The following is a 139,787-nucleotide window of genomic DNA, read 5'->3' on the forward strand; positions in this document are numbered from 1 at the left end:
CCATAGGTTTTGGATCATCATGTTTTCATTATCATTTGTCTCTAGGTATTTTTTGATTTCCTCTTTGATTTCTTCAGTGATCTCTTGGTTATTTAGTAACACATTGTTTAGCCTCCATGTGTTTGTGTTTTTTACATTTTTCCCCTGTAATTCATTTCTAATCTCATAGTGTTGTGGTCAGAAAAGATGCTTGATATGATTTAAATTTACTGAGCCTTGATTTGTGATCCAAGATGTGATCTATCCTGGAGAATGTTCCGTGCGCACTTGAGAAGAAAGTGTAACGTGCTGTTTTTGGATGGAATGTCCTATAAATATTAATTAAATCTATCTGGTCTATTGTGTCATTTAAAGCTTCTGTTTCCTTATTTATTTTCATTTTGGATTATCTGTCCATTGGTGTAAGTGAGGTGTTAAAGTCCCCCACTATTATTGTGTTACTGTCCATTTCCTCTTCTAGAGCTGTTAGCAGTTGCGCTATGTATTGAGGTGCTCCTATGTTGGGTGCGTATATATTTATAATTGTTATATCTTCTTCTTAGGTTGATCCCTTGATCATTATGTAGTGTCCTTCCTTGTCTCTTGTAACATTCTTTATTTTAAAGTCTATTTTATCTGATATGAGTATTGCTACTCCAGCTTTCTTTTGATTTCCATTTGCATGGAATATCTTTTTCCATCCCCTCACTTTCAGTCTGTATGTGTCCCTAGGTCTGAAGTGGGTCTCTTGTAGACAGCATATATATGGGTCTTGTTTTTGTAGCCATTCAGCAAGACTGTGTCTTTTGGTTGGAGCATTTAATCCATTCACGTTTAAGGTAATTATCGATATGTATGTTCCTATGACCATTTTCTTAATTGTTTTGGGTTTGTTTTTGTAGGTCCTTTTCTTCTCTTGTGTTTCCCACTTAAAGAAGTTCCTTTAGCATTTGTTGTAGAGCTGGTTTGGTGGTGCTGAATTCTCTTAGCATTTGCTTGTCTGTAAAGCTTTTGATTTCTCCATCGAATCTGAATGAGATCCTTGCCAGGTAGAGTAATCTTGGTCGTAGGTTCTTCCCTTTCATCACTTTAAGTATATCATGCCACTCCCTTCTGGCTTGTAGAGTTTCTGCTAAGAAATCAGTTGTTAACCTTATGGGAGTTCCCTTGTATGTTATTTGTAATTTTTCCCTTGCTGCTTTCAATAATTTTTCTTTGTCTTTAATTTTTGCCAGTTTGATTACTATGTGTCTTGGCATGTTTCTCCTTGGGTTTATCCTGTATGGGACTCGCTGTGCTTCCTGGACTTGGGTGGCTATTTCCTTTCCCATGTTAGGGAAGTTTTCAACTATAATCTCTCCAAATATTTTCTCTGGTCCTTTCTCTCTCTCTTCTCCTTCTGGGACCCCTATAATGCGAATGTTGTTGCGTTTAATGTTGTCCCAGAGGTCTCTTACGCTGTCTTCATTTCTTTTCATTCTTTTTTCTTTATTCTATTCCACAGAAGTGAATTCCACCATTCTGTCTTCCAGGTCACTTATCCATTCTTCTGCCTCAGTTATTCTGCTATTGATTCCTTCTAGTGTAGTTTTCAATTCAGTTACTGTATTGTTCATCTCTGTTTGTTCTTTAATTCTTCTAGGTCTTTGTTAAACATTTCTTGCATCTTCTCGATCTTTGCCTCCATTTTTTTTCCAAGGTCCTGGATCATCTTCACTATCATTATTCTGAATTCTTTTTCTGGAAGGTTGCCTATCTCCACTTCATTTAGTTGTTTTTCTGGGGTTTTACTTGTTCCTTCATCTGGTACAAAGCCCTCTGCCTTTTCATCTTGTCTATCTTTCTGTGAATGTGGTTTTCCTTCCACAGGTTGCAGGATTGTAGTTCTTGCTTCTGCTGTCTGCCCTCTCAATGCTTATCTTTATGGCTGATTTCTTTCACTCAGTACAATGTTTTTGAGATTCATCCATGTTGTGTGTATCAGGAGTTGCTTCATTTTTCAATTCTGAGTAGTACTTCACTGTATGGACATACCACAGTATAGTTACCCATTCTCCTGTTAGTGGATGTTTGAGTTGTTTTCAGTTTGGGGCTTTCAATGGGCTGAATGTTTGTGTCCCCCCAAAATTCTTATGTTGAAATCCTAACCTCCAATATGATGGTATTAGGAAGTGAGAAGGTCATGAAGATGGCACCCTCATGAATGGGATTAGTGCCATTATAATAGAGAATCCAGAGAGCCCTCTGGGCCCTTTCACCACGTGAGGACACAGGGGGAAGATGGCAGTCCATGAACCAAGAGGAGGTTCTCACCAGACACTGAATCTGCCGACTCCTTGATCTTAGACTCCCCAGACTCAGGAATTGTGAAAAATAAATTTCTATTGTTTATAAGCCCCCAGTCCATGGTATTGTGTTACAGCAAACCAAACAGACTAAGCTCTGAATTCAGCTCTGAATATCCAAGCTCAATATTTAACATCTTTCTTTCCCCAAAGACGACGCTGGTGCCCTTGAACTTGTGGTCACAACAGACACATGTCATGGAGGACCTGAGGAATTGCAAAGACAGTTTGTGGGAGGTGCACATATGACTGTGCCCCTAATCAGCCTGTCACTCACTTCTGGCAGGCAGAGCCCTCAGTCCTGTGTCCCCTCTCCCCTCTCTCTGTGCTTCCCAGGGCTGTCATGACAATGAAATTAATTAATACATGCAAAGTGCTAGAACAGTGTCTGGCACACAGTAGGTGCTCAAAACTTGTCAGCTGTCATGATTAACATGAGTGTTTATTCCGCAGAATGTTTCACCTGCTGCATTTCACAGACTCTAAGACATACCATTTTTATAGGTGCCCCAAAGAAAGAAAAGACGCAGCCTACAAAATACAAACACAATGCTTCTTACCATTCAGAATATTACTTTATTTTATTTTATTTTATTTTTATTCTATTTATTTATTTATTTTGGCTGCATTGGGTCTTTGTTGCTGCACGCAAGCGGGGGCTACTCTTCATTGCGGTGCACAGGTTTCTCACTGGGGTGGCTTCTTTTTGTTGTGGAGCATGGGCTCTAGGTGCCCGAGCTTCAGTAGTTGTGGTGCTCAGGCTCAGTAGTTGTGGCTCATGGGCTCTAGAGCACAGGCTCAGTAGTTGTGGTGCACAGGCTTAGTTGCACTGCAGCATGTGGGATCTTCCCAGACCAGGGATCCACCCTGTGTTCCCTGAGTTGGCAGGCAGATTCTTAACCACTGCACCACCAGGGAAGTCCTGGAATGTTACTTTATATTTGTTGAAAGATCTCTTCTAGATGAATTTTGTTCGTGCATGTAAAGGAAAATGTAAGAGAAATGAAGTGTCTGTAAAATTTCTTCCTGATTGACTGCTTTTTTTATTGTTTAAAAAGTTTCAGACACATATAAAAGTAGTCAAAATAGTGTAATGACCCTCGCATGTGCCTGTCACTCAACCTCAGCCATCTTGTTCCATCTGTATTCCTGTCCATTCTCCTTAAACCAGATTATTTGGAAGCAAATTCCAGATACATCATTTTATTGCAAAAATTTCAACTTATGTCTCTCAAAGAAAGAGCTCCTTTAAAAATGTATAATAACATTGTCACACCTAAAAAATAAGAATAACTCCTTAACACATACAAAATAAGTTGTCAGTGTTCACATTTCCAACTGTCTCCTAAATATTATGACATTTTTTGAGAGGACTCAACTCTTCTGGATCACTCAGAATCATTAATGTCCATATATTATATAAAACACCATCCAGGCTTCCTTGGTGGCGCAGTGGTTGAGAGTCCGCCTGCCGATGCAGGGGACACGGGTTCGTGCCCCGGTCCGGGAAGATCCCACATGCCGTGGAGCAGCTGGGCCCGTGAGCCATGGCCGCTGAGCCTGCGCGTCCGGAGCCTGTGCTCCACAACGGGAGAGACCACAACAGTGAGAGGCCCGCGTACCGCAAAAAAAATAAATAAAACACCATCCTCTGTGCCACCTAGATCAGTGGTGGGCAAACTTTTTCCTGTAAAGTGGCAGAAAGTAAATATTTTTGGCTTTGTGGGCCACTTGAATTTTGTCAAAAGTACTCAACCCTGCATTGTGGGAAGCATTTCCACAGATAACAGGTGAATGGCTGGGCGTGGCTGTGTGCCAGTAAAACTTTATTAGTGGACACTGAATTTTCAGTTTCATATGATTTTCATGTGTCATGAACATTATTCCTTTGATTTTGTGCGATCATATGAAAATGTAAAAACCATGCTTAGCACATGAGCTGTACAAAAACAGGCAGTGGGCCACGGTTTGCCAACCTCAACCCCGGTCTAGATTTGGTGAGGCAGTGTTTCTTTAAAGGTGAAAGGCAAAAACTAAAAACCACTGCTACTGGGTTCTTGAGGCAGCTTTGCAATTACACACAGTGGCCTGCTACTGATTTCTATTTCCAGGGCATTTCCAAGCACGACTTATTCACCCCTGATCCCCCCCACCCCATGCACACCCAGTTGGTTCCCAGGGGCTCAGAGTGCCCTGCAGTGATCTGCAGGATTTTCTTCTAGGCTTCAGACACTCCTTCTGCAGGAGTCCGTGCCTTGCCAGAAGCAATCAAGCAGTGCCAGTCATTGGAAGATGCCTCCCTGTTTCAGACGGATCAAGATGTGAGACAGTGTGATTCTTAGAATAGATCAAATGCGATATACCTTTTTGACGTTCTCCTTTATCAAAGCCAGTGCCTTTTTCCAAAGAGAACACCAACACCGCGGGCAGCTGGTAAGATGATAATTGTTCTCACCAGGCTACTCGCTGCCTGAATTTGGGGACTGCTTCTTGTAACGGTGAAATCCTAAATAATATATTCAAGTAGGTGGCTTTGTTTTGCATAACTGATTTCTAGAAGCAAGTATTTCTCCCGCTGCTGTAGATTCTTCAACCTTTTAAAAATCATAGTATCCCATGCAGTGATTGTGACATTCTCACCCAATTCCATCTCAGCACAAATTTAAGTTATTCTCCCCATCCCCACCCTGACACCATGACCACCACCGTGTGTTCTTTGTTTTTGTTTTTGTTTTCCTTGGCCGTGCTGCAGGGCTTATAGGATCTTAGTTCCCCGACCAGGGGGCGAACCCAGGTCCTCAGCAGTGAAAGCACGGAGTCCTAACCACTGGGCAGCCAGGGAATTCCTGAACAAACATTTTTTTCCCACCACGTGTTTTGCTGTTATAAATAGTGCTGCAAATAACATCTTTGGGGATAAATCTTTTTTCCATGTTTAGGATTATTTCTTTGGATTCCCAGAAGTGGCCCCCAAAGAAGAAAAGATCTTGGCTTTTTTTTTTCCAGAAGGATGTGAGGATGTACAACAGGGCAGGCCTCACCCACCACCTCTGGGTCTTCTAGTTTAAACATTTCTCCTGGTTATTGACTTACTGGAATTTTTTGATTTCTTGTGTGATGCGCTATCTTCATGAATTGGTTGGTTACTCACTATAGTCCCTGTTTTGGGAACTGTCTTTTCATGTGTTTTGCCCACTTGCCTTCAGGAATCCAACTGTTGTGTTCCCTCTTCTGTCACTTTATATGATGAGATTATTAACATTATTTCTGTCACATAAGGTACAATTTTTTTCAAGTCTATTTCTTCTCTTTTAATTTTAGTGTGAGTTGTTTTTTATACACAGAGGTTTTAAATTTAAGGTTGTCAAATCTGTATCTTTCATACGAGACAAAAAGGAAAAAAAAATCTACTTTAAGTATTTTTAAAATGAAGGCATTGTTTGCATACAGTACTATCCACACTTTTAGATGCAGTTCTAGGGTTTTCACAAATGCATACATTGTGCACCCACCACCCCAACCAAGACACAGAATGGTTCCATCGCCCCCAAAATCCCTTGCACCCTTTTTATACTTTAAGTATTTTAAAATCCAAGAAAGCTGAAAGGATTGACATGATGAAGAGGCAGTTCTTTTCTCCTAACCATTCTATGATTTTAAATATTGAACCCAAATATTGAAGGTCTCTAGCAGATGGTGTAATAATTATTGCTCTTATTGACACCATCACACAGGCCAACATAAGCATAATGGGAATACCAGAGGAGAAGAGAGAGAAAGGAACAGAAAAATGTTTTTCGAAAAAATAATGGCTGAAAACCTCCCGAATTTATTACACCAACCTACACATCTAGGAGACTCAGTGAACTCAAATAGGATCAATGTAAAGAGACCCACAGTCAGATACATACTAGTAAAAATGCTGAAACTCAAAGAAAAGGAGAAAATCTTAAAAGCAGAGAGAGAAAAATGACTTTACACATACAAAGAAACCCAATAAAATTAATAGCTGATTTTTCATCAGAAATGTTGGAGGCCAGAGGCAGTGGTGTAACATATTCAAAGTGCTCAAAGAATAAAACTATCGACCAGGAATCCTATACCCAGCAAAGCTATCTTTCAAAAGTGAAGGCAAGGGCTTCCCTGGTGGCGCAGTTGTCGGGAGTCCGCCTGCCGATGCAGGGGACACGGGTTCGTGCCCCGGTCCGGGAGGATCCCACATGCCGCGGAGCGGATGGGCCCGTGAGCCATGGCCGCTGAGCCTGCGCGTCCGGAGCCTGTGCTCCGCAACGGGAGACGCCACAGCAGTGAGAGGCCCGCGTACCGAAAAAAAAAAAAAAAAAAAAGTGAAGGCAAAATAAAGACATTCCCAGATAAAACTGAGAGAATTTCTTGCTAGTAAACCAGCCTTATAAGAAATATTAAAGGAAGTTCTTCAGGCTGAAAGCAAAGTGATTCCAGGTGGTAATGTGAATCCACAAGAAAGAACTAGTAAAGGTAATTATGTAATTATAAAGATAGTATAAATGCATAGTTTTTTCTCCTGTATTCTCTCAACTGACTTAAAAACAATTGTGTAAAATAATATGCATATAAAGTATTGTTGGGCCTATAACATATAGAAATGTAATATATTTGCCTATAACAACCAAAGGAGGTAAGTGGGAGGAAAGCTATATTGGGCTAAGGAAATGACTACAGATGGTAAAATATTAATTATAACAATGTATAGTTGGGTTTGTAACATTAATATGTATAAAAATAATTCCACAGAAAGAGAAAAAAAGGGAATAGAGCTATATAGGAATAACAATTTTTGTCTCACTGAAATTAAGCTAGTATAAATCTGACCCTGATTCTGATCGATTAAAATGTATATGGTAAACCCCAAAGCAAGAACTAAAAAAAAAAAAAAGAAGAATACATAAAGAATTCTTACAACTCAATAACAAATAGAGGAAGAAAACGCAAGAGGGAGGAGATATGGGGATATATGTGTATGTATAGCTGATTCACTTTGTTATAAAGCAGAAATTAATATACCATTGTAAAGCAATTACACTCCAATAAAGATGTTTAATAAAATAACAAATAGACAAATAGTCCAATTTATTTTAAAGATTTATTTATGTATTTAGTTTTGGCTGCACCGGGTCTTAGTTACAGCATGTGGACTCTTAGTTGCAGTAGTTGCAGCATGCATGTGGGATCTAGTTCCTTGACCAGGGATCAAACCTGGGCCTTCCACACTGGGAGCGCGAAGTCTTACCTACTGGACCACCAGGGAAGTCCCTAGCCCAATTTTTTAAAAAAAATTTTATTGAAGTATAGTTGATTTATAATGTTGTGCTAATTTCTGCTGTACAGCAAAGTGACTCCATTATACACATATATACATTCTTTTTTTAAACATCTTTATTGGAGTATAATTGCTTTACAATGGTATATTAATTTCTGCTTTATAACAAAGTGAATCAGCTATACATATACATATATCCCCATATCTCCTCCCTCTTGCATCTCCCCCCCCCCACCCTCCCTATCCCACCCCTCTAGGTGGTCACAAAGCACCGAGCTGATCTCCCTGTGCTACGCGGCTGCTTCCCACTCGCTATCTATTTTTACATTTGGTAGTATATATAAGTCCATGCTTTATTTTCCATTATGGTTTATCCCAGGAGATTAGATATAGTTCCTTGTGCTATACAGTAGGACCTTGTTGTTTATCCATAATAGCCCAATTTTTTTTAATATGGCAAATGATCTGAATAGACATTTCCCAAAAGTACAAAACATGGCCAAAAGTACACGAAAATATTACCATCATTAGTCATCAGACAAATACAAATCAAAACTGCAATGGGGAAACCGTACCATTAGGATGGCTAGAAGAAAAGGTCAAACAGTAACAAGTGCTGGCAAGGTTATGGAGACACTGAAACACTCATACACTGCTGGTGGGAATGTAAACTGGCGCAACCACTTTGGAAAACAGTTTGACGGTTCCTCAGACAGTTCAACATAGAGGGACCTTGTGATTCAGCAATTCCCCTCCTAGGTATAGGTCCAAGAGACATGAATACAAACGGTCACAGAAAAACTTGTAGACTTGTTCATAGCAGTATTATTCATAATAGCCCAAAGTGGGAAGCAACCCAAATGTCCATCAAATGATGAATGGATAAACAACATGTGCTATGTCCATACAATCAAATGTTATTCATCATGAAGAGGAATGAGGTACCTTACATACCACAACCTGGGTAAATCTTGAAAACATGCTAAGTGAAAGAAGCCAGTCCCAAAAGACCACATATTTATATGATTCCTTTCATATAAATGGAAATGTCCATAATAGGCAAATCTATAGAGGTAGGAAATAGATTAGTGGTTTCTTAAGTCTGGGAGCGGATGGGGAGACAGGGAGGTGATTGCTGAATGGTATAGGGATTGAGATGGTGAAAATCCAATTCACTGTGGTGATGGTTGTACACATCTCAATATACTAAGAACCATTGAATTGTACACTTTAATTGTGTGAATTGTATGGGATGTGAATCTCAATAAAGCTGTTTAAATAATCCAGGTAGAAATTGGTTTGCAATTGTATTAAATCTATAAATTATTTGTGAGGCATTGACATCAGTATAATATATGCTCACCCCAGCCAAGAGTGTAGCATGTCTTTGCTTTCACTCAGTTCATTTTGGGGTCCTTTATTAGATTTTAAGTTTTTTCCACAGAATCTTATGTTTTCTTATTTGCCAGTTCCTAGATGGTTTCTAGATTTTGCTGGGATGGTGAATAGTATCTTTAATTACACTGTATGTTTGTTTATTTTTGGTGAAAAGCAAAGGAATTGATTTTTGTAGATTAATCTCGTAACTGGGGACCTTGTGATATTTCTTATTACTTGTTCTCATAGTTTGTTCATTCCACTGGTTTTACTGGGTATATAATTATATCATGTTCAAATAATGACAGCTTTCTCTATTCCCTTTTAGCCTTTACATCTTTCTTTTTCTATTTGACTATAACTTCGTATACTTCAGTAATTATTGGTTTACTCAAGTTCTCTATTTTTGTGTAATTTTTAGCATTTTATATTTTTCTAGTAATTTAACCGTTTCATCTAGATTTTAAATGTTAGCGCATTGTTAGTCATAATCACGATTTTGTTCTTTTTTATGTCTCTGCCTCGGTCAATATTATTTACTCTTTTACAGTTTGTATTTTATCTGCAGTCAATCTCTTCTTTTCCTATTTGATTTTGCTAAAAGTCAGTTTATCTTAGTAACTTTTTCAAAAATTAAACTAGTTTTTGGTTTTGTTAATCTTCTTTTCTTCCCCCATTCATTTCATTGATTTCTGCCCATATCTTTAAAATCATTTCTTTTGCATTTGTTTCTGTGGTTTTGCTTTATTGCTTATTTTCCCACTGTTTGAGTTAGATGCTTAACCCATCGCAGAAAAATATATCTGTTGAATAAAGTTTTTATCAAATGCTTTTTCCTCCATCTATGAAGATTGTCATCTGTCCATGAATCTGTCAAAGTGGTGAATGAATTAATTAATAGATTTTTCTAACGCTAAACAACCTTGCACGTCTGGTATAACCTCATCAAATATCATATTTTTAATATATTGATGAAATCAAATGGTAATATTTTTATTTAGGATTTTTTTGATTCATGTGAGAAGAAATAGCTTTTCCTTATTCATGCTGTTCTTGACTTTTTTGTATTAACACTGTATCACCTTGGGGCAGGGAAGGATTTTTTAAATGATCCCCCAAAAGTACCAAGTGAAAGCACTTGGAAATTTGACCACATTAAAACTAAGAACTTGTAATCAATAGACGACACTATCAAGAAAGTAAAAGAACAAGTCACAGCTTTGCAATGCATAACTGACAAAGGATTAGTATGCAGAATATATAAAGACCACCAAAGAGTAAGAGGGAGACACCAGTATAAAAATTTTTCCAAATGTATTTAAATTTTTTCTTCCAGTTTTATTGAGATATAATTGACATACAGCAGTGCATAAGTTTAAGGTGTACAGCATAATGACTTGGCTTATATTATGAAATGACTACCTCAATAAACGTAGTGAACATATCTCATATAGATACAAAATTAAAGAAATAGAAAAAAATTCCCCTGTGATAACTCTTAGGATTTACCCTTTTAACAGCTTCCATATATAACATATGGCAATGTTAATTGTATTTGTCATGTGTACTTTTAAATAGAGTGGTGGGTTAGTGGGTGGTCTTTTTAATGCCTCAATATTTACATATCTGTTATTTTACACGTATCAGATATTACAAAATTGCCAAAGAGATTGTTTTTAAGGCAGAGCTGGTGTTCCTCTTCCTGTCATCTTTGTCCCCCGACTCCACCCCAGCTGTGGCTTCCTGCCCACAAGGCTGCCGGGAGCTGTCACTGCTCAGGATCAGAAACCAAAGTCCAGTTGTGTTTGGAATCGGTGGAGAGAGTCAGAGGGGAACTTTACTTGCCTCCCCAAAGGAATTTCCAGAACCCAAGCTCACACTGCTATCTGGCCTGGCTCACACAAACCACCTGTACTTTGAAAAGAAGCACTTTGCTCCTGGAAATGATGAGGCTGGCGTTCTAGGAGGAGGTGGTGGCTTGGGGTTGGAGCAGAGGAGAGGTTGTTCAAATGAATGAATGAAGGGCTTCCCTGGTGGCGCAGTGGTTGAGAGTCCGCCTACCGATGCAGGGGACGCGGGTTCGCGCCCCGGTCCAGGAAGATCCCACATGCCGCAGAGCAGCTGGGCCCGTGAGCCATGGCCGCTGAGCCTGCGCGTCCGGAGCCTGTGCTCCGCAACGGGAGAGGCCACAGCAGTGAGAGGCCCGCGTACTGCAAAAAAAAAAAAAAAATGAATGAATGAAGAACAGAGGGCTAGCACAGGAAAAACCTGAGGAAGCCAGGAAGGAGTCACGTTCATGGAGAACCACTGACAACAGAAAAGTAACTTAAAACAAAATAAGCCATCCCATGCTTTGCACACTTCTCTCAACTGACCCTAAAATGGAAGGATACACTGACCTCATATATTCTGGTAGAGAACGAGTAACCTGAATCTAATCATCAAAAGGAAACGTCAGGCAAACTCAAGTGAAGAGCTTCTATTTTTTTTAAAAGGGAGAGAGTTGTTCTTCCAAATTGTCAGCCTCATAAATATAGAAATGTTCCAGATTCAAGGAGACACGACAACTAAAGGCTGGATCCTGGGGATGGGGAAAGTGTTAGGAAGGACAGCATTTGGGTCAATGGACAAAACTGGCAAATCACCAGTAGATTAGACAAGTATTATGTAAATGTTATATTTACTGAGATTGATTATAGGTGGTTAGGTAAGAGAACATCTCTATTCTTAAGAAATACACGCTGAAGTATTTCAAGGTGAAGGGCCATGATGTGTGTAACTAACCCTTACATGCTTTAGAAAATATATGTATATTGAGAAATGAAAGCCAGCTGGAATTAAAACTCTGCCCCACCATCCATCTATGGACACAGATAAAGCCAGCCGTAAAGTTAACAGGAAACATCTCCTCCCCACCCCCAGCCCCGGGGAAATGCTGCAGCTGTAGTGCTCTAATAACTCCCTTTATGGGCGACTAGGGCTATTTTACTCACTGAGGAGCTTAGTTGTCAAAAATCATGGGCTTTTGGAAACTTTGTTATTTGAAATTATATCCATAAGAATTCAACAGGGAATTCCCAGGCGGTCCAGTGGCTAGGACTTGGTGCTTTCACCGCCATGGCCTGGGTTCAATCCCTGGTTGGGGAACTAAGATCCTGCAAGCCAGTGCCACGCGGCAAAAAAATAAATAAATAAAATAAACTTCCTACTCTTGCCTGTAAGATGTAAGTCACTTTGACACGGACAAGAAGCCTCCATTTCCAGCCCTGATACAGAGCTTTAGATAGAGTTTCTAGACACAACATGCCACATTTGTCTTAACTTTGTAGTTTCCAAGGAAACAGGACCCTGAGACCACTTTGCAGTCCAGACCTGATGTTGACTCATTTATACAAATCCCTGCTTTGCTCTCAAGCTATTAAAACACAGCTTCACTTAAATTTCATTCAAATTCCTCTCCTCCCCCAAATTCTATAGCTCGATCCAGCTCCTTTTGGGGGACGTGGTCTCTTTCATTGCAGTGAGTCAATAAACCTGACTTTGGTTTGTCCCTGGTGATTGGGTTAGGATGGAGTGGTGGGTGATGAGTGGATGGATGGATGGTTGAATGGGTAGATAGATAGATAGAGTGAAAATAGAGGAAAACTTCATTTAAAATGAATTCAGAAAGCCCAGAAGAGAGAGCTCTCATGCATATACCACACACTGCAGTCTGCATAACCAGAAGGAAGAAGGGAGATAAAAATTATTTTAACAAGGTCTGCTCATATAGAATTCTTTGTACAAAATTCTCTTGGTCTCAACTTCTTATGCATGATGATAAGAATGTTACTTTTTTCCTTCTGGGACAGGAGAGTACATTTTTTCACATGGGAATTTCACCTCCTGGTTTTAAGAAAAGGGAGGAGGATTCCTCCTTGCCCCAGCAAGAACCACTAACCACTGCTTGCAGTCAACAAGAAACCACCACGGGGACTTCCCTGGCAGTCCAGTGGTTAAGACTCTGTGCTTTCAGTGCAGGGGGCGTGGGTTCGATCCTGGCTGGGGGACCAAGATCCCACATGCCCTGTGGCAGAGCCAGGAAAAGAAAAGAAAGAAACCACCACAACCTCAAAGTCTTGTTCTTCTCCAATAAACTTTTATTCAAAACAACCCTCCCCAATTTCCTCCTGAAACCTAATAAAAGCTGACCTGCTGTCCACCTCTTCGGACTTGCCTGTGGTTCACCACAGCTTTCTCTGCTCGAACTGTAATTCTTCTGCTATTCCTGAATAAACTCATTTTGTTGGTAAAATAACTTGCTACTCTATTTTTTCAGGTTGACAATAGATTGAGGATGATAAAGCTAAAGCAATGGGGTGAACTGTTAACAATAAATAAATCTGGGTAAAGGGCATATACAAAATATCATTTTTATTTGTGCAAGTTATTTGTAAGTTTGAAATTATTTCCAAATAAAAAGTTTTGGTTCTTTTAAAAGGGGCTGAATTGGTTTGGACTAGTTTTTAGCAAATCTTTTGCAGGCCAAGGAAGAATTTTTTTTTAAGTAATTTATTTATTTTATTTTTGGCTGCGTTGGGTCTTTGTTGCTGCACGCAGGCTTTCTCTAGTTGCGGCGAGCGGGGTCTGCTCTTCGTTGCGGTGCATGGGCTTCTCATTGCAATGGCTTCTTTTGTTGCAGAGCACGGGCTCTAGGCGCACAGGCGTCCTGGCGTGCGGGCTTCAGTAGTTGTGGCTTGTGGGCTCTAGAGCGCAGGCTCAGTAGTTGTGGCACACGGGCTTAATTGTCTGCGGCGTGTGGGATCTTCCTGGACCAGGGCTCAAACCTGTGTCCCCTGAGTTGGCAGGCGGACTCTTAACCACTGCGCCACCAGGGAATCCCCCAAAGGAAGAATTTTTATGTTGTGTTTTATATTGTAATTCAGTACATACTCAAGAACTCAAATTATGAGAACTATTTCTTTCCACTTCCTCTTCATTCTGATATTTTCTATGATTTCACTTTTTAAAAAATGGTTATGATACACCCGTGGAAATTCACCCATATTTTGAAACACTCTCGTAGTAAGATCTGAGCACCCATTACACTCTAAGCCTAATGGAATGTTAGACTCCGCCGATTCATGTTTTCTCTCCGTTGACTCGGGACCGGACTACATTTCCCAAAGTACCTCGGGGTGAGACCTGGCGGGTGGGGAGCCAGGGTCTGAGCTCTGATTGGAGACTGGGTGCGGTCCTCCAACTTGCCGGGAAATGTGGGCGATCCTCAAGTGGAGGAGGGGGCGGGGCTTGAGAGAGGATCTGCATGAAGCCCACGATGGCTGCTGGGAAATGTTGTTCTGGGCAGGAGGTGGAGGGCCTGCCGCTCAGCCTCCTGGGATTCGTAGTCCTGGCAGGCCGGTGGAGCCCTGGTTCTTTATCTTCCCGCTGGGTCATTTCAGGCTTTGCGCCCTTCCTCCATCACTTCCCTGGGATCCCTTAACTCACCGAACCCGACCAACTGCCGAGGCCTTCTCCGGTCCGCGGCTCGGAGCTCTCAAACGGCAGATGCTCCACAGAGAGCCAAAAGAGGTGGCATTGGCAAACGCCCTTGAGAGGCCTGGGAGGGCTTCTTGGAGAAGGCAGCAGGGTTCCCATATGCAGACCGGAATCAGCCCAGAAAGCAGCGTACAGGCGAGCTGATCTGATGCGTTAACACTCCTTGCAAATGCCCTCTACTCCCCACCCCGGACATCTCTGTGCCCACAACTCTTTTTCCCTGGGCTAGTATGACAGATACTGACCAAACAGTGGCACCTAGAGTGATGGAAGGCTTGATGAGGAAAGCCCCCGACCCAGTGGGAGCCCAGGTGAGTCACCCGACTGAGGCCTGGGGGACGCCAGGGAGGAAGAGAAGCAGTTAGAAATCCAGTTCATCTCAGGGTTCCCAACATGGCCCCACACAGGCATCTTCCTTCATTCAAAGAACTCCCACATGCCAGGGATGCTGGGGACACAGAGCTGGTCATACCCAGCCCTGCCCCACAAGGGTGCCCAGTCTGGCTGATCAGGGTTAGCTAGGTCATGAGAGGAGTCAGGGGTTCTGGAGCACCAAAGGCAGCACCTAACCCTGCTGTGGGAGCTAGGGGGTAGGCAGGTTGTTCAGGGTGACGCATTAGCCAATTCTTGGACTTTTGCATATGCAAAGACAGTGTCTGGAGAGAGCAAGCAGCGGTGAAGGTGAGGTTAAAACAGCCGAGTAAGGATCAGAGCTGATGTTACAAAGGCCCCTCTGTGTCTGGCACTATTCTAGGAGGCAGATGTTATCACCCCCATTATACAGATGGGGACACTGAGGAACAGCAAAGTTATGTCTCCCTCAAGTTGCACAGGTTAAGTGGCTGAGGTAGGATTAGAACCTGGGCCATCTGGCTCCAGAATCTAGGCAGGTAACCATTGAACTGCCCCCAACCACTGACTTCCCAGAATTTCAGGTCTGTGAGGGTGGACCTCTCCCAAGCAATAGCAGACATCTGCCCTTTGATCTTCTGTAAGACATCCTGCTGCCCCACTGCAACCCTGGAAACAAGCTTAGAGGGGGGATGAATTTTGAGCAAAGTCTTCAGTCCCCTGATGGAAGCCTTCCTGACCAGAGGCCACCCCCCTTCTTCTGTACCTCCTATGGGGCCTGTGGGGCTGAGAAATGACTCCTAAAGGGAATGGGTGGCTTGTGCTCCCCCCTTCTGGAGATGACAGAGTGGCTCATTCCTCCCACTGGAAGATCCAATGGTGACACTTTAGGTGGGTGGTGCCATGGCTGATGAAGGGGAAGGGACAGAGATGTAAGGACAGACAGGGTCACACTCCGATTCCTGGGCTCTGTGAGGATATCAGGGTCCCGACCCTGATGCCAGTATGTGGGGAGACACTCGGTGTTTCCAAAAGAGCTCTTCCTCCAAAGAGTGCTGTCCACAGTGCTGAGCCCAAGATGGGTCTGGGTGTCCTCACTGCCCCAGGGGATTAATGGTGAGGAAGAAAATGTAGTGTGTGGCTTATGCTCCACCATTTCCCAAATGCTCACTTTCCTGGGCTCATGTGAACATCCCAAGAGCCATACAAGGTAGGGATAATGTGCCCATGTTCAGAAGAGGAAACTGAGCCTCAGAGGGAGGGAGGGACTGGCTCATGGCCTCACAGGCAGGGAGTGGAGGACGGATCAATTGGGAGGGTGCCTAAGCTTCCAGGCTAGGTAGGTCCTCATGTTTGTGTCTAAACACATGCTCTGGAGTTGGGGGAAGGGGAAGGGAGTAGTCATGACCATAATGTCATGACTTTACATGACATGATGGTACCATCTGGTGAAACAAGTTTGAGACACACTAAAAAAAATTGAATGGGGGTCTTTCCTGCAGGACTTGTCAGAGCCTTCAGCTCCTTTGTGCCTCCCAGATCTCTTTGATCAGGACCAAGGCCAAGGCCTGGGACAATGACTGACAGGCCCTGGGTCCCAAAGGCCTTGAGTGGGGCACGATGGGGGTGGAGGCGTCAGCAGCGTGTGCACTCGTGTAGTCCAAACATGTGTGTGCAGTAGCGGATGACCGTGTGTACATATGTACGTGTTGTCCATTCACTCTGATCTGGGGCTCAAACAATACCTGTAAAAGGGGGATGGGACCTTGCCCTTCCTGCCTTGCCCCGCTGAGAGATAAAGGCCAAAAGTGCCTCCACTGCCTGCTCAAGTCAGATTCCACAAGGCTTTATTGGCGCCGGACCTAGCCTGGTGCCCACCGCTCCCAGGAAAGACAGGCAAGGAAGGGGTCCCGGCCCCGAAGGAGCCCCCCAGGGATCGCCACAAAGGGCGGATGGTGGGATGGAGTGGAGAGGCGGGGGGCCGGGCCCGCTTAAAAGGGGAACTCGCAAACATAGTAGAGGCGCCGCTCGCAGTCGTGGTCCCACCAGGAGCCGTCGTCCGAGGCCTGCGCCACGCAGTTCTCGAGCGCGCCGCCGTTAGGCTGGTTGGGGCTGAGCGGGTGCGGCGCGGCGCTGGGCCGGGCGCCGGGCTCGGGGCTGGGGGCGCGGTGCCAGGCGAAGAAGGACACGCGCTGGCCGTTCTCGAAGAGGTAGAGGCCCTCGGCGCGCCGGTCGTGCACACCCAGCCACACGGGCCAGTTGTAGGGGGCAAGCGCCGTGCGCAGATGGCGAGTAAGCACTTCCATCTGCTGACGATCCGCCGGCTGCGCCAGGCTTCCGCCCCGCGCCATGCACCGCGCCTGCGCCGCTGCCTGAGCCTCGAAGTCGCGCGAGAGCAGGAAGCACTTGTGGCCAAGGCGCACCCCCTTCAGGCAGCCTGCGGGCGGGGCGGAGCGGAGGTGGGATTAGTGTCTCAAGGGCGGAGCGGAGGCGGGCTCAGAACCGCCAGGGGCTGGGAGAGGGCGTCAGGGCCGCCAGGGGCGGGGCCAGACTGTTGGGGCGGGACTGTAGGGGGCGTGGTGCGGCCAGAGTAGTTTCGGCTCAACAGCGCTGTGGGGAGCGTTCCACCCCACAAGCCCGTCTGCTCCCCGCATTCACCCTCCCCATCAGCCAACACACCCCAAATCTGCAAGAACCCCCTCGCCCCTGACACCCAGGGTCCTCACGTCTCCTCAGACTTTTCCGGACCCCTTTTGCCACCAGTCCCCCATCTGACCCGGATCGTCCCTCTTTCCCCGCCCCACACGGTGCGACTCACCCTCTAAGCGGCCACGCTCGCGTTCGGAACGGCTCTGCGCCTCCTTCAGGGCTTGCAAGGCGTCGCGGGTGTCACCCACCACCTCCCGCAGCTGCCGCAGCCCCCGGCTCAGCTCGGCCACGCGGGTGTCCAACGCGTGCAGACGGACGTGCACCTGGTGCAGGCCTGCGTCCAGGCCGGCCAGGCGACCCACTGCGTATGGACAGGGCGCACGCTGGACCGTGACCCTGGGGGCGGAGCCAGGGGACCAGAGGACCTGGGGGGACCGGGACCTAGGGCTTCTGGGGCGGAGTTGGGGTGGGGGTGGGGTACTCAGGACTCCTGGAAGGTAGGGGCCGGTGGCTCCGGGCTCTTGGGAGGCAAGGCCGGGGATCCGGAGCTCCTGGGGGTATAGGGGCTCCGAGCTGAGCAGTGGGCAACTGAAAGACCCCGGGGCAGTAATAGGACGGTTCGTTTTTGTGAAAATGACCACGGAGGCCTGGGAGCAGGGCGGAGCTAACGATTACTCACGGATATAAGTGAAGGTGTCTTCAGAGGTGGGAGAGGGGCTGGGGCTGAAGTAGGGAGTTGTGGTTGGTTCCTCCTCGCCTTCCTCCCCCTGACCGTCCTTCTCAGTCGCCCAGGCCCCTTTGCCTCCAGGGTTTCCCTCAGGATTTTCGTCCCCCCTCCTAGCAGGCAGTCCCAGGGCTTCCTGTAAATGCTGAGGCAGGGGAGGGATGGTCAGGGCCAGCCTGGCAGCTGCATTCTGACCCCCCAGACACTCCAGCCACCCCTTTCCAGCTGTAAGCTGGCTCTCTGCCCCGAGCCCCTACTCTGAACCCGTCACCCTCACCCTCTGAGCCTAACCCATCCCTCCCGTTGCCCATTTCCCTGACCCTCAAATACGCCCCTCCCAAGCCCACAGTCACCCAGCCGGGTCCCCCCACTAGAGTCCCAGCACTCCCCTAACTCACCTTCAGCATCAGGGCCTCCCTCTCCCGCTCCTCCTCCTGGGGGCTAGCGCATCCCCCCTCCCGCTCCCTCTGGGCTCCCCAAACTCCATGACTGAAGCCCAGGAGCTGGGGTACCACCAGAGCCCCGAGGAGCCAGGCTGCCTGCATCAGGCTGGGCTCGGAGCACCAAAGGCTGCAGAAGGATGTCTCTGAGGAGAGGGATGTTTCTGGGGACTGGAGTGTGTGCAGATCACCAGCCCCCTGGTCCGTGCCTCTCCCAGCTTCTCTCTGGTCCCTCTCCTCCCAACTCCCAACTCCTGTCTCGTCCGTGGTCCGTTGGTCTCCGCTCCTCTGTGTGTGTCTCTCCCCGCCTCTCCTGGCTCCCCCGAGGCCCTGCCTCTGTGGCCGGAAACCTCCAACGTTCCAAAGCTTGGATCCCGCCTGCCTTGGGTCTCCGCACACACCCTCCTCTTCCCACTTTCCAGAGCTTGCTTCCGTCCTGTCCTGCTCTTTCCTTCTGCCACAGCCAAAGTTCCAGAAGGTCAGGAAGAGGATGGAGCCGGCTCCCCAAGGGATCCTGGGGCAGAGCCTCTGCCCAGGAACCACCTCAGGGAGTTGTCGGGGCTGGGCCCTGCTCCCCTCTCTTCCCCCTGGCCAGCGCTCAGGACAGGGGAGACCTCAAGGTCTTGCTAAGGTTGTTATTATCCTGTGGCCACCGTGGCCCACACACCCTGTGGGAGGAGGCTTTCCCACCATTCGCAAGCTCTAGACCACCTCCTGTCCCCAGATCTCCCACCCCACCCTGCCCTCCAAGCCCTTGCCCCAGATGCAAATGAGTGTCTGTGCCTGTCTGTGGGGACACATGCAAAGAGCACGCGTGTGGCTGTGTGTGCAGCCCTAGAAGGTGGGGCTTTTGGATCCATCTGCTTTGCTTTCCTGGAAACCTCCTGCAGGCCGGGTCCTGGGTGGGGCGACGCTGGGGATTCCAGCTGTTCACAGCCCAGCAGACAGACCCACAGGGTGATGGGCTGGGGCAGAGGGGAGGGGAGAGGCTGGGTGGGTGGGGTCAGGAAAGCGTTTTCCGGGAGGTGGAGTAGACAGATGCCCGCTGGGTGCACAGAGAGCTCTGAGCATTCAGCAAGGTACCTCATCTCCCGCCTGGACCACTGCAGTCGCCTCTTCCTGCCTCTCCCCCTCCTTCCTCCCAAGCCCCTCCAATCCACACAGCTTGCCGCAGCCAGAGCAATGCTTCCAAACCACCATAAATCAGATCACATCACTCCCCACTCCCCTGCTCCCCCCAGCTTCCCATCATATGTGGGAGGGAAGCCAAGCCCTGTCCTCTGCACAGGCCTGGCCTGCCCAGCAGTGGGGGCTGGGAAGGATGGGTCCTTTGCACCTCCGCAAGCTCATCACCCCCATTCCCCTCGCACCCTAACTCTCCCCATCCCACCCCCACCCTCCACAAGCTCCAGCCACACTGGCCTCTTTGCTACTTCCTGAACGCTAAGCTCCTTCCCACTTCAGAGCTTTTGCGCTAGCCTTTTCCTCCTTCTAGAAGACTCTTCCCCCAGCTCCTTCTCATCATTGAGGTCTCAGCTCAGAGAGGCCTTCCCCAAGTTAGTTTATTCAAACACCTCATTTTATCTTTTTGGTTGAATCAAGACTGGCATTGCCTTGTTTGTTTGTTTACTTGTTCAGTGTCTGTCTCCCGCCAGTGAAGGCAGGCGTCTGTGTTCATTGCTGTATCCCCAGAGGTAGAACAGGGCCAACTCCACACGTAGTAGGTACTCAATCATTTGAGAGAGGAAGGAAGTAGTCTTTCCTGCGGGGTAACAGCTCAGCCAGAAGACTGAACACTGGATGGTTGTGTTTAGGTGGCAACTCGAGTTCCCCGTGGCACTGGGGGTAGGGGTGGCAGCCAGGGTAGAGGTGGGGAAGGCAGTGGAAGAGAGGCTGCAGAGGCAAGGGAAGCAGGAGGGCAGGCCATGCCCACTCTATGCCAGGCCCGTGCATCATGTAGGGCTTTCCCAGCCTCAGCCCGGCTGGTTGTGCAAGAGAACACGGAGCTCACGGGCCAGGATCGCAGGGCCCACTCTTCAAGGGAGAAAACCGAGGCTCGGAGAGGGGCCGGCTCAGCCTGCTGGAGGTGACCAGCGTGGCGGCAGCTAGCCAAAGCTTCTGGCTCTAAGCAAAAGCAGGGCATCTGCCCTCAGCTGCCGGGAGCCCCAGGAGGGGCCTTGGAAATCAATGCATCCAGCCTTCCATTTTCCGAGAAAGCAGAGGGCAGTGTGACCTTGGGCAGGCTGCCCACCACCTCAGAGCTTGAACCTGTCTCAGGCGCCCATGAAGGGGCCTGGGGACCCCTCACTGAGAGAGAATACACAGGCCGGAAAGGTCTTGTAGGCCGTGGAAGGGTACACAGCCCTTCTCACAGGTGGTGCCAACACGGGCAGCTGTTCTCTCCCCAGGCTCAGCTGCTCACCACCTGGGCTGGTGGATGTGCATCCGGAACCGGGCCTCCTGGGGCTGGGCCAGCACCTGCTCCAGCTCATACCGTGGTACCCGCGAGCCTGCAGCTGGAGGTGCACCCACAGGCTGCTTAGAACTGCCCTCTGCAGGTGCCTGTACTCTGGCTGGTGGCCCTGTTGGAGCTGGGAGAAGGGTAGGAGCCCGGGCTGTGGCGATGCTCTCACCGCTGCCCTACGGGATCTGCCCTATCTCTGCGGGTGTATCCCATGCACCAAGGAGCTGAGCTGCTGAGATGGCTGGGGGTATCCGTGTGAGGAAGAAGGACAGGCAGCTATGGAGTGCCCAGTACTGGACCACAGCAGTCTGAAGACTGAGTCAGGCTACCTGTCTCTGATCCACCACCTCTATCTGACTGGGTGACCTTGGGCAAGTTACTTAACCTCTCTGGGTCTTGGTTTCCCCCTCTGGTAAATGGGGATGGCACAAGTCTGCAGCCCAGAGGACTGGTGTGAGAAGCTGAAGAGTAAATCCAGAACAGAGCCTGGCACACAGGGAGTGTTCAGGAAATGTCAGCAATAATCCTCACGGAGGGGAGCGAAGGCGCAGGGTCGTGCCTCTACATTGGCGTGTGCACACCTGCGTGACGGAGGGCCAGGTGGGTGAGTATGATGGAGATGCAAGCACACATCTCCCTCCACTTCTGTGTCTGTTTCAGGGTTCCGTGTGAGCTGGAGTTCTGAGCAAGCACAGCCGGCTGCGTGCCCGCGTGTGGGGGGTGGGTAGATGCGTGTGCTCTGCCGTGTGCATGCTCCGGCACTCGGGTGTGATATGTACATGATGTAGCTGGGTGTGTTCATGGTAATGTACACTCAGAGCCCTGCATGCCCTGGAGAGAATGTACATGTGGAGATATCTGCAGGGGCAGGGCCAGCTAGTGACTCTCTGCACCTGTGCCTCGGAGGAAGGTGTGTGTGTGAGTGTGTGTGTGTGTGTGTGTGTGTGTGTGTTTGGGGGATATGACAGGAATCTGTAGCTCTCACCATCCAATTTGGGCGGGGTAGAGTCTAGCATCAAATATTTAATTGCACCCTACTGTGTGTAGAGGTGATGGGGGCGATCTGGGAAGGGTCGGTCCTGGGGGTGCGAGGAGAGGTACCCTTGGGGGGCGGGTCCCCATCGTCGGGGTACAGGGGCAAGCAGGGGTGGAGTCAGGGTTCGGGGATCCAGGCGGCTGAGAGGAGCGGTGGGGGAGGGGGCGGAGCCGGCGGTGGCGGGGGGATGGGCGAGGTTTGGGGGCGCGGGGAGGGGCGATGTCTCCTCCGCCGGCTCCCGGAGGGAGGGGAGAGGGCGGAGGGAGGGGAGGGAGGGAGAGAGGGAGAGACAGGGTGAGGGAGAGACAGCGAGAGCGAGAGAGCGAGAAGCGAGGCAGAGGAGGCGCGGAGCTGGCGGCGGCGGCGGCGGCGGCGGCGGCGGCGGCCGGAGGAAGAGGAGGAGGAAGAGCAGGCGGAGACGCGGCGCCCGGAGCCGGCCGGACCGAGCCGGGGGCGGGCTAGCTAAGAGGGGCGCGGCGGCCGCGGCGGAAGGGGGGGCGCTCTGCGGATGGCCAGGCCCGGCCCGCGGGGGGGGTGAGGTCCTCGGACCCCCGCCCGCCCCCCCGGCCCCCGCCCGCCGCCTCCCCGGGCCCGCTCGCCCTCCGGGGCGGTGGGGCATGGCCTGAGGGTCCCCCGTCTCCGGGGGGGTGGGGGGTGGGGGGAGGGGGGAGGGGCCGCGGGCGCCGCCGACCGGGACTCAGCAGACCCGCCAGGCAGGTAAGGGGGCCGAAAACCGGGGGTCTGGGGGAACGGCGGGCCCGGGGCCGCGGGAGGGGGCGGGGGCGCCCCGGACGTCCTTGGCTGAGCGCCGGGCTCCCGGCCCGGGTGTGCGGTGGGGGGGCGGGGGGTGAGGAGGGGAGCGTGGCCCCGGGCGACGTCAAATTAGGTTACGCCCCGGTCCCCCGTGCCCCGTCCCAGATCGCAGACTTGGTGGGAGGATGCAGCCCCCATCCGCCGCCGGCAGAGCCCCCTGCCCGAACCCGCCTCCCCGCGCTCCTGGGCCAAGGGCTCGGTCGCTGTACCCGCCTCTTGGCCCTGCCCGGCCACTCCCCCACCTCGCCCATCCCGGCCCACCTCGGCCCCTCGACCGCTCCTGCGGCCCCACCCCTCGAGGCCCCTTCCCCGGGTCATCCCGGGGCCCGTCTCCGCCGGCGGGGCTCCGGGCCTTGGCCTCCTCCGCCCCCTGCGACCCCTTGTAGCTCTTGCTTCGCCTTCCAGACTCCTCCAGTCCCCTCCCACCCCTTCACAAGCTCCCCCCCATCCCACCCTGTCCCCTCTTCCTTCTCCACCGGCCGGCGCGCCCCCTCGGCTCCTGCCCCCGAGTCCCGCTCCCGGGTGCCCCCGCCCCCTCGCCCCGGACCGGGGCTCTCCCCCACCAGCTTCTTGGCCCGCCCCAGCCCCGGCTCCCTCTCCCCGCCTCTCCCCGCCTCTCTCCGCCTCCATTCATTCTCCCGGGCCGGCTCTCGGCCAAGCCAGCCGCCCCCCGTCCCCCCGCCGCCTCCCAGGGCACCCCCCTCTCCTTCTTCCCCCCCCCCCACCGCCGATTCCTCAGCCCCGTCTCAGTACCAGCTGCGTGCCAGCTATTCTTAGCCGCGGAGCGTTTGATTCATGCCGCCCCGGCGGAGTGTGCCCGCTCCCTCCCTCTGGGCCTGAGGGGGAGGGGCCGGGGAGTCGGGGGCCGCCGCACGCACGGGGGGACCCGGCTAGTTTTGCTTTCAGGCCACTGGCCACCCCATTAGTGCCCGGTTGAGGCTGAGGGTCAGCCAGGGTCAGCGGAGGGGGAGTGGCTGCCAGCCCCAGGTCCGGAGGTGGGATGTGGAGTGGAAGGGTAGGAGGAGGCCGGGGTTTCCGAAAGGGTAAAGCAGGGGCAGCTCTGCGGGGTACCTAGAGGGGGAGGGGGCTTCGAAGCCGTGGCCACCCTTGGGGGAGGGGTTGGCCTGCCCACGGTTAGATGCTAGCTCGCCCACAGCTCTTGGAACTCTCCTCCCCGCCACACATTTTGTCTTCCCTCCCCCAACCCCCCAGCCCATCCCCACTCCCCCAAAGTCAGCAGTACCCACCACTGCTTCCCGTCTCCATGGCAACGTGCAGGAGCCGGGCCTGGTGTGGGGGGGGGGAGGGACAAGACCAGACATTCTGGTTTCCGGTGCTAGGGTGGGGGGGGTGGAGAAAATGAGAGAAAAGGACCCCATCTGGGACTCACCCTTATAAGACTCCCTCAGGGGCAAAGAATAGTGGGGATCTGGAGAGGATCTCTCACCCCAGTCCCCCAGAGTCTCACCCCCCTTCTTAGTCTCCCTCCCAGCCCCCCAGTCTCCCTCAGAGTGGGGCCACCAGTAGTACCAGGCAATGCCAATCCACCCACCCAGCAGCGCCAGGCCTCAAACACACTCACAGGTCATCTGCAGCCACCGTGCACCGACAGGGTGGCTGTCACCTGGTCAGCCCTCCCAGGGCCAGCCTCCCCACCCCCACACACACCCTCTCAAGATGCCCCCAGGAACTTGCACAGGCAACTTCTTGTGGTTCCCTCGGCACACCCCTTGCATGGTACTCTGCCCCGTGGCACCCCCATCTCAGTGCCCCTGCCCCCTGGGATGGTTCCCCAGCAGCCCTCTGCACACATTGTCAGCCACACTTCAGTGAAGTCACCAGCTCCACCCTAGGCTCAAGGCACCTCCCTCTCCCCCTTACTACATCTCAGCCTCACCCCAGTTATCCTCTCCCCCTTACTACATCTCAGCCTCACCCCAGTTATCCTCTCCCCATTACTACATCTCAGCCTCACCCCAGTTATCCAGGAGGAAGATGGGAGGATCTCAGGTGAGGGCCCTGGCTGGGGTCAGGAGGGCAGGATGCCGGTGGGTCGCCCACCTGTCTGTCCTCAGCTAATTTTAGCTGCCTTATCCGTGGCCTGGCAAAGTGGGCCAGTAGCTCCCGCGGTGATTCTGCGGTTTCTGGGACACCACCACGCTGGGTCAGCGGCAAAGTGGGGCGCAGGAGGGGCGGGGGGCTGCGAGCAAGGCCAAGGGCAGGGAAGGAGACGTGCAGGAAGCATGGCAGGGTTGGTGTGTGTGTGTGTGTGTGTGTGCACGAGAGAGGGAGAGGGAGAGAGAGAGAGAGAGAGAGCGCTAGAGCTAGAGCTTGGAGGCTGTAGGAGTGTCTGGGGGGTGTGTCCAGCCTCCTTCCTGCCTCCCTCGGGTGGGGCGGCTGCCCTTGACCATTTGTCCACTGAGTGTGCCTGTGGCCTCCAGGGGGTCTGGGTTCCTAGTCTGACAGCCGCCCTTGGCCCCCCGCAGCCGCCTGTGATGCTGCCGTCCCCCGTCGCCCCGTGGCCCCATGATGACCCACAGCCCCGTGTCAAGCGAGGACGAGGAACGCCACAGTGCCAGCGAGTGTCCCGAGGGGGGCTCAGAGTCCGACAGCTCCCCAGACGGGCCCGGGAGAGGCCCCCGGGGGACCCGGGGCCGGAGCAGCGGGGGACCTGGTAGCCTGGCCTCGGTTCGAGGCCTCCAGGGCCGCTCCATGTCTGTCCCAGACGACGCCCACTTCAGCATGATGGTCTTTAGGATTGGCATCCCTGACCTGCACCAGACAGTGAGCCTGCTGGCCGGAGGAGGGGCGGGGCAGGAGAGGGACCCGAGCCTGCACGGGGAGGCCTCTGGTGCTGGGTGTCCTTACACATGGCCCCCAATTTCCAGACCCCCACGTATTGCCCCCAACACCCACTCTGTCCCTGGAATCACCCACAGCCCCTTCCCACACCACCTCAGGCCCCTTCCTGTTGCCTCCCCCACCAGAAATGCCTGCGCTTCAACCCAGATGCCACCATCTGGACGGCCAAGCAGCAGGTGCTCTGTGCCCTGAGCGAGAGCCTGCAGGATGTCCTCAACTATGGCCTGTTCCAGCCGGCCACGTCGGGCCGCGACGCCAACTTCCTGGAGGAGGAACGGCTGCTGCGGGAGTACCCCCAGTCGTTTGAGAAGGGGGTGCCCTACCTGGAGGTGAGGCCCACAGCCTTCCTGGCCCCTTCACAGATGACAGAAGACACGTCCTGAGACACATCTGCCCCTCCCCATTTTTTCTCCCAGCCAAGACCTTGGCAAGGGAAAACCCAGTGGGCTCTTCTGGATTCGGGGGGCACCTAAGAATCAGAGCCAGAGAGGCCTGAGTTCAGATTACCGTGCCTTCTGCCTCTGACCGGTGGAGTGACCTTGGGCAAGTCATTTTCCAGCCCCAAGCTTCCCATTATCAATCAAAGTGGGAAAGGATGCCCAATTACAGTAGGTATTCTAGAACCTTCCCCATGGGGTCCAGACTCCCTAGGGGTTGCAGTCCACATGCCCCTAGTGGCCTAGCACCGCCGCTCTGCCCACCCAGCCAAGGCTCTGGGGCTGTTTCCACCCTGACCCAGAGTTGACTCCTGGCTCAGAAGGGGGTCCAGACCCCTGATTTTGAGTCTCTGTCTCTCCCTTTACCCCACCCCTGGCCTCAGTTCCGATACAAGACCCGAGTTTACAAACAGACCAACCTGGATGAGAAGCAGCTGGCCAAGTTGCACACGAAGGTGAGAGAACCCTGCTGACACTTGCTCTCCCACCTGGAGCTCCCTGCCCAACCATTTTCTCTCCTATCTCTTCCCAACAGCCCTCCAAGCCTTCTCTGCCTCTGCCAGGGTGCCCCACTTAACTTGGGATGCTGTGTCACATTTGGGACAACCCCAAGGGCCCCTGCTAACCCTATCACAGCCTTTTTTATCTTCTCTCTTTCCTCCTTGTGCCTCTGCTCAGGCTCACACCATTTCCACCACGGTCCCACCTTCTTCATCTTTGGATTCTCCCCTCTCATCTCCTAGGTTCCCTATATCCACTCAGGGCCCCCCTTCCTTGGCCTGTGACTCTGACATCTAGCATCCCTCTGCCTAGGGACTGTTTCATAGACACCCTGCAGTTCCCACAATCCCAGAGCCTAAATCTCTACCAGATCCAACGATGCTTTCCTCCCCAGCCACGTTTATCCTCCTGCTTCCTTGCCCTCCAGTCCTCAGACTGTATGTCCCCTGCATCTCCTCTGGTCCCCCAAAAGCTGGGAAGAAGCCAGGGGGCTGCTTTGGTCAGAAGTGAAGTGAAGGATCCTTGACACTTGGGAAGAAAGCTCCCAGGCATCTTCTCATCCCCATCCCCACTCCACCATGCATTTGTCTCTGTCCTCCCCAAAATATTCCATCCGTCCAGACCTGTACCATCCACTGCAGGTGCTTCCAGACACATACGGCCCCCTGGGTACCTGCAGTGTGGCAGGTCCGAACTGAGCCTCGCTGTGAGTGTGAAATACACACTGGATTTGGAAGACTCAGTACTCCCAAAAGTAAAATATCTCATTAATAAATTTCATGTGGATTACCTGTTGACACGGTAATATTGTAGATATAGTAGATTAAAAAGAGATAGGTCAGGGGCTTCCCTGGTGGCGCAGTGGTTGAGAGTCCGCCTGCCGATGCAGGGGACACGGGTTCGTGCTCTGGTCCGGGAGGATCCCACATGCCGCGGAGCAGCTGCGCGCATGGGCCATGGCCGCTGGGCCTGTGTGTCCGAAGCCTGTGCTCCACAGCGGGAGAGGCTCCACCATACCGCAAAAAAAAAAAAAAAAAGAGAGAGATAGGTCATTAAAGTGAATTTGAATGTAATTGAAAGTTCCCCTTCCTTTTTTAAAAAAAGAAAATGGCGACTACTAGGGACTTTTCAATGACATGTGTGGCTTCCTGTGTATTTCCACTGGACAGCACTGCTCCAGAACCCAGCTTTGCTCCCTTCCTTCCTGACCGGCCTGTCTTCTCTTGTCTATGCCTCAGACGGGGTTGAAGAAGTTCCTGGAGTACGTACAGCTCGGGACATCCGATAAGGTGGCACGGCTGCTGGACAAGGGGCTGGACCCCAATTATCATGACTCGGATTCAGGAGGTAGGGTGGGGGCCGGGCACTTTGGGAGGGCTGGAGAGTTAAGAACAAGGCCTAGGGGTTGCATGTGACCGGCCTTTCCCGTCCGCCCCCACCAGAGACCCCCCTGACGCTGGCTGCCCAGACAGAAGGCTCTGTAGAGGTGATTCGAACCCTGTGCCTGGGCGGGGCCCACATCGACTTCCGGGCCCGGGATGGCATGACAGCGCTACACAAGGCCGCGTGTGCCCGTCACTGCCTCGCTCTCACGGTGAGGTGCCAGATCCTCCCGGGACCCTCCCCAGAGCTCAGAGGCACCCCCAAATTACCATGTTTCTCGCCCAGACTGCATTGGGCCAATTGACCCAGACCCTTCCTCCACCTCTCCTCCATTGCTACTCCTCTGACTGAATCTGATACCCTCCTGGGACCTCCAGGAGTGCCCACCCGCCCCAGCTCAGGGCTCATGATCAGCTGTAGTTGATGGTCACGTGGACCCTTGCCCTACACGCAGGTAGATCATGTTAATTTCCTGACACCCAGAACTTCTCCATTCCCTCTGACCCAGCTCTACACCAACACCTACCTCTGTCTCCCTGACCTGTAGACTCTCCTGGTAGCCTTTAAAATGCAGAGTGAGCTCCCTGCTGTGCCCCCAGATACAGACCCTCCTCCATACACACCCTGCAGACACAGCCCCTTCATCTGTCTCCTCCAGACACTGGCCCTCAGCCCCTCCATCTACCCTTCCCAACCTAGGAGCTCACCCCCCAAACACACCCCCTTCTCTCACAGCCCCCTCCTCCAGTGCAGCATCTAGAATGTGCCTTCCCAAATTGACGAACCTCGTAGACCCTCAAAATACATACACGGAGTCAGCTCGCCCAGTCTAATTTTAAAACGGGCTTATTTTCCCCCCACCCAAGGGCACTCGATCCCTCTTCATACACAGGTCAGGCTAGACCGCCCCCAGAGCTCTCGATAAACACCAGGATTCATAGATGCTCCAGCTTAACGGAGCCTCTTCTGCTTTCTCCACCCCTTTCTTGAAGATCCCTAAACACCAGCCACAGAGGTCTGCCTTACAGCCCTGGAATCGACAGACCCTCTTTATGTACACCCCTCCCCCAGACGCCGCACCTGCCCGCACCCCACCCCTACCCCGCAGGCCTGCGCTGTCCAGTCCAGCAGCCACCAACCACGTGGGGCTGTGTAGATGTCAATGGATTCAAATGCACTAAAATTACAACTTGCGTTTCTCAGGCTTACTAGCCACATGCAAGCACTCAGTAACCCACACGCGGCTGCCATACTGGATCGTGCGGTTGTAGGCTGTTGCCGTCACCACAGACGTTGCGCATGTTCTGTTGGACAGTGCCACCGCAGACTCTCCTCACACAGGGCTTTCCTAACGTGCTTGATGCTGCCAGCCTTCCAGGCCCAGAGCTGTTACTTGAGTGGGCCCGCTCCCTGCCCCCGAGCCCCCAGCCCCTGCGAGGCTGGCCCAAGTGGCTTTAACCCAAGCTTGCCCCCTCCCAGACTTCCTTCTGTGCCTCGTCCTCAGGATCCCGGTCCTAATTACACCTCCCACCCAGCCAGGGACCATCCTGCACCCAGACTCCGTTCTCTCATTTGTCCCCCAAACCAGCCTATCGAGTAGGTGGGCACTGAGGCATTAGGCTCCTTCAGTGGCTCACCGAACGTCGTTGCCCATGGGGGAAGGTTGGGCAGGATTTCAGAGTGGGAGGGTCCTCTGGAGGCATCTTCCCAATCCCTTCATAGTTCACAGGGACGAGAGGCTCTGAGAGGGGAAGGGCCAGTATCAAGGTCGCTCAAGGGCATCATGGCACAACCAGCTCTGGTATTGGCCAGTGTGGGTTACCCAGGACTCCCCTCCCCACTGGCCCTTCTGCATGAGCCAGTACGTGCCTGACTGTCCTCTTTTTTCCCTTCCTAGGCGCTCCTGGATCTTGGGGGCTCCCCCAACTACAAGGACCGCCGGGGGCTGACTCCTCTGTTCCATACGGCTATGGTGGGGGGCGACCCCCGCTGCTGTGAGCTGCTCCTGTACAACAGGGCCCAGCTGGGCATAGCTGATGAGAATGGCTGGCAGGAGATCCACCAGGTGCTCCCGACTCGGCCAGGAGGGGCTGGGGGCTGCATGGGTGGTTTGCTGGACCCTGAGGGGGTCAGGGATCAGGGACCCCGGTCCAAGGAGCTAGGGCTCCAGATGCTGGGGTCCTCACAGAGGGGAGGGGTGGGAGTAGCGTGGTCCCCAAAGAGGAAAAGATGAGGGCGTCAAAACCGGGACCCTAAAGGGGATGGCGTGGGACCTGGAAACCTCGATCCCTGAGATGAGTGGGGATGGCCTCTCGACCCTCCCGAGGAGCCAGCCCAGAGCCCTGGGCCTTGGAAGGACTTGCAAAGCTGGCGGAGTGAGTTCCTAAGCAGGAATGGGGGTTGAAAGGAGAAGGGGAGGTGGATGTACAGCTTCCTGACCTCGAGGTGAAGGAGACAGACAGATGCCATGGCCAGGTGGGTCTGTTCCAGCCTCCTCCACTCCCAATCCTCTCCAGGCCTGCCAGAGGGGCCATTCTCAGCACCTGGAACACCTGCTCTTCTATGGGGCTGAGCCTGGAGCCCAGAACGCCTCGGGGAACACGGCCCTGCACATCTGCGCCCTCTACAATAAGGTCTGCCCTGCAGCGCCCGCCCCGGGCCCTCCTCCCGACTCCAGCCTCCCAGCCTCCCTGCGCCCTCTGTTCTTTCACTATTTCATTCGTTCATTCAGCAGATGTTTCCTGAACACCTTCCCTGTGTCAGGCTCAGACCTGGGTGCTGAGGACACAGTAGTGATTAAGACAGGCAGCCCCTCCATCAAGGGACACACCCTGCCGTTATGATCCCGAGTGTTCAGAGGGCGGTCACCGGGAATCCAGGTCCCTGTGGGAGCCCACAGCTGGGCTTGGCCTTGGGGCTGGGGTGAAGGTGGCTCTCTGGAGGACGTGCCATCAGTGCTAAGATGATGAGTTGGCCAAGTAGAAGAGGGCAGAAAGGGTGTTCCAGCCAGAGGGCGTAGCCTGTGCCAGAAAAACAGAGGGGAGAGAGTCGGGATTGCTCCTGGAAGTGCAAGAAACTCCAAGGGTCCTATTGCTTTAATTTTTAATTTCTATTTTATATCGGAGTAGAGCAGACATTCAATGTTGTGTTAGTTTCAGGTGTACAGCAAAGTGATTCAGTTATCCGTAGACATGCATCCCTTCTTTTTCAAGTTCTTCTCCCATATAGGTTATTACAGAATATCGAGTAGAGCTCCTGTACCATACCGTAGGTCCTTGTTGATGACCTGTTTTACATATAGTAGCGTGTATATGTTAATCCCTGAGGGTCCTATTTCTAATGGGTCTCCAGCTGCCAGGGGAGCATCACCCACTGCAGGGGACAGGGGAAAGGCCGAACCACAACCCCTGAAGGGGACAAGAGTGTGTCGCAAGTTGTAGCAATTCAGGGCTGGGTGGACAGTCCGCAGTTCAGGAGTTGTGAGTGGAGGTGAACAGTAAAGAACTGGCGGGGGGTGGGGGGGTCTCGCGTACCCACTCCAGCTGTGAGGTAGTGGCCAGTTGGGTTGGCAAGAGCCGAGGCTCTTAGCCTGCTGACCCCGGTCACTTTGCCACCTGTGCACCAGGTGATCCTGGGCAGGTCAGCCTCCCCTCCGGTGTCTCAGTCTCCCCACCTGCTTCCCAAGGCTCCCTGCCCTTAGACGGTTGCTGCAAGGACTTCGGAGGCCAGGGCCTGGCATGCTGTGGCTGATCCATCAGCCTCTTCCCCCTCCTCCAGGAAGTCTTCCAGAACAGCCCCAGTCCCTTCTGCCTCGTCAGAACTTGCAGTGCCAGGACGTGGCAGGTAGCCACGTGCCGCCTTGTGGCAGCAAGCAGTCTGCGCCCGCAGAGGGAGAACTCAGAGTTTGTCAGATTGCCGTCACTTCCCCGCCCCCACCCCCCGCCAGTGCATCTGTCTCCCCTACTCCCTGACACGGGCCTCGTGTCCGGATTTTCTGACTCAGTAGCCTGTGCGCAGGCCAGGATGCCCCAAACAAGTCCCGTCCCCTCTCTGAGGTTCCGTCCCGCTCTCGGAAACGGGAATAACGTCAGCTGATTGAAGGGGATGAAAGGTCATGTGTATTAAGTGCTCACCCCCTAGAAGGCAGCTATAAAAATAATAATTATTATTATCATTATCATTGCCGTTATCAGTCAGGATCAGGTCAGGAGACAGAAACCATACCAGTAATCGGAATAGGGGAAATGTAGCATGTACGTAGTTATACAGAGGGAACAGTTACTCTAAGTGGGTCGGATGAGCCAGCCAGTTCCCCGCCTTGTGCTTCTCCTTTGTCATCTGTGAAATGGGTCAGTAACACCTACCTTGCAAAGGATCAAGGGTGTGAATGTTTTGCTTGCTCTCGGCCTGGTGCTTAGCAAATAGATGCCTGACAAACGCAAGTTCTTTTCCTACTTTCTCTCCCCTTGTCTTCCCTCCCAGACTTTAAGCTTCCCAAGGCCCAGAGCTGGGTCTGAAAGATTTTCTCACTCTCTGCCCCTCTGGCCTCCTGGCATGCCCGTCTAGCCTCTGGTGGTGAAGATCAGGCCCATACCCAGGCTGCGAGCTCCTCAGGGGGTAGGGCCTAAGTCTGATCAATCGCTCTGTCCCAAGGCCCCAGCATAGAGTAGGCTTAGATGTCTCTTTGTTGAATGAATGAGTGAGTGAATGAATGATTGAATGAATGATGGATCAGATGCCTTGATTTCCCCCAAGACCACGCACAGCACCCAACTCAGAACATTCAGCAGGTATTTGCTTCGAGATAGATTGAACGACTCCACGAATGAATGAATGACTTGAACGAACTGAATTTTGAGTGACTCAACGCCACATCCTCCATCCTCATCCTTTCCATGCACATTTCCTGAGCGCCTACTGTGTGCCCGCTTGTGAGATGCATCAGACACCGCACGGCGCCTGTCCTCGGGAGGGTGGGGGGAGTTCGCAGTCTGGTGAAGAGGCAGATGTGGAAACAAATAGTTGCAATACAGTGAGATAAGTGCTAGCGCACCAGTAAATGTGAGGTTCTCTAGGAGTGTAGTGAATTGCCGGTTAAGCTGAAAGAGGTGCTCTGGGCCTGTGCTAGGCAAGGTGGCAGTGGGGGCTGGCAGATATGCAGAAACACACATGGCACTAATTTACAGTCCAGCTGGGGAGACAGCATGTGCACACATGGACACACACACTCACAAACACATCCAGAAAACGAACCAGGCTAACTTTGCTGTCCCATCGGAGGGCCACTGGACTTGGGCAATCGGAGTTGTGCTTTCACAGGAGATAGATGAGCACTAAGATTAGAAGGCTTGGTTTGAGTCCTAGCTGCCCCACTGACTGGCTGTGTGACCTTGGCCATGGATTTGCCCTCTCTGAGCCTGTCCTGTAGGAGCATCCTTGATGGGTTTGTCACGTGAAGAGGGTGAGACCAAGCAGGTGTTTTGTGAATTCTGGTTAAATTAGCATCTTGGGGATCTGGAGTGGAGCTGAGCTGGGGGCCAGGTTGCGTTTGGCCAGGCCAAGATGAAGGGAGAGGACGTCCCCTCATCCAGCAAGTGTTTATCGAACAGCTCTTACGGGCCAAGCACTATGCCAGGTGGTGGGTGCCACAGGCAAAACCATGCCTCTCTGAAACGGACATTGTAGTGGAGGAGAGATGCTAGAGACGAATAAAATAGAAATATAATTTCAGGGAGGCAGTGTTATGAGGAAGATGAGTTAATTCTGGCTTAGAAGAATGCCCGGCACATAGCAGGTATCATGTAAATTAAAATAAAGCCGGAAACTGGACAAGGGGTTATTTTCAACAGGATAGTCAGAGGGACCTTTTCTGAAGAAGTGGCATCTGAGCAAAAACATGAATCAAGTGGGAAAGTGAGAAAGTGAGCTGTACAGAGATCTAGGGGCAGAGAATTCCAAGCAGAGGAAGCAGCAGGTGCAAAGGCCCTGGGGCAGGAGTGTGCTTGTCAGAGGAAGGAGGCCAGTGTGGCTGGAGCATGGGGAGCAGGGAAAAGTGGTAGAAGATGAAGTTGGTGAGGCTGGGGGGGTAGAGGGGCAGGGCAGGCAGATCAGCAGGGGCCTCCTAGGCCAGGGCAAAGACATTGTGTCTGACCCAAAGCGTGAGAGAGAATGACATGTTGTGATTGACATCCCTTCCCCCACTGCCCGACCCTGGCCCCACTGCCCCCTTCCTTCTGCGTCTAGCAGAGTGTGTGATTAGAGCAAAGGCTTGGGAGTCAGAAAAAGCTGGGTTCAAATCCGAGTGCTGATCGTCACCAGCCACCTGACCTTGAGCTCCTTTTGAAACCTTAGTTTCCTCATCTGTAAAATGGGGACAATAATTTCCATCTCTTGGAATTGTTGGGCCCTTCGGTGGCTACCTCCTCGAAAGTGCTGAGCACCAGACATGCAACATAGTAAGCCCTCCAAGAGGTTTGAATTGGTGGCTCTCAAACTGGATGCTTCTGCCTCCCAGGGGACATTTGGCAATGTCTGCAGACATCCTTGGTTGTCACGACTGGGGAGGGGAGTGCTCCTGGCATCTAGTGGTGGAGCCCAGGGATGCTGCTCAAAGCCCTACAATGTGCAGGATGACACACACCACCAACACCCCCGCTACAAAGACTTGTCTGGGCCCTGAATACCACTGAAGATGAAAACCCCTGATTGGGAGGTTGGGGTTAGCAGATGCAAACTGCTATATATAAAAGGGATACACGACAAGGTCTTACTGTATAGCACAGAGAACTATAGTCAATCTCCTATGATAAACTAGAATGGAAAAGAATAATTTTAAAAAAAAGGATATGTGTGTGTGTGTGTGTGTGTGTGTGTGTAACTGAACTGAATCACTTTTCTGTACAGCAGTAATTAACACAACACAGTAAATCAACTATACTTCCATAAAATAATAATAAAGAAAACCCCTGGTTTAGGTTAGCGCTGTCCGATAGGCTATAACCTGAGTCACACGCGTAATTTTAAACGTCTCAGGAGCCACTTTTAAAAAAAGGAAAAAACCCACAGGTGACATTAATGTTAGTAGCATATTTTATTTAACCCCGTGTATCCAAACTATTATCCTTTCAATGTGTAGTCAGCATAAAAATTTTTGGAGGGACGTCCCTGGCGGTCCAGTGGTTGAGACTTCACCTTCCAATGCAGGGGGTGCGGGTTCGATCCCCGGTCTGGGAGCTAAGACCCCACACGCCTTGTGACCAAGGAACCAAAACATAAAACAGAAGCAATAGTGTAACAAATTCAATAAGGACTTTTTTAAAAAATGGAAAAAACATATTAGAGATGTTTAAATGACGTTCTTCATGCCAAGTCCTTGAAGTCCGGCGTGTATTTCGTATGCACGGCACCTCTCAGTTTGGACTGGCCACATTTAAAGGGCAAGTGGCTGCTGCCCGGGGCGGGACGGGTTTCCATCAGATGGTTCTGGAAGTTCTCAGCACAGTGTCTGTGTCCACTCATGGTGACCTTAACGGTGTGTTTTTTTTTTTTTCCCTTTCACCCTGTGCCACTGACCATCAGGAGACGTGTGCTAGGATACTCCTCTACCGAGGAGCTGACAAGGATGTGAAGAATAACAGCGGCCAGACCCCCTTCCAGGTCTGGGGCTGTCGGGGCTGGTTGGGAGGGGGCATGAAGAACACAGAGGGGGTAAGGAAGGTGGGAGACTTTGGGGTGCTGGGAGGGAGGCACTTGGTCTGCGAGAGGAGGAAGGACGAAATTACTGGGGTGAAGGTTTGGGGGGACAGCTGGCCGCGGACCTCACAGTGTTTCCTGTTTCCTCTCTCTCTCTGTCTCTTTCTCTCTCCTCCCTGGGATCCCTGTACCCCCTCCCGCCAGGTGGCAGTGATTGCTGGGAATTTTGAACTTGGGGAGCTGATCCGAAACCATCGAGAACAGGACGTGGGTGAGTGAGCTAAGGGGAGAAGCTGTAGGCCTGGGGGGGTGCGTGGTGGGATTGGGGAGTCAGCGAACCTGATGTGGGGGCCAGGATGGGATCAAATACACCTGAGCAGTGGCAGGGGTGGGGTTCCAGGCACCCCACTCTTTCTTATCTCTGTCTTTCTCCCCTCACGCTTCCCCCCCACCGTCTCTCGCCCGTATGCCCTCCCCACCTGCCTCTGCCTCCCTCTGCCCTCCTGCCGCCATGCCCCCTCAGTGCCCTTCCAGGAGTCCCCCAAGTACGCAGCCCGGCGACGGGGACCCCCCGGCGTGGGGCTGACGGTGCCCCCCGCGCTGCTGCGGGCCAACAGCGACACCAGCATGGCCCTGCCTGACTGGATGGTGTTTGCCGCCCCGGGGACCTCGTCCGCCGGGGCCCCCGGCCCTGCCTCAGGGCCCCAGGGCCAGCCGCAGCCCTCGGCCCCCAGCACCAAGCTCAGCAGTGGGACCCTCCGAAGTGCCAGCAGCCCCCGGGGCGCCCGGGCCCGCTCCCCATCCCGAGGGAGGCACCCCGAGGAGGCCAAGAGGCAGCCCCGTGGACGGCCCAGGTAGGGGAGGGCTCAGCCCTGCTCCCACAGACCCCATCCCAGCCAGATCCCCTCGTCAGAGCCACAGCTCCGCACCCCACCCCGGGCCATCCCAGCTGCTTCCCTCCTGTCCCACACATGGCTGGTCCCCCATCCACCCACCTCACTGGTCCCAGCCCCAGACTACCAGACCCCTCTCCTAACCCTTGAGGCAGTGAGGGCACCGTGAGCCACAGTCTTGCACCCAAGTCCAAGCGCACCAGCGTTTAGCTGAGCACCTGCTCCATGGGCCTGGGCGGGAGGTGCCCAAAAGACATGTTGGACAGACAGAAAGACGGGGCAAGGTGAGAGGAAGCCAAACAGAGAGGGGGTGGGCGAGGGGGTCAGGGAGGGGTTTCCAAGCTTGGAGATGAGACCAGAGGTGGGGAGGGTGGGCAGGGGGCATCCTGGGGTAAAGAGGCCAGGCTGGCTAGAGGAGGACGGGAAGAGGGTGCTGTGGCTTGCCAGCCTGTCCTGAGGACGTGGACGGGAGGGAGATCATGGCGGGTCAGGGATGGCAGGCAGAGGAGTTGGACTCAACCCAGGAGGAAGCCGGGAGTCGCTGAAGGCTCGTGAGCCAGGGATGACACAGTCAGAGCTCAGCTTCAGGAAGCTGCATCAGGCAGGGCATGCAGGACCGTGGGGGGGCGGACAGAGCCAGAAGCCAGGAGGCAGGAAGGAGGGCTGGAGCCAGGCTGGACCCCTCAGGTGCCCTCTTTCCCTGGGGACGCCAGAGCTGGAAGAGGCACTCAGACCCCCTCCCGCTCTGATGCTCCATCTGCCCCCGACCCAAGGACCCCTGTTCTCCCAGAGGTGCCCCCTCCCTCCACTCTCCCCTGCCTCTCACACCCTCTGTGTATGCAGCTCCAGCGGGACACCCCGGGAAGGGCCAGCTGGGGGCACCGGGGGCTCCGGGGGCCCCGGGGGCTCCCTGGGCAGCCGCGGGAGACGCCGGAAGCTCTACTCAGCGGTCCCCGGACGTTCCTTCATGGCTGTGAAGTCCTACCAGGCCCAAGCCGAGGGGGAGATCTCCCTAAGCAAGGGCGAGAAGATCAAAGGTAAAGGGCCAGCGCCCGGCGGGGCTGTGGACACGGGGCAGGCAGGCGAACTAAGCCTTCAGGAAGGGTCACTGACAAGCAGGTCTCCAGCACCTAGAATGTCCAGTGAACGCCGGAGACCTCAGAGACACCTAGATGCCCCTTCCGCCTCGGAGGAACGTAGAGCGTAGCTGGGATGAGGCCATCAGGAGGCGGTGTCCAGGCAAGAGAGGGGCGATGAGCGTTTGTGGGAAGCTGACGCCGGCGGGCACGGCCGGAGCGCTTCCCCTGCGAGGTCCCCTCTCGCTCACGATCGCCCTTCCAGGCAGCTGTCAGGAGCCCATCGTACAGTTGAAGGAGCAGAGCCTCACGTGGGTGAAATGACTTGCCTGAGGTCCCCAAGCTGAGCCCAGGGTCTTTCCCGCTATCGTGTTTGGAGAGTAAGGCCACACCGCCTTGACTCTACCTCCTGCCTCTGCCAGGAGTTCTCACCTGAGACACGGGGTGGTGCCTACCTCCCCGTGCTCTGATGAGACAGCCAGTGTGTGAAGCCCGGTCCCTGCTGAGGGCTCCCTAAATAGAGACTGCTGTCATGGGGGTTTGCCTCTCTTCGGTTTTCCTGTCTTCATCTGTAAAACCATGCCAGTATCCCCCAAGTGCAGACTTCACCCCTCGCAGGGCCGTGGACGCATGTTCTTGGACAGAATGGTGCTGTGGAGACAGGAAGTGCCCTGCAGCAGTTAATGGGGAAGTAGTTCGAGATGGGGAAGCAATTCTTTGCCCGATTCTAGGCTTGCAGAGGAGACAGGTAGCGTAGTGGTTGAGAGCCAGGCTGATCGGGTTCAAGTCCCAGCTCCACCACTTCTTAGCGGGGCGACCTCAGGTGAGTGACTTCTCTGGGCCTCAGTTTCCTTGTCTGTACAGTGGGAGGATTAGAGTCAGTTCTTGTAAAGCCCTTAGAACAATGATTCTCACATAATGAGCGCCAGCTGTCATTACCACAAGCGACCCCCACTACGGGCACTTAGAAGAGAGAGACCCTGGGCACCGAGGAAGCTGGGGGAGGGGGGTGTCCTCCCAAAGGAGACAGAGTTTTAAGTGGGCCTTGAAGCATATGCAGGGATCAGAGTATCAGGCAGGTTGTGTCATTGCATCTCTTTTGTAGTCTGTCTCCCTATCGCCTGAGTTCCTGAAGACAAGGTCACATGTCACCAGGGGCTGGGTCACCAGGGCCCAGTTTAGTGACCCAGCGCACAGGAAGCCTCAATGCACACCTGCTGAGTGAAGGGATGAATGGATGAATGACCAAATGCCCGAGTTAACTGTGGGGGGGCAGGGGCAGTGCCTCTGGAGGCACCGAGCCTGGGGTGCGAGTGTATGGGTGTGTATGTTTGTGTGTGGGGGGGTGGGTCTGGGCGTGGGGTCAGGTCTGTGCTTTGAAGGATGCAAAAGAAGAAAGGGAAGCTGAGGCCAAGTGTGAGGGACCTTCGCACAGGCAGAGGGCCATGGGCTGTATCTTCCATGTGTCTTTCTGAATGTCAAGCCCAGCAATTCTGTGCACTTCCCTGTTTTCATATCCTTTCCATTCATTAAAAGATGCTTAATTGCCTCAAAGCACCGCCACATCCACAACATCACTGAGCTTTGCCACAGCCCGACGAGGTAGCAGCTTCCCTCTGCTCTCAGGACCAAAGCCTAGCGCCTTAGCCTGGCCTGCGAACCCCTCCTCTGCCCGCCCACCAACCTCACGTCTTCCTACTCTTTCTTTCACCCACAGGGTTCCAGGGACCACATCCTCCTCTCCATTCCTCAGATGCCCCAAGTCCTTTTTTTTTTTTTTTTCAGTTTATTTATTTTATTTATTATTTATTTTTGGCTGTGTTGGGTCTTTGTTGCTGCACACAGGCTTTCTCTAGTTGCAGCGAGCGGGGGACACTCTTCGCTGAGGTGCGCGGGCTTCTCACTGCGGTGGCCTCTCTTGTTGCGGAGTATGAGCTCTAGGTGCGCGGGCTTCAGTAGTTGTGGCGTGCAGCCTCAGTAGTTGTGGCTCGCGGGCTCTAGAGCACAGGCTCAGTAGTTGTGGTGCACGGGCTTAGCTGCTCCGAGGCATGTGGGATCATCCCAGACCAGGGCTCGAAACCGTGTCCTCTGCATTGGCAGGCGGACTGTCAACCACTGCGCCACCAGGGAAGTCCCCCAAGTCCTTTTCCACAACGAACCCTTTGCACATGCTGTTGCTTCTGCCTGGAAAACCTTTCCTTCCTCTCATTGCCTCCTCCACTCCTAGCATCCTTCAGGTCTCAGCCTATATGTCACATCCTCTGAGACACCTTCGTGGTCCCCCTTTGCCGTCGGATTTATATACTCCCATCTGGCCTTTCTCCAAATACCCTTTCCTTTGTCCCTCAAGCGTTGACCTCAATTTCCAATCATGGGGTCACTTGGAGAGTTATACCTCTAATGACTGCCAGTCTGGAAGCTCCGTGAGGGCAGGAACCACATTTAGTGTGTCCAACAGCCCCACCCAGTTCCTAGCTGACTGGCACTAACTAAATACGTATTTGTTCAGTGAACAAATGATTGATTCCAAGACCACCCAGCCAGACGTGGCAGAGCTAGCCAAGAACCCAGACGCCTTGACACACATCTCCTGGTCTCTTCCATGACCTTGAGCATCTCCTCCATTTGGTTTCCCCAGACCCTCTCAGAGGAGGTGTTTTGTGCAGGTAAAAGCGTCAGATGGCCCCAGCCCCAATCCTAGCGTGGCTTGAGCCATCCCTGGGCAAGAGATTGTTCTGCTCTAGCTTCAGGTTCATCTTTGAAATGGGAAATCAGTTGTTACCTACCAGGTAGGTGTAAGGATGAAGTGAGCAAAGGATGTGAAGGGCCGAGTGGGAACAGAGCTGTGAAAGATGCTGGAGAGATGGATGACTTTGGGCTTGTTACTGTCGCCCTCATCATCATAGAAAGAGCAGCAGCAAAGTGCTGGAACAGAGAGGTAGCAAAACATGAATGACTGAAAATGTCTGCTCTGGAAACAGCGCCGTGTTCAAATCCAGGCTCTGTCGACTGCAAGCTGCAGAACCTTGAGCAGTTGACCTCAGCTCTCTGAGCCTCAGTTTCTCCACCAGTAAAATGGGGTGAATGAAAGTGTTCCCCCCCACACTTAGGGTCCTGGCCCCGAGCGAGAGCTGGATAAACATTAGCTGCCCCTGCTGCCCATCTTTGCTGTCGGTCAATGTGTGCTTGATGGTTAAGGGGTGAGGGTGGCAGGAAGTGGCCTCCAGTAACGAGCGGTGGAGAGAAGGAAAGAGGTGATTCTACTGTCCCTTCTAGAGCCAGGGGAAGCAAAGAGAAATGCAAGGAAGGGTCTGGGAACAGATGACAAAAGATTAAGTGGCAAGGAGACTGCAGGAGGCGGCAGGGGCAGTGATGGGGGTGTAGAACTTGACCTAGGAGCCGAGGAGGGTTTAGGGAAATTTTGGAATGACTGAGTTGTGACTGGTCACCAGGGGAGATGAGAACCAGTTGTGGGCGTGTCCCTAACCTCCAAGGATCACGTCATGGGACACAGCCCTTTGCCCCAGTGCCATTTTGATGTCCCCACTGGGTCCGGGAAGCTAGTATGCAGAAGCGACATGATTTGTATCTCCCCCTTCCCCCTTGCCCCTTCCTTGGACATTTATTAAGGATGCCCTTGGGCCAGGTTCTGTGCTAGGTCCTGAGAGTTCTGGAAAGGCTGTGAATCAAGTGTTGGGAGCGGGTGGGGGTGTGGGCAGCACAGAAATGAGAAATGTTTCTATGTCCCTGCTCCCCATCTAGTGCTTAGCATCGGGGAAGGAGGCTTCTGGGAAGGCCAGGTCAAAGGTCGCATCGGCTGGTTCCCCTCTGACTGCCTGGAAGAGGTGGCCAACCGCTCCCAGGAGGCAAAGCAAGGTAACGAGGAACCCCCAATTGTCCCCGATTTACTCTAGGTTCTCATGTCCCTTCCCTTCCCCCTCCTGATGGGGGTGGGGTGCTGGGAGGTAGATAGGAAGGCTTGGGCCAGGACCCCAGGGGGTGGGCCCATGGTTTCCAGAGTGAAGGTCCAAGGTCATCCTTTGTCCCCCTGCAGAAAGCCGAAGTGACAAGGCAAAGAGACTATTCCGGCATTATACTGTGGGCTCCTACGACAGCTTTGATGCCCCAAGGTAAATGTCCTTACACCCTCGGGCTCCCCCCCAACCCCAACTCCCTTACACTCCACGTTTTAAATAGTTCCACCGCCTCTAAGCCCCCTTTCTCATCTGTTCCCTCTAAAGTTCGATCCAGGGGTGGGGGAAGGCAGACTTAGCTTCAGACTACATAGCCCAATCCCAAACCGTCCTTGGCAGCCACTGAGACTGCCCAGCTCTGGTGTAGCCAGAGACCAATGAAATGGATCGGGGCAAGGTGGGGATGCCTGGGGGGCTAGGGAGCTCATGTGTGTGGCTGGCTGGAGGCTCCGGTCTCCTTCATGTGCCACGTCTCTGTGCAGCAGAAGTGTATGCGTCCTGTGCTGGCGTAGGGAGGGGGGTGGGCAGAGCTGGGCCAGGCGGGGTGGGGGCGGGGAGAAGGCACACTGACACCTTTCCCCTCCCTGGCTGCTGGCTGACTTGCTTCTGAAGCTTGATGGATGGGATTGGCCCAGGGAGGTGAGAGGGGAGGGGAAGGGAGGGGATGGGGTTAGGAATGGGAAGGAAGGGGTGCCTGGGGGTTGTATGGATGTGTGTGTGCACCGCCAGAGCTGAAGTTTCCCTGTGAGTGAACGTCTTACACAGACGGGCATCCTTGTACGGATTCCCCAAGTGTGTTCTTGCCCGTGTGTCTCTGTAGGTGTGCATGACACGTGTCTGTGTGCATGTGTGGCTGGAGGCCCCTAGATGTCTAGCCTTGCACATATGCCCGTGACAGCGAGAGGGTCTGTCCTGCTCTGTATAGATGGGCGCGTTTGTGGCTGTCATTTATGGGGGCACGATTGTGGCTAATCGTGCAGCTGGCTCTGCACATTTCCCTGAATCTGTGTGTCTGAGAATGAGGGCCAGTGTTTCCAGCGATGTCCTGCTTACCACATGTGGACAGGTGGCTCTCTGCACATGCCTGTCCCTCTTCATGCATGTCACTGTGTGTGCGCATTAACAGATAAAGTCGTGTGCATGCATTTGCACCTGTCTGATCTGGAATTCAGGACCTGGGGTGTTGGGGGAGGGGAGGGCAGAAGAGGGGAGGACTCCAGGGCTTGAGCTTCCAGAAGGGCAAGGCTGTGGGGGAGGGATGGTCGTAACTGGGCATCTGAAAGATGAATCCTCCCCTCCCCCACCGCTCCCCCTAATCCAGGGAAGGGTCTCCTTGTTCATAGCATCCTTCCATTAAATGTGTCCAAACCTATGTGTCTGTGTTCTGGCCAGTGGGGATGGATGTTGCGGGGGAGGGAGAAATGACAATATGAGAAGAGAGGGCGGGACTGGGGTCCCACCCTGCGCCCCAAGTGTCCGAGGCGCTTGACCATTGTGCGTGTTCGCCTGGCACGTCTCCGGCTCTGGGCACTGGGTGAGTATCGAGGTCCCCACCCCACCCGGAGTCTCCCATCAGCCTCTGCTTCTTGTCTCTGTCAGTGTCTCTCTGGATCTCCTCTTGGCTTCGGTTTGGGGGTCGCTTGCTCTACAGCTGGATGGGGGTGGTCCCTCTTGCCCTCAGCTACTTCCTTCTCCTCTCTCTAGCTCTGTCTCGTCAAGTGCATTTTCTTCCCTCTCCTCCACTCCTTGTGCTCGCTGGCTTGTGCTGCTGTGTTTGCGGCGCGTCTGAGCTTCTCCTTCTCCTGCCTCCCCCCCTGCTCTCCGCCCCCCTGTCTGGGGTGCCCTGGCCTGTGTTGTGACCCCGCGTCCCAGCTGGAGCTGTACAGTCCTCCTAGCCTGTGCTGTCCTCTCTCCTCTCCCTGGGGGTCTGCGGCTCTCGTGTGAGCCGTGGACTGTGGATGTCCCTCCGCCTGGACTTCTTTGGGGGGAGGGGTGTCTCTCACTGCTCTGGCGCCCAGTCTGAACGTCCTGGCCTTCCCTTTCCGGCCCTTCCAGACTGTGTTGGGGTGCACTGTGTGTCTGTCTGCGGTGGGGGGCTGTGTGTCCCCTCCTGGAGTCTCCCTCACCGTGTTGTCCCTGCTTGGGAAGTGGGGCTTGGTCCGCGCGTCCCTGCACGCGGTTGCGAGGCATCTTGTGTGATGTTGTGCGTCCCTCTCCCCCCTCTCCCTCGCTCTGCACCTGCGCGGGAGGGCTCTGGAGGGGGGAGGGTTAAGGGGGAGGGCCAGACCGGAAGTGCCTCCCCCTTCTCCTCCCCCCCGCGCCTCGCCCCTCCCCCTTCTCCCGCCAAGGGGGCCCCCACGTTCCCCTCCCCCCTGCCCGGCCCCCTCCACCGCCCGGCGCAGGACGGCAAGGGGTTAAGCCTCGCGCCCGCCGCCCGCCTCCGGAGCTGTCCGCGGTGCTGAAGCCGGCGCCGTCCGCGGTCCTCTCGCTCCCGCCGCGGCCCGACCCCGCGCCCCGCGCCCCCGCGCCCCCCGGCATGTGAGCCCCCGGCCCTGCCCTCCCTCCCGCGGGAGGGTGCGCGCCCCCTCCCCCTCCCCCCTCTCGGCGCGGGTCAGCATGAGGCGGGGCCTGGGGGCCCGGACACGGGGGTTCGGCCGAGCGGGGACGGGGACGCGGCGGCGGCGGCGGCGGCGGGGGCGGCCGGCACCGGGACCGGGCCCGGGGCCGGGGCCGCGGCGGCGATGGCTTTGTCTGCGGGCGGCGGCGCCGGGGGTCTCGGGGGCCGCCCCGGTGGGGGCTCCCTGCCGCAGCCGCCCCCCGCGCTCTCCTCCAGCTGGCCGGCCCTGGGGCCCCGGCGGCGCAGCGTCTGGTATATCTACAGGTAACGGAGCGCGCCGCCCCTTTTCTCCGCGGCCCGACCAGGAGGCCCCAGCCCGCTGTGACGACCCTCCCCCAGCCGCTAATCCCCCATCCCTGGGACTCCTCCCCCGCCCCTAAGCCTCCCCCTCCGCCCTTCTCCTCTAACCTTCTCTCAGCACTAAAGCCTTTCCGGCCCCCTTGTCTCTACCCTTCTTTTTCTCATCCCCCTCCCTGGGCCTCTCTCCCCGAGCACCCCGCAACACACACACACACACACACAAACACACACACACACTCTCCAGGCCCCTCGCAGGCCCTTCCAGGCCCCCTTCAGCTCTTCCTCCAAGACCTCCCTCCAAGGGAGGCCCTCCAAACGGACTCCACTCCGGGTTTCGGGCCCCACTTGTCCTTTCTGCCACCCTTAGCGCCCCCATTCTGGAGCCCTCCGCTCAGGCACCTACACCCCAGGCCCGCGTTTCTCTGATTCCTGTATCCCCACACCCCTTCAAGGAGTTGGCAAGTCCCCCCATTCATACCCCTCTCTCCCATTCACAGTCATTCCCCCCCCATCACACACGCATCCCGCCCCCGGCCTCCCCTCCCCTCCCCTCCTCTTTTTCCGCTGCGTGTCACTGTGAGACTGTGCGTGTGTCCCTGTGGCTGTGTTGGTGTGCGTGCGTGTGTGCCTGCCTGCAGCCCTGTGTGTGTGTGTGTGTGTGTGTGTGTGTGTGTGTATGAGAGAGAGAGAGAGAGAGAGAGGGATGGAGAGATGGTGGGCTCCCAGCCCACCCCCCAACTGTGTCTATCTAGGTGTCCCTGTTTGACGGCGTCTGTCACTGTGTGTGACTTGGAGCGATAGCGAGGCTGTCTAGGGACTCGTGTGTGTTTGTGTGTGTTTGGGGGGGGGGTCTGTCCCAGGGACTGCGGCTATGTTTCCCAACACCCACCCTCCTTTGCCAGGCCTGTCCTCTCCCCGACAGCTCCCCCCCTTCACCAGTGACTCCGTGTGTCTCCATCCCCATGCGCTCCTCTCCCTGCCCCCTGAGGGTCTATGCCTGTGTGGGGCACGTGTGCTGAGACACGGCTGAGCTTCTGCACCGGGAGCTGCATCTGCCTGTGTGTGCCGCTTCTCAGCATGGGAGGGGGCTGGCTTCCCCGCGTGGGGGCCTGTGTGCAGGCCCTGGAGAGGCCGGTGGAGATGGGTACGCGGGGAGGGGCTGAGTACCAGAGGGGGGCGCTATGTACAGCAGCAGGCTCTGGGCTGTGGGATGCTGGGTGTGTGAGAGGGACCTTCAGGGTGGGGGTGGAGGGAGTCGATGCTGCTGCAGTCTCTGTGTGTGGGATCTGGTGAACAAGAGCTGGCCGCTGAGCTCCAGAGGCCGCTCAGGGTCGCCGAGGGATGGCTTGGGGGAGAGCATTGTGCGCGCTCCTGCAGGGCAGGTAGTCAGCAGTACGGAGCATGAATGGGGTGCTGCGTGGGTAGCGAACACTAGGGCAGGGGTGGGGTTAGAGGGTCTGGGTAGGAGGGTGACAGGATGAGAATGGAACGGCGGCGGGGGGACACTGAAGTGGGGGGAAATGGGGAACACCAGAGCATAGAGCGGGTGTAGAGTGTGCGGAGAAATGGGGTAAGGAGGCAATGCAGGAAATGTGAAGAGAATTTGGGGGTGGGGATTTAGGCAGTTTAGGGAGAGCACAGACAGAGGATGCAGGGAATGTAAATGAAATGCAGCTGCAAGTAAAAGGAGGCGGAAGGAAGGGTGTGTGATGAAGTGAATTGAGGATGTAAAAGTAGGAGGAGGCTTCCATGGATGAGAATGGAAGCGGGGGGACTGGGGAGTATGGAGGAAACCTAGGATGCTGTAGGGGACACAGTGGAGGTTCTGCACAGAGGCTCGAGAGGATGTGGGAGGGAGGAGGGCAAAGGAGGGGGAGAGGTGGCCTGAGAGGAGGTGGCCTGGCCCAGGAGGTCACAGAAATCAATGGAAGACACTTTGGGAAAGAGGATGTGGGGTGTGTGAGGGCAATATGGGAGGTGGAGGGAGGGCCCCGTGGGGTGCGATGAGGGCTTGCGGAAGTGAGGGCTGATGGGGGGTGGGTTAGGGTCCTGTGGAGCTTTCAGCGGATTTGGAGGAGGGGGGATCGGGGTGCAGAGCGAGGTGGGGGCATACACAGGAGTGGGGGAGAAGGAGTACAGAGTTGCACGATGCTGTGAGGACAAGAGGGCCATTAGGCAGCTCAAGAAGAATGTGGTGGATGAGAGAGACACCACACAGAGCTGGGATTTGTGTGAGAAATTCGTGGGAAGGAGAGAGGCATATGCCCAGGATGGGGAGACTTGAGAGGGAGGGACAGAGGGGGTGCTTCGATGATCAGGGGGTGTTTGGATATTATCGGGGTATATGGGTTGCCTGCGGGGAATTAAAATCTTGGCTTTGACATTTTTCTGGCGGTGTGAACTTGAGCAAGTTATTTCTCGGTGCCTCAGTTTCCTCATCTATAAAACGCGAATGATAACAGTCAACCCCTCCCAGGGGTGTTGTAAGGACTGAGTGAATAAATAAATGTAAAGTGCTTGGAACGCCATCTGGCATTCAGCAGTGGTTCAATAGATGTTACTCCTTGTTGTGTCACTGGCATAGCCTGGGATAAATTTCAGGCACTGGAGGGGCACGTGCATGGTGAATTTGGGACAGATGTCTTTGTGCTGGGGTATTTGGGTGCAGTGGAGTGGAGCGTATTACTACTGAGTGACCCAGGTATTTTCTGGGGAATTGTTGAAGACTTTTGTTCGCTGTGTGAGCTCAGGCAAGTTGCTTAACCTTTCTGTGCTTCCGTTTCCTCACTTGTAAAGTGGAAATGGTACACACAGCTACCTAGAGGCTGACTGTGGGAGACAATTAAGTCATTTACCCATGAGGGGTTTCAAATACTGCCTCGCACATAGCAAGTGCTTCTTCTTGGCATCTAAAGGATATGGGAGTTTTGTTGAATTGTATCGGGGGATGGGATGTTTGGGGAAGGCTTGTGTATGAAGTGTGAGGAGAATGTGTGGGTGAGAGATTCCAGGGGCAGGGGAAAATTGGGGGAAAAGCACGGGTTTGCGGCATGCATGAAGGCGAGTGAAACTGCTGTAAATGAGGACTAAAGGGGATCTGAAGAGCATTACTGGCCACTGGGGGGGCCCTGGAGATCTGGAAGGGCTATGGGGGTAGCAAGGATACGAGGGCTCAAAGGAGCATGTCAGGTTACGCCGTGGGCACCGAGGTGGGGACAAGGATGCCACAGAGTTCATGGTCAGGAGTAGGTAGCTCTGACTTCTCAACCAATTCCTGTCAGCCCTGTCCACTTGCTCTTGGAGGCTTCTTTGCCTCTTTCCTCCCCTCCCCTCCCCCGTCCCTTTCAACCCCTTCCCTCCTTCTCTTCCAACATCCCCTCTACCCAGCTACAAAGGTGGCCGGTCCCTGGGTTGAATATAAGGTCAGAAAGACATAGCGGGTATGGTGTAGACGCGTTTACTGGACCATCGTGAACCTTGAGCAAGGGCAGTTGTGGGCTGTGTCTACATGTGCATGCCTGCTGTTGGACCCACCAGGTTATAATAAGGAGGGTGGGAGCAGGGATGTGCAGAACACCGTCCCTACGGTACCGACGTATGGATTTGACAGTGGATGTCATGGGGGGTCGTGGGAGTATCTGGCGTGCTTGTGTGTGTGGAGGGAGGGTGGCACCGAAATACAGTAGGAGCACCTTAAGTTTTATTGGCGTGTGCTGGTTTATGTTCAGGGGGCGTGTTATGGGAATACACCGAGATCAAAGTGAAGGGGAGTTATTATTGGAGCATACTGGGATGTGTCGGGGTGTTACTGAAATATACTGGAGTATTCGTGGAGGGCTGTTTTGCCAGATCTCTGGGGGTAGGTAATTGGAGTGCGCAGGGAGCGTGCTTGGCTGTTATTGGAGTGTGTTAGGGCCCGTGGATATTACTGGGGTACGATGAGGGGGTCTGTGTGTGTGCTGGGCCGGGTTTCTGACCTGACTGCAAGATGCAGCAAGGCACGTGTTCTGGTGGCTCTGGGGTGGGGGTGATTGTGGGTATTCTGAGGCGCCTGGAGCCAGGGCGTCTGGGTATTCCTGCTGTATACTGGGGTGCCTGGAATGGAATGGATGTGTAATCCTGATGTACGCAGTGGTGACGTCTAGGGTTTGGGGCTGTTATCTGAGTGAGCCCCGGGCGGCTGTTGAGATACACGGAATAGGTTTGAGTTTAACTGAACTTTGCTGGGTATGTGAGCCTTGCCTAAATGTGCTGGTGGGCTTTGGTGGCCTTACTGGGGACCATCCACATATTCACACGCAGTTTACATTTTGCTAGAATCTACCGACTGCATGAAAGAGGTACATTTGAGATATACCGGGAAATAGATGTCAGCGCTGTCCGCTAGAATTTTCTGCGGCGATGGAGATGTTCTGTATCCGTGCTGTCCAGCGTGGTAGCCACTCGCCGCATGTGGCTGCCAGGCACTTGGAAACGTGGCTAGTGAGACTGAGGAACTGAATTCTTCAATTTAATTTTAATGAATTTGCATATAAATAGACACAGGCAGCTAGCGGGCACCATATTGGACGATGCTGAATAAGCAATGTTACAATATGTGTGGGGACCTGGGGAGTTGTTACTGTAGCATATATATGGTCAAGGAGCTGGGAGAGGTGTTATCCAAGTACACGTGTCCTCTAGACCAAAAGACTTGACCGAAGACAGCGAATGAATTCTATTGCGCATGTGCTACGGTACCCAGCCCTGTGCCGAATACTATGTATACTATATATAGGGAACTTCCACAGCGACCCCATCAGGTGAAGCCTGTTATTGCCCCGCATTATAGATGAGGAAACTGAGGCCCCAAAGGTTAAAGGCGTGGGCTGAAGGTCACAGACAGAAAGTGGACAGCAGGGACTCCAGCCAGGCTGTCTGTTGATCCGGCAGTTTAGCTCCCCATTCCTCACACTGTGCTTTGCTGAATGGATGGGTGGATGGATGCACCGATGGATGAATGAGGAAAGACTGAGTGGGAGAGCGAGCGCTCTGGGCTCTGAGGGGGAGGCTTGTCAGGGCTGCTGCGAGCATACACACGTGGAGTGGGTGAGGAAGCTCCTCGGAGCGGGGATGACTGGTTCTGGAGCTTGGGCTCAGGTCACCAGGTGGCTGGTGGGGCACGGGCTCTGGGTCTCATGATCCCTTTTCCACCCGCCCCACCCCTGCCCCTCCCCCACCCTCCCCGCCAGTGATTACATCATCAAGGAGAAGACAGTTCTGCTGCAGAAGAAGGACAGTGAGGGGTTTGGGTTCGTGCTCCGGGGGGCCAAGGGTGAGTGGCGGCCGGGGAGGGGACGGGGGAAGGGCTCTCTGACCCAGGGGGGAAGACAGGGAAAGGGACCCCAGCCTGCCCACCACCCCACCCCAGGGTGCTGGTCCCACAGCTACGGTGAGGCCTCCGTGACTTGGGTCTGAGCCCCATCCCCTGCTCGGCCTCTCCACCCCCTCCCCTCCGACCCCGCCGGCTCCTCCCCATCTGCAGCGCAGACCCCCATCGAGGAGTTCACCCCCACCCCGGCCTTCCCGGCGCTGCAGTATTTGGAGTCGGTGGACGAGGGCGGCGTGGCGTGGCGAGCGGGACTGCGAATGGGAGACTTCCTCATTGAGGTGAGTCCCGGCCCCCAACCCCAAAGGCCTCTCCAAAGACCCTACCCTGGCCCGCCTTCCACAGACACCGCGCTCTCCTCTGGGCCCCTAGCAACAAATCCTCAGACCCCTCGTGATGTATGCCAGGATGCGGCTGCCCAAATCCAGATTCTCCTTTGACACCAAAGCTTCCCAAACCCCGCCCCCCGCCCCCCCCGGCCCCGCAGCCAGCCTCTGCTTCTTCAGTGACTCCATCTGAAAGCCTTTTTGAAGTATCTCAGATGACAGAGCTGTTCCCCGCCCCCCCCAGGGCACGCGCTTGCACACATACACACACACACACACACACACACACACAATGCTGGAGGGCAAGGAGGGAGAGAGAGGCAAATAGGGTGGGCCCAGCCCCTTCCCCAACCCTGAGGCCAGGAGAGTTACAGGAACAGAGTGTTGGGGGCTTGCAAGGTAGAGGAGGGTCAAGGGGAGAGAAGGGTGACCGACAGTGCCACATACAGGGCAAGGCAGGAGGAGGCCACTTCGATGGGGACCCTGAAGTGGAAAGCATCCCTCCCCTCACCTATTGGGTGTGCTCTGGGGGGTGTCTGTGCCACAGGTGAACGGGCAGAATGTGGTGAAGGTCGGCCACCGACAGGTGGTGAACATGATCCGCCAAGGGGGCAACACGCTGATGGTCAAGGTGGTGATGGTCACCCGGCACCCGGACATGGATGAGGCTGTTCATAAGAAAGGTGCTTCTCCCCCCACTTGTGTGGCCAGGCCCGGGTCCCCCACTGCTACTAGACTACAATCCTCAGGGACCCCTAATGGCCCAATGGTCCCCACCCTCCCCCAGGGCTGCTGGTTCAGGACCCTCTGGAGAGGAACTGAGTGAGGGCTCAACATGCCGATGCGGATGGCATCTCTTCTCCGAGCTCTGGGAGCGCCGCGGGGGTGAACGGGGTGGGGGGTGGGGGGATGGTCACGGGCTTTCCTTCCAGGGTACTGATGCCTGACCCCGCTCGTTTTTCCAGCACCGCCGCAGGCTAAGCGGCTCCCGCCTCCAACCATCTCCCTGCGTTCCAAGTCTATGACCTCAGAGCTGGAGGAGATGGGTGAGCTTGCGGGGCTGCTGGGGCCCAGGTGCTGCGGACGGAAAGGGGCAGAGGGAGGCTGGACCGTCCCTTGAGTTTGTTAGTGTTGTTAGTGACCAGGGGTCCTCGTCCTGGTCCTGTCCCCCCGTCCATGGGTCAGACTCTCTCTGGCCTGCGTGTGCGTCGCTGGGAAAGGGCGTCTGAGAGCCGACTGTCCTTCGTCCTCTTACATCTGTTTCTGTGTCGGGGTCTCTCTCTGCGTCCGTACGTTCCTCTCTGCGGGTCCCTGTTTCCTTTCTAGCCCCTCTCGCTCTGTTCCACCTGAACCCCACCGCCATTCTCCATCTCTCCCTCCACCAGCTCCCCTCACTCCCACTAACAGAAAGGAAGGCGAGCCCCTCCCTCCAGGCGGGGCTGTTTCCCCTGCCGGGGGCGGATCAGGCAGCTAGCTGACCGCCCTCACCCCAGGGCCCTGAGGGAGGCGGGCGTTCCAGAAAGGGGGCCCCTCGCCTCCCCCTGAAGTCCTAACTCTTCGCTCCTCTACTGCCTCTCCCCCGGGCTAGTCTCGCCCTGGAAGAAGAAGAGTGGTGAGTGGGCACAGGACTGGCGGGAGGGCCCCCGACCCTATCCCGCCGGCGGACTCGCCCCTCCCCCATCCCGGCCCCTCACTGCCCCACTCGCGCTTGCGCACGCCTGCTGGCCACGCCCGCTGGCCACGCCCGCTGGCCGAGCCCGCTCCGCCCCGCCCTCCCGGGGCGCCCCTGGGCTTCATCCGCATCCTTTGCCCACAGAGTACGAGCAGCAAGCTGCGCCGGTGCCCAGCATGGAGAAAAAGCGGACCGTGTATCAGATGGCTCTCAGTAAGATGGCCCTGCTCCCTGGGCTGCCCCCCACACCGCCTGGGGTGCCGCATCCGCTCCATCCCTCTCCAGGCCCGCGCCCCCTTCAGCCACCCCCGCACTGATCACCTTCACGCCTCAACTTGGCCCCAGCCATCATGAGTCTGAGTTCCCACCCCTGTTTTGAGCCTCTCCGCACTACCTTCTGCCTCCCTTCCACCCTCCCTCTCACGATGGCTGTCCTACTCACCGCCCTCACCCCTTCCCATCGCTGGGTCCTGCCTGCCGGGCTGGAGACTGTGTCTCCAAGCAGGGCCGTCGGGCCACCGGGAGGGAGACAAGGGTGCCCTTTGCTGGTTCACACAAGACACTGAATGGGCTCCCGGCAGCTCTGTCTCTGCGCCAGGCCAAAGCAAGCTTCATTTCTCTGGCTCTCCGCCCCTCTTCCGCCTCCCCCTAGACAAACTGGATGAAATTCTGGCGGCAGCTCAGCAGACCATCAGTGCAAGTGAGAGTCCTGGGCCTGGTGGCCTCGCGTCCCTGGGCAAACACCGACCCAAAGGCTTCTTTGCCACTGAGGTAGGCAGCCTGGTCTGGGGAACTGGGCCCTTGGGGGGAAGGAAGCTTGAGGGATGCACAGGGCAACTTGGAGCCTTTACCTCTCTCCTTGCAAATCCTTCCTGACTCCCCCGTGTTAAATGCCCGTCCTACGGGGCACCGCGCTTCCTGGGGTTCCCTCCTTTCTCCCCACTCTGGGCGTCCCCTTTCCTCTCAGCCCATCCTCTTCCTCCTTGTTGTCCCCCCAGATCCCATCTCTCTCACCTCCCTCCACTCTCCATCCTCTCTTGCCCAGCTCTTTCTGTTCATCTCCATCCCACCTCAGGGGTCTCAGGGAAGGTAAAACGGTGTCATGGGTGGCGCTCCCTGGCCCAGGCACAGCACATAATAATAGGTGCTCAACAAGTGGTAGTTATTAAAATATTAATTATCATCTCTGTCTGCGCTCTGCCTGCTAACCTATAGTGGGTGTTGATCACATTTCTGACACTACGATTTTACGTGGCTTATCTCATTCATTCCTTGGAATCATCCTGGGAGGTACACTCGGTTGTGATACAGAAGGGAAACTGAGGCTCAGAGAGGGAGCCGGGATTTCAACCCCAGGCAGTCAGGCAGCTGGATCCGTGATCCAGCCACGGCCCTGGCTCTTCGGGTGGGGACCTGCTGGTCTCTTCCTGGCTGCGCTCCTCACTGGACTGGGCCCCTTCATGGGGACACATCCCCCGCCAGCACTGCCAGTGCTTTCCCCCCTCCCCCCTCCAGAGGCCACACGGGGCCCTACCTCTGTCTCAGCACTTCCTTCTTCTCTGCCCAGGCCCTGCCCTCTGACCCCACCTTCTGACTCCCTCTTTTTACAGGCCACACCCACCACTGGTGACCAAGGGACCACTGACTCTAAAACTGGGTGCTTTGACTTTTGCGGGACCATGGACCCCTTTGGCAGGCTGGCATAGTCCTCATAATAACGCTTATAAATGCATAAAATAAAACATAATTCGTAAGGGTCAAGAACAGTACATAACCACGGGGAGTGACAGTGGAAGGGTGTAGCCTCACGAGCGCCGTGCAAGCCCGAGCCCAGAGTTCAGCTCTCGTGAGTGGATGAAGTTAGCTTACAAGTCCCTTGAACCAAAAATAAAATTTTAAAAAATACATAAGATAACAGAAGAAGCCAGTTACGCCGAAATACAGTTATCGAAATATTTTTTGAAAGCAAAATTTGCGATATAGTAATGTCGGTGCCTTTTCTTCACCGTGGTAGCCAGAAGGATCTGGTGCTGGATGTTGACTACTCTAATTTCGAAGTCCTAAGAAGCACAAACACTCTTTAGAGAAATCTGCAGCCTCTGCAATGAAGGACACAGAAATACCTGTGGTTTCTGTCGGGGATACAGTCACAGGTTTTGCTTAGACTGACGTGGGCTGTTGCCCACAGCCTTAATTGAGAAAATGTTGTGTTTTAGTTGGAGAATAATGAAAATAAAGATGTAGGGTTTTTCTCCCCATCCAAGTAAGCGTGCAGGGCCCCCCTGAAATCTATCCATAGCCCTCTTAAGGGCTCAACCACCTATTCTAGAAGGCCTAGTACTTTTTAAAAATTTTTGTTTATTTATTTATTTATTGGCTGCGTTGGGTCTTTGTTGCTGCACGCAGGCTTTCTTTGGTTCCGTCGAGCGGGGGCTACTCTTCGTTGCGGTGCGCGGGCTTCTCGTTGCGGTGGCTTCTCTTGTTGTGGAGCACGGGCTCTAGGCATGCAGGCTTCAGTAGTTGTGGCTCGCGGGCTCAGTAGCTGTGGCTTGCGGGCTCTAGAGCGCAGACTCAGGAGTTGTGGCGCACAGGCTTAGTTGCTCCGCGGCATGTGGGATCTTCTCGGACCAGGGCTCGAACCCGCGTCCCCTGCACTGGCAGGCGGATTCTTAACCACTGCGCCACCAGGGAAGCCCCCTAGTACTTTTACAAGAGCCAGAAATGCAGGTGGCAAATTTTGTATCGAGACTCCTAGAATTTCTCCCAGATTTAGAGGCAGAGGGTGCTTGGCCACTTCTCAGGGCTCGGCAGAGGGCCCTGCATGCAGGAGCCATCACTTCACACCCATCCTTGGCTTTGTGAGGAATTTGAAATCTCTGGGCCTATTAGGGTCATCTTCCATGCCCACCTCCCCCCAGGGTCGGTGTAAGGATTAAAAGTCCATAGGTAAGGGGGAGGGATAAATTCAGAGTTTGGGATTAACAGATACACACTACTGTATATAAAATAGATAAACAACAAGGACCTACTGTATAGCACAGGGAACTATATTCAATATCTTGTAATGACCTGTGATATAAAAGAACCAGAAAAACTGAATAACTGAATCACTTTGCTGTACACCTTAAACTAACGCAACATTGTAAATCAACTATACTCCGATATATATATATATATATATATATATATATATATATAAAAAGTCCTGTCCCCAAAAAAAAAAGTACATGGGCAGTAGAGCTAGGCAAACCTGCCTCCAAAGCCTGACCACCTCTAACTTACTATGTCGCTCGGCCCACGCTTTTAATTTTTCTGTGCCTCAGTTTCCTGTTCCGTAACATAGGGGTAAAGCCAATCTTGCTGGTTCTTAGGAGGACTGAATGAGATCAGCTTCTAGCACAGAGGCTCTCAAGGAATGGTGAGCCTCCCCATGCCATAAAATAACAAACTGGAGACCCTACTGTGACCCCCGCATGCGCCCCAGAGACCCCACAACAACATTCCAGGCTCGGTACGGAGTCTCTAGTAACAGATTAAGGCCAGTCCTGTTTTCATTTATTCAACAAATGCATGGAGTACCCACCAAGTGCCAGGGTGCCAGCCCCTCCCTGCATGAACCTCCATTACAGGACAGACAAGATCCTGGCTCCAAAGACACCCCCAGGTGGGCCCAGACACTGGCCAATAGTATAACCAGCTGCCAGCCTGCCCCCATCTCCTAGAAATGAAACACCTGAGGTCTTCATGGGGCCTCCCTTTCCTCTGGATCCTGGAGGCCAGTGGTCATCTCCCCTTTTCTTGTCCCTCCTGGGGTCTGTCCCTGGGCCTCCCCCAAGCCCTCCCTCTCATGTTGAGGGCTCTCTCTGCCCCCATCTCTGCCCTCACCTCCCACCAGCCACCCTGATCTCTCTCAACCCCTGAGTCAACACAGGGACCCCTCTGTGACCTTCCTGCATCTCCGTGCCTCTCTCAGTGGGTGGTCTTCTCATCTGGGTCTCCATCTCCCATCTGTTTCGGCTTCTCTCGCCTCTTCACTCTCCCACTTGGACTCTGCTGCACCTAAACCAGGGGGGCAAGCGGGCAGTGTGGAAGCCCAGTGTGGCCCCCCAGCCTCCTTTTAACGGACCTGCACCACAGTGGACAGGGCAAAAGATTGTGCAAGATGCCACTGTTTAAAAACTTAAGGATGGAGAGATTTCAACCCTCCCTGAAAAACACACCTCTGCGTAAAACCTAAGGGGGGTTGGGAGGACCCACTGCACCAACAGTGAGGGTGCAGACCCCAGGCAGATCCGCTGTAGGTCAAGGCCCCTCTTGGGCTCTGTCTCCTCCTAGGGCTCTGCAGTTCACCTGTCTGTCTTCCCCTCTGCGTGGCTTTGCTTTTCTTGGCTACTGTCTGTTACCTGGTGACTGACCGCCCTGGGGGGGGGGGTCCCCTGATCCCCACCTCCCACATCTTGGTCTGGGTGGTCTGGGCTCTGGTTTCAGCCATTCTCTGGACTCAGTTTCTCCCTGTGGTTATTTTTACCATATCATCTTGGTTGCATCCTCTGCCTCTTCCCCTCCCGGGACATGTCTCTTTCCCTCCTAGGGTAGCTCTGGCCCTCTCCATGGCAGAATCTCTCAGGACTGCCTTTTTCTCCCTGCCTTGCTGGGTCCCTCTTTCTCCCCATGGCTGTCTCATGTCCCCTCCTGTCTCTCCCCTACACCTCTGGAGCCCCATCTCTGCCTCTGTCTCCCCACCTCTGTCTTTGTCTTGCTCTGTCTCTCCATGTGTCTCCCCCTCCAATCTCTTCCCCCTCACCCCTTTCAGGGGCTGGCTCCCTAACGCGAATTTCCCAGCCCATCTTCAGCCTCTAGCCTGTGCACAGCACCAGGGCACACTCTGCCATGGAGGCACCAGACCCACAGCGACCCACGAGGTGGCACAGGAAGAGGGCGGGACCTCTGGTCAACTCGCTGGGGAGGAGTCTGCCCGGCAGTCGGTGACGTCACACGCACCTGGCAGACTCTGATTGGCTGCCCCCTCTGCGCGGGAGAGACCGCTCCCCGTTTGTTGAGGGAGGTCAGCCTGTCTCACCTTGAGTCCGTCCACCCCTTAGGCAGTCACTCCTAGCCTCCTCAGACGCCATTATGGCTCCTCTGTCAGTCAGACATCTCCTCTGTCACTATGATCCCTCTTGTGCCAAGCTAACCCATTATTTGATCCCTCTTTTCCACTTAGAAGGTCTTCTGCCAGTGTGCCAATATGACGCCTCTCCCTTGAGTCTGGACCCTCTTCAGCTAGGGGAACCCTTCCTCTATCACTCTAACCCTTCCCCTGTTATTCTGTCCCCTCCCCATCACTCTGACCCTTCCCCTGTCACTGTGATCCTTCCCCATCACTCTCTCAAAGGAACAGGACTAGGGTTACGTCATCAGGGTGCTCCCCCCATTTTGTCAAGGTGTCCTTCATTCTACAAATATTTATTGAGCAACTACTATGTGCTGGACCTGCTGCTCGGCCCTGGGAGTATAGGAGGGAACCAGCCAAACAAAGTTACCTCCCTTAGAGAATTGACACTGGCGGGGGAGTGGGGGTATTTTGCGGAATTGGGTTCTGCTGTATATAAGAGAAACCCCCAGATAACAGTGGCTTGAACAAACAAATGCTTATATCTCTGTCGTCTTGAACAAGTCTGGAGTAGGGAGTCTGAGGCAGGTGTGCCAGCCTCCATGGTCTTGAAGACCTAGAATTCTTCTCACCCTAGCCACAAAGTCACCTCATAGTCCAAGAGGCTGCTGGAGCTCCAACTATTGCACCAGCATTCCAGGTAGCAGGAACAAGGAAGAGTGAAAAGGCAGAAGTGCAAAGGAGGGCACATTGTTGCTTCTTGGGTTACCTCTGATGAGACTTCCCAGAAGTAACACACAACACTTCTACTTATGCATCTGGGCCGGCTTTAGTCCTATGACCACACCTAGCCACAAGGGAGGCTGGGAAATAGGTGCCAAATAAGATTGGGGTTTTCTTACCAAAGAAGAAGAGTAGAATGGGTATTGGGTAGGCTACATGCCCAGGGAGACAGACAATAAACAAGTAAGCAAATAATTGTAATAACTCTAACCTAGGATAGGTGGAGGAAATTATGATGCAGAGGAATAGAAGGAAGGCTTTCCAGGGAGGAGACATCTGAAACTACCAGATCCCACCCAGTGTCACCCTGCTGTCTGATGTCATCTCCCACCCCTCAGCCCTTGGCTCACCCACTCCAGACACACTGGCTTCCTAACTATTCCTTGAACACAGCAGGCTCACTCCCACCTCAGGACCTTTGCACTTGCTGCTCCTTCTGCCTGCAATACTCTTCCCCTGGATACATCCCTGGCTGCTTCCTTCAGGAGTTTGCTCAGGTTGTACCCTCTCAGCGGGGTCTTCTTGACTGCCTGATTTTAAATTATAGTCTCCCTTTCTTCTGTCGCTTACCTCCATCTGACCCACGTCGTATTTTACAAATTTATTTTGTTTATGGTCTGCCCGCCCTTCACGTGGGCAGGGACTTTTGTCTGTTCTGTTTACGGCTGCATCTGCGGCATCTAGAACAGCCCCTGGCATGAATCAGGTGCTCCATAAATATCTGTGGAAGGAAGGAATGAATGAATGATGCAAACACAGAAATAGTCCCAGTCCAAGGTGAGGGCAGTGAGAGGGGTAGCACAGGTGCATTCTATGAAGGTCTAGAGCATCACTGTCCGCTAGAGCTCTCTGTGAGGATGGAGATGTTCTCCATCTGCACTGTCCAGTATGGCAGCCACCAGCCATGAGTGACAATTGAACACTTGAAATGTGGCCAGTGTAATGGAGGAAGGGAGTTTTCAACTTCAGTTTATTTAAATTTATTCAAATTAATTGAAATGTACATCTGAATGGCTAGTGGCCACTGGATTAGGAAATGCAGGGCTAGAGGAAGGGGGTGGCCAGGCCAGGGTGGGGGCCAGGATGACAAGCAGTTTTCGCTTGGCAGAGAGCGGGGAAGGGATTTTCCAGGCAGAGGGAACAGTGGATGCTGAGGCTCTGAGCTGAGAAACAGCACAGGGAATTCAGAGAACTGGGAGTGGTTAGAGCAGGGGGACAGGAGGGGGCGTGGTGGGGAGGTAAGGGCAGTTAGGGTCACACCCCAAAAGTGGGGACCCCATCCAAAGAGGCCTTCCTTTCTATGAACTTCTGGTCTCAAAAACGGAGAAGGAAGACACATGGGGCCCACCTGGCAGAAGCAGGGGAGTCAGGGCCCGAGAGTGCCTGACATTGGCTTGTTCATTTGACACAAGCTTATAGAACATCAGGCCTGTTTGGGGACTGGGGACCTAGCAGTGAACCAGACTGATAAAATCACTGCCCTCAGGAAGGTTGCATTATGACTTCTGTGGGCGTTTGGCGGTTTTGCCCCTCCTTCCTAAAAAAAAAAAAAGTTAAAGGTCAAAGTTTTATGACTGTGTTGATGCAAAGCTGAATATTATCCAGGCTGAATTATAATTATTTTTCCCTCCTATTGGAAAAGAAATTAAAACATTTCCCCTAAAAGTATCGTGGGCCCTTGACCCTGTACCCATGGTGCCTGGGATAATGTCTGGTGTCTTCAGGGAGCTGACGTTCTCGCCAGGAAGACAGACAGACAGTAAGCAAGAAGTGAGAGAAGTGTCATGAAGAAAACAGGACAGGGAAATGCAGTAGGCAGTGACTGGGAGGGATATTTGAGCAGAGGACATAAAGATGGAAAGGAATCGGTGATGATTGGGAGGAAACCATTGCAGAGAGAAGATCCAGGACTTGTAAGTGTCCTAAAGCAGGGATGAACCTTGCGGCACTGCAGGAGCAAGAAAAGGTGGGCGTGGTGGGACCAGAGTGGGAGATACAGGCAAGGGCTATATACACGGTGTCTTAAATCACCGTGATTCTTAATCTAAAATCAGAGCCTGAGATAAGGATGCTTGAGACAACGATTTCCTAAGGGTGAACCTGTAAGGGCATGGGAGAGACAGGATGGGCTGCAGAGAAAGTCAGCAACCCTGGTCCCCACTGGAGTTTGCCTTCAGCCTGGTCCCTTGGGGAGCTCGGGAGTGTGAATTGCAGGATGGAGATAATCCTTCCTTAGACCTTCCTGTCAGTTGGCTGCAGGCTGCTCCCAGAAGTGGGGGCATGTAACAGCTTGGGCACGTCAACTCCTTTGGAGGGGGAATGATTCTTCAGAGCAAGGGGCAGCCAAGTGTTGCAGGCAGGTGACACAGTGGCTGGGGATGGGCACAGCATCCTGGCTGAGGAGATCTGGTTGGGCACAGGCAGTGTCTACCACAGGGGCTTTGAAGACCAGACTTGGGAACTCGGATCGCTTCCTAACTGATGTGAGATGCTACTGTAGGATTTTAAGCAGGGCAATAACATGATCAGAATTTCTTTTAGAAAGATCCCTCTGACTCTTGCGTGGAAAGCAGACCAGGAATGGGTGGCAGGACAAGGGGGGCAGCCAGGAGACAAGGAAAAGGCTACTGCCATCATCTAGGCAGGCAGTGGTGGTAACTTGGACCTGGGCAGTGACAGCAGGGGTGGAGAAAAGTGCCCAGATTAATGATCGGCTTGGGAAGCAGAGCAGACAGGCTCAGTTGATAATCTGACGTTTTCCCCCTCTCTTTCTCCCCGCTGCTGCTGTCAGGACTCAGAAACCTTTCCCTACCCCAGAATTCCCTTCCATCTCCTTCACACCCCTCTCCCTTCCTGCAGAGGCTGGGGAAGGAATGGAGGATGGCTGTGTGGGGAATCCATGGATTTTCATGCCCTGATTGATTTTTCTCTGCTCTCTTTTCTCTCTCCTCCTCTGACTGCCAACCCAAAGTCGAGCTTTGATCCCCACCACCGCTCCCAGCCAAGTTATGAACGTCCTTCCTACCTGCCTCCAGGACCTGGGCTTATGCTCCGGCAAAAGTCTATTGGTATGTCACCTGCAAGGGTGGGTGTAAGGGATGCCAGTGGGGAAAGGGGAGGCTGGGAGGGTGACAGTTTGCGGGGAAAACAAGGGAGCCTGGGAATGTTCTTTTCTCCTTCCATATGTGACCATCAAGTTGGGCGAAGAGCTCAGGCTTTGTTGCTGGGCAAACCTGGGTTTGAACCCTGGCTCTTGTCCATCCTGGCTGTGTGACCCAGGGCAGGCAGCTTCACTTCTCTGGGCCTGGGGCTCTGCATCTAGAAAATGGGGACATCATTGCCCCTGCCTGGATGCAGTTAAGTCGAAACCACCACAGAACCTGGTTCATTCTCTCTTATGCCAGACTCCATTCATTCATTCATTCATTCTACAAATGTTTATTGAGCACTACCATATGCCAGGCCAAACTGCTGGGGATTTGTCAGGGAACAAAACACTAAAGGGTCCTGCCCCCATGGAGCTTACCTTCTAGCTGGGGAAGACAGACAACAGCTTATAAGGATAAGAAATAAGAAAATTATATAGTATGTTAGCTGTGTTAAGTGCTATGGAAAAAAATAGAAAAAGGGTGGAATGAGTCGAGATGTCAGGAGTGCTGGGGGGCAGGTTTGAGCTGAAACTTGGAGATGAAGTGGGGAGCCATGGGACTATCTGGAAGGCATTCCACACAGCAGGAACAGCCAGTGCAAAGGTCCTGAGGTAGGTAGGACCGAGCTGCCATTTGCTAAGAGAGCAGCTTGGGAAGATCGTGGGGAGGAGATTGGGAGCTCAATTTGGGGCCTGCTTAGTTTGAGATGCCAGTGAGTCATCCAAGTGGATGCAGCATTTGGATATAGAAGCCCGGAGCTCAGGGACAAGGATTGGGTCCGAGACAAGCATGGGAGTCTTCAGCAGGGAAGCAGTAAACGAAGCCATGACACTGGTTGAGATGGTCAACGGAGAGCGAGTAGTCAGAGGGGAAAAGGGAATCAAGGACTGAGCCCTGGCCGTTGATAAGGAGGCAAAAGATTCCACTCCTCCAGTTCCCTCCGAGTTGTTTTGCTGTTTGGATCTAGCTTTTCCCCAGCTTCAGTGTCCACAGTCCACCAGTGTGTGTCATTTGCCTAGTATCAGTTACCTGTGCATCTGCCTGACGTTGCTTACCTATGAATGGGCTCCCTCTTAGCCTCGTCCTAAGCACTGCTGTCTGTGAAATCACAGGTTTGATGTGCTAATTACATTTCTCTTCTGCATGTACATGAAAAGAAATCTGTAAGTATGCCCAGAAGCACGGTATCTCTTCCTGGCTCAAGCCATTTTTGCTCATCCCAAGCGACCGCCCGCATATACCTTGCCTTTGGGCGAATTAGAAAAGGCGCCCCCTCCTGGCCCTGGAAGGAAGTTAAGCTGAATTCCGCCCGCACCGCCCCCCCCCCCACCGCACACACCACACCTCTCTTGCTCCCTCTGCCGTTTGCTGTTGTGCAGTGCACAACCTGTATTACTGTATCAAACGGATTTGGATTTATCACATCTGGGTAAGCTCTAGACCAACCCATGTTCTTCTTAACATCTACTGGGTGTCATTATTATTATCATTGTAATATTGAAGTTCTGTGGGACAGGGGAACAGAGAGGCCACCCCTTTCCGTGTCTTCCCAGGGGTTGCAGAAGATGAGAGACCCTACCTAGCACCCCCAGCCATGAAGTTCAGCCGCAGCCTGTCTGTGCCTGGTTCGGAGGACATCCCGCCGCCGCCCACCACGTCCCCACCAGAGCCCCCCTACAGCACACCTCCAGCCCCCTCTTCCTCCGGCCGCCTCACTCCCTCTCCCCGGGGAGTGCCCTTCAACCCCGGCTCAGGTGTCCCCCACCCCGCCTCGTCACCGTCGTCCTTCGATGGGCCCTGCCCTCCTGACAGCCGTGTAGGGAGCCGTGAGAAGAGCTTGTATCACGGCGGGGCCCTGCCCCCTGCACACCACCCGCCACCCCCACACCAGCCGCACGCTCCGCTCCCCCAGCCACACCACCACCACGCCCACCCGCCGCATCCCCCGGAGATGGAGACAGGCGGCTCCCCCGATGACCCCCCACCGCGACTGGCTCTGGGGCCCCAGCCCAGCCTGCGAGGCTGGCGGGGCGGCGGGCCCACCGCGACCCCGGGGGCCCTGTCCCCGTCGCACCACGGCAGCGGGGGCGGGGGTAGCGGCTCCTCCCAGGCCCCGGCCCTGCGCTACTTCCAGCTGCCTCCCCGGGCGGCCAGCGCGGCCATGTACGTGCCGGCCCGTTCGGGCCGCGGGCGCAAAGGCCCGCTCGTCAAGCAGACCAAAGTCGAAGGCGAGCCCCAGAAGGGCGGCGGCCTCCCGCCCACGCCCTCGCCCACGTCTCCGGCGTCCCCGCAGCCGCCGCCGGCCGCGGCCGCCCCGTCGGAAAAGAACTCCATCCCCATCCCCACCATCATCATCAAGGCTCCATCCACCAGTAGCAGCGGCCGCAGCAGCCAAGGCAGCAGCACCGAGGCGGAGCCCCCGACCCAGCCCGAAACCGCGGGCGGCGGCGGAGGGGGCGGCGGCGGCGGCTCCTCCGCGCCGAGCCCCGCCCCGGCCATGTCGCCAGTGCCGCCGCCCCCCTCGCCCGTGCCCGCCCCCGCCTCGCCCAGCGGCCCGGCCACCCTCGATTTCACCAGCCAGTTCGGAGCGGCCCTGGTCGGGGCGGCTCGGAGAGAAGGGGGCTGGCAGAACGAAGCCCGCCGGCGGTCTACGCTCTTCCTCTCCACCGACACGGGGGACGAGGACGGCGGCGAGAGCTCGCTGGGCCCGGGGGCGCCCCCGGGCCCCCGGCTGCGCCACTCCAAATCCATCGATGAAGGCATGTTTTCGGCCGAGCCCTACCTCCGGCTGGAGTCCGCAGGCGCCGGGAGCGGCGGCGGCTACGGGGGCTACGGAGCCGGCAGCCGAGCCTATGGGAGCAGCGGAGGCAGCAGCGCCTTCACCAGCTTCCTGCCGCCGCGCCCCCTGGTCCACCCGCTGACCGGCAAGGCCCTGGACCCAGCCTCCCCGCTCGGGCTGGCCCTGGCCGCCCGAGAGCGGGCGCTGAAGGAGTCCGCGGAGGGCGGTGGGGCCCCCCAGCCCCCTCCGAGGCCCCCGTCGCCCCGCTACGAGGCCCCGCCGCCCACGCCGCACCACCACTCGCCCCACGCCCACCACGAGCCGGTGCTGCGTCTCTGGGGAGCACCCCCGCCGGACCCGGCGCGCCGGGAGCTGGGCTACCGGGCCGGGCTGGGCAGCCAGGAGAAGTCCCTTCCGGCCAGCCCGCCAGCTGCCCGACGCTCCCTGCTGCACCGCCTGCCGCCCACCGCCCCCGGGGTCGGGCCCCTCCTGCTGCAGCTGGGGTCCGAGCCCCCCGCCCCGCACCCCGGGGTGAGCAAAGCCTGGAGGTCCGCAGCCCCGGAGGAGCCCGAGCGGCTGCCCCTCCACGTGCGGTTCCTCGAGAACTGCCAGCCCCGGGCCGGTGGGGCGGGGGGCAGGGGGCCCCCCTCGGAGGACGGGCCGGGGATCCCGCCGCCCAGCCCTCGCCGGTCCGTGCCCCCCTCGCCGACCTCCCCGCGGGGCAGTGACGAGAACGGGCTCCCCCTGCTGGTCCTGCCGCCCCCCGCCCCCTCGGTGGACGTGGAAGACGGCGAATTTCTCTTTGTGGAACCGCTGCCCCCGCCCCTGGAGTTCTCCAACAGCTTTGAGAAGCCCGAGTCGCCCCTCACGCCGGGGCCGCCCCACCCGCTGCCGGACCCACCCACCGCGGCCAGCCCAGCGCCCCCTGCGCCGCCCCCTGCCGTGGCCGCCGCCCCTCCCACGCTGGACTCCACCGCATCCAGCCTGACTTCCTATGACAGCGAGGTGGCCACGCTGACCCAGGCGGGCCCCGCAGCTGCTGGGGACGCGCCTCCGCCGGGCCCAGCAGCCCCAGCCGCCCCGCCTCCCCCTGCCCCACAGCCTGGCCCGGACCCTCCAGCTGGCACAGATTCTGGTATCGAGGAGGTGGACAGTCGGAGCAGCAGTGATCACCCGCTGGAGACCATCAGCAGCGCGTCCACGCTGAGCAGCCTGTCCGCCGAAGGCGGGGCTGGCGGCGGGGTGGCCAGTGTGGCCAGTGGGCCGGAGCTTCTGGACACGTATGTGGCCTACCTGGACGGCCAGGCCTTTGGGGGCAGCGGTCCTCCTGGCCCACCATACCCGCCGCAGCTCATGACTCCCTCTAAGCTCCGGGGCCGGGCGCTTGGGGCCAGCGGAGGCCTGCGGCCTGGCCCCGGTGGGGGACTCCGAGACCCTGTCACTCCCACCAGCCCCACCGTCTCGGTCACGGGGGCTGGAACCGATGGGCTGCTGGCCCTGAGTGGTTGCTCAGGACCTTCAACGGCAGGTGTGGCCGGCGGTCCAGGGGCTGTAGAGCCAGAAGGCCCACCGGTGCCCTTGCCATCCGCCTCCTCCCTGCCTCGGAAGCTGCTGCCCTGGGAGGAGGGCCCGGGTCCACCACCACCCCCCCTGCCTGGGCCCTTAGCCCAGCCTCAGGCCTCAGCCTTGGCCACAGTAAAAGCCAGCATCATCAGTGAACTCAGCTCCAAGCTTCAGCAGTTTGGGGGCTCCTCGGCAGCTGGTGGCGCTCTGCCCTGGGCCCGGGGAGGCGGCGGGGGAAGCGGGGACGGCCACCACGGGGGAGCCAGCTACGTCCCAGAGAGGACTTCCTCCCTGCAGCGGCAGAGGTGAGCCGGGGGCTGGAGGTTGGCAGTGGAGGCCAGAGGGGCTGGCTGTGGGTAGCAGAGACCGTCTTCCACATAGCTGTGTCCCTTTAGGGTCCCAGGTGGTAGAAAGAAAACAGAAGCCGGGCTGGCTTGGAGAAGTTTGCCCTCAAAGAAGCATGCTTTCCCAGCCACTTTAAATTTCCCTTTATCTCAGTAGCTTCTGTGGTCTCCTCCCGTCACCATGACAACCCACATTCCGTGATGAACAAAAAGAGTGATCAACAAAGGAGGAGATTGGAGCACAACTTGCCCGATGTCTGTTTCCTTGGTGGGTTGTCAGTTCTGACAATCCCTGAAATCTTCAGGTCCCTTGAGCCCCGTGTTGGTCAAGACAAGATGCTTTAGGGCACGGTCCGTGGTTACAAGTGTGGTTCTGGAGCCAGGCTTTTTTGGATCCTGGTTGCAGCCCCGCACTTTCTAACTGGGTGACCTTAGGCAAAGGAATCCACCTCTCTGTAGAAGAGGGACAGCATAGAACCTTTCTAAAAGGGTTTTTGAGGGCATTGTTGTACCATGAGATGGGGGAGGGGAGGGGTCTCTTACAAAAGCCCAGCAAGTATAGATGGAGAAGTCCAGGAAGATGCAGACGTTTTCTAAAGCAGCTAGCGAGTTGGAACGGCCACAGAGTTCAAGCCCATTCAAGACCTTCTAATCTTAGGGAAAGCATAGAGTCACATTCCTGATTCAGACACACAGAGCGAGTGGGGAGAGGGTTTTTTTTAATCCTTTTGTTCTGCAGAGCTCACCCTAATTCTCCTCGAGGGTTTGATATCCACATGGTGATATTCTGAGGTGGTTTTTGAGGTCTTTGAGATCTTAAGGCATCTCACTGATGATTCTTAAGTCCTCTGGGGAGAGGAAAGGACGCTTAATTTAGTTAACAGATCCACCAATAATTGACTTGCCATCTGTTCTGTACCGGGTGCCCTTCAGGGTGAGAGGGACCCCACAATGGACGAAACAAGCAAAGCATTTCCCTCATAGACCTCACAGCGTAATGAGGCAGAGGCGGGGGCCAGGCAATAAACAAAATCATTGTCATCATCCTAGGGGAAAAAATGCAGTAACGCGATGGTTAGAGAAAGTCTCTCAAATAACGGGCGAGCTGAGCAGAGACTGGAGGAGGGAAAGAGGCAAATCGTTTGGCTCCCTGGGGGAAGAGAGAACTAGGCAGAGGGAACTGTTCAAAGGCCCTGAGGCAGGGACTGTTCTGGAGGGAGCTAAAGGGATGAGGGGAACCTTTTCCTCCCCTTGTTTCTTCTTTCATCTCCCTCTCCTCACCTCTCTCTCTCTCTCTCTCTCTCTCTCTGTCCCCCGTCCCCTTCCATCTCTCTCCCTTGAATGCTCATCCTCTTTTTGTTCCTCTCTCACTGTCTCCCTGTCTTCCGCTCTGCTGTGACTGGCCATACCCGGAAAGGCAGTATAGGGTAGTGGTTAAGAGCTCAGACTTTGGTGCCATATAACCGGGCTCTGCCACTTCCTGGCTGTGTGTCCTTAGGCAAGTTACTTAACCTCTCTGTGCTGCTGATAATAATAGTAACCTGCATCAGGGCTGTCACGGGGATTCCATTGAGATGGCGATATGTAAAAGCACTTAGAACAATGCCTGGCACACGTGAGCATCAGTAAGTGGTGGTGATTATTATTATTATCACTTAATGTCTCTTTTTCTTTCATCTCTCTTGACTGTCACCCTCTCCCTGTCCTCTCATTTCTCTCTCCCTTCATTTTCTGTCCTGACATCCATCTTACCCCCTCGCTTGCCCCTTCGATCTCTCCCCTTCTCTCTCCTCCAACTCTCTACCCCTGCCCCATGTCTCTCTTCCTCTCCCTGTATCTTGACCTCTTCCTCTTTCTCACCCGCCTTTGCCCCCCCCGCCCCCCCGCAACCTTCTCCTCCACCCCTGCCCCGTTGTCACATTCCAGACTCTCGGAAGACTCCCAGCCCTCGCTTCTCTCCAAACCTGTCAGCAGCCTGTTTCAGAACTGGTCCAAAGCGCCTCTGCCGCCCCTCCCCACAGGAGGCGGGGGCTCCGCTTCGGCCGCTGCGGCCCCGGGGGCCACCTCGCCGTCAGCCACCTCCTCCTCCACGTCCGCCCGCCACCTCCAGGGCGTGGAGTTCGAGATGCGGCCACCTTTGCTCCGCCGGGCCCCGAGCCCGTCCCTGCTGCCCGCCTCGGAGCACAAGGTCAGCCCCGCGCCCCGGCCCTCCTCCCTACCCATCCTGCCTGCTGGACCGCTCTACCCGGGCCTCTTTGACATCCGCGGCTCCCCCACCGGAGGGGCAGGAGGCTCGGCTGACCCCTTCGCCCCTGTCTTTGTGCCACCGCACCCCGGGATGTCCGGGGGTCTCGGTGGGGCCTTGTCAGGGGCCTCGCGCTCCCTCTCACCGACCCGCCTGCTCTCCCTGCCCCCGGACAAGCCCTTCAGCGCTAAACCTCTGGGGTTCTGGACCAAGTTCGACGTGGCTGATTGGCTTGAGTGGCTGGGCTTGGCTGAGCACCGAGCCCGATTCCTGGACCACGAGATCGATGGCTCCCACCTGCCCGCCTTGACCAAGGAGGACTACGTCGATCTGGGGGTGACCAGGGTGGGCCACCGCATGAACATCGACCGGGCTCTCAAATTTTTCCTGGAGAGGTGATGGCTGGCCCGGACGGACCAGCCCGTCCACGGAACCCTTGAGCCTGCTGGCCTCTTGACCTCTGAACCCTGACCTTCATTCTCTCCCCGGGCCAGGGACTCTGCTAAAACTGCACCCTGACTCGTCTCCCAAGGCCGGAGGTCACCAGGTGGCCTGATCTAGCCAGACATGGGCACCTCACAGGAGGGGGCAGCTGACACAAGACTGTGTGTGTGTGTGTGAAGCGGGGAGTGGAGTTGGGTGGGGGGGAAGGAAGAAATCACAGAGGGGGATGAAGAAGGAGGGAAGGGTCGATTCTCGGGAGGAGGGGACAGACAGAGCCATAGAGGGTCAGCCCTGAGCCTGACCGGATGGGGGTCGTCCCCCAGGCCGCAGGGGAAGGCGATGCCCTCAGATTCCACCACCTGCCACCCTCTAACAACCCTTCCCCCCTCTCCAGGCCCCTCGGCTCTCCCCACCCTCCCCTCTCCCCAGCACACACAGCAGCCCCCCAGCCTCTTGCACGCTCCTTTGCACGCCTGCTCACCTCTCTCCCCTCCCTGGGCTACAATTTTGCACAACTTTGCCCTCTCACTGTCTTGCACACTGCGCCTTCGCTTCCAGCTTGCGAGGCCCCGTCCGCTCTCCAGCTCACGCTCAGTTTCCCTGGCACACCGTGCGTCTCTTTCCCCACGCTCCACACCCCCTGGTCTCTCAGACTCTTGTTTGCACACGCTTCCTCCGGGGCGCCCTCCCTTCCACCCCTCACTCCCGAAAAATCTCTGGGCCCTTGCTGCAGACACACTTGGGACACCCTTCCCCTCACCTTCTCACAGACTGTGCGCCTCTCCCGACACTCTCACCTCCATTCTCTTGTAGCACTTTCCCCTCTTATTCTTGCACCCCCGCATTCTCACTCTACTCACCCCTCCCTCACAGGGACACTGACGCCCCTCCCCCCTCCCACTGTTGCTTGCACCCGTGCCTCCCAGGAACCGAATCTCTCGCAAGTGCTCATGCCTCCCTGCTTTGCCAGGCTCCCGACTCCCTTGCACCTTTCTTTCCCAAATCCTTGTCTGTCTCCATCGTCAACTCTTGGGTGAAACTTCTGGCATGCTCGCTCTCGCGCACTCATCCTCCCCAGTACTTCCACTGCTCCCTTGAAGCTTTCTTCTCTTCCTCAAACAATGTTCTCGCCTTCCGTGGCCCTGCTTGCACACTCATTCTTGAATTTCTACTTGTTCATGTCAGCTCCTGGGTGACTTTTTCCATCTCCCCTGGGGAACTCTACTACCTCTTTCTTTTTGCACACTCATCTCATTGCACACGCGCTCTTCGGCTGTATTGTTGTTTCTTTTCCTGGCACTTTTTTTTTTTGGTCCCGAAAGACCAGCTCTTCCGGTCGTTCACACTCTGCCTATTCTCTTAGCTCTTTACACTCTTTTTCTCCTTCTGGCAAGAGAAGACCCTACGCACACTCACTTCTTGCCCACTTTGCTTCCATACTTCCTCCTCTCCCTTCCCCGGGCTTGGCCCTCTCACCTCCCCTGCTCTCACTCTCCCCAGCCTTCCGGTCCATCCATTTTGCCCGAAGACACCGCTCCCTCATCTCCTAACCTTCCTGTCTCTTCAAGAAACTCCTCCCTCCAGCATGGCTGTTCCTTCCTGCACGCCTCCCTCCCTCTATTCCTGGGGCTTGGGAATTTTAAGCCACCCCCTTCCCCTGGAACACCTCCTCCCCTACTGTGGGCAAAGGGGGGAGGGCATCGCCCTCAGGTTCCCCCCCCCCATGTTCAGCTGCCAAAGAAGAGAGCTCCCCCTCCTTCCCCCAATTCCATTCCCCCTCTGCTGCCCTCTACCCCCGAGGCGGGGGCGCTCCGTCCATGGGGGGAGAGTGCTTGCAGCCCTCTCCCCTCACCACGTCAGGGATCTGCGGGGAACCTTGTGGGAGGGTCGTGGGAGGGGGGAGGGGTGGCGAGGAAGGGAGCGGAGGTCGCGCTGGGCCCCTACCCGCCCCCTCCCCCTTGTCCGCAGGATGCCCCCCGTCCGCAGGGGGCCTGCGCGGCGCCCGTCTATCAAGGGCTTGTTCATTCTGGATGGGTGCCGCGGGGTTGGGGAGGGTATGGGGGGGTGGGGAGGGGGGAGGGGAGGTTGGGGTGGGGAGGGGGAAGGGACTGGATGGGGGGCAGCGCGGGGCGAAGAGACAAAGAAAAAAGAGGAACGATAACAAAGGAAAATACAAAAAAAAAAAAAAAACCTAGAACACACACAAAAAAATCCAGAAAAAAACCTGAAATAAAAGCCCGAGAATTGTCTTCCAAGGGGGGTGGGAGGAGGAAGAGGAGGGGGGCGGATGCGGACGTCTGGTTCTCGCTGGGACAAGGATCGCACGCGTTCAAAGCCCCGGCGCCCGGGTCTTCCCTCTCTCGGGCCTCAGAGTTCATCCCTCAAGGGATTGGGACCCAGGCGTCCATTTCCAGGCACTGGAGGAAGATTTGGGAGGCGGGATTATATCGTGGGGATTCGTCCCTACCCCCCATCACTTCCCACCCCCTGACTCCCCACCAAGATTTTGCAGAGAGAAATGGCTTTTGTACCAGGTCATTCTTTATAATTAAACTCACAGTATCCACCCCCTCGAGCCGACCCCGCCTCCTTCCTGGGAAGGCAACGCCCCTTTCCTTCGGGATTCCGGGTGGGTCGCCCGAGCCCGCTGGGCGGTGCGCAGGCGCAGCCGGGGCCCGCCCCCAAAACGTCAGACTTCCTCGGTCGGCTCCGCCCCCAGAGCCTCGAGCATGCGCCGTCGGACCAGGGAGCGGCGTAGGTGCAGGCGGTAATCGCCCAGCAGCAGTTCGTCGTTGCGCACGAGAAGGTGCTGGAGCCCGCGGAGGCGGAGCCCCGAGCGCAGTAGGCGCGAGCGAGTCCGGAAGTCCGTGACCGTGATGAGCCACCTGCAAGGGGGCAAGGCCAAGAGGAGAGGGGCGGGGCGGAGACGGAAGGGGAATCGCTGGCTTTGATTGTCCCAGAGTCCCTGCCTGGTCCCTGTTCGTTTACCAATTCCAGTCCCTCAACCCGTCACTACATCCCTAAACTCTCCAACCCTGCACTCTCGCCGAGGTCAATCTGTACTTCTACCCTCACCTGGGTCAGTCTAGGTCCCGTCTTCTCTCTCAGCCTGGCTCTGTCGAGGCTCCATCTTTTTAAACCGCCGCTCCAGGGCCCTATCCTCATCCAGCAACTCCAGGTCCCGCCCCTTCAGTGTGGCTTTCAGGCCCGGCCCCGCGCCCAACTAGACCTCCAGGCCCACCGATCACTCCGGCCCCGTGCCTGCAAAGTGCTCAGTCCCGGCTACGCTCCCGCTCAGAGCTGTTTCCCATGCTCCGACCACACACCTCGGTCTTGCGCATCCCCGTCACCACCTGGGTCACTGAAAGTCCGGTTCCTCACTCCAAATCCCACCTTCTTTTCCGATCTCACCTGCCCCTGCCCCTTCGCTGCGCCCACTCTCGCCTTAGCCCCTCCTCGGCTCTCACTCTCAGCGGGCTCTGGATCCTTATACCAACCGCGCCATTCTCCGGGCGCTCCTGGCCCCGCCCCTCACTGCCCTCACTTCTCCGCCCCGCCCCGCCCCTCACGGAGCTTACTGTTGGCCCACATCTCCTATTAGCTCCCGGCCACTCAGAGCCTCCGCCCCGCCCCGCCCCACCTCTCACCGCCTTCGCTCCCCTCCCGGCTCCCCCATCGCGTTCACCGCGGTCCTGCCAGTTGCGGGCCTGCCCCTCCCGGTCGCTCCAGGCCCTGCCCCCGCCAAGGACTCACCGGTCCCGGCGCCCAGCAGTCCCACAGATGACGTTCACGTTCTCAAAGCGGATGCTCCTCACACGCCCGCTCTCCATGGCCCCGGGTAACTCGGCCTCCAGCGCCTCCAGCACCTCCAGGTGGGTAAGGTCCTCTTCGGGCTGGGGATGCCGGAGAGAGAACCTCGGTCAGTGACACTCGGAGTTCAGTCCGGGTGCAGAAGTCCCCACCCGAGATCCCACCTGCCGAACCTGCCAGAGCGGGGAGGATAGGAATCTTTCAGGTAGAAAGGCATCTACTGCCATTCAAGGTCATTCTCCAAAAAAAAAACCAGTTCTCACCAAACCGATTTGCCAAAAGTCAACGAACAGTTGACTGAATGATTCACCAATTTGGCCAACTTTGCCAATCTACTGAAAACTTTTCCAGCAACCTGCGTCGGATGGCGAGATTTGGGCAGCCCTTGAAGATTTCCGCAAGGATCTAAGCCGTAAATTTTTCCTTTTTTACTCATATTAGCATTTTAAGAACTATTCAGTTCTCAAAAAATAAGGATCGTAGGAGGATTTGACATCTTGTCAATCTATTTTGCATTCAGAAACATATATTGATCATTAACCACGTCTTCAGTCTGAGATTACCGTGTCGAAGGCGATACCATATGTCATGACATATAAAATTGCTGAGAAACCACAGTGAAATCATGAAATTGGTCACCTCCAGGAAGGCAAGCCTTGGATGTGTATGTTGGGGGTGTGTGTGTGTGTGTGTGTGTGTCATGTTCAAAAACACAAAGAAGCGGATCAATAGTGTGGGGATTGGTCCCATAAACAAGAACAGCAATCCCTGTGTTGAGGTCGAGTCACACAGATGAGCTGAGGGAACACTTCCGAGGCTTTTGCCTGGCAAGCCTTGTTTAATTCTCAAATGGGCGAGACCTTAATAGATACCTCCTCTGAGGCAGGAATGCCCAAAGGATCCATACACTGAATAACCATGTCACTGAATCTGTCAAACAACGGGCTTTTTGAAATGAATTTTTGCGATATCTGTAAATTTTACAGAATTTCATAATAGGTGGATTAGCAGGACTCCCTCTGTCCTCAGTATCCCCTCTCTCTGCCTCTCGGTCTCCCCTCTGGGATCAGCAGTGATAAATTTGATGACGAACCCTTTGACAAATTCACAATCAATTTTCAGCCACCTATCCTGGTGCCAAGCCCACAGCTGATAAGCTGCAGAGCCTGGATTCAACCCCTGTCCACCTCACTTCTGAGCTTGTGTCCTTCCCACCATGCCACCAGGGACCTGGGATCATGGGGGTGGGGGGGACACTCACTGAGGTCTCCATGCACAGACAGAGGGGCTGGGCAGCAGGTGGCATGGGGAACTTGCGGATGCACGGGAGCTCTCGGTCCAGCGCCTCGTATTCTGCAATGACCTGGCGCAGATACTGCTTCCTGGGAAGACAGCCAGGGGACAGGGACCTCCCAAAGTTAGGGGTCCAAGCCACCGCACTCAGAGGATCTGAGATCAGAAATCATGGGGCCAGGGACCACTCACGAGGATTTGACAGGTCTGCCCAGGCCCCGAGCCTGCGTCTCCTCTAGGGTCTCTAGGTCCACAAGAAGTGCTCCTGCGGATGGAAAACCCAGTATCAGCTGCCTTGAGCGCTCCTCGCACATCGTTCCACTTAGACAGCATCACCAAATGACTGTCCGTGCCGCCCCCGGGATAGCTCTTATGCCAGCTGCTAAGCTATTGTCTCTCAGCCCCGAACTCCAACCTACACCACCCAGCTGTCCGATACCCCAGGGCTGGGACTCTACCAACCCCATTTCCACTCGGACAGTTGGGGTCCTGTTAGGCTCTGCCTAAAGGGGGTGCTAGTGGGAGACTGCAAGCCAGGAGGAAAAGGAAGGGACGTGCTCCTTTTTGCTTCCTATTTCCAATCACCCCAGCCTAGCTTCTTCACTGCAGCAGCATTTGAATCTAGTCTATGGTTTTTCCAACACTCTCAGAACTGGCCTCTTGATTGGAACTTGATTCATAACAGCTTTCAAATATGGGCTCTTCTACACAACCCCTCCATCAGCTAATTGGTCTCTTCTATGGTCAACTGCTAGTTGTCCCACATAATCCATTTCCCCTTCCTCTACAATCCTAGAGTTTTATCCAGCTGGAAACAACAGTTCCCAGCCTCCCTTGCAGCTAGGTGTGGCCACATGACCAAGTTCTCGCCAACACTGTTAGCAGAAGTGAGGGGTGCAACTTTGGAATCATTTGCTTAAGAGAAATTTTCTTGGCTTAGACTCAATGCCCCTTCCCTTGGACTGGAATATGGATGTAGCAATAAGCCAGCTTTATTCTTGCTAGAGATGATGGAGCACCGTGGGTCCCTGTATTCTCGTGGGGCTGAGACATCCCACCCATCCAGACCACCTTCCTCCTCTTAAACGAGAGAGAAACCAACTGTTTTCTTAACGCCATTGAGTTTGAGGGTCTCTTTGTTACAGCAGCTGAAAAAAGCAATAAGCAACCCCTGACAGCCAGGAGCTGGCCTGGCACTCCCAGAGAGACCCTGGTGACCCCCCTTTGGACATAAGGAACTTCACAGAATTCCAAGAGCAGCCAAGGTCACTCTGTGACCTTGATGGACCAAGATAAAAATAAGACCCCTCTGGAGTCATGTCTCAACACAGCACAAAATCGACGCTGCCCAAACCACGAAACGGACCAAATATCCCCCTCTGGGCTCAGAGCTCATGCTGCTTTTTTCCCAACCAGTGTTAGTGCCATTCTGATGGCTCTCATGTCATGGACTTGCCTCTGCTTCCTGCCAGCATGTGATCCAGAGCAAAGCCTGCTTTCCAGATTCCTCCCCAAGGCACCTAACTCAGCCCAGGTCTCTAAAAACCTCTTACTCAGACATTGATGTGTTACTATCTCCCTCATTCAGTAAACTCAGTGGCGTGCTGGTAAATGTCCTCTCTCTCTCTCTCTCTCTCTCTCTCTCTCTCTCTCTCTCTCTCTCTCACCCGCCTGTTTTCATGGTCTCAGTACTCTCACCCTGACCAATTTTATGCTACCCATGGTTTTCACAACCAGCTTGCAAAATTCACCACTCGGCTCTTGTGAGCTGGGACAGGCTGTCTCCAGCACAGGGCTGTGTCCCAGCTATGCTCCTATAGCGGTCTTTGGCTTCAGCACATCAACACAGCTCAGCTTGTACCATAGTAAGCCCCCCTCTCTGGTCCCTGTTCTTCCACCTCCCATCTGTCTTGGCAGGGCAGCTAGGGTGATCTTTTCGTCTCAGCACCGCCAGAAGCTTCCAAACCACCGGAGGCTTCCTCTTGCCTTCAGGATAAAGTCCTCCCTGTGATGGGGACTCATTCCCCAATGTGTGGTCTGGGGAGCATTTCAGGGTCCACCCCAGACCTATTGGGTGAGAGTCTGCATTTTAGCAAGATCCCCTTTGAGAAGCACCTGCCCTGCGTGTGGTCACTCTGATAACCTCTCTGATCATTTTTCTCCAGCCATACTGGCCTCCCTTTCATCCCTCCAACATAGTAATCTCCTTCTCAAATCTGTCCACTTAACAATAATAATAACTACGTGTTTACAGCCCCCTTTAAAAAGCCAAGCACCTTTTAAAGTTTTTTTCCACTGAATCTTCAAAACAGCCTTCTGAGTGAGTGTAGTTTAACAAATGATGAAACGGAAGCACAGAGAGCTTAAGTGACTTGCCCAAGGTCACACAGGCCAAGTGATAGAATCAGGATAAAAATCTAGGCACTGGATCCAGAATCTGTGTTCTCAATCCCCCAGTCTGCTGCTTCTCGCCCCACTGTTGTCTAGACAACAGCTTCCTAACTTCTCAATATATCTCTCTCTCTCCCTCTTCATTCACCCCATCAGAAGCATTTTGAAATGTAGATCTGACCACATAGCCATCTCCATTTCCTCAAAACCCTCCCAGGACTTCTCATTGTCATTGGGATAAATTAAGACCAAGACCACGCATGACCAGACCCTGCTGATGTCTCAAGCCTGATCAGACACTACCATCCTCCTCACTTGCTGCATTCCAGAAACATCGCCCTTCTGTGACTTGAACTCTCCATGCTGCCTCCTGCCACAGGACCTTGACACATGCTGTGACTCCGCGTGGAACTCTCTTCCCCCTCACTCAGCTCATCAAGTCTCCCTAAGTGTGTCAACAGTTCCTGTCACGAACTCATGACACCACGTATTTGCTCTCATCACAGTTGCAATTTTACATTTACTTCTATGAGTCTCTAATTATAATGTGAGCAACATGAGGTCGGGGACTTGTCTTTCGCTCTTGGCATCTAGCAAAGCGCCAGGCACCTAGCTGTAAGTATTTATTGAATAAAGACTGAAGGAATATAACCATCAAATGCCATATGTCAACTCTGGGTCTTATTTAAAACAAACCGACTGTGAAAAATAAAATTTTTAAAGAATTAGGGAAATTTAAATATGCACTAGGTATGAGATGACATTCAAGAAAAATTGTGAATTTGTTTGGTGGAATTAATGGCATGGTCGGTCTGTTTTCTAAAAATCCTTAGCAGTTAGAAACACATGCTTAAGTATTTATGGGTGAAAAGGAATTATGTCTGGGATTTTCTTTAAAACAAATTTGTCCTATAGAATGTCCCCCCAGAAAGTGTGTACGTGTGGGTTGCTTAGATGAAACAAGATTAGCAAAATGTACATTGTCTCTATTTTTGTGTATGTTTGAAATTTTCCATAATAGAAAAAATCTTTTAAATGTCTATCACAAGTAACTTAGAAATAAAATTATATGCCCTGGAAATGTGTGTGAAATGACTAAAAAAACTGACTCTAGCAGCATCAAAGGTGTATGTTTAAAATGTAAATAAAACTGTTTCTCATGAAATGTGGCATTAGAAATAAAGATTTCTAAATTACAACCGTGATTTTAATATATTTGTTTCAATGTATATGTGTAACTTAGTAAAGGTATAAATTTAAAAATAAATACTTATTGAATAATTAAGGAAACACGACACTTTCAAACTTCAACAGGCATCTCCAAGGCCTCCTGTGTGCCTTGGAGAATGCTGCAGACCAAGAGATTAATGAGACCCCAGCCTGCCCTCCAAGAGCTTCCAGTCTGGTGGGGGAAGTGTTCACTGTAAAGGGCAATACTTGCTACAATGGACATGTCACAAGGTGGAGAGGAAGCCCAGTCTGGGGGCAATCAGGGAAGGCTCCTTAGAGGAGGTGATGTCTACAGCAAGACTTAAGGGATAGGAGTGGGATAGGGAGGATGGGAGGGAGGCTCAAGAGGGAGGGGATATGGGGACATATGTATGCATATGGCTGATCCACTTTGATGTACAACAGAAACTAACACGGTACTGTGAAGCAATTATACTCCAATAAAGATCTATTTTTAAAAATAGTGAAAAAAAAAAGACTTAAGGGATAAAGGAGGAGTTTGCTAAATAAAGAAATGGCAGAGAAGGAGATGTTTTATGCAGAGGGACCACGGGGTGGGGGCGGGGGGTGGGTGCTAAGGTCTTTAAGCAAAAGAGAATATTCCCAGAATTCTCTTCAGGTCCAAGGCTAAGGAGTGCTTATTGCAATTGTAGGTTATTAATTATTTGTAAGATAGTGTGTTTCATGTCTGTCCTCCTTGCATGAGAACCAGCTGGGTCATTTCATTCATTACTATAGGCAAAACACTTGGGACCCACAGGCTTTCTAATGGCCTAAGCCAAAGTTTGCAACCTGACAAACTAAAAATGTTATTCGTTCCAAAACACCACAAAGAAAACAGCAAAAACTGAAATGAACAAATATCGATCTGCAAAACGAGCCAACTGGTCAACTCAATTTCACTCATCTTTTCTGGAGCTACACATAAAGTATACTTATCAGATGGGTGCCTCCGTCTAGGTTAGAGATGATGTGGGGTGGGGCGTCTCCAAATGAAAGAGGTCTTCAAAGACACTAAAAGAGACCTGAGGACAGAGAAACTGTTTTGCCACTAGAGCATTCGCTATGCCTAGCCTAGCACCTGGCACAGAAGAGGTGCTTATAACTGACACCTAGAAAGGAGACCCCCTCAGCCATTCCCAACCTTCTTCCTCCATTTGAGGAGTATTCATTCCCCACCCATGCAACCAGGTGAGGCTCACCAAGCCCCAGTATCCTCAGGGATATCCCATCCAGTGCAAAGCAATGTCTTCTGACCCTTACTGCTCATCGTAATTACCTGGCAAGCATTCAAAAATTATAGTTGCTGACAAAGGATTAATCTCCAAAATTTATAAGCAGCTCATGCAGCTCAATAACAAAAAAATAAACAACCCAATCCAAAAATGGGCAGAAGACCTAAATAGACATTTCTCCAAAGAAGATATACAGACTGCCAACAAACACATGAAAGAATGCTCAACATCATTAATCATTAGAGAAATGCAAATCAAAACCACAATGAGATATCATCTCACACCAGTCAGAATGGCCATCATCAAAAAATCTACAAACAATAAATGCTGGAGAGGGTGTGGAGAAAAGGGGAACCCTCTTGCACTGCTGGTGGGAATGTGAATTGGTTCAGCCACTATGGAGAACAGTATGAAGGTTCCTTAAAAAACTACAAATAGAACTACCATATGACCCAGCAATCCCACTACTGGGCATATACCCTGAGAAAACCATAATTCAAAAAGGGTCATGTACCACAATGTTCATTGCAGCTCTATTTACAATAGCCAGGAGATGGAAGCAGCCTAAGTGTCCATCATCGGATGAATGGATAAAGAAGGTGTGGCACATATATACAATGGAATATTACTCAGCCATAAAAAGAAACGAAATTGAGCTATTTGTAATGAGGTGGATAGACCTAGAGTCTGTCATACAGAGTGAAGTAAGTCAGAAAGAGAAAGACAAATACCGTATGCTAACACATATATATGGAATTTAAGAAAAAAAATGTCATGAAGAACCTAGGGGTAAGACAGGAAAAAAGACACACACCTACTAGAGAATGGACTTGAGGATATGGGGAGCGGGAAGGGTAAGCTGTGACAAAGCGCGAGAGTGGCATGGACATATACACACTACCAAACGTAAGGTAGATAGCTAGTGGGAAGCAGCCGCATAGCACAGGGAGATCAGCTCGGTGCTTTGTGACCGCCTGGAGGGGTGGGATAGGGAGGGCGGGAGGGAGGGAGACGCAAGAGATATGGGAACATATGCATATGTATAACTGATTCGCTTTGTTATAAAGCAGAAACTAACACACCATTGTAAAGCAATTATACTCCAACAAAGATGTAAAAATAAATTAATTAATTAAAAAACAAAACAAAACTATAGTTGCTAGGTCCCCCAGAACTAGAGATTCTGGTTAATTGGGACCTGAAGTAGGATTAGGTATAGGTTTTTTTAAAAAGTTTCTCCCACCTGATGCGTAGCCCCACTGACTAAAATAATCATGATAATCGCGTTCCTTTTGCCAGGGATTGAGACAAGAGTGAGTGGGTGACTTAGTCCTGGCCAATGAGATGTGAGGAGAGGTTATCTGGGGTTCTTAAAGTGAAGACCTCTGGAAGTGATGCCTGAAACTGTGGCAGCCATTTTGTAACCATGAGGTATGCAAGCTGGTGTGCAAAGGGGATATATCCCAGACCAAAAAGCAGGGACATAGAAACTGGCTTCTCGGTGACATTCACTGAGCTGCTGACCCAACCAAATACAAACCCTGATCCACCTCTGGGCTTCTCTTTGAGTGAGACAATGACTTTCCTATTTTTATACTGCATTAAGTCCAATTTTCTATCCCCTGCTAGCCAAATGAATCCTCACCAAGATATTACTTGAGAAATGTCGAGTGAGTGAATGAATGAATGAGCTGTGCTAAAGTAGAGTGGAAGTAGGGAACCCTGGAAGATGAGCCTGTCAGCTAGTGTCAGGCCACACAGGGCCTCAAACAAAAGCTTTAGGGGCTAAGACTCTATCCTGGGAGTGATGGGCAACGTGGGAGAGCTGTGAGCAAGGGAGAGACGGGGTTAGTGCTGGGTGTCGGAAAGGCTCCTCTGGAGCTATGTGGGGGATGGGCTGGAGGGGAGAAACTGGAGACCAGGGAGTTACGTGGACAAAGGGTCCAATGGGAGAGGACAAGACCTGAGCTGGGGCTGTGGGAAAAGAGAAGTAGGGACAGGGCAGAGAGAGTAAGCAGGAAGATGGGGCTGTGGAGGTGATGGGAGTGGGGGAACAATGCCTGGCGTCTAGACTGCGTTGGCAGTAGCACCATTCAAACATGGGAAGCAGGGAGGAGGAGTGGCTTTGGGAGAAGATGCTGAGGTCAGTGTGGGAGACAACGAGAGTGTGACGGTCCAGGGCAGGGAGTCTATGGAGGATAATGGCCTCGGAAGAGTTGTTACGGCCCCAGAGATTCATGGGAAATGTAGTTCTGGGTCCAGAACATTGGTCAGGGAATTGAAAGGCCTCATGGGAAATGTAGTTTGAGGTCTAAAGGGTACTGCTCAGGAATCTGGTAGACATAAGAATTTGGGGTAGCTCTTTCTTTGGAAGGCCAGTGACTCACTTAAGGTCACACTGAAAGCCAGGGCTGTGACACAGTGCTCACAGGAAGGACCCCACCCGCCCAACCCCACACTTGGATACAAACACACAAGCAGACACGATTCAGTACCTGCCTCCCTGTGCATGCTGGGGTTGCCCATAGTGGAGGAGCAGAGGGGCTCCACCTCATGTTGCATCCTGAGAAGGTGGGTATGGGTTGTCTCAGGAGGATGGGAAGAAGAGCTCTGACCGGGTCACCCACCCCAGCTCCTTGTCCCCGCTGCTGCTTCCTCCTTCTTGTCTTTGAAGCCCCGGGAAAAAAAAATATGGAAGGCTGAGACCACATGGAAATCCAGTTTCCCTTAACCTCTGGGAGTCCCTGTGTGCCCCAATTATTTCTTTCCCACTTTCCTGCCTCCTCCTCCATGTCTCCCAGTCTCCTCGAGTTTCTTCCCCCACCCCTCTCTCTGCCCCACTCCCTCCCTCCCTCTCTCCCCATCTCTCCTCCACTCTTTCCCTTGATTTCTCTGTCCTCTTTCTCCCCACATCTCTCCCCTTCCCTTGTTCCATCTCCCCAGTCTCCTCCATCAGTTTCCCCAACATCTCCCCAGCCCCCCGTCCCTCTCTGTCTTCATAGTTTTCTGCCTCTCTCTAACCCTATCACCCCCTCTCTGTCTCCCTACCTCTCTCCCCATCTCTATTCTCTCACGGCTGCCTCTGCTGGGCTGCTTGGCTTCCCTCCCTCTGTCATCCCTTTTCTGTTCCCACTTGCCCTCCACTCATCCGTGTTTCACACAGGAACTGGTTAGGTACAGGTGCGATTCAAACAGAAACTGGGTTCCATATGGGGGAGGGAAAGGTGAGCAGGGGGCCTGGTTGCCATGGTACCTCCAGTGGATGGGGGAGGGGCTGGGGGCTCCTGACCCCAAGGGCAGGAGTGAAGGAGTTTAGCCACAGAGGTGCCCACTGGGCATCCCTTCTTTGTGTCTGCAGAGCTCTCAGCAGGAACCATGGGAGAGGAGCGCAGACTTTTTCAGTTACTTTGTCTATCTTCCCAGTCTGTCTCTGTTACCCGTATCTCTAGTCTTCTCTCGAATTCATCTGGTCTCTGCCTTAACTGTCAATTATTCCTGCTTGATAAACATTGATTCCCTGCTTGTTACGCAGTAGCACCTTGATTTTCTGAGTCATTTGTTCAGGGATGAACTTAAAAATCATCGTAGGATACAGATTCAACCCTTGGACTTTTGCCGGACCTGTTACCAAAGAGGATCTTTCTTTTTCCAATGAGGTTGCCAGGCCGGTCGCAGCCTAGGTTGGAGCTGCTGGGGACCATCACATCGCCACATGGGGAGAGAGCCTGCCTGAAAGCAAAGACAACACGAGGAAAGCAGAAACCAAAGATGCAGACAGATTCCTGAAGATGATTGAGGACACCTAGATCTAGCTGTCCCTCAAGCCCTCATCCACCCAGTTAATTCCCTCTTATGCTCAGGTTATTTGCGTTTCTGTCATCGGCAATTACAACAGTCCAGACTTAAATGGACTAATTTCCAGACCCAGTTCCTCTGTGGACCTGACTCCCTGTTGGCATATCCTTATGTCTTTTTCTCTCCCATCAGGCTGTCCTTCACTTCCAGTTGCCAAGTCCATCCCCATAGGACAGGAGCCTCATGTCCCATAGGACATGACCCCATAGGACAGGTCAGACTCATGACCACAGGCACACCTAGCCCCTATAGCCCATCAGTCTTCAAACTCTACCCCTTCTGCCTCCTGACTGCTCTTTCTTCTCGTCATTCCCACAGCCCGACACCCACTCAGGTTTCAAGGTCTTCTCCTTCCTGGACCCTCGCCCCAGACTCCTTCTTGCCCTCACATCCTCCAGTCTCTCCCCCCTCATTCCCCTCCCACAAGGTTTCAGAGGGGTCTTTCTGCACTTGGAGATGACCCTGCCCCTCCCCTGCTCTCAGCCCTCCCATGGCTCCGAACTGCATGATCTGGTCCCAGCTTCCTCTGTCACCTCATACCTTCAAACATTCTTCAGTCACCTTTTATTAATTACTTTATTTAATTAATCCCTCCCACCCCTCACTCCTGTCTCCACTCTCCACATGCTGCCTTCTGCCCTTTTCCTGGTGCCCAAACGCCCTCATCCTTTCATAAGAAGCACAAGTGCCCCCTCCTCCAGGAAGCCTTCTCTGACTCCTCCTCCTACCAGTTTTGTGTTTTCTGTCTCCATCCTCTGCACGTTCTTTATCTGCTCTTTTTTTTTTTTCAGACCTCTGAACACTGTGCACTCTGCCTGTCTTGCTCAGGAATTTGGGTCTGTGTCTGCCTCCCACTCCAGACCAAGGGCCCCTGACTCATCTCTGGCTCTCCAGCATCAGGAAAGTGCGGAACATGTATGTTGAATGAATAAACAAGTGACGATTTCCCTCTATCACTGTGACTCACACTCAGTACCCCCTAAGCCCACTGCCCTGTGTCTCTTGGTCTGCATGAGGTAACATAGGATGAAGAAGAGACTATGGACTCTGGAGTCAAACAGGCTAGCATCAAACGCCATGGCCGGGCTGTGCAAACTTGGGCAAATGTCTTTCCCTCTCTGAGCCTTGGTTTTCTCATCTCTTACCAATAATGCTGCCTTGAAGGGCTAATGGTGCTTAAATAAAGCAAGATACAGCAAAGCCCCCGCATGTGAGCCAGGCACACAGGAGGCACTCAGTTGAAGTTTGCTCCCTTTCCAGAGTTCTTTATCTCTGTGACCAGCTTTAGCTGCCTCTTCTGGACCTCTCTCTTCCTTCTTTGGGTGTCTTTGTCTCTCTCTCTCTCCGCCCCCCCCCTCTCTGCATCTGTGTGTGTGTATGTGTGTGTGTGTGTGTGTGTGTGTGTGTGTGCATGTGGCTCTCTCTCTCTTTTTCCCTCTGGTGTCTTGGTCCTTTAAGTTCCCATCTCTCTGTGTCTCCATTATTTTTCTCCCTCTCTCTATCTGTCTCTGGAACCCTTCCTCATCTCTCTGTGTGTCTGAATTTGAATTTCTATATCACGTGCCTCCGACTTTCTTTGTCTCTCATTCTCTATGTCTCTATACCTTTCTGCATGTCTCTATCTCTGTCTCTGTCTGTGTGTGTGTGTGTCTCTCTCTGTGTCCATCACTTTATTTTGCCATCTCTCTGTTTCTCTCTATCTCTCTACCTCCTTCCCGGTCTTTCTGCCTTAGCCCCACCTGCCTCCCTCTGCCACTCACCCCAACTCTCTTGGGTCATCCCTGTCCCACCCCCCTGGCCTGGCATGCAGCCCGGGACACAAATCCCTGAATCAGCATTTTCCTTCTATTCCAGAAATTATGTCAGCGCTGCAGTGGGGGGCGGGGGGGGCTGCTTGTAGCTCAGGTTAGAGGGTTTGCCTCCCTGCATCCTCAACCACACGGGCCATGGCCAGCTTGGTCCACCTCTGTTCTTGGTGTTTGTTCTCCCAGGGGAGCACCAGGAGAAGAGGTGAATCTGTGTTTACACACCATGTGCATGTCTCTGGGTGTGTGTCTGCGTTTGTTTGCAGGCACATTTGTGTGTGAATCTGTAGGTACTTTGCAAACTCATCTGTTCACTCCTGCATGGATGCATGCATCCATCCATCCAACGATCCACTCATCCACTCATTCAGCTATCATCCACCCATCCACCCATCCAACTCATACATACATACATACACTTCTCTATTTATCCATCCACTTGTTCATTCATTCAACCAACCAATACTTATTGAGTGCCTACTGTGTGCCAGGCACCATGTCAGGCAGCGGGGACACAGCTGTAAACAAAAGTACTACCCCCAGGGGCTTCCCTGGTGGCGCAGTGGTTGAGAGCCCGCCTGCCGATGCAGCGGACACGGGTTCGTGCCCCGGTCCAGGAGGATCCCACATGCCGCGGAGTGGCTGGGCCCGTGAGCCATGGCCGCTGAGCCTGCGCGTCCGGAGCCTGTGCTCCGCAACGGGAGAGGCCACAACAGTGAGAGGCCCGCGTACCGCAAAAAAAAAAGTGCTACCCCCATGGAGCTTATGCGTTCATCAGTCCTCCTCCATGTGCCAAACTCGCTCCTACCCCAGGCTTTGCGTGGACTGTTCCCTCTCCCTGGAGCAGTCCTTTCCCCTCCCCCATCTTCACCTGGCTTATGCCAACTCAAATGTCACTTGCTCAGAGAAGCCTTGCATTGACCTCCTTCCCACACACACAGCACCCTGGACTTTCCTTCCTAACATTGATACCCATATGGAGTTATTTAATGATCACCCGTCTCCACCACTAGACCGTGAGTCCTCCCAAGGCTGGGATTTTTGTCTGCTTTGTTCCCAGCCAAATCCTTGGTGCCTAGAACAGTGCCTGGCAGTCAGTAGCTGCTCAGTAAGTATCTATCAAATTGGGTGCATGGACTGAATTGAACGAATGTCTCTGTCTCCCGGTTCCCTGTCCAGTGCTCCGGGCTCTTCTACACCCCTGGTGGTGATGACAGGCAAGGTCCTCAAACTTCCTATATGCAAACAACATAGTGGCTGAATGCAAGGAATCTAGAGTCAGACCACATGGCTTTGAATCTCAACTCTGACACCTCCCTGCTGTGTGACCTTGGGCAGGGAACTTCCCCTCTCTGAGCCTCAATTTCCTCACTCGTAAAATGCAGTGAAGGAGTCCATGAGCAAATGCATGTAATTACTAATTATGACAACAGTAAACATTAACCATTTTCTCTAAGCACCTCTGGTGAATTTAATTCAATCCTCAAAATAACTTAATGAGGTGGGTTGCAGAAAAAGATTACCCTCCCAATAAAAAGAAATTAGAAAAAAAAAAGATTACCCTCATTTACAGATGGGGAAACTGAGGCACCAAGAATGTAAGTTATTCACCCAAGGCCACAACTGATGAAAGAGCTGGGATTTGAACTCAGGTACCCCACTTCCAAAGTCACACACACAACCAATGCACTACAGCTATTCCTTGATACCCAAGTGCCTCTTTGGGAACATGTCATGGGAGTCTGGCAAGCCCATCTGTGTGCACATCTCTGAAAGTGTGCATTGCTGCATACTCCTTCTGTGTGTCTCTCCCTGTGGAACACAGCTGCCTGTGGACCCCGGGCGGAGGTCTGGCTGTGAGAGTGGTATTTGGGGTGCCTGCACTTGTGTGCACATATCTGTGGGTGCACCACCACCCCCATGCAAGCTTCCCTGGGTGCAAATGTAGGTCCATCCGGGAGAATACAAGAAGCACTGAGGATAGGATTCAGAGTGAACCCGGAGGCATTTCTGGGGCATTCAAAAGTATGATGGTGACTGCAACGTGTATACATAGGCAGCAGTTGGGCGGATTATCTAATTAAAGGTGGGGGGCCTAGGGGACTCCTCTTAAAGTGTTTGCAGAAGAAGCAGCAATTTTTTACTTAGAGATTATATTTATATGGGTGTCACTAGGAGGCAGGGGGCAGCACTGAGGAAGACTGGGGGTGGTGAGGGGGCTCCAAGTCACCCCTACGGGCTGCCACTGAGACCAGGTAGCTCTGGATCCTCTTCAAGGGATTTAACCTCTGTGGGCCTCAGTTGTCTCTTCTGTGAAATGGGAATAACATAATTCCCCCCATCTCAGAGGGCCAAAGTGAAGATTAACTCAGAGAATGCTTTCAAAGCACTTAGCCCAGTGCCCAGATCACAGTGACAATTGTCATTCACTGCTATTACTATACCGGTAAAGGTATACTTGCTGTTTTTAAAAAGTATTCATTAAGCACCTACTTGGTGTCAATGCTCTCCCTCTATATTGACTGGTTTTTCAAACCCCTGGGTCCCTTAGGAAACAGGTTTATTGTCTATATTTTGTTGATGAGGAAACGAACTCAAAGCAAAGAGTGCAAGGTCACAAAAGCAGTGCCTGGCGCTCAGTAGATGTTCAGCAAGTATCTGAGAATCTACTCAGGAGCCGGCCCAGGAAGGACTGAAATCCAGGTCCTTGCTTCTACCTCCACTTCGGGCTGAGACTCAGGACCACTGATTCTGAGGCTCTGCCTCCCCCGCCCACCACCATCCCTCAGAGTTCCTCGGCTGGGAGGACTGGAAGTCCTGGGTCCTGCGGAGAAGGGGGCTGGGGAGTTGGGACTCCTGGGTCCCCAAGGGAGGAGGGAACAGAAGGGGTGGATTGCTGGATCTGAGAATGGAGGGAGTTGGAAGCTCAGTACCCTGGGTCCTGGGGGAAGAGATGACTGGGGTCCCTGACTTCTCTGAGAGAGGAGGGGGTGAGGTCCAGGACCCCTGGATCCTGGGGGAGCAGAGGGTCATGATCTCAGATCTCTGCATCCTCGTCTGTGGAAGTACGCTGCGTCTCAGACGCCTCGGTCTGGGGAAATCTCCCTTCTTCCTCGCTGCGGCCGCGCTATTTGGGCTTTGAAGCCGCAGGTTCCGAGGGGAAGGAGGGGGTGCAGGGGGAGGAGCCGCGGATCTGCCACAGGGGCGGGGGGAGGAGCCGAGCTGGCACCTCGGCCGGCGCGCGGGGCTGCGGCGGCGGCGGCGGCGGCGGCGGCGGCGGCAGCTCCGGGTGAGTCTGCTCCTCCCCTCCCCCTGCCATAGCCCCCGCCCCAGACCCATCCCGGGGGGCGGCCACAGCGCGTGGGGGCGGGGGTAGGTGCAGAGGTGAGCGGATCTCCCGCCCGGGAGTGGGAGTGCTGCAGCGTTTGCTGGTCGCCCCGGGGGAGGGGCACGTGGCCCTGGAAGGAGGGGTCCCGAAACACCTGGGTGTACCCCAACCTCGCCCACCGATCCCCCGAGCGTGGGGATGGTTTACCCACTCCATGGTCCCTAAGGACTTAGGACTCCGCGGCTTCTCGAGGTCCCAGACATTATTCCTCTCCCCTGCAGCGCCTTGGGACCCCGGCATCTCTTAACCCCCACCACCTCCAAAAAAATTCCCATCTCCGCAGCCGGGAGAGGTATTAAGGACTTCAATTCCCATCAGTCCCTGCAGAGCCTGGTCTATGAAGCCGCAGCAACGCGAGCGCAAGGCCTGCCGGGAATTGTAGTCTTTAAGCCGCCCCCGCCCCCCCCCCCCCCGGAGCTGGGGACCCGGAGGTGGGAAGGGGTGGCTGGACTTCTCGGGGGTCGCCTGGGGTCGAGCAGCTGGCCCGAGTAGGACAAGATGTGCGGCTCGGACTGAGCTTTTTCTCACGGCCACGACCCCCAGATCCAGCACCCCCTCCCACCACCTGGCTCGTAGGGACAGGCCCGCAGACCCGTGTCCACCCTACAACCCCCATGGGCTACCGCCAGCCGCCGCCTCGGCTGCCATCCAGGACACGGCAGGGATAAGCGCAGGTGAGTCTGATATGCCTGTCTCGGAGTCCTGGCCTTCTGCAGCACCCCACGACACCTGTCCATCTGTGAGCCCTGATCTGTCTGTCCCTAATTTCCCCAGCACCCTCCTTCCAGTCCATCTCTGATGTCTAGTTGCAAACCATGTGTCACTAATTCCCCTTCTCCCCACAGCCACCTATTTCTCCTGGTCCCCTCTCTTTTATGTGCCCCCCTACCAATCGAACCTTCCTTCTGCACCCATGTCTGTCTGCCCAGTCCTTCTCTGTATCCTTGTGTCCATCTGTGATCTCTGGCCGTTATGTTTCTGTCCTTTATTTCTGCACCCCATCCATCCTCTTGTCCATTGTTTGTCTCTCAAAGATATTTCTGTCCATGCTCCTTCCTGGCGCTTATCAGTGCCCCTACATCCACCCATCTCACACTCCCATGAATCACACACCAGCTTATTCTTTATGGTTTGTCCATCCCGCGTCTCGATCCTTAACTTTCCATCTGTCTGTTCATCTGTCCCTCTCTTCTGGGCCCCAGTTTGCCCTTCCCATTATCTCTGTCTCCCCTCCCCTTACCTCTCCCTCTCTCAACTTGGCCCTTATCTCTGCATTTTTCATCTCCATCCCTCCCCAGCCAGCACCACACATAATCATCTCTTATCTTTCTACCCCCACCCATCTCTCTCTCTCTCCCGCTCTCTCCCTGTCTACACCTTCCTGTTCCCTGGACCTACCAAGCCCTGTCCCACCCTGGGCCATTGCTCACGCTATTCCTGCTGCTTTGAATGCCTTTCCTCACTCCAGCCCCACTGCCCGCTGCCCATGGCTGGCTCCATCTCATCCTTCAGATTTCAGAGAGCCCCCCCGACTGCCCACCTCCAGGTCCCCTTGTGACACATCCTCCAACTATTTCTTTTAGAGCACTTCTCACAGTCTGAGGGCTATGTGTTTCTGTGTGCGTGTTTGTTTATGTGTGTTTGTTGATGTGTTTACTCTTTGTCTCCCCTCATTGCATTGTGACACCAAGAAGCTGGAGACCGCGTGGGGTTTGTTCCCTGCTGGATCTGCAGCAGCTGGCACAGTGCCTCTCACATAGTTGGTGCTCAGTGAATATTTGTTGAATGCACGAATGAGAAATGGTTGTTCCGTTGTCTCTCCCTCCCGAAATTCTGTCCCTGCATCTGTGCAACCCTAATCTTTGTCTCCTTGTCTGTCCACCCCTTTATTTATGGATCCTTAATCTCTGCCCCTTGGCTGGCCTTCCCAGTCTCTTCCTCCTTGTCCATTTGCCCCTAATTTCTTTTCCCTTGTCCAGTCCTCCCCTAATCTCCATCCCCTTGTCCATCCACTCCCAATCGCTGTCCCCCTGCCTATCCTTTTTCTGTCTCTTTCCGCCCTTTAACCACCCCTCTCCCCCATTCCATTCCCTATCTGCACTCTTGCCCGGCCCCTCCCAAGAACAGGACCCGCTGGCCACCATGTCAGGAGACTACGAGGATGACCTCTGCCGTCGGGCACTCATCCTGGTCTCGGACCTCTGTGCGCGGGTCCGAGATGCCGACACCAGTGACAGGTGCCAAGAGTTCAACGACCTGCGAATCAGAGGCTATCCCCGGGGCCCCGATGCAGGTCAGCATCCCCAGCCGTCTTGGCCAGCCCCCTGCTTCCACTATAGCCAAGAGTTTTAGAGATTCAGAACAGCCCTGCTCAGCTTCCTGTTCCTTATGGGGCCGGTCCCTCTTATAGTCTTGCCTCCATCCTGCCTGTTGCTGGTCTCCCAAACCTCTGATCTAAGAATAAGGAGCTCTGTGGTCCGTGTGACCTGTGACCTTTTGGATTTTGCCCTGTGGGCCTCCTGTCCACCCTCCCTCACCACCACTCCACTGCTGCCACACATCCCCTTCAGGTATCTTTGTGCATTTCACATAGTGCTTAGAAGCTCAGGCTCTTAAGTCAGTCTGTCTGACTTGTCTGGGTTCAAATCCCACCTCCCCCACTTACGAAATGAATGGCTTATTCTGTGCCTCGATTTCCTCATCTGGAAAATGGGGATCATAAAAGTGACTACTTCATGGGGCATCTGAGAGACTCAAATGATATAACACATGTGAAGTGCTAAGAACAAGCTGGGCGCACAGTGGTCATTCAATATATGTTGGAATATACTTACTGAGCACCAACTGTGTACCAGACAGTATACAAGATCCACTACCCTTTGTGGTACATATAATCCCTATTTTCTCTTTTTTTTAATTTTATTTTTTAATTGAAGTATAGTTGGTTTACAGTCATTCAGCAAAGTGATTCATATATATTCTTTTTCAGATTCTTTCCCATTATAGGTTATTACAAAATACTAAATATAGTTATAATCCCTATTTTCAATGGGGGAAACTGAGGTTCAGAAGGTGGAGTGATTGGCTCCAGGTAACCCAGCTAGGAATCAGCAGGGTTCTGAGAGCTAGGGAATATCATGATTGCCCTCGTCCAGATGAAGAACCTTCAGGAAGCATGAGGTGGGAGGTTACAATGACAGTCACACTTGCTGAGTGCCAGGGCGGGGCTCAGCATCTCGAGTGCAGGATGTCTATGGGACAGTGACGAGGAACGAGGCCCAGAGACCTGAAGCAGCTCGCTCAGAATCTCATAGCCTGTATGCAGGAGAGCCAGATTTTGACCCCAGGAAGTCTGGTACACTACTGCAATTGTGAGTCATGGGGAATCCCAAGACCACCCTCAGGTTCAATGATTTCTAGGACTCACAAAACTCAGAAAAGCTGTTATACGCATGGCTACATTTCATGACAGCAAAAGGATGGAGATTAAACTCAGCAAAGGGAGAAGAGGCATAAGGTAAGGTGCAGGAGAGACCAGGGATGAGCCTCCAGTTGTCCTGTCCTGATGGAGTCACGCAGACAGCCCTTAACTCTCCCAGCAACAATGTGTGACAACATGCACAGAGTAGGGCCCCCTCGGGAAGCTCACCAGAGCCTCTGTGTCCAGGGTTTTTACCGGGGCTCTGTCATGCAGACATGGTTGACTGTCCATGTGGCTGAACTTAGTCTTAGCCCCTCCAAGGGTCAAGCTCATAACACGTGGCCCAAAGACCCCAGCATCAATCACACTGTTACACAGACTATCTGATGTGGCCCAAGTTTCTCAGGTAAATAAAAACACTCGGGCAGGACATTCCAAGGGCTTAGAGGTTCACCCCAGGAGCTGATCAAGGGCCAAATGTTTCTTTGGGCAAAAAGGTTAGTATTTTACTGCACAACTACACTGCCTTGCACAACCCAAATGGCTCCCCAGTGCAGGCAGACAGGAATGAGAAGTCTGCCAGAGTTTGGAGGATTGATGTTTTGACTTGGAGAGGGTCTGGGCCAGGCTGACAGTGGGGGAAAGCATCTGTTCAATTCTTCTCCCCCTTCTCTTCCAAAATGGCCCCCTTTCCTCAATTCTTTCCATGTTCAGGAGGCCAGAAAGTCCTTGCTCCGGTTTCTAACAGGCCCCCAGAACGCACCCTAAGGGGTTGGAGGTGGGGTGGGAAACTCAGAGTTCTGCCACTGCCCGCCGTGTGGGCCTGCAGGGTCACGTCCTCTCTCTCAGACACTCAGTTTCCTTATTTGTAAACTAGGATCAATCATCCCTAGGTTACATAGTATCCTGAGGATTAACACCATGGGCCACTGACTTAGATTCCCTGGGCAACTCAGGACTAGAGGGCATCCCCCTTGCCACCAAGAGCTCCCTGAAGTGACACAGCCCTTCCACCCAGCTGAGCTTGTTGCCAATGGTTTAGTTACCTGCTACTCCCCCTGCCCCCCATAATCCATGGTCTGTACAGAGCAGGAATTTCCCCTGTGTTCCACCTCACTGAGACCCGGAAGTCAACCCCAAATAAATTCACATTTCCTTGAAAAACCCCACTCCTGGTACCAATTACTAAATGAACCCGAAACCTTCAGTTCAAGATCTGGGCTGTCCTTGGGTTTCTCTGAAAGGCATATCAGCACATAGTAGGCATTCAGAATGTGTTAGCCGCAGTGGCGGTGATGTTGGATACACGTGGCAGCAGCAATAAGATTTATTATTCTAACAAAAATTCATGTTCGAACTACCACTATTGGGAAATATTGAGGTGTGGTAGCATAATGGTGAAGACGGTAAAGCCAGGCGCCCAGACTCGAATCCTGACTCCCCTGCTCCAGCTCTAGGACTCTGTGTCTTTGGTAACTTCGTGTCTCTTGGCCTCAGTTTCCTTTTGTGGAAAATAACAACGGGCATAACAATGTTGCCAACCTCCTAGCGTGCCTGTCAGGCATAAGGAAGCGAATGCGTATAAAGCACTTATGTGTCCAGAACACAGTAACCTCTCAAGAAATGTTTGCCATTATCTCCCCCAGCTTGCTCGGCACACCATTTACTCCCTGCATTTCTTAAAAGCACTATGAGAGGCAGAACTGATTTTTCCCATTTGTCAGATGGGGACTGTCAGGCTCAGAGAGGTTAAGATATGTTCCCAAAGCCACACAGCAAGCTGGGATTTGAACCCTGACCTGCCTAACTGTGCCACGCAGTCTCCTTTCTCCTCGATCAACTCTTAGCGTTTTAGGGAACCTTCGTCCTACCTCGGATGGTGTATTCCCTTACAGAGAGTCACTGTGGGCTAGCAATCAAGAGGATAAAAAGATTAAAATCCGAAGACAGACTGCCGGCTCAAATCCCAGATCTGTCATTGACTACCTGTGCAGCCTTACACAAGCCACTCAACCTCTCGGGTTCCCCATCTTAAAAATGGTTAGATAGAAACACCGACCTTCAGTAGTCGTGGAGTTTACACTAAGTATTACATGTAGAGCGCTTAGCACGGTGTGTGGCAAATACTAAAGGTTAGCTCTTGGGGACAGCAATGGGAGGATAAACTCTGACCCCACCCTGACCCCTGACCTTTGTCCTCACTCTCTCCAGACATCTCCGTGAGCCTGCTGTCGGTCATCGTGACGTTCTGTGGCATTGTCCTTCTGGGTGTCTCCCTCTTCGTGTCCTGGAAGCTGTGCTGGGTGCCCTGGAGGGACAAGGGAGGCTCAGCAGTGGGCGGTGGCCCCCTGCGCAAAGACCTAGGCCCTGGGGTCGGGCTGGCAGGCCTGGTAGGCGGCGGTGGGCACCACCTAGGGGCTGGCCTGGGTGGCCATCCCCTGCTGGGGGGCCCACACCACCATGCCCACACTGCCCACCATCCGCCCTTCGCTGAGCTGCTGGAGCCGGGCAGCCTAGGGGGGTCAGACCCCCCAGAGCCCTCCTACTTGGACATGGACTCGTATCCAGAGGCTACAGCTGCTGTAGTAGCCGCTGGGGTCAAACCGAGCCAGACATCTCCTGAGCTGCCCTCTGAGGGCGGCGCAGGCTCTGGGCTTCTCCTGCTTCCCCCCAGTGGTGGGGGCTTGCCCAGTGCCCAGTCGCATCAGCAGGTCACAAGCCTGGCACCCACCACCAGGTGAGACAGGCTACTGGGCTGGGGGTCCACTCTGAACTTCTGTTCTTCTTATGTGTCTCTTTCCCATCTATGGCTCTCATGAGTCCTGGGGAAGGAGGGAGCTTGGGGTGTGGATTCCTGAATCCTGGGGAAAGAGGAGGCTAGGGATCCAGACTCCTGAGTTGGAGGGAGGAGGGGGCTAGAGGTCTAGGTTCTTGGATCCAGAGGAAGGAGGAGGCCGAGGACAGGACTCTGGGACCAGGAAGGTGGAAGAGAATGGAGGTTAGACCCCTGAGTCCCTGAGGCACAAAGCAATTCATCTCTTTCTCCCTAAGCCTGGACTGGTGGTGGGACCTGCAGTTCATCCATCCATTGTTCATCATTCTGTACATGTACACTGAGCACCTAATATGAGCTAGAGCTGAGCTGGGTGTTGGAAAAGAATAGAGGCGAGCACGGCAGACACACCCTACCCTCACGTCACTCACAATCCGGGGGAAGTGGGTCCCCAAGTCAGCTGTCCCTATCCAGCCAGGCCAGGGCTGCAGTAAAGCAGCCTAGGGGACGTGGGCAGGACCAGATCACACAGGGTCTTGAATGCTGGACTGAGGGGGTGGGACCTTGTCCTAGGGCACTGGGGAGCCACAAAGGGCTGTGAGCAGAGGAGGTCAGCTCTGGGTAGAAAGACCTCTCTGGGGCCACATAGGGGACAGACTGGAGAGACAGATTGGATACCAAGAGTCCAGGCAGGAGACAACAAGGCTGAACTGGGGATGGTGGAGGAGGAGATGAGGTAGAGAGAGTCAGGGCGCCGAGAGTCAGGGATGGAACTGGGGGCTGACAGCTGTGGGTAGAAGGGGGTGGGAGGAAGTAAGGACAGCACCCAGGGGTCTGGCCTGGTGGTTGATTGGAAGAATGGTGGGGCCGTCAGAGGATCTAGGAAGAGCAGTGGGTTTGAGGGAGATCCTGAGCTTATCTGGGTCTTGTTGAATGGGAGGGGCCCGGGGGAGCATCCGGGGAAAACTACCTCGGGGAAGGATTGTCTTGGGCTCCAGAGGTTCATAGGTGGTTCTTGTCCAGTGGGCTGGCCAAGGGCTCATGGAAGATATAGTCTGAGGTCTCTGGGGAGGCCTTCCAGAGGTTGATGGATACACCAGTCTGAGTTCCTCCTTCCCCCATTATACAGATGAAGAAACTGAGGCCCAGAGGATGTTAATGACCTCCTCAAAGTCACTCTGGGAGCAGGGAATGGCCCTTCAGTAGCTGAAGGCATCTCACCCGGCATCCCTTTCCACGGCTTGGTGCCCTCCCACTTCCCCCAGCCTCATGCCTGCCTCTCAGCGCATCTGGGGCTGCCATGTCCAGTCATGACTGCCCATCACTAGGGGCCCGGGTGTGATGGTCCATGCGGGAGAGGATGGACGAGCAGGGACCACAGGGATGGGGAAATTCAGGAGATGGGAGGGAAAGGATTGCAGGGGAGAGAGGAGATGACGATGGCCTCAGCTGTCTGACCTGCAAATCTAGGTGGATTCTGGGGAACTGGGAGAGCGAGTGGGCTTGGGAGGAGGCACTGAGCCCAGCAGGGAACACGAGGGGTATGTGGTGTCTGATGGGCAGCTGAGGCTGTGGGCTGAACCAGGCTGGAGCTCAGAAGACAGATTTAGCAGACATCAGGCTGCTGATGGCCGTGGAAACCTGGGGCACCGCTGAGCTTGTCCAGGGAAAGCGTGTGAGTGAGATGGGGAGAAGATGGCAAAGATGGTTAAGGATAGAGCTTTGGGCTTCCAGGGTGTTCTACAAACACAGACAGCCAGAAAAGGAAGTTGAGACAGAAAGAAAGGGGGAGCGATGGTCAGGTGGGAGAGCATGAGGCTGGGACTTAGGACGGGTTAGGGAGACTTGGAGAAGGGCAGGTGCAGGACCAGGGGGTCTGGGCTGTGTGAGGCCCCAGGGGTCCATAGAGAAGCTATTCTGGGTCACCCCTTGAGGTCAGAAGGAGGCTTCTAGAGGCTGGTGCAAGCCCAGGTCTGGGGTGGAGCTAGCTTAGAAAAGGGGATAGGTCACCCTCCTCACACAGATGGGGAAACTGTGGCTCAGAGAATTCAAGTGCCTCGCTCAAGGTCACAGTGGGCAAAGGTGGGGATCTGTGGACGCCTGGCAATGGGGTTTGGGGAAGAGGCAGGGAGGAGCCTCCCAGGTCTTCAGATGCAGCAAAGATCGGAGCCACTGACTCCACCTTGTCTTCCCCACCCCGCAGGTACCCGGCCCTGCCGCGGCCCCTCACCCAACAGACCCTGAGCTCCCAGCCGGATGCGGGCAGTGAGGAGCGGCCGCCCGCCCTACCCTTACCCTTACCAGGCGGTGAGGAAAAAGCCAAGCTCATCGGACAGATCAAGCCGGAGTTGTACCAGGGCACTGGACCCGGCGGCCGGCGGGGCGGCGGGGCCCCAGGTTCCGGAGAGGCCGGCGCGGGGGCGCCCTGCGGCCGCATCAGCTTCGCCCTGAGGTACCTCTACGGCTCCGACCAGCTGGTGGTGCGTATCCTGCAGGCCTTGGACCTCCCGGCCAAGGACTCCAATGGCTTCTCAGACCCCTACGTCAAGATCTACCTGCTGCCTGACCGCAAGAAAAAGTTTCAGACCAAGGTCCGGAGTGGTGGGCTGGACATCCGGGTCCCAGGGAGGAGGGGCTGGGGGCCGGGACTTCTGGGTCTGAGGGAGGAGGGGTTGAGGGCCTGGAGCCCTGGGTCTGAGGGAGGAGGGATTAGGGGCGGGAACTCCTGGGTCTGAGGGAGGAGGGGCTGGGGGCCTGGACTCTGGGTTTGAGGGAGGAGGGGTTGGGGGCTGGACATCCGGGTCCCAGGGAGGAGGGGCTGGGGGCCTGGACCCCTGGGTCTGAGGGAGGAGGGATTAGGGGCGGGGACTCCTGGGTCTGAGGGAGGAGGGGCTGGGGGCCTGGACCCCTGGGTCTGAGGGAGGAGGGATTAGGGGCGGGGACTCCTGGGTCTGAGGGAGGAGGGGCTGGGGGCCTGGACCCCTGGGTCTGAGGGAGGAGGGATTAGGGGCGGGGACTCCTGGGTCTGAGGGAGGAGGGGCTGGGGGCCTGGACCCCTGGGTCTGAGGGAGGAGGGATTAGGGGCGGGGACTCCTGGGTCTGAGGGAGGAGGGGCTGGGGGCCTGGACCCCTGGGTCTGAGGGAGGAGGGATTAGGGGCGGGGACTCCTGGGTCTGAGGGAGGAGGGGCTGGGGGCCTGGATCCTGGGTCTGAGGAGGGAGGGGCTGGGGTTCCAGATTCCTGGGTCTGAGGAAGGAGGAGGTAGGGGTCCAGACATCTGGGTCCCGGGCAGGAGGGGCTGGTGGGCATAGTGTCTGTCTCCCTTCGTCGCCCACCCCCTCTAGGTACACAGGAAGACCCTGAACCCCGTGTTCAATGAGACATTTCAGTTCTCCGTGCCCCTGGCTGAGCTGGCCCAGCGCAAACTGCACTTCAGCGTCTATGACTTTGACCGCTTCTCCCGGCACGACCTCATCGGCCAGGTGGTTCTGGACAACCTCCTCGAGCTGGCTGAGCGGCCCCCTGGCCGCCCGCTGTGGAGGGATGTCGTGGAGGGCGGCTCGGTCAGTGGCTGCTGCATCCCCCATCCCGGGGACCTGGGACCCCTCAGTTTGCCATCTCCTTGCCCCCCACTTCATAACCTTGTAACTCCTTGATCCTGGAGTTTTCTGTTTAGCTTTATTTTGTTGTAAAATATTGCAAACGTACAAGCAAGAATAGAGACCGATATAATGGACCCCCATTCCCCATCCGCACTTTGTCAACTATTAATATCATAACTGGGCCCCAGGTTTCCCAACTTCTGACACCAGCACCTCACCCCCCCACCCCGTTGACATCTGATGGTAACCATTGAGAAAACTATAATAGACGCCCATATACCCACCGGCCAGCTTTGTCAAACTTCGATGCCATGACCCCCTGACTTCTGCCCGCTGGCCCTAGATTCCTGACCCTCCAACTTCGCAAGCCCAAAGTTCTTGGCTTTTGTTTTCCCAACTTCCTTCCCCTCACAACCTCCCAATTTTCCAATTCCCAGACTTCCTGAACTCCCCCAACCCCTCTGAACTCTGAACATTTTGTTTCAAACCCCTGACTTTCAGATTCTCGAATATAATCTAATCCTCTGTCTCTTCATGGTCTCCACTAGAATCCTGATAGCCTGATGCCCCAAGCCTCGGACATACTGGGATCCCCAATATCCTGACATCTCCCCAATTCCCCCAACACCCCCCATGGGCCCCTTCCTCATTTCTTACGACCTCATTCTCCTGTATATCCAATCCTTCCCCAAACCCAGCCCCTAGGTCTTCGTTGGGTGTCCTGACCCCTTCCACGCCCCAAACTTCACACCCTCCCAACTCCTCAGCCCTCTCAGTTCCAATCTGTGGGTTTCCCAACATTCCAGCTCTCTGCCAATCTGGGGTAGCTGTGTGTGTCAGGGCTGGGTGAGCCCTGTCCTCATATCACGAGAGGGCTGGTTTTGCCCACCTGATGGCCCTACTCAAGGTCCTTCCCTTCTCTGAGCCTCAGTTTCCCCATATGTACAATGACACGGTTGAACCAGGTGCCCATGGCTCTTCCTAAAGTACCCTTCGCTGGACTCTCCAGAGCCTGCTTGCTCAGTCCCCCAAGCCCAGCCTGTGAGAACCACGTGCCTAGTTGTAGGGTCCTGATCCCCAGGACCCACCTAGCCCCACTCCCTGTCATTCCCTGAGGCAGCCCCACCCGAAGGCACTCTCCTGCATCCATCTTTGTCTCCTTTTGTCACCTCTCCTTTTCCCTCCGCCTCCCGATAGCTCCAGGTATCGCTCATTCTTTCATTTATTCATGCTTTCCTTCAACAACTGTTTTTTTCAGGATCAAGACCTCGGGAGCTGTGGGTCTAAGTTGTCACACAGTTTGCTGTCAGGGAGCCAGCATTACGGGGACACACAGTGGGAGCATCTGCTCAGGGCTGCAGGGAATCTGGGAGCTTGTGGGAAGAGGTGACAGCTAAGCCGAGGCTTGTTGGCTGAGAGGAGATGGGGAGGAAGGGTATTTAAGCCAAGGGAACAGCCTGGGCAAAGCCTCAGGGGACTGAGTGGGGAGTCTAGGGACCTGGGCTCCTAACAGTGTGGTTGGGAGGTGAGGGGCCGAGATGAGGCTGAAGGATGGGACAGGCGGGTCATAGGTCCCCTAGCTCTGGCCACTGTTCCAGGTCCATCTGTGTGTGTCACAGCGAAGGGTCTGCCTTCCTTGTAACCTCTGTCTGGTTCTTGGCTGTCTCCTGCCTTAAGACTGACCTTTCTGTGTCTTTTCTCTGCCCCACTCTCTCTGGATCTCTGTCACTTTCTCAATGTAGGTCTCTGCCTCTGTTTCTCTCTCTCTCTCTGGGTCTTTTCCCCTCCCCTCTCATTCTGGGTCTCTGTCACTCTCTCTGGGTCTCCATACCCCCCACCAAGTCTCTGTCCCCCTCTCTGGATCTCTAGTCCTGCCCCTTGGGGACTCTGTCACCTCCCAGGCCTCGGTGCTCCCTCTGAGTCTATGCCCCTCTTCCTCCTACCCACCCCCTCTGTGCTCCCCTGTCTGGGTCTCTACCACCCCTCTCTCCTCTGGGTCCTTCTGACTTTAGAACTCTGTGGGTCTGTCTTTCTGACTGTATCTCTCAGAGTTTGCATCTCTGTCTCAGTCTATTTCTCACCGTGTTCTTCTCTCTCTCTCTCCCTCTTTCTGTCCCTCTCCTGCTCTCTCCCGCTCTCTCCCCCCACCCATGCCTCTTCCAGTCTTCCCTGCAGAACAAATAGGATTTGACGGTGGCAGGCAGCTGTGGCCGAGGAGTTACCAGGTTTGGCCCGAAGTCAGATTGTTAAGTGGATCAGAAACCTGAGCCCTGGAGACGTGAGAGGACAGCTGGAGTCTGGGGATGGGAGAGAAAGTCAGGGAGAGACAGTGGGAGGCTGAGGCAAGGCATCGCTGACCCTCTTTCCCCAACTGCAGGAAAAGGCAGATCTTGGGGAGCTCAATTTCTCACTCTGCTACCTCCCCACCGCCGGGCGCCTCACCGTGACAATCATCAAAGCCTCTAACCTCAAAGCAATGGACCTCACCGGCTTCTCAGGTGGGTTCCGGGAAGGCGCTGGCATCTGAAGGTGGGGGAGGGGCTGGGTCTGAGGGAGGAAGGGCTGGGGGGTCTGGATCCTGGGTCTGAGGGAGGAAGGGCTGGGGGGAAAAAGGCTGCGGATCCAGAACCTTGGATCTGGGAGAAGAGGGGTCTGGGGTCCACAGTCGGGTCTGAGGAAGTCGAGGTTCAGTGCTCTCCACAACCGCCCCCAGACCCCTACGTGAAGGCCTCTCTGATCAGCGAGGGGCGGCGTTTGAAGAAGAGGAAAACCTCGATCAAGAAGAACACGCTGAACCCCACGTACAACGAGGCGCTGGTCTTCGACGTGGCCCCCGAGAGCGTGGAGAACGTGGGGCTTAGCATCGCGGTGGTGGACTATGATTGGTGAGGGCGCGGGGCGGGGCCGGGGGCGGGGCCGGGGGCGGGGCCGGGCCTGCCTCCCTCCCTCTCAGGTGCTCACCGACCCCCCACCCCTGACCCCCAGCATCGGACACAACGAGGTGATCGGCGTGTGCCGCGTGGGTCCCGACGCCGCCGACCCCCACGGCCGCGAGCACTGGGCCGAGATGCTGGCCAACCCGCGCAAGCCCGTGGAGCACTGGCACCAGCTGGTGGAGGTGCGTGGGCGCCACCCGACGTCCCTCCCACCGCGTTTGCCCCTTCACTCACGCAACGCGTCACGTTTCTGTGGGCTGTGGAGTCAGCGTAGGTTCGAACCCCCGCTCTACCATCTCTAGCTGTGTGATTTAGAGCAAGTTACTTGAACTCTCTGTGTCTCAATTTCCTCTGTTGGGAAATGGGACCGTTAATAACACCTATTGTTAGGATAGATGTGAAGATTCAGTGAGTTAATGCAGGACTAAGTGTCTGCCTCTTAGTAAGGGCTCAGTAAATAGTCAGCTACTATTATTATTATTACCCATGGTGCTAAGTCCCAAACAAAAGGAAAACACTAGGTGATAAAATAGAGCGGGGTTTTCTTTATTTGTTATTTAAAGCAGGCTGTGAAAATTGAAATGAATAAGAAAATAAAGTTGAAGTAGCACAGAACAGACATTTTCACAGGGCAGCAAACCGAGGATCATAGTGTTAATTTATTTTTCTCCCTGTCAGTTGTGGTCCAAAACGTTTTGGAATCTGGGAGGTAGAGGGAATCTGGATGGGGGATGGAGGATGCCCTTTAGATTAGGGGGTCATGGAGGGCTTCTTGGAGGAGGTGACATTTGAGCAGAGGCCTGGAGGTTGAAAAGGAATGGGCTCAGGTGAAGAAGATTGTAGGGAGAGGGCAAGGCTGCCCGTTCCTGTTCCTCGGAATCATCGAGGAGGCTGATGTCAGCGGTGAGCCTGGAGCAGACAAAGAAGGGGTACGAGCAGATCCCAAGAGGCCTTGTGGGTCACGCAAGAACCAGCCTGACAATTTTTAAATTAGAAATTTCAGATCATTACTTGGCCAAGAGAAATTTTCAAACGTGGTTCTCTCATTTGAAACCAAGAAAAACAAAGAAGTAGCTTTTGAAGTTATTGATGAATTTGCTGTCACTAAAGCCAAGAAAGTAAAATTATACTAAATTCTTTGTAGGGTATAAATTAAACATTTAAACTTAAGAAAATATGAATTTCAATACACTTACTCTTCTTTTTTTTTTCAATATGTTCTCAATTATTTTAATATGCCACGAAAAAAAAATTTTAAATACAGAAAAATCAGGTGCATATTTCTCCTTTCGTCTCCAGTTCTTGAGCCCAGGAACTGGCCCTTATTTACAATTTAAATAAATTTTAATTTTAAATAAATTTTAAATAAAACAAGTTTCATTTAAAATTTATTTAAAATGGCACAGGACTGGCTTTTATTTAAAATTTGTATTTTGCTCATCATGGATTTTTTTTGCATTAATTTTGATTTTTTTTAAATTGCATTACAATAGCATTTATCTTGATTGCTGAGTTTGGATGCAACTTAAATTTTACACTAGGAGTCAGTTCCTCACTTGGAATTGACTAGTCTGGCCCTGCTTTGGACTTTTTTCCTGGTTGGGGGTGCGGGGGGACTTAAAGGGCTGAGCACAGAACTCAGATGTGAGTTTTGAAAAGACTGTGATTGTACTTGGATAAACAGATGGCAGCTTCTCCGTCCTTCCATCACTCACTCTTCTAATTCACTCACTCATTTATTCACAAACTTCTCTGGAAGCAGAGAGGAGCTGAACCCCAGCAGAGTCTGGCCCTGACCTTGACTTTCAGCCAGTAGTGTTATGTGGCCCCAGAGCATCTTTCTACTCCCAGAGCTGACCCTGCCCCTTCTCTGCTCAGCCCTCCCATGGCTCCACGGCACCCCCAGGACTGGGTCTCAGCTCCTCAGAGGCCCTGCGGGATCTTCCCCATCACCCCAGTATCCTCATCTCTCCTCACATTTCCACTGACTGCTTCTTTGTGTCTCAGTTTCTGCATCTGTAGAATGGGACTGTTGTACCACTTGTCCCATCACTTCAGAGCCAGGCAAAAAAGAGAACTGTAAGTGATGAAAACAGGGAATTCCCTGGCAGTCCAGCGGTTAGGACTTGCGCTTTCACTACCGAGGGCGAGGGTTCAATCCATGGTTGGGGAAGTAAGATCCCACAAGCCGCAGGTCACAACCAAAAAAAAAAAAAAAGGAAAACAGGTTTGATGTCTTATTAGATTGATTATTAGCAACTGTTTTGTCTCTGTCCCTTACTCCTGAGCCTTCTGGATTTCCCCTTTCAGGAAAAGACTTTGACCAGCTTCACAAAAGACAGCAAAGGACTGTCAGAGAAAGAGAACTCAGAGTGAGGGGTAAGGAGCCCAGACCGGGGGTGGGAGGGGCTGGACTCCTGGGTCTGAGGATGCAGAGACATAGGACCGGGATTCCTGGGTCCCTGGGGTGGTGACGGAACTACAGCAGGTCATGGGCCTGCTCTCTGCCATCACTGATGTTTCCTCCCTGCCCATTCCTGCAGGTCTGGCCTAAGCTCAGGATCGGACCAGGCCCCCTCAGGACCCCATCCCTTCCTGCCCGGACTGTGAATTCATCTCCTCGAAGCCATAACGTCCGAGCCACGTGGTGCGGGGCAGTGCTGGGCCTGCCCATCCTTCTACCCCTGGAGGTGTGGGGATGGAAGGCAGGCGGGCCCAGCTCCCTGTTTCAGGGTGGGGGGCATCCAGTCTCCACTGTGTCTGTCCTCCCTTTCCCGGGGCTCCCCATCCAGGCGAGGGGCCGTGCATGTCTGGGGGACCCCTCCCCCTCCCCAAACCTCTGTCGGTCTCTGTGTCTCTTTGCTGTTTGTACAAGACTTGGCGTCCTAACCCTTGTTCTCACCGTGAATGTCAACAGACCAATCCTTCGTGTTTCCCTAGACACACGCATAGCTGTGTCTAACCTTTCCGTTCACCACATCCCCCGTCTGGCCAATGCCCCCACTGCTGCTGCTATCAATGCCAGAATAAACACATACCGTGGGTCTCACTCCATCTAGGGCTCCTGTCCTTTCTGGGACCGGGAAGCTGGGTTGGAACCTCCTGGCTCTGCATTCAGACAAATGTTTCATTCACTGCCTGGGTGACCTTTGGCAACTTAATTGATTTATCTGAGCCTTTCTAAATTTCACATTGGCCAGGACCACTGTGATTATAGGACACAAAATGCAACCCAGGGGCTTCCCTGGTGGCGCAGTGGTTAAGAATCCACCTGCCAACGCAGGGGACACGGGTTAGAGCTCTGACCTGGGAAGATCCCACATGCTGCACAGCAGCTAAGCCGGTGAGCCACAACTACTGAGCCTGTGCGCCTAGAGCCTGTGCTCTGCAACAGGAGAAGCCACTGCAATGAGAAGCCCGCACACCGCAACATAGAGTAGCCACCGCTTGCCGCAGCTAGAGAAAGCCCACGCACAGCAACGAAGACCCAACGCAGCCAAAATTTAATTAATTAATTAATATTTTAAAAGGCAACCCAAACTACCGTAAGCCACAAGCAGCGTGGAAAGACATCCAGGGAAGTCTGAGCGCACAGAAGGGCTTCAGGCATGGTTGGATCCAGGTGTTCGAGTGATTCTGCTTTGTCCTTTATTGACTTCATTCTCAGGCAGGTCTTTGTGGTGGTAATAAATGGCCATTTGGAACTGCGGCTTATGCGTCTGCCATCATGCCTTCAGCTGCAGAAAACAGAGAGAGCTGAAATGGTAGAGATTTCTTTTGCTCATCTAACAAACGTTTTAAAGATACAAAGTCCCAGGGTTAGTTCAGCTGCTCCGTGTCAGGCACTGGGTTGGCGTCTGTGAGAATTGTTTTGCTTTCCCCTCATGGGTACAAACTGTCTGCAACGGTACCACATGTTGTGTTCTCAGACGGTGACATCTAAAGCAGAAAATGTGGACAGGGGCCTCCCCTTATGTGTTCGCTTTTTTTTCTCCCCGGAAGAGTTCTCCTTCTCATTTGCCAGAGTGGGTTCTGTGGCCAGCCTAGGTTGCAAAGCAGTCTGGAAAGTGAGCATCTGTCATTTCTAGTCTATATCGTGGGATGTGGCCCTTGCCAGCAAGGAAGCACAGAAAGGGGAATGATTGTTGGGTAGGAAATTAACAGGACCTGCTGCAGCTGCAAAAAAATTGGGAACAAAATTAGGATAGTCTCTCTCTCTCTCTCTCTCTCTCTCTGTCTCTCTCTCTCTCTCTCTCTTTCTCTCCCTGCTTCCATATCATTCAGGAAAAGGATTCTGATTGGTCCTGCTCAGGCCTTGGACCACCACCTCAAGCTAAGCATGTGTCCAGTTGGCAAGCTTGCTCTTGAGCCTTGTCCCTGCCATGGCTGATTCTTCCTCCACTGCCCATCTCACCTAGATCGTCTCAGACCCCCTCAGGAGCTCATCCCTTCTTCCCTAGCTGTGAATTCATCTCCTGAAGTCATAACGGTTTGTTAGTAGAGAACATGGGGGGGGTCCCCTGATTGACAGTCCCAACAAAATCACATGGCAGTGCGTGCTGCAACTACTGAGCTCACACACGCTGGAGCCCGCGCGCCACAACTACAGAGAGGCCCGCACGCCGCAGCGAAGAGCCGGCACACCACAGCGAAAGATCCCTCATGCCGCAACTAAGACCCAACGCAGCCAAATAAATGAATAAATAATTTTTAAAAAAGAAGCACATGGCAGTAGTCAGGGGACCGTCCTTCAAAGTAGTGAATGTCCACTACATGACTAGTTGACATGAATTCACACCCACTTGACCATATACAGCATTTCAAAGAATTCTACCATGAAAAAATAGTACAGCCACTGTATTCATTTGCTAGGGCTGCCATAACAAATTACCACAAAGTGGCTGGCTGAAAACAACAGAAATGTATTCTCTAATAGTTCTAGAGACCAGAAGTCTGAAGTCAAGGTGTCAGCAGTGTTGGTTCCTGCTGAGGCTCTAGGAGAGAATTCGTACCATGCCTCTCACCTAGCTCCTGGTAGCTACCTGAAATCCTTGGCGTTCCTTGGCTGGTAGATGCATCGCTGCAATCTCTGCTTCTGTCTTCACACCGCCTTGTCCCCTGTGCCTCTGTATCTCAAATCTCCCTCTCCCTTTCCCTCTATTTAAAAGCACATAGAACACTGATTCTTTTTTTGATTTTTTTTTTTTTGCACTCTAACTAGGAGTACAGGTACTCTCTTTTCTTGAGGAATGAGCACTTTTCAAAACTCTAATAAATGTCAAGGTTAGAAAGGTACAATACGATTTGTAAAGTTCAGCTTAAAGGCAAACAAGGCAGCCTATTAGCATCCACAAGGATTGCAAGTTGATTTTAACCTAATAAATACCTTGAAAATACCCTTAGGAAGACAGTCTATCATGCCAAACTTACCCTCTAAATTAATGTCATACTCTATTGGGCATGCTGCTCGTTTATTCTTTTTGCCAACTTTGATGATGCCACTACATTCAGCAAGTTGATCCGGTACACAAGTGAGCTTTGTTTTTTGTTGTCGTTTTTGTGTTTTGTTTTTTCTGGCCACACCACGCGGCTTGCAAGATCTTACTTAGTTCTCCCACCAGGGATCGAACCTGTGCCCCCTGCAGTGGAAACGTGGAGTCCTAACCACTGGACCGCCAGGGAAGTCCCTACAAGTGAGCTTTGAATTAGAGCTTAGGCTCAAATTCTCCTCCCCATGTATTAGCTCTGTGACTTTGGCCAAAGTATATAACCTCTCTGTGCCTCAATTTCTTTAACTGTAGGGTAGAGAAATGATAATGCCTACTTCACAAGAATGCTGTGAAGATTAAGTGAAATAATACATGTGAGACACTTAGCGTGGTATTTGGTATATAGTAACTGACTCAAATGTTAGCTAATGATATGGATAATGGTGACTATAACTACCAGTAATTATTATATATTATTAGAATATATTTGTGCATTAGGAATCTTCATAATCACTTTAATATTGACTGACCTAAAATATAAGTATCAGCTATTCCAGAAAAGAGAAAGATGTTTCCGGGTAAGGAAGTGTAAGCAGGACAATTTTTTAAAATTTTTTTAAATTTTAAATAATTTGCTTTGAATAGGCATAAGTTGGTTACAATCAACCCTACATGGGGTTTGTGGGGGGGTTTTGTTTTTTGTTTTTCTGCCTTTCTCTTATAAAGATACCTGTCATTGGATTTAGGGACCACTCTGAATCCAGGATGGTCTCATCTGGAAATCCAGGATGATCTCATCTGGAAACCCTTAACTCAATTACATCTGCAAAGAGCCCTTTTCCAAATACAATCCCGTTTGCAGGTTCTGGGGAGTTAGGACAATGACATATCTTTTAAACCTCTTGCAATCACCTCGGAAAACAGTTTATCGGTTTTTCATAAAGTTAAACATGTGACTCAGCAATCCCACTCCGAAGTAATATTTACCCATGAGAAGTAAAAGCATATGTCCACACAAATATTCACAGCCACCTTATTCACAATAACCCCAATGCGGAAAACCGGAAACAATGGAAATTTTCATCACCAGGAATGGGTAAACAAATTGTATGTCCATAGGATGGAATACTACTCAGCAATCAAAAGAACTACCGACTGATATGTGTGACATCAGAAACAGTGTGTCTTGTGAAAGAAGCCAGACAGAAAAGGGTACAAGCTGTATGATTCCATTTCTATGAAATTGTAAGAAGGGAATACTAATCTCTAAGGACAAAAGTCAGATTAGGGTTGCCTGGAGCCAAGCAGTGGGGATGGGGGATTGATTATATACAGGTAAGGAGGAACCTTTTGGAATGATGGAACTGTTCTATATCTTGATTGTGGAGGTGGCCATACACTGTATATACTTGTCAAAACTCATAGAAGAGTACACTTAAAATCGGTGCATTGTTTTCAATTATGGCAAAATACACATAACAGGGGCTTCCCTGGCGGCACAGTGGCGAAGAATCCGTCTGCCAATGCAGGGGACATGGGTTCGAGCCCTGGTCCGGGAAGATCCCACATGCCGCGGAGCAACTAAGCCCGTGTGCCACAACTATTGAGCCTGCGCTCTAGAGCCCGTGAGCCACAACTGCTGAGCCCCCGAGCCACAACTACTGAAGCCTGCGGGCCTAGAGCCCGTGCTCCGCAACAAGAGAAGCCACCGCAGTGAGAAGCCCGCACCCCGGAACAAAGAGCAGCCCCCGCTCGAAGGAACTAGAGGAAGCCTGTGTGCAGCAACGAAGACCCAACACAGCCAAAAATAAATAAAAAATAAAAAAAATACACATAGCATAAAATTTACTATCTTAACCCTTTTGAAGGTTCAGAGTCTTAGTGTTAAGTACATTCACATTGTTGTGCAACCAATATCCAGAACTCTTCATCTCGAAAAAACGGAAACTTTATACTCAGTAAACAACTCCTCACCCCCCCCCACCTCAGCCCCTGGCAACCGCCATTCTAGGTACCGCACGTAATTGGAATCATACAGTGTTTTCCTACAATTGTAACAACTGTACCACACTAACGCAGGATGTTAATAATAAAGGGAATTAGGAGAGGGCATATTAGGGTGTAGAGAATTAGGGTACAGAGTTCCCCTTAGGGTATACGGGAACTTTCTGTACTTTTCGCTCAATTTTTTTCTGTAAACCTAAAACTGCTTTTTTTAAAAGCTTATTAAAGGCTTCTCTGGTGGCGCAGTGGTTGAGAGTCCGCCTGCTGATGCAGGGGACACAGGTTCGTGTCCTGGTTCGGGAAGATCCCACATGTCCCGGAGCGGCTGGGCCTGCGCGTCCAGAGCCTGTGCTTGGCAACGGGAGAGGCCACAACACTGAGAGGCCCGCGTACCGCAAAGAGAAAAAAAAAAAGCCTATTAATTTCTTTTTAAACGGTAACATGCCAATCAGGCAAAAACCACAGGTGTCCGTTATATGGGTCCATAGTTGCAGTAGGTGTCCACTCTAACGATAGTATGCACGTCTGGGGATGATTATGGAGATTGGAAAGGATAATAAAGGCGAATGCCCTTTGCATATTGAAGTATTTGAGACCAAGATCACTCCTTATTCCTGGGCACACAGTTTCTTTCTTCCTGCGTCCTCTAGACCTCTCTTATAACGGCTAGGGCAGAAAAGATGTAGCCAATCAAGAATGGCTCGCCAGTGACGTCACCAGTCACCAAGGCTTCCAAGGGCTCAGCGCACCGTGGCGCCCTCTGGCAGGGAAAAGGGAGGCTGTATCTGAGAGACAGCCAATCTGGTCAGCTGACTTTGGCCAAGTTCCAGTGCCCGGTGCAACACCCCTCACGCTCCCTGGCAACTCAAGTCACTTTCCAGGTCCAGAAACCCTACCAGGAGAGAGAAATGCTGAGAGGAAGGAAAGATCAAGAGTCCCTGGCATCCAATCAGATACAGGAATTAACTCAACAGACATCCAATCAGATTAGCGATCCAACCAAATAGCGCAGGTATCCAATTAGACAGAGTAGAGTTGCCATGACAACACGAGTCTCTAAAGAGTTTGCAGAGTCCCTAAGCTCAAACGCTTGAGCGCCATCTGGCGCTCGGCAACTCTTGGCCACTTACTCCAGCAAGCGCCTGCTAGTTGAAGGCAGCCAATAAGGCGGGGCAAAGCCTCTGTGACGTCACTAGTTGCGGAGCCGGTGCCTGGAGAGCGTGAGCTCGAAGACGAGTTCGTGTGAGCTCCTGCGAGCCCGCTGGCGTGTCGCGCACACTTTCTCCAGTACAGCGGTTGGTGCGCATGCGCTCGTGTTTCCTTTTCCTTTTTTTTTTTTTTTTTTTTTAAGCGTAAGAGAGCAATAAAAGGCGGGAAAGGGCATGAGGCGAGGTGTGAGGCGAGAGGCACAAGGCGGACGGCTAGGCTGACTGACTGACAGATGGACTGAGGGGGGCCCCCTTGGTCCCAGAAAAGGCCTGAGAGAGGGTGTGGACCCATAAAATCTTGTTGAGGGACAGAGCCCCAGAGATGCCAGAGACTGACTAGAAGAAAGAACTCCAAAGGGACAGAGACCTCCCCCCATATGCACACCTACAGGAACAGAACATGATTCAGACACGATAGAAAATCGCAGTGATGGAGAAGCGGGAAGCGACAGAGGAAGATAAATGACGCGACAAGGGGAAGGGCCCAGAGGCGAGAGAGAGAGTGACGGTGATTGGGAACGATAGCGGGCGGTTGTTATAGAGAGATGGAGGGGACGGAAGTAAGTCCATGGTCACAGACGGCCTGAAGACATGGGGGACCGAGGCGAGGGGAGTGAGGACAGGGACAGAGAGAGAGAGAAGTGGGATCGGCCATGATGAAGGGGATCATCGGAGGCAAAGGAGGAGTAGCAGAGAGAGAGAAGAGAGTCGGGTGAGGTAAAAGTTGCAGAAGTGATGGACACGGAGTAGAGGTCAACAGAGACTGAGGGGACTGAGACACTAAGACCCCAAGAGTCCTGGACAGAAACCAAGGGGTCTAAGAAAGAAGGGAGAGAGACCAAGGGGACCGTAATACAGACAGAGAGAACAGAGTCATGGGGAGGAAGAGGACGGTGACAGAAGGGACAGAGACCAAAGGGACAGTGAAAAAAGGGGAAAGAGATAAATGGGGCAGTGGCAGATATAGAGAAGGTGACGATCACAAAGAGAGAGAAGACAGACTCAGAGGCGATCAAGATATAGAGGACAGGGCTTCCCTGGTGGTGCAGTGGTTGCGAGTCCGCCTGCCGATGCAGGGGACACGGGTTCGTGCCCCGGTCCGGGAAGATCCCACATGCCGCGGAGCGGCTGGGCCCATGAGCCATGGCCACTGAGCCTGTGCTCTGCAACGGGAGCGGCCACAACAGTGAGAGGCCCGCGTACCGCAAAAAAAAAAAAAAAAAAAGATATAGAGGACAGTGACAGAGAAAGAGAGAGAAGACAGAGATAAGAGATGGAAATAATGTGCAGGAAAGTGACAAAAATAGAGGGAAAGGTGTCAGAGTTGAAGGCAAGAAGGACAGGGAAAAAGAGAACAACTTCAGGCAGAGGCGGCGGAGATAAAGGAAGGTAACAATGTTAGAGAAAACAATATATATTAGATAAGGAGTGGGCCAATCTACAGAAGGGTCAGAGAATGGAAAGTGGCAGAGAGAGAGATGGAACAGAAGTAGAGGGGGCAGAGACAGAGCTATTGGAGGGTCAAAGGCAGAGAGGGGACCATGACAGAAATAGAGGAACAGAGGACACAGAAGCAGAGTGGGGGACCCAGATGGAGGATTCAGAGTGGGACGGAGACCCAGACACAGACAGATTGAGAGGGAACGGAAACAGAATGCACAGACTCAGAGTAGAGAGCAAAGTGGTGACAGCACCGGAGTGGAGTAACAGAGCACATTCAATGACACAGTGACAAGTGAAGAAATCGAGGCAGAGAGGATGGTGACAGAAGGGAGTGATGAAGATGATAAAGACAGATTGTAGAAACATAACAGGCATAGAGAACAGAAAGGGGAGTGGGGCAGAGATAGAGAGATTGATGACCAACATAGAGGTTGGCTTGGCAGACATCCTGGAGATAAAGCCAGGGAGCAGGGTTGTGGGCAGTCAGAAATGTTGAAATTGTATCTTACAGAGGAGGATAGAGACAGAAGGAGAACATGACCAAGGCACAACAAAAAAAGATAGGGACGCAAAGACAGAGACCAAGTCATAGAGATGAACAGCGAGACGAGCAAAGAAAAGAAATGAGAGGGTCAGAGTCACCTGAGGGTCGGTGAAAGGTAAGGTTGACAGACGAAACAAAGATGGGTGGGGAAGTGAACAAAGTTCCCAAGAGAGTAAAAGGGACAGACCCACCCATGGATACCAACTGAGACCCACTACCCAGGCTAATACCTGATCCTGGGAAGTCCTGTAAACCAGGGAAGCTCAATCTTTCTTCTTTATGCCACTTCGGTAAGTTGTGACCTTGATTTGGGATTGTGTTTTGAAAGGTCTCCACACACATTCTAGATCTGTGACCGTGTTTCTAAATCCCCCAGTCATCTCGCTTTGGCCCACTTTAGCCACAGCACAAAAGAGGTTGCAAAATCGCTTTTTTTCATTCATTCAACAAATATTGAGTACTCACTATGTACCAGACACTATTCTGGGTGCTGAGGAAACAGCAGTGGACAAAACGAAGGACATGCACCCATAGAGATTTCAGCGCAGTAGGTGGGCAAATAAATACATAACGTCAAGTAGTGTTAAGTGCTAAGAAGAAAAATTAAGCAAAGCTAAGAGGGCAGCGTAATTGAAGTTGTTAATAATAGCAGGCTAGGTTATTCAGATCAATCCTCCCACTGGAACATCAAAATTGCTGGAAGGAAAAAAATTTTTTTTAAGTCTTAAAAGCATTGTAGGTCTCACAAGATTCATCAGGCCATAACTGAAGAGAAATCAAGAACTCAGAGAAATAATCAGAGTACTTCTGCCCTGAGGGAATTTGAACTTTTACTTAGATGAAGGGAATAAAAAAGCTCAGGTCCCACCCAAGGTAGGGAATCCACATGAAACTGGGAAAGCAATGGCTATACCTTCAGGGTAAAGGAAGCTGGAAGTACATGGACCCTCGGTGGTGAATTTGCAGTCCATTACCTGGATGGTTCAAAAGATCTCAGGTTGCGAATTTAGTTTGCTTTCAGACTGGCAGTGTTTCTAGGCTCTTGACAATAGCACACACAGAAAGTTTTCTCCGGTGAAAAGAACCTTCATTAAAGGCCCAAATCATTCCTGTAAACATATTTTCAAGGAAAGGAAGTAGCACACAGTCAGATATAACCAAGTGGACAAAGTGCCAGGAGAAAGAACCAGCAGAAATAAGAGACAATAGAAACGGACCCATCAAAATACTTGTGATATTGGAATTATCAGACAAACATAAAAACAATATGCCTTGTTTAGATAAAATACAAGATTGCCATTTTTTTCATGAACCAAGAAACTATAAACTTTATCTAGATGTTTTAAAAATAACAAAACTAGTAGAAACTTCAAACTAAGGGAACAGATTTAAAATTAAAATCGACAGTTGAATAGAGAAATAGTGAATTGGAACATAAGTCAAAGAAATCATTCACAATGAACCTTGAAGAGACAGGGTAGAAAACATACAAAAGAAGTCAAGAGACATGGGGAATAGAGTGAGAGGGTCTTATCTATATTTATTCTGAGTCCCCAAAAGAGAGGAGAATGAGAATGTGGCAAAAGGAATATTTAGAGAAATAATGGTAGATTTTTCAAGTTTTCCAAAATTAAAAATGAGAAACTGTAACCCAAAGATTCAAGAAGCCCAATGAATCGCAAGCAAGATAAATAGAAAGAAATCCACACCTAGAAACCTTATTGTATATTTGAAGAATACCAAAAGGCAAAGAGATCTCAGTAGCAGCTAGAGAAAACAGATGTCCTTCAAAAGATCAATAGTTAGATAACAACTGACTTCTCAACAATAACAATGGAAGGCAGAATGAGATCAATGTGCTGGTAGAAAATAACCGCCAATTTTATACTCAGTGAAAAATAAATCTCAAGAATGAGATCGGGGAATTCCCCGGTGGTCCAGTGGTTAGGACTCCATGCTTCTACTGCAAGGGGCCCGGGTTCAATCCCTGGTCAGGGAATTAAGATCCTGCAAGTTGGGTCGCTAGGCCAAAAAAAAAAAAAAAAAATCAGATATTAAAACAACTTTGTACTAATACATTTGAAAATACAGATGAAATGGACAAATCCCTAGAAAACTATAACCTGCCCAAAGTGACACGAGAAGAAATATAGCATTTGATTACTCTTAATACCATTTAAGCAAATCAAAACAGTAACTTTAAAAAGCTAAACCACAAAGAAAATTCTGAGCCCAGACATTGTCACTGGCAAGTTCTGCTCAACATTTAAGGGAGAAGTGGTTCCAGTATCATGCAAACTCTTCCAGAGACTAGGAGAGTAATCGCTCTCCAGATTGTCTTATGAGACAAGCCTAACTTTGATACCAAAACCTGACAAGGAGAGTATGAGAAAAGAAAATTATAGGCCAATATTCATTTTTAAAATGCTAAATAATAGAATGAATGTATGGGAATCCACGTTCTGGATTTTCCCACAATGGCTCCTTTGCAGCATTAAATGTTTCCCAAACTAATTTTGGAGAGCCCATACTTTGCTGGCCCTTGAACGTGGACTTGGTCTGCCTCTTGAGTTATACAGTATTGGTTCCAGGCAGAAGGGAGAGCAGGGAAAAGGAGCATGTTTGACATGTTTGAGGGACAGAAAGAAAGTCAGAGTAGCCAGAGGGAGCATAGTGAATGAGAGGGAGGGGGGCTCAAAATAGAGGCAGAGAGGCAGAGGCCAAATCATATAGGGCCTGGTGGCCATAGGGAGATGTTTCCTTTTTATTCTAAGAGGAAAGGAAAGCCATGAGCTAACTAGGCCAGAATTCAAAACCTTCTATATATATTTGCTGTGTATCTCGGGCAATTCACTGTACCTCTCTGATTCTTTAGTTGTCCCAAGTGTGGGAAGAGAGAAGAAAGAGAGAAATAATCCAGGAAGGAGATTCAAGAGACATTGCATTTTCTCCCACCCTCCCTCTGGTGGATCCCAAAAGAGGGGCTGAGAGATTTCCTTCAAAGAAGAGTGAAGTTATCCCAAAGAGCTTTTTGTACCTTCTACAGAGAGCTCCCACCTTTAATTCCTTGAACCAGTCATTTGTCTGTGACCCAAAGCTCCTCTACAGGAATGGACGGAGGGGTCCAAGACCCCATGAAGACATTCCCTCTTCTCTCCTTCCCTTTGGTGCCTCCCTGATGATCTGTTTGGAACTGAGCGGGACTTCATAACCTGGGGCCAGACTTCAGGGGGTCACAAGTTTCCCTGGAATTGTATGTGAAGGTTTGTCTGTGTGTGTTTGTCTCCAGGCAAAGTGTTTTTAGCTCATCAGATTCTCAAAAGATTATTTCACTTGCAAAGGACAAAACTCCAATTCAGACTGGCTGAAAAAAAAAAAAAAAAAAGGAAGAGGGATTGTTATTGCCTCATATAAATGAAAAGTCGTGGCAACCCCAAAACTTCAAGCACAGATCCAGACACTCACATGATGTCATCTGGATGCCTCTGACGAGCCCTGATTTCCTCTGTTTGGCTTCATCTTCACACGGGCTCTCCCTTCCTCGTGGAAATGACCTTGTGATTACATTAGACCCACCTGGATAATCCTGGCTACTGTCCCTATCTTAAAGTCAGGTGATTAGCAACCTTAATTCCTTCAGCTGCCTTCATCCCCCTTTACCATCTAACCTGACGTACTGACAGTTTCTGGGGATTAGGGCATCTTTGGGAAGCCATCATTCTACCTACTGCAGGAGGGATAAATGCTGAGGAGGGACCACAAAACAGTCAGTACTGTCTGACTGCTGGGTTAGAAACAAGGTTAGGGTGAGGAGGGGCTGGGAAATGGAAGGAAAGGGAGTTAAGGTTTAACTGAACACACACTACCTGTCAGATGCTGTTCTTGGAACTTTATATACATTATTATTTACTTCTTATGACAACCCTATTAAGTTCTTAACCCTATTAAGAGATGAATACCCTCATTTTACAAATGAGAAAACAGAAGTTCAGAGTGATTGGGTGACTTGTATCACACAGTTAGCTGCTGGTGGCAGAAGTGGGATTAGAAGTCAGGCCTGTCTGCCTCTAAAGGACATTTAAAATAGAACCTTAGGTTTGTATTCATAGTGTGCATGTATATATGTTCATATATATTTCTTCCCTTTTAGAAAGTTATTTTTCAAATGTACAAGTAATATATGGATACAGTGTCCTTGCTTTTTAAAAACAGTGTAACAGATCAAGCTAAAGTCCCCTTTGATCGCCTCTCTGCAATCTCGGTTTCTTTCCTGGAAGTAATCCTTGTTATCCGTTTATAGTGGGTCCTTCTAGATCTTTGTCTATAAGTGTGCGCATATAACTAGTAATATAGTGTATGCATAGTGCTGTATAGTAAATGAGTAGTATTGTTTTTAGCAAGCATGTGAGTGTATTTTAACATAAATGGGATCATGCTGTACATATTGTTCTGCAGCTTGCTTTTTTAATGCAACAATATGTCTTGGAAATCTATCCAGATTTATTTAAATAGCTCTGTACCATTTCTCTTAAGAGCTGCCGTGGTGTTCCAAAAAAACTCATGTGTCTTTATCCATTCTCCTGTTGCTGGACATTTGGGTTATTTTGGGTTTCTTTGATCTTACGACGTTGCTGTGAACATCTTTATATAGGTTTCCTCAGGTACATGTATGTTGCTTTAGGGTCAGTAAGAAGAGGCAGAATCGCCAGGTCACGTGGGTATATTCATTTTCATTTTAGTCAACACTTCCTGTAACTTTCAACTATTGCTATATAACGAGTACCCAAACTCAGCGACTCCAAATAATAATCCTGTGCGGGGGCCCTCCCTGGTGGGCCACTGGGTAAGCCTCCACGCTCCCAACACAAGGGGCCCGGATTTGATCCCTGGTCCGGGAACTAGGTCCCACGTGCATGCCGCAACTAAGAAGCCCACATGCCGCAACTAAAAGATCCCACAACGACGACCTGGCACAGCCAAAATAAATAAATAAGTATTAAGAAAATAATAACAGTAATCCCATGCCAGATGATCTAGCCTGGCTTATCTAGGGCTGCTCTGCAGTGGGCTGCAGGTCCAGCTGTCTCAGGTCTGCTCTGGGTGTCTCGTTCTGGGGTCCAGGCAAAGGAGGGTCAGCTACGACAGCAAGTATCTCGTGGCCGGAGCAGAGACACAGAGGACTAATGGCAACACGCTAGGCCAGTTAAGTCCTAGACTCAGAACTGACACACCACTGTTTCCACCCACATGCCATTGGCCAAAGCAATCACGTGACCACACACAGCCTTAAAGGGCAAGGATGAGGCCACGGCAAGGGTGCGGAGGTAGTGTGGGCACACCAGTTTTCACTTCTGCAAACCATGGGACAGAGGGCTTTCCCACATCCTCATCAACACTTATACACCAGTCAGCTTAGTTTTTGCCAGTCTGGTGGAAGAAATGTGTGTTGATTTTTTTTTTTTTTTTTTTGCCAAAATGGTTTTATGGCTACTACCAGCCAAGAGGCAGCAGAATGCCGAGGAAAAAGCACCAGGTGGAAATCAGAGGAGCCTGCCACTAATTAACCCTCTTGCCGTTCCCTGAGATTTTAAAGCTGCTTTCTTTGTACAGATCTCAGCTTCCCCACCTGTCAATGGAACACAGGACTTGGAGCCATATAGCCCAAGGTCTGAATCCCAGTAGCTCTGTGTGCTTGTTTTATGTGACTTTGAACAAATCATTTAATCGCCCCCAGCTGCCATGAGCTCAGCTGTAGAATGGGGTCGATAATCTCTGCCTTCTCTACTTCCTGTAACAAGATTCCTCTAGAATCAAATATATACAATCGGCATTGAAATATGAAGGGCCGCTGATTCAACTCTTTCATTTTATTTATTTATTTTTTGGCCGCGCCATACGGCATGCGGGAATCCTAGTTACCCCACCAGGGATCAAACCCGTGCCCCCTGCAGTGGAAGCGCGGAGTCTTAAGCACTGGACGGCCAGGGAAGTCCCACCCCTTTCATTTTAGAGTTAGGTAAACTGACAACCCATAGAGGGGAAATGAGAGTGTGCTGAGCTGTATGAGAAGAGATAGCAGGCAGTACCTCCCAATATAGTCAGTTCTGTCACACTTGCAAGTAACAGAACCCCAGTGAAAACCAGTTTAAGCCAAAAAAAAAAAAAAAAAACCGGGGTCAGGGAGAGCGTGCATACCTCTTGGTTCATGTAACTAAAAAGTTCAGGACTAGGGCCAGCATCAGGAATGGCTGGATCAGGCACTCAGATATCACAGTCAGGAGCGTGTCTCCCCATTTCTCCCATCTGCTTTCCTCTGGGTTCACCTGCCTTCATTGTCAGGCAGCTTCTTTTCCACTAGGGCAGGGTCACCAGGTGTCCTATGGAAAAATTACAAAGCAACAACAACAAAAAGAGGCCCCTGGGATGGACAAATTACAAAAAGCCACCAACTCTGGGTAGATACATTTCAAAACGTCATCCCTTCCATCCGGCTGGCACAGTCGTACATCCAGGACATAGTTTGTCAAGAGGAGTACAGGCTGAACGTGTGCAGAGCACAGATTGCGAGAGCATGCGCAGCGGCCCTGAGGGTAGCAGGGTGGTCACTGGCAGTTCCAGGTTTCATTTCTACAGCTAACCAACCCCAGGATAAAGGGCAGCTAACCCCAGAAAAGGTCCTGAGGTTGGGAGACACCAGGCCTAGGTCGTGTACCTTCTAATAACTAGGATGGGTTAGCGCCACTGAAATCCCATAGAATGAACGTAGGACAGGGAGAGTTCCCAGTGGAAATTATAGTGCTATTACCGGAAAGAGAAGGAGCTACCTGCCATGCTGACAAGACAGCAGAGACCCACTACACTCCCTCAAGGAGACTGCAGTCTAGCCAGGGGAATAATAAACAAACAGATTAACTAGAGACTTGGAAGTTGGATTAGTAAGAGCACAGATGGTATCTATTCCGACTCCTCTATTTGAAAGATATAGGACTTCCCTGGTGGTCCAGCGGTTAGGACTCTGCTCTCACTGCTAAGGGCACAGATTCAATCCCTGGTTGGGGAACTAAGATCCCACAAGCCTCATGGTGCGGCCAATAAAAGGAAGAAAGAAAGACGGGAAAACTGAGGTGAAGGGATCCTTCGGTGAAGTAGGTCCATCTACCAGACAACAATGTGAGCTACATGAAGGCACTTTTTTAGCTCCCCACTGTTTCATTCACCACTATATCCCCGGCCTGCAGCAGAGAGCTTAGTCCGTATAAGAGATGAATGAATGCATGATTAGTAAATAGATAGGGCAAGAGTGATTCAAAATGGAAACAACAGGATACAGGTACAGCGACATCCTCAGGATCACATATCCTCTTTTTTTTTTTTTTTTTTTTTTTTTTGCGGTACGCGGGCCTCTCACTGCTGTGGCCTCTCCCGTTGCGGAGCACAGGCTCCGGACGCGCAGGCTCAGCGGCCATGGCTCACGGGCCCAGCCGCTCCGCGGCATGTGGGATCTTCCCGGACCGGGGCACGAACCCGCGTCCCCTGCATCGGCAGGCGGACTCTCAACCACTGCGCCACCAGGGAAGCCCAAATCTGTATCTTTTAAGCCAGTAAGTTTGTGGTAGTTAGAGCAGCAACAGAAAACTAACACAATCATGAATTACTTTACTTTAAAAAGTAAACCTTTTAAAATATGTGTAATATACACAGAGAAAAACACTCAAATGATACGTGTCCAGCTCAGTAAATTTCTGTAAGGTGCACTTGTCTGTGTACTCACAGCCAGATCAAGAAGGAGCACATCCCAGGCCCCCAGAAGTCCTCCCATGAGCCCATCCAGGCGCCACCCTCCCTCAAATGGCACTCGCTGTCCTAACCTCAAACCCCGTAGATTATTTTTGCCTCCTTGGTGGTTGGCTTCTTTTTTCGTTCGGTGTAATGTTTGTGAGACCCACGCGTGCTGTTGCACGTGGTCGTGGGTCATTTATTCTCCTCGCTGTGCGGGATGCCCTTCTGTGAATAGACCACTGTCTACTCAGCCATTCTATCGTCAGTGTGCATCCAGATTGTTTTCAGGATTTTGGCTGCTGTAAGCAGTGTCTCTGTGACAGTGCTTATCCGTGTCTTTGGGTGAACACATGCATGTGTTTAGCATATTCTGCATAAGAATCTCTCCCCGTCCGTGGCTTGCCTTCTCATCTTCTTAATGGTGTCTTCTGATGAATAGAAGTTCTCCCCTATGCTTTCTTTTAAAAGCGGTATCGGGGCTTCCCTGGTGGCGCAGTGGTTGGGAGTCCGCCTGCCGATGCAGGGGACGCGGGTTCGTGCCCCGGTCCGGGAGGATCCCACGTGCCGCGGAGCGGCTGGGCCCGTGAGCCATGGCCGCTGAGCCTGCGCGTCTAGAGCCTGTGCTCCGCAGCGGGAGAGGCCACAACAGTGAGAGGCCCACGTACTGCAAAAAAAAAAAAGCGGTATCGTTTTACCCCTTAGGTTTAGATATGTAACCCATGTAGAATTTATTTCTGTAAATTATAGGAGGTGAAGGCTAATGAATTATTTCTATATATTTTTTCTAATTGAAGTGTAGTTGATTTACAATGCTGTATTAGTTTCAGGTGTACAGCACAGTGATTCAGTTACATCTATCTATCTATCTATATTCTTTTTCAGATTCTTTGCCCTTATAGGTCAATACAAAATATTGAGTGTAGTTCCCTGTGCTATACAGTAGGTCCTTGTTGGTTACCTATTTTATATCAATAAATTATTTTGAGGAACAATTTACATACAGTGAAAGGCACAGATATTAAGGTTACAATTCAGTGAGTTTTGACAAATCTATACACATGTAACCAACACCTCATTCAAGACAACAGAACATTTCCATCAATCCAGAAAGGTCCCTCGTTCCCCCTTCCGACTAATCCCCAATCCCATAGGCAACTACTATTTTGATTTCTATTACTAAAGGTTAATTTTGCCTTTTCTTGAACTTTGTACGAATAGAATCATATACTATGTACTCTTTTGTGTCTCTTTTTTTGGCTCCACCTAACGTCTATGATATTCATCCATGTTGTTGAATCTATCAATAGTTTATTCCCTTTATTCCTAAAGAGTATTCTACTTTATGAATACACTACAATTGGTTTATCTGTTCCATTGGCGATAAAAGTTGGGCTTATTTCCGATTTTAGGTTTTTATTAACAAAGATGCCCCAAACAGTCTGACCTAAGCCTTTGTGTGGACTGTATGGATCCATGTTTTCATTTCTTTGCGGTAAATGAAATTTACCACAGAATTTACCTAAGAGTGAAATTACCGTGTAATAGCAGAGGTTATAGGACCATAGTTCTCTTCCTATCTGTTTAATGCCTGAAAATAGTGGCCTCATATATTTTGTCCAGTTTTCTAGTGGTTTATCACGGGAGGGCAGTTCTGGTACTAGTTACCCCATCATGGCCATAAGCAGGAGTTCCCAATGTATTACATTTATAATGAAAAGAAATTGTGATTCAGTTAAGTCCCAGACAATACGGCAGAGCAGGAAGAATGTGTGCTTTGGAGTCAAACAGAGCAGGTTCGGAATCCAAATCTAACACTTCTTTACTGTGTGGTCTTGTATCAGTAACACCTCTTTGAACTTGACTCTTCTCTGTAAAATGGGGAGGGGATAATAGCATCTTCCTTGGGGGGTTTTGGGAAGGATTTTGGAAGGGATAACTTGAGTGCCTGCCTAGGCATAGTAGACTCAACAGAAACAGTTCATGTTTTGTTATGTTGAGGGATGATTTTGTTTCAAGAAGAGCATTTGAAGTACCCAGAAGACTGGATGAATTATGTATTATATTCAATAAATTTAATGAAAATAGACACTTTTCCTGACATGTTCTAGACACCTGGGATATAATAGTCACTGAGAATAGACTGGGTCTCTCTCCTCATGGGGTCTGCCTTCTAGGGAGGGAAGAAAGTGAGTGAGTAGTAGGTAAAAAAATAAGAAAAGTTCAGTTATCAATAAATGCTATGAAGAAAATAGACAGGGGGGTGTTATAGAGAGTAACCAGGAAGGGGTAGGAGGGTGCCTTTAAATAAGTTGGACAGGGCTTCCCTGGTGGCACAGTGGTTGAGAGTCCGCCTGCCGATGCAGGGGACGCGGGTTCGTGCCCCGGTCCGGGAAGATCCCACATGCCGCGGAGCGGCTGGGCCCGTGAGCCATGGCCGCTGAGCCTGCGCGTCCGGAGCCTGTGCTCCGCAACGGGAGAGGCCACAACAGTGAGAGACCCGCGTACCGCAAAAAATAATAATAATAAAAAAAATAATAAGTTGGACAAGGAAGACCTCTTTGAGGAGATGATATGGAGGGAGCCAACCACGTGACTGTCTGGGAGGGGAGTCTTCAGAGTATCAAATTGAGGGATACTATGATCTAATTTACATTTACATTTACATTTTAACAAGATCACTCTGGCCACTGTATGGAGAATGGATGGCAGTGAGGCAGGAGTGTCAGCAGGCCAGTGAAGAGGCCTCCAGCCCAACGCGGGAGGGAGGGTGGTGGCTTTTGCTGCCACGGAGGCAGAAGAGATGGAAAGAAGGGACTATTTGCATGCAGTCTCTTTAGAAGTAGACACACAGGACGACTCAGTGGAAGGCGGTACAATTTGCTAAGATAACGGAGCCTGGAAGCAAAACAGGTGGGCGTGGGGCGGGCGTGGAGAGCCCTGTTCTGGACCTGCCGCATTTGAGAAATGGAGATGTCAGTGGTCCTTTGCGTACACGCAGGGAGAGTCAGGGCTGGTGGCCCACACCGGGGAGTCATCGGCTGACTGTGTGTTTAAAGCCATGAACTGGGTGAGATCACCCAGAGAGAGAGCAAAGGGCACAAAGAGGGGCTGGCCTGCGCTGCTCTCCTCCCACATCCAGAGGCCAGCAGAGGAGTCTGGTGGGGGAGGAGGAAATGGAGGGTTTGGAGTCCCTAAAGCCAAGAGAAGAAGCGGTTTCAAAGAGGTACTGTGTCAAGTGCCGCTACGGGAATGAGTAGGATGTGGGTCAAGAAGCAGCCCCTGGGTTTGAACATGGAGGTCGTTGGTGACCTTGACAAGGGCGGCTTAGTGTCGTGGGGGGCAGAAGCCCAGCCGTGTGGAAGAGAGAACAGAACGGCAAGAAGTGGGGATAGTGAGTCTTTCCAACTGTCTCAGAAGTTTTGCGGAAAACAACAAACGATGAGGTGCAAGGAGATGCGTTCTCAAAGGAGGGAAGTTTGGGGTGACTTTTATTAAGATGAGAGTTACTAGGGCAATCTTTTTTTTTTTTTTTTAACTTCTGGCCGCACCTCCGGGCTTGCGGATCTTAATTCCCTGCACAGGGATCGAACCCACACCCCCTGCTGGAGTCCTAACCACTGGAACTGCAGGGAAATCCTTTTTTTTTAGGGCAATCTTAAATGCTGATACAGAGAGGCAGACATCCTTTATGCAGGAAGGGGAAGGGGTTCATTGCCAGCGACAACTTTCCCTATTGTTACTTCTGTCAGTGGAATGCCCCTCTCCCAATTTTTTAATGAAAAAGAAATGTCAAATATACAGAAAATTGGGCTGCCCTGGTGGCGCAGTCGTTGAGAATCTGCCTGCCAATGCAGGGGACATGGGCTCGAGCCCTGGTCTGGGAGGATCCCACAACTACTGAGCCTGCGCATCTGGAGCTTGTGCTCCGCAACAATAGAGGCCGCGACAGTGAGAGGCCCGCGCACCGCGACGAAGAGTGGCCCCCCACTTGCCGCAACTAGAGAAAGCCCTTGCACAGAAACAAAGACCCAACACAGCCAAAAATAAATATAAATAAATAAAAATTTAAAAAATAAGAACCTGCTTATTAAAAAAATAAATAAAATTCAAAAAATATATATATATACAGAAAATTGAAAAACATTTTTGAATTAGCATTCATATACCCACCATTTAGATTCCATAATTGTTAACATTTCAAATGCTGAACTATTTGAAAGTAAGTTGCAGGTGTAAATACTTCAGCCTGAATCTGCTAAGAATAAGAACATTCTCCTACATAACCACAATATCATATCGTTATCAAACCGGAGAAAATTAACATTCATTCCCTAAGGTTTTCAAGATCAAATCCAAATTCACGTTTTCCCAGTTGCCCATAGACTGTCTTTCAAACCACAATCCATTGCAAGGTCTATGCAATTGCATTTGGTTGTTGTATCTCTTTAATCTCTTTTAATCTAGAGCAACTGCTCTACCCTTTTTTCCTCCCTCACGATATTGACTTTTTAAAGACACCAGGCCAATAACCCTGTCTAATGCTCCACATTCTGGATTTGTCTGATCGTTTCTTCATGGTGTCTTTTGATGTGTTCCTCTATCCTATTTTCTGTAAGATGGAAATTAAGTTTAGTGCCTCAATAATTTTTTCATGGTGTTCTGAAGGCCCCAAAGGAATACCTAACTGTTCCATTTATTAAGTAGTTAGGTCCATGCAACTGAAGAAGTATTCATGTCCTAATGAGTTAGCACCAGTTGAAAAAGTAATGCACATAAACTGACAGGGAAATATTTTATTTCATTCTAATTGCTCACTAATGGGATGGGTGCACCTGTTGGGCACTGCACAACCTCTCAAACTTCAGAATCGGGGCTTCCCTGGTGGCGCAGTGGTTGGGAGTCCGCCTGCCGATGCAGGGGACGCGGGTTCGTGCCCCGGTCCGGGAAGATCCCACATGCCACGGAGCGGCTGGGCCCGTGAGCCATGGCTGCTGAGCCTGCGCGTCCGGAGCCTGTGCTCCGCAACGGGAGAGGCCACAACAGTGAGAGGCCTGCGTACTGCAAAAAAAAAAAAAAAAAAAAAAAACGTAGCACAAATCTAATGTCGAAACTGTGAACTACCTCACACACACACACACACACACACACACACACGTTACCAGCATCACAGGCATTCTTTCTGGTGCTCCAGTTGTCCCAACTGCCACCAATGGGAGCCCCTTCAAGCTGGCTACTGTGTCCTTTTGACCTGACTCCATTAGTATTTTGAACACTTTCTTGCCTTTTTGGCACAAAAGATGTCCCATGCTTACTTTGTAATTGCCCAACCCCCAAACCAAGAAGTCTGGTTCATCTTAGGGGGAACGATATCTAGAAACCAAGACCGGGGTGGTACAATGGTTTATTTCAGCCAAACTTTCAACCACCGATGGATATAGATGGTTTGAGATGGTCCTGTCTGGTAAAGAACTAGAGTGTCATGCTCTGTGTCACTGACTGTTGCAGTTATCTGTTGCTGTACAGTAAATCACACCCAATACGTAGTGACTTGAAGCAGCAAAATCATTATATTATCTCTTCAGGTCTCTGTGAGTCAGGAATGTGGGGAAGAGTCAGCGGGCAGTCCTGGCTCTAGAGTGGATACAGTGAGACTGTGGCCAGAGCTATAACAGAAGGGGAGCTGACGCAGCCGTGGGCTGGCCAGGAATTCTTCCCTCTTCAGGTAGCGTCCGGGCTTCTCTGTGTGGCCTCTGCCTGTGGGATACTTTGAGCTTCCTCCCAGCATGGTGGCCTCAGGGCCGTCAGTGAGCCTTTTAAGCCACCAAAGGCTCAAGAGCCACTTTCCAGCAAGTAAAGCAGAAGCCGCATCTCTTTTATGACCTAGCCTTGGAAGTCAATGGCATCACTTCTGCCACACTCCATTGGTTGAAAAGGTCACAAAAGCCCTCCCAGTTTTTTTTTTTTTTTTTGCGGTACGCAGGCTTCTCACTGTTGTGGCCTCTCCCGTCGCGGTGCACAGGCTCCGGACGCGCAGGCTTAGCGGCCATGGCTCACGGGCCCAGCCGCTCCACGGCATGTGGGATCTTCCCAGACCGGGGCACGAACCCGCGTCCCCTGCATTGGCAGGCGGACTCCCAACCACTGCGCCACCAGGGAAGCGCCATTTGGTTTTTTGAAATAGTAAACGTACCTTCTGAGTCTCTGTTACTATGTGGGGGTGGGGTCCCCAGGTCACTGCCATCCCTTCTTAGGTAATAAGGCTTCTGGCCCATCATAGGCCATCATAGGCCCCAATCAGTGTTGAAAATGTGAATGAAAAAGGGGGATCAGCGCTTAGGATGCTCAGGACTGCTGCTTGAGTTAAGCTTTAGGGCAAAGTTTAGGGGACAGATGGTCACGTGGGGCTTGGTTTTGTGTTTGCACTAATCCGGGGCTCTTCCTCCCCCTTTCTACTCTCCCTGTGTCTTGCCGTGCTTCTGCCACACCTGTCTCATTTCCTCTCTCAAACAGGCCAAGCCTGTTGCCTTCCCCGGGCCTCTGCTGTCCATACTTCTCCTGCCTGGGGGCTCTTCCCTGCACACCCAGGCAGCTGCCTCCTTGTCTCATTTAGATCTCCGCTCAAAAGCCACTTGCTGTGTGAGGCCTCCGCATCACCTCCAGCCTGCCTCCCTGCCCGCTCCTGTCTGCATTGTGCTCTTTTGTTTCTCTGAAATAGGTTCAGACCAGACCAGGAAGCCTCAGGAGTTGGTAAGATGTGGAAATTCTTCTCTACTTCCCTGCTCTGGCCTCTCTGCAGCAAGCCTCTGGAAACTAAGGGGTTAATGCTGGGCACAGCAGGGGCCTCCAAGATCCTGCTCTGCCTACGCCCAGCAGTGCTCACCTCCCTAAGAGTCCAGTGGAGGCTGGTTGTAAGGAATCAGCTAGATGCTCATGAAGCACTTGGCATGGCATCCGAGTCTGATCGAAGCGAGCACGTACGACATGCTGGCCGCTATTACCATTACCGTTTTACCAGCATTGCCACGGACCTTGGGCCTGCGCTATGCTGTGCTCTGGGGTACACGTATTCACACCTCCAATCTCCTAAACCAGATTCCTGTAGCGCCAAGGTGGGGGACCCAGCGCTCCACAACCCACCTGTTGCTCCCAGGCCCTGGTCGTTCTCTTCTTCCTCAGTTTCCCCTCTCTGTAGTTCTTACGTCTCTGCATTAACCAGCCCCCACCCACAGCTGCTTCTTATGCACCCAAATGTGACCCACTTTCCCTCCCCGCCTCCCAGCCCCTCTTTCCCCAGACTGGCTTCCACTTCGCCCCATTTCTGCCCGTGGGGATGAAGGGGACACACTTGCCCCTCCCAGGGCTCTCAGAAGAAGGGCAGATTGACACTTTATCTTTTCTCTCTCCTCCATATGCAAAGTTAGTAGCTGGACTTTTGGGGGGAACAAAGAAGAGGTGAGATTCCTGCCTGGGAGGAAATTCAGTGCACTGGAAATGGGCTGCCTCTTTTCAGCCCCTTTCTGAGTTGCTTTGCCCCCTAATTCCCCATGCCCCCCATCCCTGGTGGCTGAGCCTTTAGCGGTAGCAGACAGGGGAGTTGATGGGGCAGAGGGAGAGCAAGGTGACCTCTCCGAGACCCCTGCATCCTCTCCCTGCCTCCCTGCACCCAAGGTGCAATGCGGGCTTCACAGCTCTCTATGTATCCCCAGCACCTGCTGCCAACACCTGGAGGAGGTGAGAGAACTCCGTGGGGGGAGGCTGTAGACCCCATCCTCTGCCCTTTCCCACCCGCCTCCACCTGACAGGGCTGGGCCAGGGGCTCCTCGCCAGGGCCCAGCCTCTTCTCTAGCTCCTTCAAGATACCCCGTCCAGAGCCTGGACTCTGCATTTGAATTCTGCTCTGGTTCCCCTGAGAGCTCAGCGTCCCTATCTGGGAAATGGGTGCAAGGATCCTTCTGTCCGGCTGCTGAAAGGCGGGGGGGGGTGGTGGGGGGTGGGGTGGGGGGGTGGGTGGTGGTGGTGATGAAGTGGGCACACAGTGAGGGTTCAAGGCATTCCCTCCGTGCTCTCCCTCAGGCTCCTGCAGCCCACCTGTGCCTCCACAGCTCTAGCTCCCAGGCTCCTTTCTCCCCTGCCCTGGATCTCCCCTCTCCCCCCACCCCTCTCTTGGTCTCCCTCCCTTCGGTCCTCTCATCTCTGTCCAGCTTTGTTTCTCCCCATCAGGCCAGCGCCTCCGCCCTGCTTCCTCCCTCTCCCCACATCCCCCCAAAGCCTCCCCGCCTTTCCTCCTGCTCTCTCCTACCTCTCCCCTCCCACCTCCCTTCCCCCACTTCCCCGCTCCTTGGGCCTTCTCCAGACCCCTAAACATCTCTCTCCTTTCAGACCCTCTTTCCTGTCCTTTGCCTACTGCCTCCCTCTCCCCAGCTCGGCTTCCCCTCCATCCACCCGCTCTGGCCCTGCCTTCCCCTTGCCTCCGCATTCACCCCGCAAATATTTACCAAAGGTGTACTAGGAGTTTCTCCCCCCCTGGCCTCCCATCCTGTCCGGGACGATCTCGCCTCCCTCTCCCCTTCTTTCCACCCTTCCCCGCTCCTCCCTCGGTGCCTCCCTCTCCTGCTTCCCGCTCGGCCCTCCCTCCCGCTCTTTCCTTCCCTCTTTTCTCTTTCTCTCACTTTCTTCCCCTTCTTTCTCCCACCGCTTCACCCCTCCCCCACCCTCCCCCTCTCGTCCCTCCCCCTTTCCCTCCCTTCCCCATCCTCTCCCTTTGCCTCCCTCCCCTTCTTCCTCTCCTTCTCTCCTCTCCCCCCTCCGTTCCCTCCCGGGCAGCCTCCCCCCTCCCGGCGCCCTCCCTCCCCTCCCTCCCCTCCCTCCCGCTCCCCCTCCATCATCAGTATTCCGCTCCCGTCTCTGCCGCTCTCGGCGGCTCTCGGTCGCTGCCGCACCGTCCGAGGCGGGGGCCGGGGCCGGGGCCGGGGCCTGGGGGGGTGGGGTGGGGGGAGAGCGGCGCCGGCGGCCCGACGAGGGAGGAAGGAAGGAAGGAAGGCTGGAAGGAAGGAAGCGAGGAAAGAAAGAAGGAAAGAAAGGAAGGCAAGAAGGAAGGCGGGCCGGCGGACGAGGGCGCCGGGCCGGGCGGCAGGCGGGCGGGCGAGCGAGGAGGCAGCGCGGCCCCCGAACCCCACCGCTGCCGCTGCGGAAGCCCCCTCCCCATCCAGGAGCCGGGGAGGGGGGAGAACGCGAGAGACCCGGGCCCGGACGCAGCCCCGCCCCCCGCGCCTCCCCGCAGCGGGCCTCGCACCCCAAATCCCTGTGCCTCACTCGGGGGGTCCTCCCCCCGCGGGCCGGGCATGCTGCCCCCCGGAAGGAGCCCCTTTCCTCGCTGTGAGTAGCCGCCGAAGGGCCCGGGCGGGGGCGGGAGGAGGAACCGCGGGGGGGGAGCATTCTCTAATTAGGGGACCGCGGTCTTAGGCCTCCTCGGGGCCGGGGGGCCGGCGGCAGAGGGCAGTGGGCGGGGCCTGATGGAGAACAGCAGGCGGTGGGGGAGGTAGTCGGGTGGGGGTCCTCCGGGCCAGGCTAGTTCTGTGTTGGGGGCGGGGGTGGGGGGGGGAATGTGCGTCCGGCGGTCGTTGTGTATCCAGCTGTAGGGCTGAGGATGCAGGCTTGCGGGGCGGGGGGGGGAGGGGAGGTGGCTCGCTGGGTGTAGGTCTGGTCCCCTCTTTCTGGGGCGGGAGTTCGGGTTCTTCCCCCCCCCACTGCCCCTCCCACCTTCCACACCGCCGCTGCTTGGGGTGGGGGGGCACGCCAGTGATGGGGAGGGGGGGAGAGGCGGGCACGGGGTTTCCTTGGTGACCGCGCCTGGCAGGAGCGGTTGCCCTGGCAACCGGGGAGAACCGGGGAGTTTGGGAAGTGAGAATGGGAAAAACGGAGGGGGTGACTGGGGAACGAGACAACCCTCTCCCCAATCTTCAGCCCCTCTCCCTCTGGGGTCCCCCAACCCCCTACTGATGGGCAACCAAACCCCTTCCCCTCCCTCTTCCCAAGACCCCCTTCCTTGACCCCATTCTGCTTCGGGGCCTTCTATCCTTGGCACGTGTCTCTCTGGGACCACTACCTGCCTCCCACCGTCCTTAGCCCTCTCCTCTTGAGGACCTTCCCTCCCCCATTTGCTGCCCTCCCAAGCCTTCCCACCCTCATACATACTCTTCTAGGACCTTCTAACTGCACCTCATCTTCCTCTCAGGATCCCCTCATCCCCCATCTCTCCCCCTCTCCCCCCAGACATCCCCCCTTGACCCCCTCTCCAGGAGATCGCAACTTCGGCCTCTTTTTCCTCTAGCCCCCAGTCGCTACCTTGATTCCTCTCAGGACCCCTTATCACTTCCCCTCTCTGCTTAGGACCTTCACCTGGGCAGGGGCCGGTGGAGCTTCTCCCTAGCACCCCTAGCCTCTTTCTCTACATCCTGCTCTGTCCGGGACCCCCTTCTGTGACCTTTCTTCACTTAGAGCCCCCCCCTGTCTCCTCACCTCATGGGCTCCCCCAATCCCAGACCCCCCAGTCCTAGGGGCCTCCTGTCTGGAACCTCTCCTTCTCTTTCCCTCGGCTTTTTCCAACTCCCCATCAGTCCTGGGGAGCCCGTGACCCAGGCTCTGTCCAGGGTTCCGCCCACATTTCAAGCCCCCACCTCCATGGGCTCTTCCTTCTCTCCGGCCAGGGGCCCAGCCAGTCTCTCTCCTGGACTCTGGGTCCTGATGCCCATGGTGCCCCCTCGCCCACCCGGCCCGTCCGGTCTCTCTGCCACTCCCATCCTCCCCCTCTCTCCCCGCCCCCACCCCTGCCGCTCCTCCGGAGCTCTGGCCCCTTCTCCCCGCCCTGCTCCTCGCAGCCTCAGGCCTTGCTTTCTGGAAGAGACTTTCTCAGGGTGAGGAAATCCCCTGGGGAGAGCCCAGATGGGAAAGGGGAGGGGGGAAGGGAGCCACAGGGCTGCCCCTCAGCCCCCTCCCCACGCCCTCCCCAGCTGGAAGCTGCAGTCGAGCCTCCGCAGCGCACCATTGCTATGCACCTCACATCCCAAGTCCCGGCCGCGCAGCCGCCAGACAGGAACTCGGGCTCCAGCGGCAGCTGGGGATAGCCAGAGTCGCTTCCCTCCCGGTCCAGGCAGCAGGCAGCATCCTCTCCCCGCTAGAACCTCCCCCCACCCCGCAGTGGCCAGGATCAGCCCCTCCCTCTTCCTGTCTCCTTGCTGCTTCTAACGTGCACCTCCTTTCCCTCCCCACCTTCCTCCCGCTCTTCCCTGGGTCTCCTCTAATCCTGGCACTTGAGTGTTCAAACACACACTCAGAAAGGAGGGACAGAGAGCGAAGCAGCCAAGAGGTAAGAGGGAGACATTCAGACAAGGCAGGGAAGGGTGGGAGAGAGGGGAACCCCACTCCCAAACAGACACACAGTTAGGGCGCACCACCAGGGAGCCAGACCTGCACGGAGTTACTCAAGTTCTAAAAGGAAGGAAAGTAGGGGAGGGAGGGGAACACACACCATCCTCACACACAGAGCAAGGGACCAGGCAAGGCAGAGACACAGGGAGCCGCAGACTCTGGAGCGTACGGGGAGAGACCCAGGGCGCAGGTGGGAAGGAGCCCGAGGGCACTCCAGCACCCGAGAGGCGCAGGGGGCGACCAGAGGCACAGCGCCCAACTTGCCAGAGAGAGTCAGCCATCACTGGAGGGCAGGAGGTAGAGTGTGAGAAAGACACAGAGGCATGTGTAGGCAGAGGTGCACACGTACGTGGGCGCACACGCACAAACACACACACACAGAGTCATTCACTCGCAGCCAGAGACCCAGATGTGGAATCAGAGAGACCCAGTTACAAACTTGGCTTCGGAACCCAGAGTCAGAGAGAAAGACCTGGACACACAGAGACACACGCAGTCCCTCATACACAGAGACACGGAGGGAGAGACAAAGGCAGCACCTCCTGGAGAGACGCCCTGCCAGGGAGGCCCTCACTCCTGGTCACCCTGTGACCTCACACTCACAGAGACTCAAAGAGGTGTCATGGAGACATCGAGAGGCACGGAGGTGGCCTCAGAGCTCTGAAGATGCAGCCCCACGTGTTGCTGGTACATTCTCACATCCCAGCGTGAGGGGTCTCCGTGTGTGCTGGAGGGACCCCAGCAGCCGCCCTGCATCCGTCCCAGAGTCAGCTGGGAAAGTGCTCCCCGAGTCAGAGGGCTCCGGCAGAATTAAGACGTCAGGTATCAGAGGGCCTTTGACACGTCTCAGGAAAATGGAGCCAGGGCCCAGCACGCACGCATACACCGGCACCGAGGCCAGGTGGAGAGAGGCAGGTCTCCAGGCGAGGTGCTGTGGGGCACGGCCAGAGTGGGGGGGCGGGAGGGGAAGCGCTGAGTCCTCAGCCGCTTCCAGCACCCCGGCTCCTCTCCTTCCCACCCCCATGGCTCACCTGTCTCCTCTGATAGGACAGTGCACCCTCTCTTTATCACACCCTCCGCATCCTTCTTCCCTTCCCCGACCTCTCCGGCTGGGCATCTGTCCTAAGGTGTCACCTGGACCTCGTGTCTCTATCTCTGCACCTCCATCTCCCACCTCTCTCCCCTCGGCTGACCCTTCACCCCGCCCCCCAGCCCAGTGCCTTCCGGTCTTCCCTCCTCTGTCTACCCTTGCTTTCTTTTCCACTTCTTTCCAGCCGCACTTGCTTCCTGCACTTTCTTCTCCGTTTCTCTGTTGTCGCTCTCCCTCACCTCCAGCCATCTGTTTCTAGCCGCCCCTCTGTCTTCCTTCCTCTTCCTTTTTCCCTGCACTCGCCCTCCCCACAGCCCTGAGCACTTACACTGGTGTCCTGTGGACGGCAAGCGTTATTTCCCCCTACTGCTTTCAAAGTGTTTAATGTGTTGCCAATTTTTTGAAAGAAATTAGCAATTTCACATGAAAACTCATTCACATCACAAGAAAAAAATGTGTAACTTTGCGTAGTGATTTGTAACTAGACTTCTTGTGGTGATCGTTTTGCACGTATTGAATTATTGTGTGATACACCTAAAGCTAATATAATGTTATATTCAATTATATCTCAAAACTCCAGATTCTCGGCTGCTTTTGCATAATTCTCCCCCTGGGGTAGCAGTGCCCTGTGCTCAGGTGCCCCAAGGGCCAACCCTCCCTACTCTGTTCTTACCTGCTTCATCCGTCTTTCTTACCTGCCCAACACTATAGTCAGCTGAGTTTTCCACCTCTGCTATTTTCTCTTCTGTTCCTCTCCAAGTGGTTCTTCCCACCTCTCCCACCCCATCCCCCGTCACTCTCTCCACACTCCTACCATTGATTTTCTTCCAGAATTGGAGCCCCTCTGCCAGGGGCTCTCTCTGCCTGCCCTTCCTGCCCCATCATTCTTCGGGGCAGTTTTGCCCCAGCTCTGGGCCTCCCTGGAGCCAGGGCCTGCCTCCCTGCCACACCAAGGGCGGGAAGACTCTTAAGACCACCAGGCTGCAGAGCACACACAAGTTCTGTTGCAGCCCATCCTTGGTTGGCTGACAGCCAGGGTGGGCCCCAGACCCCACCCTTGTTCCCCGTGGGTCAGATTGCAGCCCACAGGCAGGGGTGTGTTTCCCTGTGTGTTGAAGGGAGGGCAGGTACACAGTTGAAAGTTCACCTGGTCCCAGTGCAGGTCTCAGAGGACAAGAGGCTATGTTCCGGGGGAGGAGGGGCTTCACTTGGTCTCATCTCCGGGTCAGGGTGCAGATGACAGGGGCCCCCTTTGTGCCATGACGGTGCTCAACCCCGCCGTCAGTCCCTCCACCACCACCCTTGTCGGGGTGTAGGGAGAATGTCTGTGTTTCCTCTCTGGTAGAGTGTAGGAAGTCTCCTCGTCCCTGAGTTTAGGAACCCTCCATCTTTGCTGGGGAGAAACCCCCTTTCCCTTCCCTTCCCAGTCCCTGAGAGTGGGGTGACTCTGCCGGAGAGGGGGTGGCAGGAGAGTAAAAAGAGTGCCAAGATGCCCCCTTGTTGCCTGGAAACCTACATGCAACTGTTGTCATGGCAGGTGGAGGGGAGGGGCTGCTTCTGAGGCCTGGGAGATGGGCTGGTAGGGCCCCTGCGGGCAGAAGTCCATCCCAGGGGGCGGCTGGGTCCTCAAGAGGGCCGTAGAGAGCAAGAACGCTGGGTCCTGGTGGGGGTGTTAAGAAGCCTGTGTATGACCCAGATGGCTAGCAGAGAGGGAGCGAGGTAGGGCTGGGGCAGCGACCCAGGCCACTCCCTTCCTGTCTCAGCTGTGTCCCCCTGAACCCCTCAGCCCACACTCCTGTCAGAGTGTTGAGCTTAGGCCCCAGAGCTCTTGTTCAAGCGCTGTGACAAAGGTCAGAAAGCAGCGGCAGCCCCAACTCTCCCAGAGGGGCAACCCCAGGCGGTAAACGCGGAGATTCGCCATCCACTTGCCTGGAACCCTCAAACACAGGGCCGGAGATAATGATGACAAGAGCTGACATTCATTAGCGCTTACCCTGGGCCAGGCTCTGTGCTGGTGATTCCGTGTGGATTTGTTCTGTTCTCTTCTCACAGGAGTCCTGGGAGGGAGGCACGATCATCATCCTTATTTGACAAAAGGGGGAACTGATACGGGAGAGATGAGGTCCCTTACCCGAGATCACCAAGGTAGAAGTGGCAGAGCTGGGACTGCAAACCTGGGCACTGGCCACTCTGCAGATTGCCTCCCCCAGCTGAGATCACTGCTTTCCAAAGGGGGAAACAGAGAGGGCAACATGCTGGCCCATCAGGCCCTCCGAGTGGAAATTAGGATCATTAATAATAACAATAATCAGATTGTTAAGAATAACAGATTCAGAAGATTAGAGTTTAAAAGAGATACCGGAGTTCTGGTAACTCACAGGCTCCTGGCCTCTCAATCTTCTTTATGCCCAGAGGGGAGAGGACATACCCAGGCCCATTCTCACGGCGGACTTTCCTTACCAGGGTGGGGGTGTCCAGTCCATGTCCAGCTGGGTCTGGGGGGAACAAAGATCCTTCAGGTGATTCTGTGGGTCCCCCCCCAGTGATAAATGGGTGTTTCTGATCCAGCCAGAAACACTGGATTAACATAAGGGGGGGTGGGGGTGGAGTAAAAAGGAGGAAAAGATTCGTTCTTCTGACCCAGTGAGAATAAGTGATAACTGTTATTAATGATTTATTACTGATAACACTGTCACTGAAGTGCCCAGCACTGGACAGGTAATGACACCAAGCTAGGTGTCATTACCTTCACAGACAGAGCCTGGGGGGGTCGGAGGGGGACACAGTGAGAAAGCGGCAGGTCAGAGTGTAAACCCAGGTCTCCCTGACACCCTTGCTCTTTCCACCTGTCCATCCTTCCTAAAGTGACAGTGCGACACTATCCAGGAGGAGGAGGACAGCCACAGTCATAGAAGAGTTGTATTGACCTTCCTATGAGCCAGACACTGTGCTCACAGCCTCGCCACAGCTGCTGGGATCACTGGCTCCCCACCATCCGAGGAGGCCGATTAGCTATTTTCCTCATTTTACAGATGAGCAAACTGAGGCCATGAGAGGCGATGTCCCCTTTCCAAGGCCCCATGTCTAATACGAGTGACAATCGAGGTTCTAACCCCGGTCTGCATCCCCTCCCAGCACACCCCTAGACAGGGTGGGGGAGGGGAGGGTTCATTACTCATCTGGAAATGGAACGTGGGAGCAGATTGCACACTTAGGGGACCCTTGACCCCTTGCTCCAGGACCAGAATCCCTGGGAAATGTGGGATCTTGGCCTGGTCCTGGATCCACCAAATCAGAACCTGCACTTTCACAAAGCCCCCAGCTCACCTGGATACGCGCCGATGTCTAAGGAACACTGATCCCGTTCAAGGAGTTTTCAGCCTTTGGTTACTTTTAGTAGAACCCCCCCCCCCCCCGCTTTTTTAAAGAGTAGTAGTTCTGCATGCCCTGAGATGGAAAACAGATGGCAGCATTGCCCTTCCAGGGGACAGGGAGGGGAGCAGGGGGGCGGGAGGCCACAGTCAGGCTGGCTCACACTAGGGCCCTCCCCACCTGCAAACTCACCCCCATGCATCCCTGCGAAGCCTTGGCAATAACCGCTGTTTGGAAAACCACCAGTACCAGGCTAGGTCCTAGCTCTCTCCCTGGGCGGATGCAATTCAGCGGCGGTGTTAGGCCGCCCCACCTCCCAGAGTCACACAGTATAGGGGCCCTGGATGTTCAGCTTCCTCCCATCTCTTGGTTCCTGCCCGGGTCCGGGCGGTCGTGGGTACAACAAGGACTCAGGACCTCACCACGCCTCAGTATGCCCTTCCGTGAAGTGGAACTGCTGTAGTTCCTCCCCTGTGGGCCCAAGGCTGCCTCGGCAGAGGCCTGGCACAGAGCAGACTTCACACGACAAAGGCAGAGCCAGCCTGGCTTGCGTGCCCTACTCTCAGTTGAGTTTGTTTCTCTTGCTTTGATCTCCTTCCAAGTCCTTCCAGAATCCTGGGAGAGCCCTGCGAGGTTGTTGGGCAGAGCCTCTGAGCAGAGGAGCCCAAGCTCTGGGGACTCAGAACTGGTTCCAAGCGGGATGGAGGCTGAACCGGGAGGCACTGGGATGGCCATACCACGCTGTCCGATACAGTAACCACTACGGCCACAGCCATGTGTGGCCATCGACATCTAGATTAATTTAAAGAGGGACTTCCCTGGCGGTCCAGTGGTTAAGACTCTGAGCTTCCACCGCAGGGGGCACGGGTTCGATCCCTGGTCGGGGAACTTAAGAATCTGCGTGCTGCAGGGTGCAGCCAAAAAAAAAAAAAAAAAATTCTCGATTAATTTAAAGTAAATCAGCAATTCAGCTCCTCACTCACACCACGTGGCAAGTGCTTGATGGCCACATATGCTGGCGGCCACCATACCCGACGGCGCTGATAGCACTTCAGTGGGGGACAGCGACCCACTCAAACACTGAACCGGTTCCACACCGGCTGGCAAACAGCTGTTGTTCTCCCCCCACCCCCTGCCTCCCCAGCCCTGTGTCATATGCTACCTGTTATCAATTCCCATTTCTCAGACGAAGAAACGGGGACGGCAAGCTACGGTTCCCAGCAGAAAATTGGCAGCTGCCTGGGACTGGAGCGGGTTTGCTTCTGTCCCCGCTCACCAGGCAGACTTCGCGTCCCAGCTCACGTTTGCCGGTCACTCGCTGACCAGACCATCTTCTGGGCCCCCTTTCCCCAGCCCCGGGCAGCGCTGACTGTCACTGATGTCCTGTTTTAAAGGAGGAAATGGGAGCCCAGAGAGGGGGAGGGCCTGGCCCAAGGTAACACAGCCAGTGACCGATGGCAACCAGGCTGCGGGTCCCTCCACCACCCGTAGCATATGGGGTGCTGGCATGAGCGGGTTCGCCACCTACAAGCAAAGACTGGACCGCTCCAATCTCCTCTCCCCAACCTTCTTCCCTGCCCTCTCCCCTTTCTTGGCTTTAAGAATTCGACCCCCAAATCTATAAGAAGAACCTGGCCCCTCCCTCTGCCTCATCTCCAAGTTCTGCCACTTTTTGCAAATTGGCAGTATCTTTTCATTCTTTTCCTCCTCGCCACCCCTGTGGCCCCGGCCCCAGACTCATCCTCTCCCCCTGGACCTTTGGCCCAGCTCCTGCCCGGCCTCAGTCTCTCCCAAGAGTCCACTCAGAGGGGTCTTTCCAACCCAGAGCTGACCCTGCCCCTCTCCTGTCACAGCCTCCCACCCTCAGCTCCCAGCACCCCCGCCTCTCAGCCCGCTGTGGAGCAGAACGTCTTTGTAACTGAGCTGGACTCTGCAGACCCCCGACGCCCATCTGCCTCTCTGGCCCCCAGGCCTTTACACACAGGGGTCCCTCTGCCTGACGCGCCCTTCTTCACCCGCGTGCCTCGCGCTGTTTTGCCATCACTTCCTCCCGCAGACATTCCAGGGCCTCCACCCTGTGCTCACCCTCTCACTCAGCCTTTGTACGTCTCCCCTCTGGACCACTAACTCCCCAACGACAAAGGCAGGTCTCCTCAGCCCCTGCGCCCCCGGCGCCGGCAGGGAATCCAGCGGTAGGGGGCGCAGACAAACTCTCTGCCTGGGGAGCTCACCTTCTAGTGGGGAGACAGACAACGTGCGGGACCAGGCGTTATCCATCATATGATGTCGGGCCAGCTGATGAGAGGGTTGTGAAGGAAAGGAAGAGAAGTGTAAGGGACGGGCTGGGGGGGCGGGGGGCAAAGAAACCCTCCCGGAGGGGGCACGGAACAGAGTCCAGAATGGAGACAGAGCAACGCAGACCCAAGGAGGACCGCTCCAGGCAGAGGGAACAGCAAGGGCAAAGGCCCTGAGGTGGGAACGTGCCTGGTGTGTGGGCGGAGACTCGGGGTGGTGGAGTCACCAGTAAATATTTGTTAAATGAACATATGAAAGACCAAATAAATGACCCATCAGTGCTTCTCGGTCGGGAGTTGGGGGAAGACAGGAAAAGACAGCCCCCCTCACCAAGCAAGTCATCTCTCCCCAGCCCACCCCTGCCTCAGGAAGCTTGGGCAAGTCCTGAGCTGAGCCCCCAACTCTGTTTCCTCCGTAGCAGTTATGAGGGGCCTGAGCCGCCCTTTTCCCAGGGAGATTCTATCTCAAAAGTTAGCGGACTGTCGATTCTCGGGGCTTTGGGGTTGCTTTTATTTTAAAAGCATTCAGGACACGGACCGGCTCAGAGGGACACACGTGTGAAGTTGTTTCATCCATCCCTGAAGCCTGTGCTTCCTGTACCCTGCCCCTCTTCCCCCCACCTTAACAGCTCCCGGCCATGCCCGTATGACAGACATCCAGGGAGAGAAGTGTTCATCTCTCCCTGGCTTTGATGTCTCTCCACCCTCCTGGCTCCAGGCTCCACTTCCGCCCCAGTCCCTCACAGTTGGGAAGTTCTTCTTTAGATCTAACCTCCATCCCTCTTGCTGCGATGGCAGTCAATTTCCTATCTCTTCTCTCACCTCCTGAACTTCCCCCAGAAAAAAATGAGTACGCCTGACTGGAATGTTCCCTGCCTCTCTTTTCTCCTCACCTCGCCTCTCCTGGGCCCCTGAGTCTCCGATCTGCCATCTGCCTGAATCCTCTCAGGCACGATGCCCGAGATCTCTCAGAACTTGGGGAGGACGGCGAAGCTGGTGAGGTCTCGGCCCGTCGCCTCGAGTGCCTGGCCCTCCGTGCCTCCGCCTTCCCCTGGATCTCGGCTCGCTTTCTAGGCTCCTCTGTTCCCCCTTAAAGCCTCTCTCCCTCTTCCTTGCCACCTCCCAGGGCTCGCGTTGGTCTCTGTCTCTGTTTCTCTCTCGTGCTGTGTCTCTGCCCCTTTCTGCCTTTCACACCTCTTCTCTCTGGGACCTCTTGCATCTCTGTGTCTGCTTCGGTCCCTTGCACCAGGTGGGGGTGGAGGACCCTCACGTTGAGGCTTCTCCCAGGGCCCTGGGGTGAGAGAGGCAAGTGTGGTGACCTGGCCCAGGGCTGGGCCTTGGGTTCCAATCCCAGCTGCCCCGTATCCAGGCTGTGTGACCATCAGCCAGTACCTTCAGCCCTCAGGATCTGCTTCTGCATCTGGAAAATGGACACAGGGACAAAGCCTTCCTAGGGCCGCGGGGAGAAGCCAGCATCTGGAGACGAGGGCACGGCTAAGCATGGCCCTAGGCCCATAGCGAATGCTCAACAGAGATTCCCGTCACTATCAGGGGCGGACCGTGGCCAATGAGGGTGGTAGGAGGCAGGTCACAGTTCAACAGGCCCCCAGGAGACCTCCAAGGGAACTGTCCGTGCTATCATGACAAGCTTGAACGTCTCTGGGGCCCCTCGGCTCTGGGGAGGCTGACCAGGGAGGGGCCCCTTCCCAGCTGCGTGTTCAGCCTTGAGCAAGCGACTTTGCCTCTCTGTGCCTCAGCTTCCCTGTCTGTGAAGTGGGGGTGAGAGTAGTCCCCTGTCAGAGGGCCAATGGGAGAACTACAGTTAACGCGAGTCAAACTCCCAGGACTCTGCCCTGTTGGTGCCGGGTGCACGGTGGACGTTACCATTACTGGTGGTGGGGTTATTCAAGGAGCTGGTATGAGTCAGGCATGTACACAGCCCCTGGCTTTGAGAACATGCTCAGAAGAAGAGGGTTAGCCAGCACCCCTATTAGCTGTGTTGGAGGGCTGTAACTGGGGCCAGGTGTCCCCTCGGCGCAAAGCCATATCCTGGAATGTAGCCCACACAGGTGGCATCTGAGGTGTGGCTCCCCTCAGGGCCTGCATTTAGTGGGGTGCACGCAGCTGCCCTGGGGACCTACGGTATAGTATCTGGGACCCTGCCAGCCAGATGGCGCCATGCTGTGGGTGCAGAAATTGAGTTGAAGGCAGTGTGTTTGCAGCGGCGGCGGCGGCGTATGGAGGTGCTGAGTCTGCCAGGCTGGCCTCCTGGGATGGGAGGGGACCCTCCTGGGATGGGAGGGGACCCTGGGGTCTGGACGTCTGTGGGATGAGCCTGAGATGTGCAGCTGGGTGAGTGTGTCCTGGGCTGGGTGGGCAGAGAGGGGCATGTGGCCAAGCAGGTGTGTCTCTGTGTGACTATAGGAGAGAAGGCGGGGAAACTGGGGAGGGATCTAAATGATGGCGCTGATAACTAATGCCTCCACCCGATGTTCACTGAGCACCTACCCTGTGCCAGGGAACCAAACTGTGCACAAAACAGATGCAGTCCCTGCCCTCGGGGAGCTTACACTCAAGTGTGTGGGCTTCTAAGAGGTCAGAGGGTAACAAACGCAATATAGACAAAGCAGAGAAGGTTCTGGTGTGGGGTAGGGGTGCTGTGAGATGCAAGGAGGCCTCACTGAAAAGACCTGAAGGGCAAAGACCTGAAGGAGGACAGGGACGCCTGAGGATGAGCGGTCCAGGCAGAGGGAAGAGCACGTGCAAAGGCCCTGAGGCAGGACCGTGCGCGCCATTCCAGAAACAGTGAAGAGGCCAGTGTGGCCTGAGGTGGGTGGGTGAGCGGGGTTAGGAGCAGCCCAT

The 139,787-nt window shown here is 53.3% G+C and overlaps 4 protein-coding genes across 7 annotated transcripts; 2 read left to right on the forward strand and 2 right to left on the reverse strand.

The window, feature by feature from the left end:
- Window positions 1–16,719: 16,719 nt before the first annotated feature.
- Window positions 16,720–19,227, reverse strand: CLEC11A (C-type lectin domain containing 11A). The gene is made up of 4 exons (XM_022586182.3): window positions 18,661–19,227; window positions 18,218–18,407; window positions 17,708–17,899; window positions 16,720–17,326 (listed from the first exon to the last, which is right to left on the reverse strand). The coding sequence occupies exons 1-4, from the start codon at window positions 18,805–18,807 to the stop codon at window positions 16,881–16,883; spliced, it is 975 nt and encodes a 324-aa protein (XP_022441890.2). The 5' UTR covers window positions 18,808–19,227; the 3' UTR covers window positions 16,720–16,880.
- Window positions 19,228–23,884: 4,657 nt separating this feature from the next.
- SHANK1 (SH3 and multiple ankyrin repeat domains 1) lies at window positions 23,885–68,913 on the forward strand. Its single transcript, XM_089902208.1, has 22 exons — window positions 23,885–25,799; window positions 26,003–26,206; window positions 26,698–26,769; window positions 28,054–28,162; window positions 28,258–28,409; window positions 30,096–30,263; window positions 30,715–30,831; window positions 35,777–35,854; window positions 36,095–36,161; window positions 36,414–36,744; window positions 37,627–37,820; window positions 41,622–41,735; window positions 41,914–41,989; window positions 49,982–50,064; window positions 50,275–50,399; window positions 50,992–51,127; window positions 51,410–51,490; window positions 52,261–52,329; window positions 52,769–52,887; window positions 60,984–61,080; window positions 62,715–65,808; window positions 67,774–68,913. The coding sequence occupies exons 1-22, from the start codon at window positions 25,542–25,544 to the stop codon at window positions 68,489–68,491; spliced, it is 6,462 nt and encodes a 2,153-aa protein (XP_089758334.1). The 5' UTR covers window positions 23,885–25,541; the 3' UTR covers window positions 68,492–68,913.
- Window positions 68,914–70,642: 1,729 nt separating this feature from the next.
- Window positions 70,643–81,078, reverse strand: C20H19orf81 (chromosome 20 C19orf81 homolog). 4 transcript variants are annotated; one of them, XM_022586206.3, is made up of 5 exons: window positions 80,991–81,078; window positions 73,832–73,904; window positions 73,608–73,728; window positions 72,290–72,429; window positions 70,643–71,421 (listed from the first exon to the last, which is right to left on the reverse strand). In XM_022586206.3, the coding sequence occupies exons 1-5, from the start codon at window positions 81,055–81,057 to the stop codon at window positions 71,226–71,228; spliced, it is 597 nt and encodes a 198-aa protein (XP_022441914.1). In that variant the 5' UTR covers window positions 81,058–81,078; the 3' UTR covers window positions 70,643–71,225. The 4 variants fall into 4 exon arrangements, 1 of the variants encoding a protein (XP_022441914.1); XR_016390844.1 differs by lacking the exons at window positions 72,290–72,429; window positions 73,608–73,728; window positions 73,832–73,904; window positions 80,991–81,078 and adding an exon at window positions 71,863–72,041 and having other exon boundaries at window positions 71,322–71,421; XR_016390845.1 differs by lacking the exons at window positions 72,290–72,429; window positions 73,608–73,728; window positions 73,832–73,904; window positions 80,991–81,078 and adding an exon at window positions 72,004–72,047 and having other exon boundaries at window positions 71,336–71,421.
- An 8,587-nt stretch (window positions 81,079–89,665) lies between these two features.
- SYT3 (synaptotagmin 3) lies at window positions 89,666–102,890 on the forward strand. The gene is made up of 8 exons (XM_089902188.1): window positions 89,666–89,836; window positions 93,176–93,701; window positions 95,941–96,328; window positions 97,082–97,300; window positions 99,717–99,837; window positions 100,053–100,224; window positions 100,325–100,457; window positions 102,586–102,890. The coding sequence occupies exons 1-8, from the start codon at window positions 89,686–89,688 to the stop codon at window positions 102,649–102,651; spliced, it is 1,776 nt and encodes a 591-aa protein (XP_089758314.1). The 5' UTR covers window positions 89,666–89,685; the 3' UTR covers window positions 102,652–102,890.
- Window positions 102,891–139,787: the final 36,897 nt, after the last annotated feature.

This window comes from Delphinapterus leucas, chromosome 20, assembly GCF_059928025.1.
Source record: "Delphinapterus leucas isolate spDelLeu-1000000601 "Yukka" chromosome 20, BTC_Dleu_Yukka2, whole genome shotgun sequence".
Classification (NCBI taxonomy): Eukaryota; Metazoa; Chordata; class Mammalia; order Artiodactyla; family Monodontidae; genus Delphinapterus; species Delphinapterus leucas.

Bases quoted from the DNA above. Each gene is read 5' to 3' on its own strand.
- CLEC11A (XM_022586182.3), bottom strand. From the start codon at position 18,807: ATGCAGGCAGCCTGGCTCCTCGGGGCTCTGGTGGTACCCCAGCTCCTG. The intron at 17,900-18,217 runs GTGAGTAATCGT...GTCCATACGCAG, and splicing joins AGACACCTTCACTTATATCC to TGGGTCGCCTGGCCGGCCTG. The intron at 17,327-17,707 runs GTGAGTCGCACC...CCCCGCCCGCAG, and splicing joins CGAGCGTGGCCGCTTAGAGG to GCTGCCTGAAGGGGGTGCGC.
- SHANK1 (XM_089902208.1), top strand. From the start codon at position 25,542: ATGATGACCCACAGCCCCGTGTCAAGCGAGGACGAGGAACGCCACAGT. The intron at 25,800-26,002 runs GTGAGCCTGCTG...CTCCCCCACCAG, and splicing joins TCCCTGACCTGCACCAGACA to AAATGCCTGCGCTTCAACCC. The intron at 30,264-30,714 runs GTGCTCCCGACT...AATCCTCTCCAG, and splicing joins GCTGGCAGGAGATCCACCAG to GCCTGCCAGAGGGGCCATTC.
- C20H19orf81 (XM_022586206.3), bottom strand. From the start codon at position 81,057: ATGCAACATGAGGTGGAGCCCCTCTGCTCCTCCACTATGGGCAACCCC. The intron at 73,905-80,990 runs GTACTGAATCGT...TTCCATCCGCAG, and splicing joins CAGCATGCACAGGGAGGCAG to GAGCACTTCTTGTGGACCTA. The intron at 71,422-72,289 runs GTGAGTCCTTGG...GCCCCCTTGCAG, and splicing joins ACTGCTGGGCGCCGGGACCG to GTGGCTCATCACGGTCACGG.
- SYT3 (XM_089902188.1), top strand. From the start codon at position 89,686: ATGTCAGGAGACTACGAGGATGACCTCTGCCGTCGGGCACTCATCCTG. The intron at 93,702-95,940 runs GTGAGACAGGCT...CCCACCCCGCAG, and splicing joins AGCCTGGCACCCACCACCAG to GTACCCGGCCCTGCCGCGGC. The intron at 100,225-100,324 runs GTGAGGGCGCGG...CCTGACCCCCAG, and splicing joins GCGGTGGTGGACTATGATTG to CATCGGACACAACGAGGTGA.